This window comes from Schistocerca gregaria, chromosome 2, assembly GCF_023897955.1.
Source record: "Schistocerca gregaria isolate iqSchGreg1 chromosome 2, iqSchGreg1.2, whole genome shotgun sequence".
NCBI classification, from domain to species: domain Eukaryota; kingdom Metazoa; phylum Arthropoda; class Insecta; order Orthoptera; family Acrididae; genus Schistocerca; species Schistocerca gregaria.
The window spans coordinates 920124257-920268435 of record NC_064921.1 but is presented as its reverse complement, the minus strand read 5'-3'; the positions used below and the strand labels follow the sequence as shown (position 1 = coordinate 920268435).

The 144179-nt window shown below is 41.2% G+C and overlaps 1 protein-coding gene across 1 annotated transcript; it reads right to left on the bottom strand.

Annotated features, from left to right (window-relative positions):
- Positions 1 to 24803: 24803 nt before the first annotated feature.
- On the bottom strand, positions 24804 to 143596 carry LOC126335352 (2-hydroxyacyl-CoA lyase 1). Its single transcript, XM_049998538.1, has 12 exons — positions 142696 to 143596; positions 107302 to 107528; positions 95383 to 95564; positions 82292 to 82468; positions 80002 to 80243; positions 75620 to 75805; positions 56179 to 56254; positions 40559 to 40648; positions 29300 to 29447; positions 29008 to 29115; positions 27546 to 27669; positions 24804 to 25141 (listed from the first exon to the last, which is right to left on the bottom strand). Exons 1-12 carry the CDS (start codon positions 142753 to 142755, stop codon positions 25046 to 25048), a joined length of 1716 nt encoding a protein of 571 aa, XP_049854495.1. The 5' UTR covers positions 142756 to 143596; the 3' UTR covers positions 24804 to 25045.
- Between the last annotated feature and the right edge of the window lie 583 nt (positions 143597 to 144179).

Below are 144179 nucleotides of genomic sequence, written 5' to 3'. Positions count from 1 at the left end.
GTATTATCATTGTATGAAAGGGCAAACACTCACTGCAGGACTACTTCAAGGGTGGAGAATCATGCATTTAAATCAGAAAAGGACTGCAGTCAAATCAAGACATGACCTCAGTACTGTAAGTGAAGACAAACACTTTGAAAGATGAGCTATTGAATGAATAGGGCTTGATGTGTCCAAGAAATTAATCATTTTGTGTGTGTATAGGTCACCCAGTGGTAGTGTGGACACTTTTCAATAAGTTAACAGAAGTTCTAGATAAAGTCTCAAGTATAAAGGTCAACATAATTCTGTGTGGGGACATAAACATCAACACTAATATCATAAATGAATCCAGCAGCACCTTCATAAACACCCTTCAAAGTTTTGGCATGTCCCTATTGGTCAATAGTGCAACAAGGGTTACTACAATGACTGCAACAGTATTTGAACATGTGGCCACAAGTACGGGCAGGGAAGAATGTGATGTAGCTGTAAAAGATCTCAGATGATCAGACCATCTCTGTCAAATAACACTACTAAAATCAGGCATCGAATCATTCCCTAAACTACAGGCCTACAAATGACATCTATCAGGAATCAAAATAAAAGATTTTTCAAAAGAACTAGAGAAACAAAGCTGGGATGAAGTGTATAAGGACACCAATGTCAATATGAAATTCTCCAAATTCTCCAAGTTGTCTAAATTGGACTTTGAAAAGGCATTTCCAAATTTATGCATGTCTGTATCAACATCTCACAAAAACAGATTGTTAACAGCAGGTATTAAGAAGTCCTCCCAAACACTTAAAACACCCGAGTTCCATGAAAAAGATTCACAATGAATGAGAATTCTTAAATTTCTATCATAGATATAAAAAGATTTATAGGAAGGTGCTGACTGCTGCAAAAAGTCATTTAATGACAAAATAATATATTAATGTAGAGAATAAAAGCAAAGCACTTGAGATTGTTATAAAAAAGGAAATGGGAATAGCAAACAAACACAGAATAACACACTGCTGAGGGAGGGGGATAAGGTAATAAATGATCCACAACACTTAGCAAACTATGTAAACTAGCATTTTTCAGGTATTGCAGAGAAGTTACAGCAAAAATTCCCCAAAACAAATATAACACCTGTAAATAATGTTTCTCTAAATACAATGATGTTTCTTCCAACCACAGAGAATGAAATCAATAAAACTGTTCAAAAACTAAAAAATAAGAAGTCAGTAAGCTTAGATGAAGTAGCAATGTGTGTACTGAAACAATGCATATGGATTATACAAGGCCTCTTAACAAATTCAATAAATGAATCCTTCACAATAGGGACATTTCCAGAGCAGTTAAAACAGCCAAGAGTTGTACCTTTGCTTAAGAAAGGTAATGCAGAAGACATAGAAAATTACCAGCCCATTTCCCTGCTGTCAGCATTCTCAAAAATAATAGAAACAATTATGAAAGACAGATTAATGAATTACCTGAATAAATACAATCTTTTAAGCAAATCACAGTTTGGTTTCCAAAGTGGCAAAAATATAGAGTCAGCCATAGTAGAATTCACAAAGTTGTATTTGATGCTCTTGATAAAGCGGAGTGTGTCACAGGCATATTTTTTTATCTTTCTAAGGCATTTTATACAGTCAACCACAAGATTCTATTAAATAAATTAGCAGCATTAGCAATAAGAGGGCTAGCTAATGACTGGTTTCGATCATACATAGCTTGGGTACAAACAGTGGAGATCACACATACTTCATAAAGATCTAAACATTTAGTAATAAAACACTTATCAGAACCAAACTACAGTAATATAGGCGTTCTGCATGGTAGCATATTAGGACCAATATCATTCCTGATATACATCAATGACTTTCCCACTAGTGTTACTCATGGTGAAAAATTATCTTTATTGAGGGTGAGGAGAAGGATGCAGCTGGCCGCGGCTCACACTGAGCTGCGCTGAATCAGCAGGGATGCAGACCGCCAAGTCAACTGTGGCATCCTGACGCTGACGCAACTCCGCTGGCATACAAGGCCGGCACGAGACAGCATTGTGTTGCACAGGCCGCTGGGGTGCTTCCTCAGCATTGTGGGGCCATGTGATGCAGACCGAGGTGAACAGAGCATTGTAGTGTAAGAAAATAAATCATTTGTAAAGTTCTCACCGAGTTTTAATATGGCACCTCCTGGCACCCATCACACCACATTTGGCACCTGATGCCATAACACTTGGTGTCAAAATAGCAGACCTCATCTGTCCAGTATGACGTTTGAGCACACCGCCTGCAGTAAAGTCACAAGATGTGGTGAGTTTTGACCAGTTTTCTTTTTGAGTGTTGGACTTTTTTTTTTTTTTTTTTTTAGTATGACTCCTGGCAAGCCACATTTTTAGATGTTTGCATCGGCATTGTATATTTTGTTGTCAGAGTAAGTGTTAGTATGTTTAGGGAGTAACATTGTTTTGTGGCATTTAATTACTTTTCTATTTGTTTATGATGATACTGAGCATGATGATATGGAGCTGCAGGAAGTCAAATTGTTCTTGTACTTAAATGTTTTTGTCGGGACTAACTGGGAACGAATGTAACACAATAGCAAAGTCAAGGATGCAAAGTGTGTCAGAACCAGAAGTGGTGTGGTTTTGATGGAAAAGGTAGCACAATTGATAGCAGACAACAAGCAGTTGAGAAATGAGTTAACATCTAGAAGTGAGATGGAAACAGCATCTGATCAGTCGTTCTTTCCTAGGATGCAGGAGACCGATCCAGCCACCACAAATTTGATTATTCCATTTTCTGGCAAGGCATCTGAGGATGTGCGTTCATTTGTGGTGGACTTTGAGACTCCAGCAGTGATGAATAGTTGGTGTGATGAGCGGTTGTTCGTTATAGACAAGATTAGATTAATGGGTGAAGTGAAAACATATGTAATGTGTTCTGAGGCCTTAAGGAAGGCAGGACAGTGTAATCAGTTTAGGGAAGAGTTTTTATGGAGGTACAAGAAACTGAATAGCAGTCGGTACTTTATGGAGAGGTTAAGTACAACGACAGAGAGACAGAGAGAGACGGTGGAGAAATTTGCAAACAGGATAGGGGAAATTAATGAGTATACCAAGTTGGGTCAGAGTGATGAAGCGAATAGTGTTCTTTTGCAAGAGGCTGAGCAATGGACACTTGATGTAATTTTGAGAGGGTTACCGGTGCATATGATACAGAAAGTGTGTGAAGGGACTCCAAAAGATTTATGTTTGGCCACTCAGCTGGCAATTCAATGTGAGGAAATAGACGTGGCAACAGGGGCACATGAGAGGCAAACAGTATTTGCAGCGGGTATAAAATGTTGTAAGTGTGGTCGTATGGGACATGTGAAGAGGCAATGTACCCAGCCACCAAGGAATAGAGGAAGGGGTGGAAATCAGCAGTGTAGAGGATGGAGAAATGGAGATAGGAGAGGAGGAAAAGCGTTAAATGGCAGAGGGAGCCAAAGACCCATCTAAGGGAGCTCCCGTTTAATTTCAGTGCTACAAACACGTATGCAGAGGTGGAATGTTCAGTGGTAGGATCCGTAGGAACTAAAAAGTTTAAGATTTGGTTGGACACGGGGCGCAAGTGTCAGCGGCTACTAAGAATGTAATGGGGCAAAGGAAGTTAGACCCACCACGTTATAGGTTGCATGGAGTGGGGGATACGGAGGTCACACCTCTGGGGTTGGTGACAGTTTAATGCATGCATGGAGGTAGTACCATGGCTGAGCGAGGGCTACGACATGATCCTAGGAGTAGATTTCTTTCATCAACATCATGTCAAAACTGACCTTGGACAATGAACTGTGGGACTTGGTGGAATGTCATTTCCGCTAGGGGAAACTGTTGTCAATACAGAGCTGTCGCTAGGGTCATTCAACATAATGAACAAACCAATTGAACCACGTACATTAGCATTAAGGCTTAATTCGCATGGGTTTGTGTCTAGTGGCACCGGGAAGTCACTCTGGGTAAGTGTGGAGTTGAATCTACCTCTGGGTACAGTATGTGCTATTGAACCATTGGAGAATAATGAAGATTTGGGTTCATTGGGCTGTTTTGTGATACAGTGTTGTACATGTACAGGAGGGGAACGACAGGTGATTAGTTCCTGTGAACGTGGATAATTTTAGCACTGTAGACACGAATTTGAGGAAAGGAGTTTTAGTAGAAAATTTGGATGTGCCAGATGACAAAGACTGGTGTTCAAGAGGTAGGCAAAGCGATCAACCACTAACTGCCAATAGAATTGCATTGCGTGACAAAATTAAGCATTTGAAAGGAGGAGAAAGAGAGTATATGGAAGAATTATTGTGGGAATTTAAGGATTCGTTTTTTTCCACGAGGGCCATTACCAGCAACTCCATTAGTTCAACATAGGATACCAACAGGGAATGAAGCACCTGTTTACCATAAACCATACTGAATACTGAGGTATTTGCAGTCGATTGTGAAGGATTTCATTGATCAGCAGCTTGTGCACGGTATTATAGAGCATAGTAATAGTTGCTGGGGAGTAGGTATTGTCGATGTGCCTAAAAAATCTGCAGATGGGACTAAGAAATACAAGTTCTGTTGTGACTACCAATACCCCAATAATAAGACAGTAATTGATGCATGCCCCCTTCCAAACATATTGGAGACTTTGGATCACTTAGGCCAGTGTCAGTACTTTTCAACAATGGATTTGACAAGTGGTTATCATCAGTTAGAGGTGGCTCCAGAGGATTGTCCACAAACTGCTTTCTCTACACCTGGAGGCCATTACCAGAACATTAGAATGCCATTAGGTTTGAAAAATGACCCGGCAACGTTTCAGAGGTTGCTAAACAGTGTCTTGAGGGGTTTGGAACCACAGTAGTGTCTTGTCTATTTGGATGACATTGTAGTGTTTTCAAGTAGTATGGAGCAGTGTAGACAGCAGTTAAGGGAAGTCTTTATTAGATTAGATTAGATTAATACTTGTTCCATAGATCATGAATACGACACTTCGTAATGATGTGGAATGTGTCAGGTTAATGAAAGATGTATGTACAAGATATTACATTACACAAAATATTGCATGATACTAATGATTAAGTTAGTTTCTTTTCCCTCCCTTAATTTATATCTAAAAATTCAGCCAATGAGTAGAAGGAGTTGTCATCTAGAAATTCTTTTAATTTATTTTTAAATGTTAGTTGGCTATCTGTCAGGCTTTTGATGCTGTTTGGTAGGTGACCAAAGACTTTTGTGGCAGCATAATTTACTCCCTTCTGTGCCAAAGTCAGATTTAACCCTGCATAGTGAAGATCATCCTTTCTTCTGGTGTTATAGCTATGCACACTGTTATTACTCTTGAACTGGGCTGGATTATTAACAACAAATTTCATAAGTGAATATATATACTGTGAGGATCCCTATATCCTTAAATAGATGTCTGCAGGATGACTGTGGGTGGACTCCAGCAATTATTCTGATTACACGTTTTTGAGCAATGAATACTTTTCTACTCAACGATGAATTACCCCAGAATATGATACCATATGAAAGCAGTGAATGAAAATAGGCATAGTAAGCTAATTTACTGAGATTCTTATCACCAAAATTTGCAATAACCCTAATAGCATACATAGCCGAACTCAGACGTTTCAGCAGACCATCAATGTGTTGCTTCCAGTTTAACCTCTCATCAATGGACACACCTAAAAATTTTGAAAATTCTACCTTAGCTACAGACTTCTGTTCAAAATCTATATTTATTACTGGAGTTGTGCCATTTACTTTACGGAACTGTATATACTGTGTTTTATCAAAATTTAAAGAGAGTCCGTTTGCTGAGAACCACTTAATAATTTTGTGAAAAACATCATTTACAATTACATCACTTAGTTCTTGGTTTTTGGATGTTATTACTATACTTGTATCATCAGCAAAAAGAACTAACTTTGCATCTTCATCAATATGGAATGGTAAGTCATTAATGTATATCAAGAACAGTAAAGGACCTAAGACCGAACCCTGTGGGACTCCGTACTTGATAGCCCCCCCTTTGAGGAATCAGCTGTTGTATTAACATTACATGAACCACTTATTTCAACTTTCTGCATTCTTCCAGTTAAGTATGAATTAAACCATTTGTGCACTGCCCCCCTCAAACCATAATGATTTAGCTTATCTAAAAGAATTCCATGATTTACACAGTCAAAGGCCTTTGAGAGATCACAAAAAATACCAATGGGTGATGTCCAGTTATTCAGAGCATTTAATATTTGATCAGTGAAAGCGTATATAGCATTTTCTGTTGAAAAGCATTTCTGAAAAACAAACTGACATTTTGTTAGTACTTTATTTTTACAAATATGGGAGGCTACTCTTGAATACATTACTTTCTCAAAAAATTTTGATAGAGCTGTCAGAAGAGCAATAGTTGTTGACATCCGACATATCCCCCTTTTTATGCAATGGTTTTACAATGGCATATTTCAGTCTATCGGGGAAAACACCCTGCTCCAAAGAGCTATTACATACGTGGCTGAGAATCCTACTTATCTGTAGGGAACAATCTTTAAGTATCTTACTGGAAATGCCATCAATTCCGTAAGAGCTTTTACTTTTCAGTGAGTTTATTATTTTATTGATTTCAGAGGGAGAGGTTCGTGGAAATACAGTTGTTTCAAACTGCACAGGTATGGCCTCTTCTATTAGAAGCCTTGAATCTTCTAGTGAAGATCTAGATCCTATTTTCTCCACAACATTTAAAAAATGATTATTGAAAATATTTCCAATTTCAGATTGTTTGTTAGTACACTTGTCATTCAGTTTAATGGCACTAAAGTCTTCCTGTGCTCTTGGTTGCCCTGTTTCCCTTTCAATAATATTCCAAATTGCTTTAATTTTATTATCAGAGTTACTGATCTCAGACATGATACACATGCTTCTGGACTTTTTAATAACTTTTCTTAGTACCGCACAATAGTTTTTATAATATTGAACAATTTCGGGGTCAGTACTCCCTCTCGCTGTTAGATACAGTTCTCTTTTACGGTTGCAAGATATTCTTATTCCTTTAGTTAGCCAAGGTTTTTTATATGTTTTCTTCGAATTATGATTCACTATTTTCTTGGGAAAACAATTTTCAAATAACCTTAAAAATGTATCGTGAAATAAGTTATATTTCAAGTTTGCATCGGTTGTAATTCTGTCAGAGACGGCAAAGGACTTGGAAGAGCAGTTGAACAGAATGGACAGTGTCTTGAAAGGAGGATATAAGATGAACATTAACAAAAGCAAAACGAGGATAATGGAATGTAGTCAAATTAAATCGGGTGATGCTGAGGGAATTAGATTAGGAAATGAGACACTTAAAGTAGTAAAGGAGTTTTGCTATTTAGGAAGTAAAATAACTGATGATGGTCGAAGTAGAGAGGATATAAAATGTAGACTGGCAATGGCAAGGAAAGCGTTTCTGAAGAAGAGAAATTTGTTAACATCGAATATAGATTTATGTATCAGGAAGTCGTTTCTGAAAGTATTTGTTTGGAGTGTAGCCATGTATGGAAGTGAAACATGGACGATAACTAGTTTGGACAAGAAGAGAATAGAAGCTTTCGAAATGTGGTGTTACAGAAGAATACTGAAGATAAGGTGGATAGATCACGTAACTAATGAGGAGGTATTGAATAGGATTGGGGAGAAGAGAAGTTTGTGGCACAACTTGACTAGAAGAAGGGATCGGTTGGTAGGACATGTTTTGAGGCATCAAGGGATCACAAATTTAGCGTTGGAGGGCAGCGTGGAGGGTAAAAATCATAGAGGGAGACCGAGAGATGAGTACACTAAGCAGATTCAGAAGGATGTAGGTTGCAGTAGGTACTGGGAGATGAAGCAGCTTGCACAGGATAGAGTAGCATGGAGAGCTGCATCAAACCAGTCTCAGGACTGAAGACAAAAACAACAACAACATCGGTTTCCATATACACTTCATCCCAGTCTAGCTCCTTTAGGCTTTCCCTAAAGTTTGCAGTATTTATATTGTTAATTGAATGCACTGCTTTGAAATTCTGATTTGATATACTGCATGGAGCTATGTCATGTACTGTAACTAGCTGTGCACCATGATCTGAAAGACCATTCTCAACAGGATAAGCATTTATGTCCTTAAACTTATCTTGGTCTATAAAAAAGTTATCTATCAATGTCCTGCTGTTCTTTGTTATCCAAGTAGGAAAATCAATGACTGAGCTCAAATTGAAAGAACTGAGTAATACTACAAGGTCATTCTTCCTATTACACTCTTTCAGGGAATCAACATTGAAATCCCTACAAATGATAATTTGCTTCCCCCTCTCTGACAGATGGCACAACAAAGCATCCAAGTTTTCTAGAAATAGCTGGACATTCCCTTAGGGGGACCTATACACTGTTACAATTATGAAAGTGCCATCATTTAGTTTTAGTTCAGTGGCACATGCTTCCATATGTTGCTCTACACAAATTTTTTTAGTTTCTAAATGTTTTGCGCTGTGGAAGCTTTTGACATATATGGCAACTCCTCCTCTCATCATATTATCTCTACTTACATGTGCAGCTAATTTGTACCCATTGATGCTAACCTTTTGCATATCGGTGACAATGTGATGCTCAGACAGGCATAGTACATCTATTACATTCTCAGTTTCTATATCTTCTAAACAAAGCAGAAGCTCATCAATTTTATTCTTCAATCCCCCAATATTTTGATGAAATATACTAACATTTTTCATTTTACTTTTGTGAGTATCTTGAACTTTTTTAACATCTTTAGTACTTGCCTGGCTGAGTTTCCCACTGGACACTGATCTTACACTATAAAAGAGTTACCACCATGAGATGTAGTTCCTCCACCCTTTAAATTTCCTGCTATCAGCCCAGCCAGTTTACCCTTCCCCTTCTTGTTGAGGTGTAGGCCATGTCTAGTATAGTCCCACCTACAGATTGAATCAACAGGAACCACACCAATGTGTTACCCCGTATCAGATCCAAGTAGCCGTTCCAACTCCAAATTAACTCTTCTGACAGAAGAGCTCAAATGAGGCCGGTCGTGGCGCTCCAGAACCGACACAAACCCAACACTGGTATGACTCGATGCCGATGCAATCTTTGCCAGGTCACACTCTATGCTTTACCCCGGATCTCTGTCAATACTGTTGCCCGGCCCACCCACAATAACCACGGTATCTTCCTTAGTAAAGCCTCTACATAGTGATCATAAATCCTCTGTAACCTGCCCCAGTCCAGCACTAGGTTTGAAAAAACTTGTGACCTGGTATTCTGACCCTAATTCATCCTGCAGGAGTTGGCCCACACCCCTAGCATGCGAACTACCTAGCAAAAAGACTTTCTTTCTCTTTGCACACTTCCCTACCTTCTTATTCAATTTGCTGCTGAAAGCTTGTTGAGCCCTGTCTACATCTACTTCTGTGAGAGGCTCATCTGTTTCCGACTGAGGTAACAGGTCAAACCTTTTCTGTACATTAATAACAAAGCTGTCAGAAGAATTTCTTGGCCTGTTCCCACTTCCCACCCCTGTTTACCCTTCTCCCCCCTTAATCTGCACAGTTCTCGCCTAGCCTCATCTAACTCAGCCTGAAGGGCAGCAATTTTTCCCTCCTGTTCCACAATCTTTCTATCTCTACTGCATAGCCTACAGCTCATTTGATGTTGAGCCTGGAGATGTGTCATTTCCCATTAGAAGAAGTAAAATATGTGGGTCATATTATCAGTAAGGATGGAGTGCGAAAAGATACGAGGTTGGTACAGGCTGTAACGGATTTTTGGGAACCGAAAACAGTTAAGGACGTGCAGTCATTCATTACAATTTGCAATTTTTATCAAAAGTTTGTGAAAGGTTTTGCAGACTTAGCACAACCGTTGACGTGATTGTTACAGAAGGGTATGAAATTTGAGTGGACAAAAGTGTGTCAGAAAAGTGTTTGACAAACTGAAAGAAGTGTTAACATCAAGTCCAGGAGTTTATACTAGCATGTGATGCATCGAATCAAGCATTAGGGTGTGTTCTTAGTCAGGAAATTGATGGGAAAGAACATCCTGTAGCGTATGCGACTAGAAGTAGAAGTCATAAGTTATGACCTAGGTGGCCCGGTCTTCTGTACAGGGAAACGAAGTTAGGGCCAAGGCTAGTAGTGCCAGCGAAGTTGAGGGATGAGATTGTAAAGGAAGCACATGATCACGTGTTATTCGGTCATCGAGGGTATAGAGTGACGACAGGAGAGTGGCGGAGAGGTACTGGTGGAGAGGTAGGAAAGGAGTTGTGGATCAGTATGTCAAGAACTGTATACCATGAGTATAGAGAGCAGATTTGAGCCGGAAACAGATACAGCTACAACGATTATTGGAAGCAATATGTCCATTTTCTTTTCTTGAGATCAGTCTTAGGACCTTTTAGGCACACAACATTGGGGAACAGATTCGTTCTCACAATAATAGACCATTTTTTGAGGCATTTGGAGATGATGGCTATGCCAAATCAACAGGCAGCAGTGGTCACGCAAGCATTAGTAAGCAACTGGATTTTGAAGTTTGTTGTACCGAAGACAATAATTACTGACCAAGGAACCAACTTCATGTCGGATTTAATGAAGGAACTGTGTAAATTGTTGGGCGTAAAGAAGTTTTTGAAAAGAAAGAGGAAGGGTGATGGTGATCCGTGTACTAAGATCACTGAAAAGGGAAGTGTAGCATCTGACGTATGTGGAGAGTTGTTGGAGGAGAAATCAAATGCAGTTCTGGAGAAATAAATTCATCAGAGTAAATTTTGTGGCAAAGCCTAACTAAATATGTGTTGAACGATGTCAGAATCTTGCAATTTCCTGTTTAAATTCTTAGTTATCGACAATGCTGCGTCAGGAAAGATTTCTTTATTGCACCAGTGCATATAATGTTAATTTACGGATGAAAGTAGTCGATGTTGAGTTTGGATCTTCTCCACCTATGAGAATTTGGAAGTAGTAGCAAGTTGCTTTGAGCAGAGAGTATTTGCAGATGCGAAACATATAGAGCTCAAGGGAAGCGGAATTTTAATCAATGGAACTAAGTGTAACATAATGGGACCAACCTTCCATCTGCCAGCGTCAACTACAGGAGTCACACAATTGAATGTCACGCAACCATAGCTGTACTGGCCAGAAGCCACTTTAGAGTTTTTGCAAGGCATAATCTGACCTTGTTAAATCAAACTCTGGAGCCAGGTCTGTTGAGATCCGTAAACCAGTTCAGTTTAGAGCAAGATGGGTGCATATCAGCCCAACAGCTTATTCAACACGTCGCTCAGTATAGGGAACGGCAACAGCAAATAATGATCATTTTGAGCAACTCGGTGCCAAGTGTCATCGCAGCCTTAACTTTGTTATGTGTTGTTTTCTTTCTGATCAGGCAGAGAGCTAATTCCAAGAGGGAACTGATAGTAGTCCAAGTCCCAGTGGATTGGTTACCGAGGGCGTGAGATGATTAGGTAAGGGGTTGATTGAGCGGTGGTCATCCAGTAAGGAATTTTTATGTTTTGGTTCATGTCATGTGTTTTAAGGGGCACTAGATCACATTTAAGTTTTCTAGTATAAGGAAATATGCCAAAGGTGCCAACCTAAACAAGTTAAGAGCTAGTCAAGGGTCGACCCGGGGAATAATGTAGCGGCATCACCATTTAGGATAGAGAAAGTTAGTTTTGTGCGGTATTCAGAACACGAGTTACAGCCAGGTGTGGGATGGATTGCATTAAGTTACACATACCAGCAGTTTGCAAAGGAAAATAGAGGCCACAGGGGTGTAGAATTGCTGCAGAGGGCACACAAAAACAAGAGTCATTCAAGTGTGGCAGCTCTCCTGGATGGCAAGGCATGTCACACAGCAACAGATGCGGCGCCAGCATCCCAGTCCATGGTGGTTCGTTGGTTTGACCCTCTGAGGCCAACGCAGTGTCTGCAGCCAGCCAGCAGCGGGCCACTCTTCGGCTCATTAACATGGGAAGTCGTCCCGGCTCCCAACACACGCCAGAGACTTCCCGAGGTGAGGGCCGCAGATACGGATGCTGGATACCAGGCACTTGTTGGTCGCCGCTATCTCAGCCACGCCGGCGAGGAGAAGGATGCAGCTGGCCACCCACGGCTCACACCGAACTGCGCTGAGTCGGCAGGGACACAGACCGCTGAGTCAAGTGCGGCATCCTGACGAACATGCAACTCCACTGGCATACAAGATCGGCACGACACAGTGTTGTATTGCACAGGCTGCTGGGGTGCTTCCTCAGCATTGCGGGGCCGTGTGACACAGACCAAGGTGAATGGAGCACTGTAGTGGAAGCAAATAAATCATTTGGAAAGTTCTTGCTGAGTTTTAATACGGCACCTCCTGGCACCCATCCACTACATTTGGTGTCTTTCTGCTACATTTGGTCATCCTAATACATTCGGTGGTAGAAGCAGCCACAACGCATTGAAGGATTACTTAGGTAAAACAGAGTAGGGGTCCGATAAAAAAATATTATACAAATAAATAACAATAATAATGATTATAAAACATCTAACATTCCGCATAACACCTTCACTTAATGTTTTTTCCCCTTTTTTTTCCTTTCTAGAAGTATGTACCCCCAAGCTATGCAAACACAATACTAACACCTCTTCCTCTTTCTGAGCTCAACATCTCACTCATTATGGAGGGATGCTGACTCAGTTTTTCAGGATAGCAAAGTATAGTGTGTGCAGTGACTGATATTGAGATATGAGTGAAAGGCCCGGCATTACATTTTTAATAAGTTATTTGTAAAAGTAGTATTGTATACCAGGAGTAAATCTAATGATAAATATATGTGTATATGAATTAGCTTATTTTAAATTGGTCTAAAGTTGTAAAAACTTTGATATGTCCTATATCTTTGTAAAAATAGACCTATGTATGAATAAAGCTACTACTGCTGCTGCTACTGCTACTAGTCAACCAAGATTTCACTGCAGTATCTTCTCTTTTTTGTTTGTTGAGTCATTAGTCTTCTAACTAGTTTGATGCAGTCTGCCACAAATTCCTCTCCTGTCCTAACCTTTTCATCTCAAGAGTAGCAATTGCAACCTATGTCCTCAGTTATTGGTTGGATGTATTCCAACCTCTTCTACCTCTACACTTTTTACCCTCTACAGCCCCCTCAACTACCATAGAAGTTAATTCCTGATGTCCCTTCCTCTTGTCAGTGTTTTCCACATATTCATTTTGTTGTCAATTCTGCAGAGACTCTCCTCATTCCTTACCTTATCAATCCATCTAATTTTCGACATTCTTCTGTATCACCACATCTCAAATGCTTCAATTCTCTTCTGTTCTGGTCTGGTTTTTCTACAGTCCATGCTTCACTACCACACAATGCTGTGCTAAATAGAACATTCTCAGAATTTTTTTCCTCAAATTAAGGCCTATGTTTGATAATAGTAGATTTTTCTTTGCCAGAAGTGCCCTTTTTGCCAATGTTAGTCTGTTTTTTGTGTCCTCCTTGCTACATCTATCATGGGCTATTTGCTGCATAGGTAACAGAATTCCTTAACTTCATCTACTTCATGATCCCCCATTCTGATGTTAAGTTTCTCACTATTCTCAGTTCTGCTACTTCTCATTACATTTGTCTTTCTTCCTTAACGAAATCAAAATGCCAATCAATAGCATTGTGAATATCTGACGAAATACCAGGGAAAATACACCTGATGGCCATTAGGAGAGATGTGTTATGTGTTGGTGGGACACTGCAGTGCTTCGCTAGGTGCTATGGGTAAAATGGCACAGCCTTGCCATTCTTAGGCAGTTACTTGAGGGAAAGGGGGGGGGGGATAGATGACAGACTCTGAACCTCAGGGAAACTTGGCATTTTTCACATTAATGTTTTTGCCACAGGTGAAAAATGCATTAAGTGACTGAAAAAATCCTCAGATCGAATAAGGACTTAACCCAGTCAGGATGTGCAGCTTGACATTTACCCTTGTAGTCAGTGAACCTTTGCAGGTAATGTTACCAGCTTCTTGGGGCTCTCCTTAGTTGTATGCTCGATGTCATGTCATTAGATAATTGCTTGTAATTCAAAACAGCTTGCGATGATTAGCACTTGGTGCAACAACCGGTAAGTGACCATCATATAAAGCCGTGTAAAGATATTCACGTAAATATATTAAAAGATCCGATATTGTTTGACTACAAGATCAACATTCAGTCACCAAAATCTATAGCTACCTGTAAATACTAGAAGTGTGTGTCTGAGGCTATTTAAAGTGGAACAGCCATATAAATCTAACCATTATGAATGAAGAAGCTGGAAAGAGTTATCAGGGATACTGTAGCAAAGAGTAATTCATCTACAAAGGATTCTGGTTGTAAAACTCTTGTTTGACCGAGCTACATGTATGTGACATTACTGAAGGAAAGAGAGAAGATATTAAAAAAAAAAAAAAATAAATAACTGCTCAATTTTTCTCTATCTTTCCTTAGGCAGCAAGAGAGCACCATCAAACCATCTACCAATCTCTAAAAGAAGACTCAACAATAAAGATACTGTGTACCACAGAAAGCCTCCCTCAATAACTACCCAGAGCTCACATTCCAGAACATTATTTCTATGTACATTACACACAGCAACTACAACCTGTCCATCATTCACAAAAACGAAACAGAAAGGCCAGAAAAAGAATCTGCCACACATCGTATCCTTAACTCCACACCACGAGCGGATTGCAGAAAGCCATTGTTAGCTGACATGTAAAAGAAGAGCATTGCACGACAATCTGAAGAAACACAGAATCATTTTAAATTGTTAACCAATATCAAAAGACTTTTTTCATTAATGCTATATCTCCTCAGGTTTTTGACTGAGCACCTCTTCCTTTATTTTAATGCACGCCTAATCCTCCCCCGGTAGCTGAGTGGTCAACGTGATGGACTGTCAATCCTAAGGGCCCAGGTCTGATTCCCGGCTGCATCAGAGACTTTCTCCACTCAGGGACTGGGTGTTGTGTTGTCCTAATCATCATCATTTCTTTCCCATTGATGCGCAAGTTGCCAAAGTGGCGTCAAATCGAGACTTGCAACAGGCAAGCTGTCTACCCGACGGGAGGCCTTGGTCACACACCATTATTATTATAATGCATGCCTACTAATGATGGTTTGCAAATAAATTGTCCTCATTTATCGTTCTCAGTACCCCCAGTACCTTAAGAACTCTGCTGTATATCCACATTTCAAAAGCTTCAATTTTGTTGCTGTTTTTTTTTTAATAAAAAATATCCAGCCTTCTGCACTGTAAACAAGTATCAACCAAACCATAGATGTACTCAGCGTAATGCAAAGGATCCAGGCATTAATTCCATTACCACCAAGAACTTCAAGATCTCTTGGGACGTTCTCACTGGTAGAGATAAAGTACCTTCTCAGTTCCTGTACCATAGCTAAAAGTGAAAGGATGTACATTTTTATACTTGACAAAACCCCTTGTATGGAAATCACACACCTAGAGATCTAATGAGTATTGTGGCAATACATAGAATTTGTTGTCTGTGTCAATGTGCAGCCATGCTATGAATCTGACAAATGTAAATTTAGGTAGTCTTAGTCACATTTCACCTTGCTGCTTTGTCTCGCTGGAATATCGACATCTCTGCTGCATCCTGAGAAATGAGCTGTAGAATCTTGTGTACCCATGCACGTATATCCTTTAATAGTCCTCTCCACAAATACAAAACAAAAAACACACCTTCAGATAGATAAATGTCATTTCATCATTCATATTTATAGGATACAGCTAAGTGTTCTTGCATTAACACATGCCTCTAGCAGATCTCTATGCATTTTAAATTTTGATAAATAAGCTGATTAATGGATTATTCCAATAATTTGTGATTGGTATGCAATGCACTTGATATATGATAAATTTTTCACTGAGATCTTGAAGAAGCTGAATAGGATTTTTTATTCACTGCAATTGGATGACATATCTCCTTTTTGCTCTCTTGTAGCTTTATACTAAAATGTTTCACCACTGAACATCATAGGTACAGAGTAGTATATACAGGCAAAGTCGTTGATTTGACAGGATGTATACGTGGACAAGAAAAAAAAATTCCCCGATTTTACCTACCCGGATTTCCCGGTTAAAAATACACTTTCTCCCGGGTGAAGTGCCAGTATACTCTTCCTCGGCACTGTAAAACACATCAATCCTTTGAATGTTTATGGTTTTATATACCGACGTAGAATTTCCCGGCACTTTAGAAAACGAAACTCGGGGGAGGGGGGGGGGGGGGGGGGAGGACATTTTGAAAGACCTTTGATGAGCAGCAAAATGTACGCTGCGTATTTTCGTATTACGAAAGTATAAATTTGAATTCCACCAAACAACGCATGTCACTTCCCGAAGCATTGAAATTGAACTTCGATACGCTTTTGTAAGCCAGTCCTAGCTCATTCAGGTGATCTCACCAGCCGATGACAGTGGATATGACAGCATAGGACACGTGATGTAGCCAGCCAATAGCAAGATCACACTTCAGTAGCGCGAATACACAAATAAGAAAAGTTAATGGCTTAAATTAATACGCATAGCATTCACATATAATATTGGTCTCGAAGATTAACAAGTTGGAAGAGAAGCTAAGCTTCCGCATATAATGTTGATCTTTATTGCGCGTGTTACATTTTAAGATACATCATACAAACATGCAAGTAAAATTTTTAATAACGACGCAAATATCTTCTGGGTTGGAAATTCTTCTAAATGTTCGACCTCAAAGAGTTGATTTTTAAATGAGAGTCCGAGGCTTTGTGATTTAAGAAATTCATCGTACATTCTCACACATGAATGTAACGCTTTTCAAACCAGCATTTGCAATATTTTCGCGCGACCTGTCAGAAATAGGTTCGTTTCAGCAGTTGCAAGCAAGTGCCGGATAACAGACGTCACCGTGCTTGTGCAGCTACGATGACGCAGGAAGCCCATATGTTCGTACGTGTAAAACATTAGAAGATTTTACATTATGTCATAAAAGAAACAAGACATCAGAGGATACTTCAAGGGCGTCGGGATTTCGTGAACCATACTACAATGCATAATTCGATTTAAAATGCACATCTGCATGTAAATTTTCTTGGAGTACCAGTACTCATGTTTGGTTCTTTATTATGGCATAATGCCGTACATGCACTTGAAATGCAGCGAACAGTTGAAACTAGTCAATAGAGTGAAATTAAACACTTCGTTTCATTTACCTTGTAGAAAGGATTAATAAAAGCCAAATCTCTTTAGCAAACCGACAAAAGTAACTTCATTGTTCTATAAGACGATTAATGCTTGACTGCCAGAATGGTGGAAATAAAATCTGAAACCATTAACATATTTCAGCCTGCAATAATTATGCAAACGTATTTTAATTCATTTGATAGCTCCCGGCCACAAAAATCCATTTTGTTATAATTTAACGTGAGAACAATAAACGAAGAGAAAAACAACAAAATCGCTGAACGTAATCACAGGTCACGAGGAGACGACCTAACTCCCCATCACAACTCAGACTGCTCTGTGCATCAGCCCCGGATGTACGACATTTCTGAACAGGGTCAATATTAAGTAGTGGCGCCCAGCCACACTTCTGTAACCAGAAGCGGGAGAAGGTACTACTCATACGCGACTCAACTGCGCATGCGCAAGAGCCCGCCCGCAACTGTTCAAGCGAATCTAATTTAAACAGTTGTCACGTCACGCTCATCGGAGGCAAATTTGTTGTTATAAGGCATTGCATTGCGTTCCTAAAGCCACTTTGCTGTTGGCGGACGCTTGTATGAGCACTGTTCTTTTTTGTTGTATACGGCGCATTTCCTTTGCAACTTGTTTTATTTTCGTTTTTTGTTTTCACTCATTCATATTTTGTTGCTGAAGTATTATTCTGCAGGAGTGGGATACAATAATATCCTTTGTTAGAGTATTGGTTCTTACCTGTCAAAATCACAAAAAATTAACTGAAAACTAAAACAATGAAAAATTCCCGGAATTCTATAAAACTCACGGGTTTTCTCCCGGATGAAAAAATTCCCGGGTTTTTCCCGGATCTCCCGGTTGTCCCGGGTCATATACACCCTGTTTTACAATCTTACAAAAACAATCAAATACACATATACACACTGGGCTCACAATCTTTATGGAACAGTACTGACCTAGTAACTAATAAAAAGAGCCTCAAAAGTCAGGTTCTGACCAGGGTTTCCACGAAGCAGTTACAGGACCTAATAACACACTTGCAGACATTCCTCACTGCGAACCCACTGCTTCATTCACAATTCACTGACTTTTGGCTGAAATGAACTTAATTTTAGTCAAGGAATCATTACTTGACGTCTTTTGTACATTCAACATGAACTTTTGATGGTTATATCTTACATAAAATTCGTCTTGGTTGCCAACAGCATCATGTAGTGAAATGAAGAAACGATGTTTTGCATATTATCATACATGATGTTCATATGTAATACCTTGAGAAAGCCACTTGTGATAGTGGCTGAAATGTTAGTTCATCATTTTACATGATGTAGTCTACAATACACAAGTACTGTCAAATGCAATGCTGCCTTGTACAGATATTTCAGATTGCACCACAGGTGCCAAGGAGAAACGTCTTAACACAAATGGGTGGTTCTAGGGGGTGTACTGCAGCTTCCGGTGTGAAACTCAGGAAACCAGCACTGCCTGCTGTGATGTTATTGGAGAGATATAACGGCAGACTGGACATTGGTTGTTAGTTGCAATTGTAAAAAAGCAAGTTATTACGAGGTGCTATTCATTGAAGTAAGGCATACAGCCGTTTGGTACCTCACAACACAGCTGATGCTGCCCGCAGTGAGAATTGCAATACCCTCTACAAATCTAAATAATGCATATAAGTTATTATACGATATTGTTAAAATTTGGTAAATAGCCTTTTGTTATTAATGGAATGATGCTGTCAAAATTTCAGATTTTTATTTATTATAGTGCCAGAGATTAAAAAAATTACCTTAAAGTCCTAAAACCAATGCTTGTTTTTTTAACATGTTAGGAACAAATACAGATTGACTTGCATTAACATTTGAAGACATTACAAAATTACCAGTGCATAAAAATCAATTAATTAGAATTTTATTTTTTAACAGTTTAATCACTGTGCATTACACAATATAAAAATAGGTCAAAATTATTATTTGATTACATTTTGTTGTGTGAGTGCATGAGAATGAATGAGAGAGAGTATGTGGGATATATGTTTAAACTTAATATATCATTGTTCATAAAATCTTGTTCAAATAGACTGTGGGAAAGTTATGGTGCAACCATGTTTCAGATGATGTATGATGATGTGAGATTGCTTTTGTATAAAAGCAGCCAGAATGAAAGTTAGAGGCAGAAGAAGTTTATTTATCAATTTGGAGAATAATTCATATTTCGCTTATTTTGATTAAACAATATACTAGAAATTAATGTTTTAGTGACATTAATTACTATCAGATTATTGACTGGCTAAGGCAAGTTTTGCTGCGAGAATGATCTGGAAGGAACATTCTGATTGGTTGTTTAGATCAACAGCCAATCAGAATTAAGATGTTCCCGGGTGAATATAGTGGAGTGGGGAGTGAGTAGAATAAGTAGAGTAGAGAACTTGCCCGCGAAAGGTATAGGTCCCAAGTTCGAGTCTCGGTCCGGCACACAATTTTAATCTGGCAGGAAGTTTCATATCAGTGCACACTCCACTGCAGAGTGACATTCTCATTCAGTGGCTAGAACAGTGCAAGATAGTCGCTTGGTAACCAGCTTACGGATAACACCATGTTAGGTAGCCTCATAAAAAATACTCTGAAAAATGAAGAAATAGTTTGTCAATTGCAGTTCAAATAACTCATGACTGAAGCAACTGGGGTTACAAACAATTTAGTTAAAGTTTGGTGTTTCCAAATTAAATAGTTTGAGAGTTATGAGTGAGTGAACTTTCTGGTCATAGTAACAATTCTGCTTGGCATGTTTTGTGCTCTGTGCTGAATACTTTGGCGAGCAGTTCTTACTAAGAAGACCACTGAAATAACTGAATGTTTAACTCGTGAATAGTTGTGGGTCTGTGACTGTTAGAATGTGAAAATTAGTTGGGTCGGACTTGCAAAAATTCTGGCTGCTTTTCCAGTAAAATTATGTTGTATACACAGTGAACTTTTAATGATAACGCATTACCATATGAAATACAGACTTGATAGCTATTTCATATGTATCCTTATGAATAAAAAGCAGATTCAATCTAATTTTTAATGCTTTCTGCATGTAGATAACATCCTCTGAATGCCTGATTTCTTAAATATAAACTTTCAGGAACTGACTTTCAACTCGAGTTACGCAGCCTCTGTGTGCTAGGTATTAGGTAGTAGTTTCATCAATGCTGCTTTACACTGCCTAGAACGTATCTGCTACTACAGAGTGAAGGGACGTCAGAAAGAAGCATATCGAGGTAGGCGGACTATCGATGAGTGATAGAGAGAATGCAGATGACCGACCCCGCCATGCCGCACAGACTCCAGGCAGTAATGTGCAGATACTACTGTAGTCAACATGAAAGCAGCTAGTATATTATGACTTGGACATCACAATGACTTGTGAGTTCTTAGAAAGAATAATGAAAGAACCAGAAGGATTGGAGATAAATTCTTCTCGGGTTGACAGCCGAGTCAATGCGTTGTTCTCCAGCAACGTTTTAGCAAGTTTCTTACTTGCCATCTTCAGGTGAAGTGTCGGGTTCACGTCTCGTCCGGGTCTTTATAGCCGCTGGACCACGGGCATCTCTGCATCCTTGGCGCGGGTCGGGCCAATCAGGCACGAGCGGAATCGGCGCGGCGGCGCGTGGTGGGGGGGAGCCGCGGGCACCGGGTCCTGGCGTCTCGTCTCGGTGCGGCCTGTTTATTCCATATGCCACCACCGACCTACCTCCATCGGAGCACTCTCGTCTCATTCTTGGTAATGTTGTATTCCACGCGCTGCTGAGTTGGAAGCCACTGTCCCGATTGACCAGGTTGTCACTAACCCGTATCTCCACTGCCTCTTTAATAACTGAGTCCCAGAAGCCTTTCGCTCTACACAGTCTCTTGGTTTCTTCAAACTGAAATGTGTGTTCTTCACTGAGGCTGTGCTCCGCTACCGCGGATTTTTCTTTTTGTCCGAGGCGGACGCTTCTCACATGTTCAGAGATGCGTTGAGTTATGCAACGCTGCGTCTGCCCAATATATTGTTTCCCACATTCACAGGAAACACTGTAGACACCCGGAGTTCTTAGACCCAAGTTGTCCTTCATTGAGCCCAGCATATTTCTGATTTTTGTTGGAGGATGGAAGATGGTTTTTATCTTGTTTTTCTCCAGTATCCTGGCAATCTTGGCCGTGGGTGGTCCTGTGTACGGGAGGAACGCCAGACTTTTGTTGTTCTCATCTTCCTGAAGGTTCTTCTCCTTCTTCTTCTTCCTCATATGGAGAGCGTGTCTAATCTGCGTGTCAGAGTATCCATTCATCTGGAAGGTTTTCTTCAGGTGCTGAATCTCAGCAGATAAACTGTCCTTGTCGCATATGTCATGAGCTCTGCGGACCAGGGTAGTGAGCACGGATTTCTGTTGTGCTGGGTGATGGCAGAGGTTGGCGTTGAGGTACAGGTCTGTGTGCGTTTTCTTTCGGTAGACCGAGTGTCCCAGTGTGCCGTCCGTTTTCTTCTTTATAAGGATATCGAGGAAGGGTAGGCACCCATTTTCTTCCATTTCCATTGTGAACCTGATGTTCTCGTGCATGCTGTTCAGATGGTTCAGAAATTCCGTTAGAGTGTCTTCGCCGTGCGGCCAGACCGCGAAGGTATCATCCACGTACCGATAAAAGACCTTGGGTTTAAGGCGTGCTGTTTCCAAGGCGATATCCTCGAAGTATTCCATGTACAGATTAGCGATACATGGTGCCAGTGGGGATCCCATAGCGACTCCATCCACCTGTTGGTAAAACCTGCCGCCACACTGGAAATATGTGGTCGTGAGTGCATGGCGGAATAATTCCACTGTGTCTTCGTTGAAATGATTTTCCAGTAGTTTCAGGGAGTCCTCTAAGGGTACCCTTGTGAAAAGGGATATAGCGTCAAAGCTGACCATAATATCATTTTTGTCAAGACGCCACTCCTTGAGTGTCTTAACAAACTCCGTAGAATTCTTGATGTGGTGGGGACATTTACCTACGAGAGGCTTAAGCAGTAGTGCCAGGTGTTTGGCTATACCATAGGTGGAGAGTTTATTGTGTCTACTATTGGTAGGATTGGGTCATCACTTCGGCAGATATAACTCATTTGCCTACCCATGTTCATTTTATTGAAGGTAAGGATACACACCTCTTAAAAGGTTTCGTACAGTTCTCCAGTTCTAGTTAAGCTGGCCCACCCAAATCTGAACCAATTAGTGGCCACACAAATGATACTCATGTCTCCTCAAATACACTGGTGTCCAAAATTAAAGCAACAGGTGTGTAGAAGGCTTGGTAGAGTGGCCTTTATTATTGGAGATCTGTCTTATGTCTACCTCTGACAAGTCTTCACAGCAGGGAATGTCTACAGTGGAGTCATCAACATGCCACCTGGACGGTCAAACAGTGGTCCACTGTCGTTTTCACACATGAGTCCCAATTTGGTCTGGAGAGTGACATAAGCATTAGTGGTTGACGTTTTCTTGGAAACATAAGATATTGCACACATGGTGTGGCTTGCTCACTATCCTGATTTGAGTCCCATAGAGCATGTCTGGGATGCACTAGGGAGATGGCTTGCACCAAGTCAGCACCCACCAACCACTCTCCAAGACTCTGAGCAGCTATGCAGGAAGAATTGGTATTATTGCTTCAACATGAGACTGATGAGATCATTAACAGCATGCTCCGTTGTCATCAGGCCTGTATTGCTGCCAGAGGTGGTCACACCTCACAATGAGCGCATTTACCAGTTGTTGGAATGTGTGCGCAAAGTTGGAAAAAACCAAGACCATTTTTTGCCTACCATTATGCATGTTGCAGTTATTTACATTCTGTATTTTTTACATTGTTTCAACTTTAATATCACCTGTTTATACTATTTTGTTGCAAAACAAATGCAACCTTGCAAAATGTCAATTTGTTGCTTTAATTTTGGACACCAGTGTAATTGTATGAGTGTATAGAGAGCAATGCAGTTTACAAAAACTGTTTTTCTAGTCAGTTATGCATTAAACTAGGCATCAGTTTAAACAGTAATTCATATTACAATGATGTCACATATACACAAGGGAAAACAATGTGCTTCTAAATAGTGTGTTTATTTCAGCAACATGTCTTAGTGAAGATGTGGTACTCAGCACATTGAAGTAAAAGACAGGATGCACTGTACTCAAATGCAAGAACATTGACAGTTCACAGCAATGTCATGCATGAAACTATCACTTTGCTACAAAAGAAATAATGAATTGCTGTCGTTTCAAAGCAAATTCTCGCATTTCCATCACCTGAATCACTGACAACATTGGTAAAGTCCAAGGATATTTTCACAACTATTCTCTAAAGTAACATCATTGCTATTTTTTAACTTGCTCAATATATCTGATGTGAGATAGTACTATGGTTAATGGTTTTTTCAACCTCGAAAGGGTTTTTCTGACCTATACCAGGTGTGCTGTTAAGGGGCCAGAGGGAATCTGCATGGGGGATATTCAGGGGGGGGGGGGGGGGATTTCCAGTTCTAGCATTTGCCTTACAAACAAGAGAAACCATCCAAAAAACTTCATTGGAACTGGCAGACATGAGCTACTTTTTTTTTTCTAGAAGGATATGTCCAAGACAAAAGATAAGAAATCTGTTGCACGTGGACAGATATATGGTTGTATGTACACAAAGTAAAGTTGCCTCACTCAACCTGAATGGTATTCATGTTGATTCGAAAATTATTATAAATTGTAAATATACACAAATGCAAGAGATGGTAAAGCTGGCTGTGCTACTCCTTTGAACAGTCTCTTGCTATTTTTGACCCTATTGTTATACAACACTACCAACTCAACTAATAAGAACAGTAGTTGTTTTAATATGTACTAGAACAAAAAGGCACAACAATTCATGATCAGTATGAAAAATACACTAATGAACAAGGTCACTGTCACAGTTCCGAACCATAAAGAAATGATGTCTGTGGTATTGCTGTATTCTTGGTGCCGTCAAGGGCATCTGACCGACGACAGTGTATTAGCTGGAAATCGTCTACCTGATAAATTTCTACCTATCTTAGTTGATTCCATCACACCACATCATGGGTCTGCAACTTACTTATCAAGTGTTCTAACACCATATCCACATGAAGACATAAGAGGTCACCTGCAAATGTTTTCCATCTGGTGTTTTCAGTTAGAGCTAGGTGTATATTCAGATTGTTTCCACAGAATACGATGTCTGCTTGTACCAAGTTATCAGCTGGATGTTCTGCAGACAACTTGTGCAGTGATGATGACCTTTTGAGTGAAAGGCACATATTGTCCCACAAAGAATCTGCAAATACAATAAGGCACACTGGAGTGCCAATGTGCCTCCCTGAACAACGTGCCAGAAGTAACTAGTTGACACCTACTCTGCCATGACACAAAGTTTACATATGTAGCCCATCTTGGTATGCAGACAAACATGACCATGTGTGGTGGTTGCATGAAATTCATTGCTTTAAATATGACATGTACTTTTAATACCTTCTTGTTACTAGTTATTGAATAGTATTTTTTTATTGTCTTTTTTCTGATGTCACCATTGCAAAACATAATAAATTTAATCGTATAAAAATTGTCCTTATGTATACATGTACCCACATTCACATAAATTGGATCCCAATTAATAATACATTTTATCACATATCTGCAACAGTTGTATCATAATATAAGACGACTTTCTAACTCAGCACATTGCAAAAGTACCCTTGCGGCAAACCCATTTCAAGAAAGCTGAATCTCAGAGCTTTGATTCAGTCAACCAACCAAAATTTTGTGGTTTGCGATCTGCTGATGGATTGATGGAGACATTGATAATACTGGGTCGGTCATTCACCTATAACAAAGAAAAGGAAATCTTTTAGGAATCTAAGAAAATTTACTTAAACAATATTGGTGAAAATGATTTTCATTATATTGGAAATTTATATTTAAGAGAAACGGAACAGGGAATTAATACAAGTAATAGGGCGAAATTTATGAAGAGTGTAAAGTTCATGAATAATTAATAAAAAATAGTAATCCAGAAGTGTGTGAGCATTTGTAGTAATAGGAACTCTGAACACATTACATACATTGTACATTAAATGAACCTTGAGAACATGTAGCGTAGGCTCGTCAACTTTTTACAGAGAAAATAAGTAATCAAGGAGGAAGCCTACAAAATAGACATTTTAAATACTGTTTTCTACAAAGAACAGTGGGAAGTGTTTATTTACTCATTTTGCTTCCTTTTGCAAGCCTTTACACATCCCCCATACAGCCCTAATCTCTATCCACGCAAATTCCACATTTTTGGAGCCCTGAAGAAATACATTTGTGGCTGTTGATTTGCTTCAGATGAAGAAGTGCACACCTGTGTACAGTCAGCGTCCTGTAGCCTTCAGCAAACATTTTTCCATGACGGCATTGACAGCATTGATTAACGGTTATGGCGATTACTTTTGAAACAATAAACAGTTCAATCACTCTTTTTCAATCTGTCTCATTTCTATTTACTACCCCTTCTACACATTAGGTTCCCAGATATGTCAGTGGCTCAAAGACATCTTATGCAATAGAACCCAGAATATCATCGCCCTTGAAGGAGAGTGTTCATAAGAACCAAGGGTATCATCAGGAATACCCTAAGGAAGTGTGATAGGACTGCTCTTATTCTTTATATACATGAATGATCTGGTGGAAAGGGTAAGCAGCACTCTATGGCTGTGTAGTGTACAAAAGGTGTCGTCATTGAATGACTGTAGGAGGATACAAGATGACTTGGACAAATTTTGTAGTTGATGTGGTGAATGTCAGTTTCCAAATGTAGAAAAATGTAAGTTAATGCAGATGAGCAGCAAAAATAATACAGTGATGTTTGAATACAGAATTGGTAGTCAGCTGTGTGACAGTCACATCGATTAAATATCTAAGCGTAATATTGCAAATCAATTTGAAATGAAACAAGCAAGTACAGCAGTGATTGGTCAACTTTGATTTACTGGGAAAATTTTACAAAAGTGTAGCTCATCTATGAAGAAGATCATGTACAGGACACTACTGTGACTCGTTCATGAGCCCGCTTGAGAGTTTGGTGTCCCCACCAAATCGAATTAAAGGAAGACATGAAAGTAATACAGAGGTAAGCTACTACATTTGTTACCAGTAGATTTGATCAACACATGAGTATTATGGAGGTGCTTCATGAACTCAAATGGGAATCCATGGAGGAAAGGTATCACTCTTTTTGCAAAACATTATTTAGAAAATTTAGAAAACTGGCATTTGAATCTCACTGCAGAATGATTCTACTGCCGCCAATATACAATTTGCTTAAGGACCAAGAAGATAAGACAGAGAAATTAGGACATGTACAGAGGCATATAGACAATCATTTTCCCCTCGCTCTATTTCTGATTGGAACAGGAAAGGACTTGACTAGCAGTGGTACAAAGTATCCCCACCATACCCCATACAGCAGCTTTTGGAGTATGTTTGTAGATGTACATGTAGATGTGCTTGTGTTCAACAAAACTGGTACTATAAATTCGTGAATTTGCTACATACATTCAAGTTAGTGCTGGCTACATTTAAAATAGTACCTTTTGAAGTCCACGCATACCTGCAGGCATAAATCCACTACTTACACAGTGGAAAATATTTCAGTTTGTAGTTTCTCCGTAAGACTTTGCTAGACCTCCACCATTTTTACTTTCTGGCAAGATACAGGAACATTTCTATAGTAAACTGCTCACACATTGCCAGTGAGTTGATTGACTTTAATTAAACTTCACATGAAATAAAACCACAGTTCAAGTTCAGAAAAAAGAGAAAAATGGTTATGTTTCAAAACACCATAACCAACAGTTCCATAATAATGTGAAGAGTTTAGTTTTTACCAAGGAAATGCACAGAGCAAAGTAGTAGTCCAAGATCAGAACATTATGTCATCCTTTGCTTTACAATCATTAAAATGTTTTTCTGTTTGCTGAAATCGAACTGAAACATTACACACAAAAATAAAAGTTTTTAATTTCAATTAAACAATTAGGGGTCAGATATTAAACAGTCAACACATACTCAGCTAAAGAAGCAACAACATAAAAAGGGGAAGGGGGGGAGGGGGAGGGGGAGGGAGAGAGAGGAGAGAGAGAGAGAGAGAGAGAGAGAGAGAGAGAGAGAGAGAGAGAGAGAGAGAGAGAGAGTGAGAGAGAGTGAGTGTTTAGTAACAGGATGATGTGTAAATTACGTGACCTTACCATTAGTGAATTCCGGACAGCACTCTGGAGCTGTTGCACAGTTGTACAATAATAACCATCATATCCAGCTATGCCCATCATTTTATCATATCGAGCATTTACTGACAGAGCAGATGGTGGAGTCCTGCAAAATAAAATATGCCATAAGGTAATTACAAATGGAAAGCACTTTGAACACACACTACTTAATAATTCAAAAACTTCAGCTACATGTATGTAGTTATTGTTTTCACTGCACATACAACACAACAAACTGAATAGTCCACAAAATCCATTTAAACCACAATACAAAAGACGAGCAACCAATGTTTGCTTCCATTTATGATATTGTAACAAATGAATGGAGGGAGTCAGTAAGTAAATAATAACTTGTGTGTGCCATAACCTACTGCTGCTACCATGATGTGTTAAAGTCATAAACAAGCCACTATCCAGTTATTCATATATTGTCTACTGGAGTCACTAAGTGGACAACGTAAATGAGACCAACTGAAGCTTAAAAACATCAATAGCCTGGTACAAAATTTATAAACTTTGAATGTAAATGTCTTATTTGAAACAACTTTTATAGCATAATTATCTTTACTGGATATAAACAACAACAACTAATGGATTTATGCCTTGTCAATGAAAGTTACTAAAACCAGATTTACCTTATGTTACCATAAACACAATATACACATTTCTCTGTTTCCAGGAGTTCTTATTTTAGAGCTCCATCCTACAAGTACTTTTTTGTATGCCACAAAGTGTGACAAATCAGCATCAAACTCTATTCAGTCTTTAACTTGTTACATATTACACTCAGTTGTTTAGTAAAAGTTTGACATACTACTGGAAAAAATCGCACTACAGATCCTTCCATTGGCCACCAGTTTTCCTGAATTCCAGAGACAGGAACTTGCACTTCAGATATCCTTTCACACTGCCGCCCTCCTGGACTCCTCTATGTTTGCCTTCCAAATTCTCCTTGTTTTTCCCTCCTTTCATTCTTTTTAACTTCTTTTTTTAATTATTGCCCTGCCTCATTTTAATATATTTTTTTATTTCCCTACTCAGTACACACATTTACTATCCCCTATCATCTTTGAGCTGAGACTTGCATAGTGTTTACACATCTATTTGTTTTAATTTTCTAGTCCCTCTGATATTTCCTTCACTGGAGTCAGTCATACATATTCATAATACCTACCCCTAAATTAGGTTCCAAGTAAGCTGACTGCTCCCCCTTTCCTACTTCCCACATTTTTTTCTGTTTTTCCCCTACCTCTCTTTTTTCATACTGCAGAAGAAGCCTATGTTTCCAAAAGCTACAATTAATTATTTTCATTTATTGTTTCTGTTTTTACAGGCTGTACTTTCAGCTGAATATTCTAAAAGCAAGCAGTGGTCAGCTTTTCTGTCTTTTTATGAAATTAATAAATTTCTGAATGATATTTTTCTTTTTCTGTTAGATACTTACACTTTTGTAACTTCTCCAGCTTCCTGCAAGTCTTTGAAGAATTCTTTCTCAAACCCACCATATATTCCATTGTTATTTACAATTATTATTATCACTGGAAGTTTGTACCTGGGAATGATGATAAAAATAATGAGATAAATGTGTATTAAACACCTAAGCTATCAGATTTTAAATACACCACAGGAAAGTCATCTCAGTTACACATTAAGACCAAGTACTTAACATGATTAGCACTATTGTTGGTCAAAACTATAACTAGTTGGATGTAGCATATACTCAAATAATTACTAACCTGAACATTGTTTCTACTTCCATCCCAGAAAAACCAAAAGCAGAATCTCCTTCAACACACAGGACTCGTTTACTTGGTGAATTTGTTCTGCACCATAAGGCAGCAGCAATACCAAATCCCAGTCCTACACCCATTGTTCCAAATGTGCCTACAATACAATCACATCATAGCGATAAGCATACACTGAAATATCTACTGTATATAGTTCTGGAGCAGTTTAAATAAATTTGTAAGTATGAAGGTATTTTAAAAATAAATTATGGAGAACAACGTGAGTGTATTCACCAAACCATTCAACCAAATGTAGATGAGATAATGGCAGGAAAAGAGCCAAACAGAGAGCGCCAGAAGAGTGTAAAGCTTGTGGGAATAAACAACAATGCAAAGTATGTATGATTAGACAGTGAGGATCCCAAGAACGCTCAGTTGGCAAGGAATAAACAAAGATCAGGCCGAAGTGAAGAAGAGGTGAGTGCAGGAAACCAAGGAGGGAGAGGGAGAGAGAAAAGGCCAATAATAAGGAATTATGTGAAACAAAAAATGGAGGGGACAGTACATAAAAAGAGATACAACATATGGTTATATAGGACTGAACAACTTGAGTTACTGTTGAGAGTGATCTCTAGGCTGAAGGATAAATTCCCTTTCCTGAACTCTGGTTTGACATCCTCAATTATGTACACATTTGTATTTCACATGCTACATGTCTTGCCATTGCATTACTGGAAGCAGTATGGCAAAAAGTATTGCCCGAATTCTAATTAATCCTCCACAGTTTCCTTACATTTGCACGTATGGCGAAGGGTATACAGTTCACCAGCATCCCCATGTTACTTCACTTGTACAGGGTGTTTCAAAAATGACCTGTATATTTGAAACGGCAATAAAAACTAAACGAGCAGCGATAGAAATACACCGTTTGTTGCAATATGATTGGGACAACAGTACATTTTCAGGCAGACAAGCTTTCGAAATTACAGTAGTTACAATTTTCAACAACAGATGGTTCTGCAAGTGATGTGAAAGATATAGAAGACAACACAGTCTGTGGGTGCGCCATTCTGTACGTCGTCTTTCTGCTGTAAGCGTGTGCTGTTCACAACGTGCAAGTGTGCTGTGGACAACATGGTTTATTCCTTAGAACAGAGGATTTCTCTGGTGTTGGAATTCCACCGCCTAGAACACAGTGTTGTTGCAACAAGACGAAGTTTTCAATGGAGGTTTAATGTAACCAAAGGACCGAAAAGCGATACAATAAAGGATCTGTTTGAAAAATTTCAACGGACTGGGAACGTGACGGATGAACGTGCTGGAAAGGTAGGGCCACCGCGTACGGCAACCACAGAGGGCAACGCGCAGCTAGTCCAGCTGGTGATCCAACAGTGGCCTCGGGTTTCCGTTCACCGTGTTGCAGCTGCGGTCCAAATGACGCCAACGTCCACGTATCGTCTCATGCACCAGAGTTTACACCTCTATCCATACAAAATTCAAACGCAGCAACCCCTCAGCACTGCTACCATTGCTGCATGAGAGACATTCGCTAACGATATATTGCACAGGATTGATGACGGCGATATGCATGTGGGCAGCATTTGGTTTACTGACGAAGCTTATTTTTACCTGGATGGCTTCGTCAATAAACAGAACTGGCGCATATGGGGAACCGAAAAGCCCCATGTTGCAGTCCCATCGTCCCTGCATCCTCAAAAAGTACTGGTCTGGGCCGCCATTTCTTCCAAAGGAATCATTGGCCAATTTTTCAGATCCGAAACGATTACTGCATCACGCTATCTGGACATTCTTCGTGAATTTGTGGCGGTACAAACTGCCTTAGACGACACTGCGAACACCTCGTGGTTTATGCAAGATGGTGCCCGGCCACATCGCACAGCCGACGTCTTTAATTTCCTGAATGAATATTTCGATGATCGTGTGATTGCTTTGGGGTATCCGAAACATACAGGAGGTGGCGTGGATTGGCCTCCCTATTCGCCAGACATGAACCCCTGCGACTTCTTTCTGAGAGGACACTTGAAAGACCAGGTGTACCACCAGAATTCAGAAACAATTGAACAGCTGAAGCAGTACATCTCATCTGCATATGAATCCATTCCGCCAGACACGTTGTCAAAGGTTTCGGGTAATTTCATTCAGAGACTATGCCATATTATTGCTACGCATGGTGGATATGTGGAAAATATCGTACTATAGAGTTTCCCAGACCGCAGCACCATCTGTTGTTGACAATTGTAACTACTGTAATTTCGAAAGTTTGTCTGCCTGAAAATGTACTGTTGTCCCAAGCATATTGCAACAAATGGTGTATTTCTATCGCTGCTCATTTAGTTTGTATTGCTATTTCAAATATACCGGTCATTTTTGAAACACCCTGTAGGTGGTGCACTGGGACAACTGTTGGTATGCATAGGCCCAAACCCCAGATCACGTAAGAAACAGATTGCCTGATCACTTGGTCTAGCAGGCAACCCTTGTCAGGGAACGGCCACCCGTGGCAACAGCGTCACATGCTTACTTGTGGCACCAACCACTAGATTGCACTCCGTTCTGCGAAATATGTGGCAACATCCGTCCATATGCATGCAGCTTTCCACCATTTGGCGTCCGTGAAGTACAGCTGTTTCTGACATACCGGTGGTAGTGGATCGAGTCGTCATGCCGAGGGCCTGCGAGTATATCAACTGTGGAAGGAGTAGACGGACAAATCCTGAACTAAAAATGTTCAGATTTCAAGTCAAAGATAAAGAAAAGTTACGGAAATGGATTTTAAATTCAGGTAAATCAATAAATTAGTTACGAGTAAGAATTAATAAAGAGCCCTAAGCATTCAATCTTATATATATCGTACAATTTTTAAATGAAATCTTTGCTGCAATTTGGACTTTTTTAAACTGTTTATTCACTTCACTATAGTAATTTTGGCTGTAGATGCATTTTTGTGTGCAATGTGAAAACTGAAACCAATATAAGATATGGATAACAAAATGCAAAGAATCGTGTGGTAACATTTGGTAAACAACTTAAGAAGCATTACCTTACAAGACCTTTCCCTAGGTACTTGAAAATGGCTCTAGAGCTGAAATCGCAACAGTGAAATAAATGAATAATAGCCGTCATCTAACTGCTAGGTCATCGGTCCCTCTAAATCCTGTATATACTAGAGGGAACAAAGTGAACGAGTGTAAAACCTCGTTTACACTGCTGCAAATGAGTATTCATAGGTAATTTGCCAATGTTCACAGCCATTCGTTTATACTTGTGAATAAGCGTTTATACTGGAATGAAGGGAGGAGAATAGAAGAGAACGAGCATAACATGCAAACTATAGATGCTGCCTATTTTAATTTTTTTATCTGTGCGCTAATAATCCTCACACAGCTTTCACTCGAAAACAACACTACTTATAGTAACAGGTCTCCGCGAGTGCGGATATCCCCAGTAATAACTGTGTTGTAGATAAAAGCGTACATCTGTTGCGAATATTTGCAGGTTATCTTTAAACTGTACAAAGTAAATTTTTAACATAATTAGGGTCTGCCGTCTGTGGCTCTTCAAAGTTGACACCACCAAAATATGCTCGAAAAACATGCTTTCACTCGTATATTACCGCTTTTTCAGCCCCCTTTCAACAACAATCCAAAATTCATCATTTTGTGCCACTCTTATATCATTTACGATAAGTTACATGCAAAGTAAAAGAATTTAAATTTGAAATGACTGTCACTGAAATATGTCCAGCCTTAATTCGCATCATAACCGAGTGCGGATTTTGAAAACTTTCTAGTGTTAACCTGCACGTGTAGATCTTTTTTAACACCATAATCCATATCAGAAGAGCTGTATAGCAAAGAGGAAATAGACGGCATGGAAGGCGAGTGTAAAACCTATGCGACTGCAATACAGTTTGCACTTAAACAGCAACTTGCGAGAAATGTGTGTGTGTTACTTTTCATTTATTTCATTTCGCATATGATTGTTGAGAAATAAACTTGGTTTGTAGAATTACAAGAGCTAATCTACATTCTTAGACTGAAAACTCAGGAAAAACCACAGCCGATCATGAGCTACAATCAGCAGTGTGATGAATGCATTTCGCGTGCAGCGCTCTAGCCGAACACAAATCAGCGTAATTCACGTCACTGAAGATACAGCAGTGCCAATTCCGTGACATGGACAGGTCAGTTAGCATTCTAGCATTGCCTGTGACATCTGTTGACCAACGGGAAAACTATTTTTACAGTTGCCTGTTCCACCGTAAGGACAGTCAATCTGTTTCTTGCGTGATCTGGGCCCAAACAAAAAATGTTCAAATGTGTGTGAAATCTTATGGGACTTAACCACTAAGGTTATCGGTCCCTAAGCTTACACACTACTTAACCTAAAGTATCCTAAGGACAAACACACACATCCATGCCCGATGGAGTACTCGAACCTCCACCGGAACCAGCCGCACAGTCCATGACTGTAGCGTCTAGACCTAGGCCCAAACATGTGCAAGATGTATGTAGGAGAAGGTAATATGCATTTGGGCCCTTCTTGGAATGTTAAGATTTTTTTTCTTTTTTTGCGCATTAAAACTTTATTGTAAAATGTCCCATTTCCGTCTGAGTTGCATTTCCATGCTGATCTCTTGATTTCTTTGAATTCTTTTGTTGCATTTTTTAATGCATATACTGGATAACAGTTGAGATAAGCCACATCTCTTTATGACTCCATTTGATGTTCTTGCCCACAGTCCTTCCTCATCTACAATGCCATTCTGGTTATTGTAACTGCAGAGCAATTTACCTATAATCTATCACTGCATTCTTTATCAATTTCAAAATTTTGTTTCTATTAACATTACTGAGTACCTTGCTATTCTTGTAAGGTGATCAACAGAGGTTTAAGAACCACTATGTCTCTATACCCTCCCATGAACCATGGATCTTGCCTTTGGTGGGGAGGCTTGTAAGCCTCAGTGATACAGATAGCCTTACCATTGGTGCAAACACAATGGAAGGGTATTTATTGAGGGGCCAGACAAACATGAGGTTCCTGAAGAGGGACAGCAGCCTTTTCAGTAGTTGCAGGGGCAACAGTCTGGATGATTGACTGATCTGGCCTTGTAACAATAATCAAAACGGCCTTACTGTGCTGATACTGCGAATGGCTGAAAGCAAGGGGAAACTACAGCTGTAACTTTTCCTGAGGACATGCAGCTTTACTGTATGGTTAAATGATGACAGCATCCTCTTGGGTAAAATATTACGGAGGTAAAATAGTCCTCCCATTTGGATCTCCGGGCAGGGACTCGTCAGGAGGACATCATCATCAGGAGAAAAAAAAAAGTTGGCATTCTACAGACTTGAGCGTGGAATGTCAGATTCCATAATCAGGCAGGTAGGTTAGAAAATTTAAAAGGGGAAATGGCTAGGTTAAAGTTAGATATAGTGGGAATTAGTGAAGTTCAGTGGCACGAGGAACAAGACTTCTGGTCAGGTGAATAAACGGTTATAAATACAAAATCAAATAGGGGTAATGCACGAGTAGGTTTAATAATGAATAAAAAAATAGGAATGCAGGTAAGCTACAACAAATAGCATAGTGAACACATTATTGTACCCAAGATGGATATGATGCCCATGCCTACCATAGTAGTACAAGTTTATGTGCCAACTAGCTCTGCAGATGATGAAGAGATTGATGAAATGTATGATGTGATAAAAGGAGGATAGTGAAGGGGGACAAAAATTTAATAGTCATGGGTGACTGCAATTCGATAGTAGGAAAAGGAAGAGAATGAAACAGCAGGTGAATGTGGAATGGGGATAAGGAATGAAAGAGAAAGCCATCTGTTAGAATTTTGCAAAGACCATAACTGAGTTATAGCTAACAGTTGTTTCAAAAATAATGAAAGAAGTTTGTGTACATGGAAGAGGCCTGGAGATACTGGAAGTTTTCAGATAGATTATATAATGGTAAGACAGAGATTTAGAAACCTGGTTTTAAATTGTAAGACATGTCCAGGTTCGGATGTTGACTCTTACCACAATCTATTGGTTATGAAGTGTAGATTAAAACTGACGGAACTGCAAAAAGATGGGAATATAAGGAGATGGAACCTAGATAAACTTACAGAACCAGAGGTTGTACAGAGTTTTAGGGAGAGCATAAGGGAATGGGGGAAAGAAATACAGTAGAAGAAGAATGGGTAGCTTTGAGAGATGAAATAGTGACGGCAGCAAAGGATCAAGTAGGTAAAAAGATGACAGACAATAGAAATCCTTGGGTAACAGAAGATACATTGAATTTAATTGATGAAAGGAGAAAATATGAAAATGTAGTAAATGAAGCAGGCTAAAAGGAATATAAACGTCTCAAAAATGAGATTGACAGGAAGTGTAAAATGGTCAAGCAGGGACAAATGTAAGGATGTAGAGGCATATATCTCTAGGGGTAACATAGATACTGCCTACAGGAAAATTAAAGAGACCTTTGGAGAAAAGAGAACCACTTGTATGAACATCAACAGCTCAGATGGAAACCTAGTTCTAAGCAAAGAAGGGAAAGCAGAAAGGTGGGTGGAGTATTTGGAGGGTCTATACAAGGGTGATGTACTTGTGGACAATATTATGGAAATGGAAGAGGACCTAGATGAAGGTGAAATGGAACATATGATCTTGCATGAAGAGTTTGACAGAGCACTGAAAGACCTAAGTCGAAACAAGGCCCCAGGAGTAGACAACATTCCATTAGAACTACTGATAGTCTTGGAAGAGCCAGCCCTGACAAAATTCTAACATCTGGTGAGCAAGATGTATGAGACAGGAGAAATAGCCTCAGACTTCAAGACGAATATAATAATTCCAATCCCGAAGAAAGCAGGTGTTGACAGATGTGAAAATTACCGAACTATCAGATTAATAAGTCACAGCTGCAAAATACTAACACGAATACTTTACAGATGAATGGAAAAACTAGTAGAACCCGACCTTGGGGAAGATCAGTTTGGATTCCGTAGAAATGTTGGAACACATGAGGCAATACTGACCCTACGACTTATCCTACAAGGTAGATTAAGGAAAGGCAAACCTGTGTTTCTAGCATTTGTAGACTTAGAGAAAGCTTTTGGCAATATTGTCTGGAATACTGTCTTTCAAATTCTGAAGGAGGCAGGGATCAAATACTGGGAGCGAAAGGCTATTTACAATTTGTACAGAACCAGATGACAGTTATAAGAGTAGAGGGACATGAAAGGGAAGCAGTGGTTGGGAAGGGAGTGAGACAGGGTTGTAGCCTATCCCCAATGTTATTCAATCTGTATATTGAGCAAGCAGTAAAGGAAACAAAAGAAAAATTCGGAGTAGGAATGAAAACTTTGTGGTTCACCGAAGACATTGTGATTCTGTTAGAGACAGCAAAGGACCTGAAAGAGCAGCTGAACAGAATGGACACTGTCTTGAAAGGAGGACATAAGGTGAACACCAACGAAAGCAAAACAAGGATAATGGAATGTAGTCGAAATAAATTGGGTGATGCTGATGGAATTAGATTTGGAAATGAGAGACAAAGTAGTAAATGAGTCTTGCTATTTGGGGGAAAAATAACTGATGATGATCAAAGTAGAGAGGATATAAAATGTAGACTGGCAATGGTAAGGAAAATGTTTCTGAAGAAGAGAAATTTGTTAACATCAAGTATAGATTTAAGTGTCAGGAAGTTGTTTCTGAAACTATTTGTATGGAGTGTAGCCACATATTAGAGTGAAACATGGATGATAAATAGTTTAGACAAGAAGAGAATAGAAGCTTTCGAAATGTGGTGCTACAGAAGAATGCTGATGATTAGATGGGTAGATAACATAACTAATGAGGAGGTACTGAATAGAATTAGGGAGAAGAGAAATTTGTGGCACAACTTGACTAGAAGAAGGGATCGGTTGGTAGGACATGTTCTGAGGCATCAAAGGATCACCAATTTAGTATTGGAGGGCAGCTTGGGGGTAAAACTCATAGAGGGAAACCAAGAGATGAATACACTAAGCAGATTCAGAAGGATGGAAGTTGCAGCAGATTCTTGGAGATGAAGAAACTTGCACAGGATAGAACAGCATGGAGAGCTGCATCAAACCAGTCTCTGGACTGAAGACCACAACAACATGTCTTTATAATGTGATTATTGCCTCAGATATTTAACTGAATTGCTGATCAAGAGAATGTTTATTACATGTGTTTGCTCCAACTCTAAGGGCATGTCGACATGCTGTTTATCACTTTCTCCTTTTTTTCAGCATGTTGAGGATTTTTTATGGTTTTCACATCTTGTACAACAATGTGTCCTACTACAGTGTGCACAAATTGAGGGGCTGCTAGATACACAGCTGGCTGGGGAAGCATGGAGATAGTGGCAGTGGTGTGTGATTGCTTAGATCACTGTGCGGGAAATTCAGCGTGCTGGAGAGGAAGTGCAGTTTTAAACTGAAGCCTACACTCACATTTTTTTGTAAATACTAAGTGGGGCCCTCCCACATTTGCATGTTGACCATTCAGAAAGAGCTACCATCACCCCTGCTTTTGTCAGTATCTAAAAAGATTTCCACTGAAAATGCAGCGATTTATTTTTGCCTTCTTTGTTAACCATTTGTAACTTTCAGAGAAACATCATTAATGGCGACTTTTGAGTAAAATTTGAGTAAAACCTACACATTTTTCTGGCTACCATTTTAATATTTACTTCTTTTGCCAAAACACTGCTGAGTTTACACAGTCTCACCTCACTAACATATTGTGCAGGCACAACTGCGAGACAATTCTGAAACAGTGGTTTATTAAGTTTATTAACTGAGGAACAGAGCAAAAGCAAGGTCAGTAGCTTATTAAAAAGCAAATTCTCATCCAAAAGACGTGTAATGTCTTCACTTATGTTGTTCAAAAACCCACAGTATTTCTTGTTTCACCAGCTATCGATATGGCACTTAAAAATTAAATTCTTTCACTGAATTAATCTGTAGTTATTGGAATAATACAGTAGATAATGGAGTTTTACATAATAACAATATTGTGAAATACTCTCCTTTTTGCATGCTCTCATTTGCCAACCTCTTATTTCGATATCTGAAACAGTTTATGGTATATGAGGAATGTTGTAGACATTTCACTTTGGCTTTATCACTGGTGCAGTGCAATCGCAAATGAGTGTGCTACATCAGATCAAATTTCTCGAGATCGGTAATAGTATGTATCTCTACAAAGTCTAAAGAAAAATTTAATACATTAGCTAAATTTCATACACAACATATTATGTAATAAGCACCAAATGCAAAATTATAGCTATCTCTATTTTTCATTGCACATTTTTCTGAATCTTGCACAGTGTCTTACTTTCATGTAAATATCACAATAACTATGACCATTAACGAAATGATGGGCACATTATCATCATCATCATCATCATCATCATCATCATGATCATCAAGGACCTGACAAATACAGCTATAATTAAAACAAAAATGAATTTTTTTTACGTTATAGTTTCTGTAAAATTGTTTGAGACAAATCACAGGGTCCGCACCTTGATTCTGTTATCATTGACCCACCAAAAGGCAGAAAACCCTTATCTGCCTCCCCTCGTGAACAAGCTAATGAACTCACCCAGTGCTTTGGATGAAAACTGGTCACTGTGCATTGGCCACCAAATCCTGTGCAAGCTATACCTGATCCATTTCCAATGTCTTAGACTCTCTTCCTTTAAACAGTTTCCATTTCCAGAAGGTTTTTGATGGAAATGAACCATATATTTTACAGTATGAAAATGGCAAGTGGTGACTCCTTCCATTCACCTCCATTTGTAGCAGCATGGCAGCCCAGCCTGGGCTAACTGAAAACCAGCGATCAGCAAAGCTCCTGCCTACCAAGCTAACTCTGCACCTCCCCAGCATCCACACTGCTCACTTACACTGCTGGTAGGCCTTAGAATACCATGCTTTCCAGGGATCAAGCGTACCGAACTGTCACTCAATCAGCCTGTGCTTTTGCTTTGATGAGGCAGTATCTTTCAGCTGTGTTCTCAACAACCGATCCCATGCAACACCATGTGGCTCACATCGTCAGTACCACACTTTGCTGAAGTTCACACTGACAGCAGGATTTTGCACCCTGCCCAGTTTCTGGATTCTTCTGTGGTCCAGAAGAGAGAAGTGCCACCATGTCTTCTGTGCTGCCTACCCCAGCTGTGTCCCCTAGAGAGGTGTTCCTTAACTACAGCTGTACTGAGCCTGAGGTCAGATACCCAGTTCATCTCCCACAGTGTCAGCATCTGGATTACTGTGTGGAGTTTAGTGTACTTTAGTGGGTGAAGTTCAGTGAGTGCCAGGAAGGTTTATTACCATTTCATTCCTGCTCATTTTGGCAGCTCCTTACTGCCAAGCACGTCACCAAAACGAGTTTTCTCTCTAAATGTCCTGGCTACCTTGACTGCCAGGCAAGTCTGTCTCACTATTGAACTTTCTCCTGTTTTTGCCCATGGACATATAAGACTTGGGTGTGGACATTGTTCTAGCTAAACACTGTGTTAATGTCTCCCTTCTCAGTACTTGTCTTCTCACGCCACCAGACGACGTCAAACAAAATGCTGTAAACTGTATGATAGTTCGCCCTGTTCAAAGACACTGCCATGACTGAGGACCCCCCTTGATTAAGAGGCTGCAACCCATGAAATTTTGTTGCAGTAGTTAGCTTTCAGAAATAAATATCTCTCAAACCAGCTCACATACCTCTTACAATACACCTCATTATTTATTGTTGTCCTTACTGATTAGCATATCTTAGGGGCACAGAAGGAAACCTTTAAATAATACCTTCAGGCATCAAAGATGAGGTTACTGTACATCATCAGATACACACAAAAATGATAAAAATGGGTCATGGCTGTCTATACACATAATTCACAAAGGTTGTTAGAACACATCTGGAAATTTTACCCTGTGAATCCAATCAAAAAATTGAATTCTAGCTCATTTATCAAACTACAGTGCATTCCCAACAATTAACATCTTCCGTTTGATTTAAGTGGTGGATAGCAAACACAACTTATAGATTTGTTTGCCCCCTTTTTTCCCTTCAGGTTCTGTTGCATCATGTGAATGCAATCCTAATAAAAAATTACACAAAATTCCTAAAAATGACAACAGTGATGCAGTATTACAGAATTAGTGACATGAATAAGGTGTTAACAATAATTGTAACAGTATTCAGTACATACCAGCATCCAACCTGTGCCTCGGAAGAATGTTGGAAAGAACTGATCTTCCTATATCCATTGTGTTGGCACCTTCACTCACAATGATGCAGTCTGAAAGTCACAAAGAAATTCAAGATTTTAGTTTTGATTATACATATATGGATCTCACCGTTGGTGGGGAGGCTTTTGTGCCTTAGTGATACAGATAGCCATACCATAGGTGCAACCACAACGGAGGGGTATCTGTTGAAAGACCAGCAAACATGTGGTTCCTGAAGGAGGACAGCAGTCTGGTCTGACCTTTTAAGATCAACTAAACTGGCCTTGCTGTGTTGATACCATGAATGGCTTAATTCAGTGGAAACTACAGCTGTAACTTTCCTGAGGGCATGCAGCTCTACTGTATGGTTAAATGATTATGGTATCCTCTTGGGTAAAATATTTCAGAAGTAAAATAGCCCCCATTTGGATATCCAAGTAGGGACTACTCAAGAGGATGTCATCATGAGAAACAAAAATGGTGTTCTACAAATTGGAGCGTAGAATGTTAGATCTCTTGATTACACAGGTCAGTTAGAAAATTTATAAGGGAAATGGATAGGTTGAAATTAGATATAGTGGTAATTAGTGAAGTTTGGTGGTAGAAGGAATAAGACTTCTTGTCAGGTGAATAAACAGTTATAAATACAAAGTCAAGCAGGGGTAATGGAAGAATAGGTTTAATAATGAATGAGAAAGTAGGAATGTGGGTAAGCTGCTATGAACAGCATAATGAACACATTATTGTAGCCAAGACAGACACGAAGCCCATACCCATCACAGCAGAACAAGTTTATATGCCAACTAGCTTTGAGGATGATGAAGAGATTGACAAAATGTATGAGATAAAAGAAATTACTCAGATAGTTGTGGGAGATGAAAATTTAATTGTGATGGGGGACTGGAATTAGACAATGGGCAATAGGAGGGAAAGAAAAAAATAATAGGTGAGTATGGACTGGGGGAATGAAATGAGGGAGGAAGCTGACTGGTAGAATTTTGCACAGACCATAATTTAATCATCACTGACACTTGGGTTACAAATCATGAAAGAAGGTTGTGTATGTGGAAGAGACCTGGAGGCATTGGAAGGTTTAACATTGATTATATACTGGTAAGACAGAGATTTTAGAACCTGATTTTAAATTGTAAGACATTACCAGGGGCAAATGTGGGCTCTGGGCACGATTTATTGGTTATGAACTGTAAATTAAAGCTGAAGAAATTGCAAAAAAGTATGAAATTAAGGAGATGTGATCTGGATAAATTGAAAGAACCAGAGGTTGTTGAGTGTTTCAGAGGGAGAATTAGGGAACAATTGACAACAGGGGAAAGGAGTACAGTAGGTGATGAATGTGTAGCTTTGAGAGATGAAATAGGGATGGCAGCAGAGAATCATATAGATACAAATACAAGGCCTGGTAAAATACTTGGATAACACAGGAAATATAGAATTTAACTGATGAAAGGAGAAAATATATGAATGTAGTAAATTAAGCAGGTGAAAGGGAGTACAAATGTTTAAACAATGAGACTGACAGGAAGTGCAAAATGGCTAAAAAGGAATGGCAACAGGGCAAATGTAATGATTTAGAAGCATATAACACTAGGAGAAAGATAGATTCCACCTACAGGAAAATTACAGACACCTTTGGAGAAAAGAGAACCAGCTATATGAATATAAAGAGCTCAGATGGAAAACTAGTCTTAAGCAAAGAAGGGAAAGCTGAAAGGGGTATATAGAGCAGGCCTGGCAAAGCATGGCTCATGAGGCATGCCCCTCCAGTGAGTGCTTCACCCTCCAATTCAACTTGAGTGGTGACATCACGGCCCTAACACAACCACACCGCATGACTGTCAGCTGTCGTGCATCATAAGCTCTGCAATACTAAATCCCCAAACGCAAATGCTGAAAACATAATTGTGAATTGTGTTTTATTAATCTCAAGAGGTACATTTGCAATCCATTTGGTTTGAGTACACGAGACATGTCAAAAATTTATAATACAGTTACAATGATTTTTACATTAATAAACAATAGCACTACAATAAATAACAACACTACAAGGATATTTCTAGGAATATATAACACATTTTATCCAGCTCAAATTTCCAGTTTGTCCTGCATGAATTCATCCACTGAGTAATAACACTTCAGTGTCAGTATTTCATATAGCTTTCTTTTAAGTGAACCTAAATTCATCTGCATCAACTTGTTCTCTTTTAATTTATTGCAGATACATAAACTACTAAACATTGTTTTTTATTTAGTTATTAATCTTCAACTATTGTACTTACATAATGAAATATTTAAATATTTAAGTTACATTTATTGTTGGTCTTGACAAGTTCTACAATTTGATTTCAATTTGCGTCGCAGTGAAATGGAGTTTATGTTCAAACGATTCATTCGAGATTTCTTTACATTGAACAGATTTAATGTATTTCATTGAAGAAAATGTACTTTCACAAACATACGTTGACCAGAAAGAGAGATTTTATTTGAAGAATTAAGTCTGTGATTTTTGGATAGCAATCTTGTGGCATAGTTATAAAATTTTGGGATCTGTTTCTGTTCTGGACAGCATGATTGCATCATTTTGTAACTTGCAAACTTCTTCTTGAACAAAACTAACATTCACTGGATTATGAAACAACATGACATCCAGCTATATAAAACAAAACAAAAACCTATCAAACTCATTGGAGACTTCCCCAATAATGGAAGTAAAACTTTAATCTTACTTTTGTGTATTCTTGTTTCAGTCCATAGCAATTCTGGAAACAACACAAATTTCCCTTATTTAACTGTAATTTAAACAACATACGTTTACAGCAGAATCCATTAATCTCTCTGTGTGTTTCCTTCCTTGCAGATGTAAGTTGAAATTACCTAAATGATTTCTAAAATCTGTTGTAAATGTTGCTTCTGATAAAAAGAAATTGTTAATCAGTCAGCTCAGATTTTACTTCTCCAGTCATAAACTTGAAAAGTTATATTCCTATTTTAAGTGCAAAAAAACTAGTTACACATTTTCCTGCACTCACCCAACAAATTTTGGAAACGACTTTTGAAAATTGTTTAAATTTTCCTTGTGTTAGAGTCCAATTTCCTCAGCATACTGTATTTGTAATTTTTGTTACGTCTTTCATTATAACCATCATCCTGACTTTTCCTATATGGCACTCCCTGATGAATAATGCAACAAAAATTAACCTATTTAGTCTTTTCTTAATTGACTAACCACTTTACCATCGGTAAAAATTACAGAGAATTTTTTAAAAACACCAAGTTTGCCAACACAACTTTTAACTGCTTTAAAATATCCAAACCCATTGTTCTAAAGTGAGTAACTCTTCATGTACTCAACATCATCATTTATTACACAAAAAAATTACTATTTGACTACAATCTGTTCAATCAGAAATTGTGTCCACGCACACATAATATAGTACCAACATTTTGCAACTAAATTATTGTTTTTTATGTTATGCACCATACCATGAATTCAGTATAAAGTGACAGAGCAGCTGTTTCAAAATGTACAGCAGCATCATTGAAAGTAAACACTTTTGCCATTTCTACTGCAGATTATTTTATGAGTAGGCCATTGCTGATGCATTTCTGAGCCTTAGCTAATTTTAAGCATGAGACATATGATGCAGTGAAACTCTGTTCTTTAAGATTCAATGGTTCAATTAACTCTTGTACCTCTTTTTTCAAGTTATTGACAGAAGGGCATCGTCATCATGAGAGTGACATCTGTCTCTTGCTTCATGGAGGGAAGAGAAATGTCAAGCAAGATTATTATCTTTGTTTTGATTTAAGCATTTTGTATGTATTACACATTGAGGTTTCTCAACAGAATTGTGTAGGAAAAAGTCATTAATCTCTCATTTCTCGTGAAAAATACGCCTTTCACTATTCTTCATTTTCTACATTCTTAAGAACCATAATAGCCTTAGAAATAACCAGAATGAAACTAGAATGGTAAAATAACCAGAATGAAACTAGAATGGTAGCTACAGCAACAAACACAATGACAACTAATGATAGCACAATTAATGACAATAAACCTGAACGAAATGCCTAGAGTAAGTGGACTAGTGAAACAGTGATGCCTTTTAAAAGTTGAAAAGACATTGTCCCATGTGACTACCGATAAACAAACAAACCAATGCCTGCGGCTATGCCGTGATGACAGTGCCCGAGCAGAGTTGAAGGGAAACATCTTGCGAGCCACACTTTGTCAGCCCTGATATCGAGTGTCTATACAACGGAGATGTACTTGAAGGCAATGTTATAGAAATGGAACAGGATGTAGATAAATATGAGGTGGGAGATATGATACTGCAAGATGAGTTTTACAGAACAATGAAAAGGCCCCAGGAGTAGGTGACATTCCATAGAACTTTGATAGCCTTGGGAGAGCCAGCCATGACAAAACTCTTCTGTCCAGTGTGCAAAATGTACAAGACAGGCGAAATACCCTCACACTTCAAACAAATGTAATAATTCAAATTCCAAAGAAATCAAGTGCTGACAGTTAAGTGTATTACTGAACTATCAGTTTAATACGTCATGGTTCCAAAATGCTAACAAACTCTTTATAGAAGAATGGAAAAATGGGTAGAATCTGCCCTCGAGAAAGATCAGTTTGGGTTCCAGAGAAATGTAGAAACATGTGAGGCAATATTGACCCTATGACTTATCTTACAAGATAGGTTAAGTAAAGGCAAACTTTTGTTTATAGCATCCGTAGACTGAGAAAGCTTCTGACGATGTTGACTGGAATACTCTCTTTGAAATTCTGGAGGTAGTAGTGGTAAAATATAGGGAGCAAAGGCTATTTACAACTTTCACTGTAACCAGACAGCACTTATAAGAGTTGGGGAGCATCCAAGGGAAACAAGGGTTGAGAAGGGAGTGAGATAGGTTTGTAGCCTACTGCCAGTATTACTCGATCTTTACTTTGAGCAAGCAGTAAAGGAAAAAAAATGCAGTAAGAATTAAAGAAACAAAAACTTTGAAGTTTTCTTATGACATTGTAATCCTGCCAGAGTCAGCAAAAGACTTGGAAGAGCACTTGAATGGAATGAACAGTGTCTTGAAAGTAGGATATAAGGTGAACATCAACTGTTGCAAAACAATTAGATTAGGAAACAGGACACAAAGTGGTAGATGAGTTTTGCTATTTTGTCAGCAAACTAACTGACGATGGGCAAAGTAGAGAGGATACAAAATATTGACTGGCAATAGCAAGAAAAGTAATGAATTTCTGTCAGCATGCCTCACACTCAGGAAAAGTGCTACCACTCATCATCACCTATGGTGAGGTAACATCCACCCACACACAACAACATAGGCAAGCCCCTGCAAATCAGCAATATTAACTGGATAAGCCCGCTACTATTAAAGCCGACCAACAGGCTACAGCATGGAAACCAACAAGCTTGTATACTAACGCACAAACTGCCAACACTACTCTACACTGTGAATCTGATATATGACCTATCAAAGACTAAACGATAATGAACCTAACTGTCACAGGTATGCTGATGCTGACTGAGAAGCCAACACTGGCACCCAGCAGTAGCCACCACCGGGTAACACTACCGCACAATGTCAAAGGTTTCAATCTGCATGATACCCACTACTAACAAAGCCTACCCTTGCATGACCTGTCACAAGCAGCATGAAAACCACTACTGCTCTCACAACCCAACCCAAGTGTCACAGAAGTTTTTTACCCTTGGCTCTTGCCTTGGCACTTTTTCCCTCTGCTCTTCAAACAACTACCCTTTGTTCAACTTTTGACCTAATCTATCTACAGATGAGTGCATATTAATGGTTAAACTCAACCAGACTACACAAACATCTTGGTACCCACATCTTGCAAGACCTCACTTTACTGAAAACTTAACAACAAAATTCTGAAGAAGAGAATGTGTCAACATCGAGTACAGATTTAAGTGCCAGGAAGAATTTTCTGGAAGTATTCGTATGGAGTTAGCCATGTATAGAAGTGAAACAGTTTTAATCTGCCAGGAAGTTTCATATCAGCGCACACTCCGCTGCAGAGTGAATATCTCATTCTGGAAAAAATGGGTTCATTACGAAAACCCTAATTGCAAAAAAATCTTGCGATTATACTGGCCATGCTTCCACGTTGAAGGCCAAACTGAATATTCACAGCTCCAAGATCATGCTCTATATTTTGTGAGACCAGCTCGGCGTCATGTACTGTGAGGTGTTAAAACCAAGTGAAACAATTGCAGGTGCTCATTTTTTAACGCAATTAATGCATTTGAGCAGAGTATTAAAAGACAAATGGCTGCAATACAACGAGAAACATGATAATGTGATTTTGCAGCACAACAATGCTCGACCTCAAGTAGCAAAAGAGGTCAAAACATACTTGGAAATGTTAGAATGGGAAGTCCTACCCCACCCGCCATATTCTCCAAAACATTGCTCCCTCTGACTATCACCTGTTTAGATCAATGACACATGGCCTGGCTGACCAAGACTTCCGATCTCATGAAGAAGTCACAAACTGGATCGATTCGTGCATCGGTTCAAATGATGAACAATTCTTTTTATGCGGGATTCGTACACTGCCCAAAAGATGAGAGAAAGTAGTGGCCAGCGATGGAAAATACTTTGAATGATACATGTGTAACCAATTTGTTTCATTAAAGCCTCAAATGTTGGGAAAAGATTGTCGAAATTGGTGAATAAAATGTGGTAAACTGGAACAGCTAATATTTACAGAGTTAACAGACTATCAGAATGAAACATTGTTATGCACTATTAATAAACTTATCACACACAAAATACTTAATCTTGACTGTTGTTACCAAATGCTGTCAAAACTAAAATCTAACAAATATTTTTATTTAAGCTGGTTTAACAGTTTCTGTTAAGATATTCATCTATGGAGTAAAAGGAGTTGCCTATCAAAAACTCTTTCAAATTCCATTTACACTGTGCATTATCTGAAACCAAGGTTTTAATGGTTGCTAGCAATTTATTGAAAATGTGTGTTCCTGAATATTGGACCCCTTTTAGGACCAAAGTAAGTGATATTAGGTCTTTATGTAGATTGTTCTTATTCCTAATATTGATACTATGTATTGAGCTATTGGTTGGAAATAGAGATGTATTACTTGCAACAAATTTCATTAAGGAATAAATATACTGAGAAGCAGTGGTTAGAATAAAAAGTTCCTTGAACAGGTTTCTACATGATGATCTTGAATTTACACCACAAATGATGCTTATCACACGCTTTTGCACCCTAAAAACTTTTGCTCAGTTTGATGAGTTGCTCCAGAAGATGATCCCATATGACACAATAGAATGAAGATAAGCAAAGTATGCAAGTTTTTTTATACTTATATCTCCGACATCTGACATCATTCTCACTGCAAAAACAGATTTGTTTAGGTGCTTCAGCAATTCTGTGGTATGCCCTTCTGAACCGAATTTATTATTGAGTTGTAATCCCATAAATTTAACACTCTCAACTTCTTTGATCTTCATGTCTTCATATGTTACACACTTGGTGGAAGGAAATCTCTTACAGGTTCTGAACTGCATATAGTGGGTTTTCTCCAAGTTTAATGACAGTGAATTAGCTTTAAGTCATGTATTAATGTCAGTGAAAATTTGATTATCAGCTATTTCTACATCTGCGCTTGACTTGCTACTTATTGCAATGTTTGCATGATCTGCAAACAAAACAAACTTAGCATCTGCCAATGTAACAGATGAGAGGTGATTACTGTAACAAGAAAAAGCAATGGACCCAAGATGGGATCTTGAGGGACATCAGTCAGATGAAGAGACTGCTTACTGCACAGGTATTTTGCAATGATATGCTTTGTTTCCTGTTAGATAAATAAGACTCAAACCATTTCGCAGCATTACCGGGGGCATCATAATATTCTAATTTACAAAAGAGAATGTTGTGTTCACACAATCAAAGGCCTTTGACAGATCACAGAAAATGCCAGCAGCCTCTAATTTATTATCTAATGAATTAAGTACTTTCTCACTAAGTGTAAAGAGCTTTCTCTATTCAGAACTCTTAAGAAATCCAGACTGTGACTTAGGCAATAATTTATTTGCAGTCAGATGCTTAAGGAGACGCTTGAACACAACCTTTTCAAATATTTGTGAGAAAGCTGGCAAAATTGAAATTTATCGATGGTGTGATGGTATCTCTTTATCCCCCTTCTTGTAAAGAGGCTTAACTTCAGAATATTTTAGCCAGTCTGGAAATGTTCCACTGATAAGAGATTGATTGCACAAATAACTTAAGATACAACTCAACTCGCATGAGCACTCTTTGATTAACTTCATTGATATATTATCATATCCATTGGAATACATAGATTTTAAGGATTTTATGATGGATGCTACTTCTTTGGGAGGTGTGTGTCTCGTTCCCATTTAACTGAAGTTACTTTTAAATACTGGTCTCAGATACTCTATTGCACTGTTCACTGAATCAGATAACCCCAAGCTGTCAGTAACAGAAATGAAGTACTTGTTTAAGAGGTTTGCAACACTATACGTACTTGTTACCAAAGTCTCATTTATTTTTAGAGCTATCTGTTCCTCTTCCTTTTTGGCCTCACCTGTCTCTGTCTTCACTATATCCCATACAGTTTTTAACTTGTTGCCTGATGTAATTATCTTTTTCTCATAATAAAGGTGCTTTGATTTCTGGATAACTTACTTCAATATTTTGCTGTATGATTTGTAATGCATTACAATTCTAACATCGGAGCTGTTCCTAGATAGTAGATAATGTCTCCTTTTTGTCCCACATGATATCTTTATTCCTTGTGTAATCTTTGGTTTATTTTTTTGACTTCTGTATGATTTGAGTTACCTTTAGGGGAAAACAATTTTCAAAAGTGGAGGTAACTTTATTAATGAATATGCTTTGCATTTTCCGTTTGAGTCAGAAGTATTGTAAACATCTATCTAGTTCATGTCTTTGAGCAATTTCCTGAATTTCTCAATTTCTGACTTATTTATTACCCTCCTATATTCAGATTTGGCAATGGCCTTGCCGCAGTGGGTACACCGGTTCTCATGAGATCACCGAAGTTAAATGCTGTCGGGCGTGGCCGGCACTGGGATGGGTGACCATCCAACCGCCATGTGCTGTTGCCATTTTTTGGGGTGCACTCAGCCTCGTGATACCAATTGAGTAGCTACTCAACTGAATAGCAACGACTCTGAACAACGAAAACCATCATAATGACCGGGAGAGCGGTGTGCTGACCACAAATCCCTCCTATCCGCATCCTCATCTGAGGATGACACGGCGGTCGGATGGCCCCGATGGGACACTTGTGGCCTGAAGACGGAGTGCTTAATACTCAGATTTAATAGATTTTTTAATCCTGGCAAGTTTAAACATTCAACACATCATCTGCTTATCATGATCAGACAGCCCATTTACTATCGGTTTTGTGATATGACTTTTTTCCCTAGATTTGTCTACAAAGATATTATCAATAGCAGTGTCAGAGCATTTACATTCCTCCCCCATGAACCATGGACCTTGCCATTGGTGGGGAGGCTTGCGTGCCTCAACGATACAGATAGCCGTACCGTAGGTGCAACCACAACGGAGGGGTATCTGTTGAGAGGCCATACAAATGTGTGGTTCCTGAAGAGGGGCAGCAGCCTTTTCAGTAGTTGCAAGGCCTTGTAACACTAACCAAAATGGCCTTGCTGTTCTGGTACTGCAAACGGCTGAAAGCAAGGGGAAACTACAGCAGTAATTTTTCGCGAGGGCATGTAGCTTTACTGTACGATTAAATGATGATCATGGCGTCCTCTTGGGTAAAATATTCTGCAGGTAAAATAGTCCTCCATTTGGATCTCCGGGCGGAGACTACTCAGAGGGATGTTGTTATCAGGAGAAAGAAAACTGGCGTTCTACGGATCGGAGCGTGGATTGTCAGATCCCCTAATCGGGCACGTAGGTTAGAAAATTTAAAAAGGGAAATGGATAGGTTAAAGTTAGATATAGTGGGAATTAGTGTAGTTCGGTGGCAGGAGGAACAAGACTTCTGGTCAGGTGAATACAGGGTTATAAATACAAAATCAGACAGGGGTAATGCAGGAGTAGGTTCAATAATGTATAAAAAAATAGGAGTACAGGTAAGCTACTACAAACAGCATAGTGAACGGATTATTGTGGCCAAGATAAACACAAAGCCCATGCCTACTACAGTAGTACAAGTTTATATGCCAACTAGCTCTGCAGATGATGAAGAAATTGATGAAATGTATGATGAGATAAAATAAATTATTCAGGTAGTGAAGGGAGACGAAAATTTAATAGTCATGTGTGACTGGAATACGAGAGTAGGAAAAGGGAGAGAAAGGAACATAGTAGGTGAATATGGATTAGAGCTACGAAATGAAAGAGGAAGCTGCCTGGTAGAATTTTGCGCAGAGTATAACTTAATCATAGCTAACACTTGGTTCAATGATCATGAAAGAAGGTTGTATACATGGAAGAACCCTGGAGATACTAGAAGATATCAGATAGATTGTATAATGATAAGACAGAGATTTAGGAACCAGGTTTTAAATTGTAAGACATTTCCAGGGGCAGATGTGGACTCTGACCACAATATATTGGTTATGAACTGTAGACTAAAACTGAAGAAACTGCAAACATGTGGCAATTTAAGGAGATGGGACCTGGATAAACTGAAAGAACCAGAGACTGTATAGGGTTTCAGGGAGAGCATAAGGGAACAATTGACAAGAAGGGGGAAAGAAATACAGTAGAAGAAGAATGGGTAGCTCTGAGGGATAAAGTAGTGAAGGCAGCAGAGGATCAAATAAGTAAAACGACAAGGGCTAGTAGAAACCCTTGGGTAACAGAAGAAATATTGAATTTAATTGATGAAAGGAGAAAATATAAAAATGCAGTACATGAGACAGGCAAAAAGGAATACAAATGTCTCAAAAATGAGATTGACAGGACAAATGTAAGGACGTACAGGCTTCTCTCACTAGGGGTAAGATAGATACTGCCTACAGGAAAATTAGAGAGATCTTCGGAGAAAGGAGAACCACTTGCATGAATATCAAGAGCTTTGATGGAAACCCAATTCTAAACAAAGAAGGAAAAGCAGAAAGGTGGAAGTAGGATATAGGGGGTCTATACAAGGGCTATGTACTTGAAGACAATATTAAGGAAATGGAAGAGGATGTAGATAAAGATGAAATGGGAGATACGATACTACGTGAAGAGTTTGACAGAGCACTGAAAGACCTGAGTCGAAACAAGGCCCCAGGAGTAGGCAACTTTCCATCAGACCTACTGATGGCCTTGGGCGAGCCAGTCCTGACAAAACTCTACCATCTGGTGAGCAAGATGTATGAGACAGGCAAAATATCCTCAGACTTCAAGAAGAATATAATAATTCCAATCCCAAAGAAAGCAGGTGTTGACAGATGTGAAAATTACCGAACTATCAGTTTAATAAGTCACGGCAGCAAAATACTAACACGAATTCTTTACAGACGAATGGAAAAACTAGTAGAAGCCGACCTCGGGGAGATCAGTTTGGATTCTGTAGAAATACTGGAACACGTGAGACAATACTGACCTTACGACTTATCTTAGAAGAAAGATTAAGGAAATGTAAACCTACGTTTCTAGCATTTGTAGACTTAGAGAAAGCTTTTGGCAATGTTGACTGGAATACTCACTTTCAAATTCTAAAGGTGACAGGGGTAAAATACAGAGAGCGAAAGCCTATTTACAATTTGTACAGAAACCAGATGGCAGTTATAAGAGTTGAGGGGCATGAAAGGGAAGCAGTGGTTGGGAAGGGAGTGAGACAGGGTTGTAGCCTCTCACCCGATGTTATTCAATCTGTATATTGAGCAAGCAGTAAAGGAAACAGAGGAAAAGTTTGGAGTAGGTATTAAAATCCATGGAGAAGAAATAAAAACTTTGAGGTTCGGCGACGACATTGTAATTCTGTCAGAGACAGCAAAGGACCTGGAAGAGCAGTTGAGCACAACGGACAGTGTCTTGAAAGGAGGGTATAAGATGAACATCAACAAAAGCAAAACGAGGCTAGTGGAATGTAGTCGAATTAAGTCAGGTGATGCTGAGGGAATTAGATTAGGAAATGAGACACTTAAAGTAGTAAAGTCCGCAGCTCGTGGTCTCGCGGTAGCGTTCTCGCTTCCCGAGCACGGGGTCCCGGGTTCGATTCCCGGCGGGGTCAGGGATTTTTCACCTGCCTCGTGATGACTGGGTGTTTGTGTCGTCTTTATCATCATCATCAATCATCCCCATTACGGTCGGAGGAAGGCAATGGCAAACCACCTCCACTAGGACCTTGCCTAGTATGGCGGCGCGGGTCTCCCGCGTCGCTCCCCTACGCTCGGTAAACGGAGTATGGGACTCATCATCATCATCATCAAAGTAGTAAAGGAGTTTTGCTATTTGGGGAGCACAATAACTGACGATGGTCGAAGTAGACAGGATATAAAATGTAGACTGGCAATGGTAAGGGAAGCGCTTCTGAAGGAGAGAATTTGTTAATGCCGAGTATAGATTTAAATGCCAGGAAGTCTTTTCTGAAAGTATTTGTATGGAGTGTAGCCATGTATGGAAGTGAAACGTGGACGATAAATAGTTGAGACAAGAAGAGAATAGAAGCTTTCGATATGTGGTGCTACAGAAGAATGCTGAAGATTAGATGGGTAGATCACATAACTAATGAGGAGTTAGTGAATAAAATTGGGGAGAAGAGGAGCTTGTGGCACGACTTTACTAGAAGAATGGATCGGTTGGTAGGACATGTTCTGAGACATCAAGCGATCACCAATTTAGTAGTTGAGGGCAGTGAGGAGGGTAAAAATCGAAGAGGGAGACCAAGAGATGAATACACTAAGCAGATTCAGAAGGATGTAGGGTGCAGTAGATACTGGGAGATGAAGAAGCTTGTACAGGATAGAGTAGCATGGAGAGCTGCATCAAACCAGTCTCAGGACTGAAGACCACAACAACAAGAGTATATGTAGCTGCTATTATACAGGACCTATTATGAAAAACTACTTTTGTTGCTCAAGCTTCTAAGTGCTGCTCTGAGCAAAATTTATTAAGATCAATATTCTTGAAATCGAAACAGTTTCTGACAAATGTGGCAACTCCTCCTTTCTCCATATTTTCTCTATAGAAGTAAGAAGCTAACTTGACTCCTCTAACATTTAACGTATCTATACCAGCGACCACATGATGTTCAGAGAGGCACATTATATCAAAGGGTTTGCTCAACTCTAATTCTTCAACACAAATAAGCAACTCATTAAGCATACCCCTTAGTCCTCGGATATTCTGATGCAATAATGATAACTGATTTTGTGCACTGACTGAATTACAACTGGATGAAACTAATTTTCCTGCCAGTTTTTGAGTATCTCTAGTTTCAATCAGAGACCATCTGCATGAATTGTGTACATTGAAATTTGCTTTCTGGCTGCCTGTTTTATCAATGTGAATGTCATTTTTAGCCTGTCTCTGAACATCTTTTGTTTCTGCCCTTCCTACCCCAAAAAACTGCTGATCTGTCACTTGTAACCACTGGGACTTTACCACATGTGACAGTGTCCCCCCCCCCTTTAGTTTATTTGCTATTAGCCCAGACAATTTTCCCTTCCCTTTCCTGCTGAGGTGAAGGCCATGCCTAGTACAGTCCCACCTGCTGATAGAGTCAACAGGAACCACAATGATATGAGACCCCACATCTGAACCAAGCAGCCGTTCCACCTCTAAATTAACTCTCCTAACAGAATAGTTTAAATGAGGCCAGTCTTGCTGCCTCAGAACAGACAGAAGCCAACACCAGTATGTCTCATTGCTGAATCTATCTTTACCAGGTCACTCTCAATTGAATAATTAGAATACCTATCTATGCTGTTGCCTGCCCCACCCACTACTCCCACGGTGTCTTCCTTTTGTGAAGTCTTTGCAAAGTGAACCTACATCCTCTATCACCTGACCCAGACTTGCACTAGGTTTAAAAAAAAAACCTTGTGACCTGGTAACCTGATCCTAGTTCATGCTGCAACAGTTGGCCAACACCTCTACCATGTGAACTACCAAACAAGAAAACTTTCTTCTTCTTCACAGCTTTTTCTGACTTCTTCCTTTTCAAACACTTTTTGAAAGTTTGTTGTGTCCTGTCTACTCCTACATCTATTTGTGGCTCATTAGTTTCTAACTGTGACAACAGATCAAACCTGTTTTCCACATTCACAACCACACTGTTCGAGAATGTCTTATTCCTATTTCTTCTATATCCTGTTGTCACTTCCCACCTCTCTTTTCCCTTCTCCCTCCTTAACCTTTCCAGATCTCGTTTCACGTTATCCAGTTCCACCTGAAGGGCAGCAATCTTCTTCTCCTGTTCCATTATCTTCCTACCTCCACAGCAAATCCTACACAACCAATGAGCCTTGTTTATTTCCCCAATTCCCTTGCTGCTGCAGTCACCCACATGAAAGAAACTGCAACAACCACACCTTGGAACTAACAGTCCTACAGCAAGTCATACACTTCTCACTCATGGCAAACAAATTTTAGCTTTAGTCTAGGCTAAAACAAGAATAACTTTATAGACTACACAATTAATATATTAAATTGCTTAGAAAGTTTAGGCCTATAGTTCGGATACTAATTCAAAACTTCTTGAGAAACAAAAACGATACAGCTGGTGGGAGAGCTGCTCAACAAACCAATTTGAGTGGCAAAGCTAAAAAGCCGCCATAAGAACAGCTCAAGTAGAAGCACGAGCACACTTGCATTAGCACCTATGCATGCTCCAGTGTACTGTTCCATTTAACTTCAGAGTACCATTCGCATTGCTATGTGACATCTTTAATGTAATGAAAATTCTCACTGCTAAAAGCATCAATAAACTCCTTTTATGTTACTCTTTAATAAATATAAACTTTGTTTTGGGGAGTAATTGTGGAAGGTAAATAGGAAATGCACTATCATCAAAATTTCAGGACACAAACCTCTCTTTAAAGTAGGGAAATAAGGCTGAATAGCTTGTGCAAGGGGTAACTCATAACCATTCCCACTGCATGTGAATTAATTTCACATGGATAGCAACATCAATCAGAAGAATATTCTTCCACCGCCTTCCATTGTGTCCCACATTCCTCATCACCAAGTTACTGCTATCTCCCTTCATATGTTGCCAATTTCTTAATATTCTTCCTATTTCATAATCAGCAGCTTCTAACTCGTGTGTACAAAACAGTATTACAGTGCCTGGCATTGACATTTTTCCATCCCTAATAAGAACAATTTGATCACTCCTTTCCTAATAGAGTCCACTCCGTTAACTGTTTTCTGAATCCTAATAAAGCTAATATCTGTTATATAACTTGCTGATTCTTTCAATGTCACTGAATAATAATAATAATAATAATAATAATAATAATAATAGTATTGGGAAACAGAAGAAGTAGAGAAAAGAGTAGACTTCTCTCTAAGTGCTACAATATTAAGCTGCAAATGGTAACATACCTTTTGGAATAAGTTCCTGAATATGATGAAAAACTGTATAATAATTCAGTGGAACTGTTGTGTCCAAACACATAGCCTGTAAGAAACAGATTAATGCAATATTAGGGATTTAAAATTCATTCTTCTGCTGATCTACTCTCTGATAACTAGCTAACATTCACAAAATTTACATGCACAGCAATGACAGCTACATAACTTACATATATGCAGAGAATAGTGTCAAAGGGAAGACTTGTAACATCGAAAGTAAACAATGGGAGACTCAACATCCTGAAACTGTATACTTCATTATTAGTGGGACAATACAGTTACCACACATTTCACAATATGCAGGCTTAAATTGTTTTCACTCTCATTCTTTCTTGTTTCCTTGCTTCATGTCATGAAAATTTTTCCACAGTTTCTTCGGGATATCCTTTTTTTCCGAGCACCATACAGAAAATTTCTCTAATCACCTGTTTCCACATGATACATGCAGGGTAACAAGTATGTTAAAGAATGAATACTCATTGGTGAGATATGTCACTACTAGTGTGGTTACCAAGATGTGCTTGAAAGAAATCTCAAAATGTCTCACCTACTTTATTAATTGCAGTAATAGTAAAATATGCCTGCAACACTCCCAATAATGAGAGTGGTCAAATTGGTGTATATAACGGGAAGTACAGATGAAGTCAAACTGTAAACCAATATCATTAATCACATGCAATTAAGCATCTGAAAGTGCTAGTATGTCTCACTAAAGATAATGAGGTAGTAATAGGGTGGTTGGGAAAGGCAAGTCTGGAAAGAAAGGGTGTATAACATAAGTGGTGACCAGAGGTAACTAGCTTCCTCAACTAACAACACATATGTATGCTCTACTGAGCTGTTCTGGTGACATGACCAGCCTAGCCTTGGCAGTGCTGTACTGTGAGATAATGCAGAGCTAGGAATGGTGCTAGTGACTGCTGACTGGGTACAAATAGCACTGGTGCTGGTTGGTAGTTTCAGGAGATGAAGTTGCATTATGCGTGATCTGCACCTCAACATATCTGAGAAGGGAAGATTGGTGGAGCTAATTAGTAAGCGTGTATAGTGTGGGTGGGGTCGCAGATGGTCCTTTTTATGGCACAATGCAACAGAGTCCTCTTCCTAAAAAGTATCTCGATCAGTTTAGAGATTTCTACAACAGGTACACACAGAAGATAGAATGTACCATTCTGGAAAGTACACTTACCAGTAGTATGAAAGAAAAAGAAATCTCAAGGAAAAAACACTCAGAAATGTACAAAGAATTAACAGTTCTTCACCAAAACATGTAGTCTATTGAAAATAAAGTATAGCAACTTGAAGTCAAATTACAGTCTTTGAACAATGTAGTTTTGTTTTGTTTTTGTTTTGCTTTAGGTTGCAAAACACCAACTGGGGTCATACATGCCCAAGTCAGAATTGCAGAACATGAACATAGAGAGGAGTTAAATGACTATATGTCAGTTCCAATTGACAGAAGAGAAGGGAGCTAAAAACAGGCACGTCGAAAAAGGGCTTAAAAAGACACCATACAGAAACAGAGGTCCAAAACTAAAAATTAAATGACGTTTGCCATATTGCTTCAATGGGTAAAAAGTAAAATGCAGTCGACAGCCCGCACTTCATTTGCTACAACAACTGGTATATCAGACAGCAAACTCAAGCTGGAACATAAATGGTTAAGAAAAGGGCAGTCCATCAGGAAGTGGCAGACAGTTAAAATTTGAGTGCAATATGTACAGAGTGGTGGGGTAGCGCCACTTAGCAAATGACAATGGTTAAAAAGGCAGTGCCCAATATGTAGCGAGAGAGAGCGGAGCACAGCGGGACGGCAGGCAGGCACAGCCGAGTTAAAATAATCTTCTCCCGGCGGGAGAACCGAGAGGTCGTCCAAGGTGCTGGGAAAGGCTTAATAAGCTGAAGCTTATTTGTGTGGAGGGAGTACTATTGGCGATGCCAAAGGGACACCACCTCCTGACAGAGGGCAACGCAGAGATCATCGGAGGGAATATAGGTACTTGTGGGCTGCACTACGAGAACTGCAGCCTTGGCAGCAGCATTAGCAGCCTCATTTCCTGGCAGCCCAACATGACGAGGAACCCACAGAAGCATGATAATGGCTCCACCAAGAGTGAGCAAGTGACAGTTTTCCTGGACCCACTTCACTAAGGGACAGGTAGTGTACAGCGCACATAGACTTCGAAGGGCACTGAGTGTGTGTGAGCAGAGAACACAATTGAATAGGTTGTGTCGCCGGATGTACTCCGTGGCCTGATGCAGAGCAAAGAGTTCGGCTGTAAATACTGAGGAGTGTGCTGAAAGCCAATATTGAAAGACACGGGTGCCAATAATGAAGGCACACCCAACAGCATGGTCAGCCCAAGAGCCATCAGTGTACACAAAGACATTCCTTATGAATGTCGTAAAACTGAAGGCGATAGAGTGAGGCTGAAGTAGTGTCCTTAGGAAGCAAGTGTAGGTCCAGGTTAACATGGGCTGCTTCACAGAGCGAAGGTGGTGAAGGGTTCACACCCACCAGAAAGTTTCAGGTAGTGTGAAGTTAAGCTGCCAGAGCAAGTGCCAAAGCGGACTCCAGGAGGTAATAGAGAAGAGAGGAGTGCCCCATACTGGTGATCAAAGGAATCATCGAAGAAGGAGGCATAGGATGAGTGGTCACACATGGCATACAAACAGCATGCATACCTCTGAGGAGAAAGTCACGGCGATATGACAGCGATAGTTCAGCAGCTTCAACATACAGACTCTCAACCGGGCTAGTGTAATAGGCACTAGTGGCCAGTGCCATGATGGTGGACAGTGTTGAGACAGCATAAGAGGGACGGGTGTGCAGATGCATAAACAAAGCACCCATAGTCTACTTTCATAGATACAAGGGCTGGTACAAATGGAGGAGGGTGGTTCGATCTGCACCCCAGGCAGACACATAGGACAGTGGGGTACCACATACAGCGGGCTGCCACATAAGACACATGGGAAGACAGAGTGTTTCCTATCAAGCATGAGCCCCAGGAATTTTGTAGTTTCAACAAATGGAAGAACAACAGGCCCAAGATGTAAAGATGGTGGGAGAAACCAATTGCACTGCCAGAAATTCATGCAGACGGTTTCGGCAGTGGAAAAGCAAAAGCCATTGTCAGTGCTACAGGGGTAAAGATTATCAAGACAGCACTGAGGATGCCGCTCAGTGAGACATGTCCATGGAGAACTGCAATAAATGGCAAAATTGTCAACAAAGAGAGAGCCAGAGATTCCTGGCATGAGAGGTCATTATAGGGTTAATGGCAATAGCAAAGAGGACAATGCTCAGGATGGAACCCTGAGGCACACCATTTTCCTGAATAAAGATGTCCGACAAGGCAGAACCCACACGCACCTTGAAAACCCAGTCTTGTAAAAATGCCCGAAGAAAACAGCAGGTACCTATGGAAGCCCCACATATAAAGAGCACGGAGGATACCGGTTCTCCAGCAGGTGTCATAGGCATTCTCCAAATCGAAAAACAGGGAATTCTGCAGAAAACCATTCATGACATGGGTTGACAAAGTAATGAGATGGTCAACTGTAGAATGTCACACTCAAAATCCACACCGTGCATTCAAGCCACCACACCAGCCGGGCACAAATGATACGTTCCATCACCTTGCAAACGCAGCCAGTATGAGAGATGGGGCAGTAGCTAGAAGGAAGGTTTTTGTCATTAAAGGGCTTGGGTATGGACATGACAGCAGCTTCACGCCAGCATACAGGAAATGTGCCGTCTGCCCAGATGCGATTGTACGTGTTAAGCAGAAAAAGTGCTTCCCTGCAAGAGAAAGGTGCTGCAAGATCTGAATGTGGACGGTGTCTGGCCCTGGAGAGGAGGATCGGGATGAACTGAGAGCATGATCTAGCTCCCTCATAGTATAGGTGGCATTGTAGCACTCATTTCCGATGGAGGAAGGCAGGGTGTTAATGGGAAGAGCTCGAAACTTCCGCAAAATGGCGGTCTAAGTTGTTGGAGACAGCAATAGGGTCCACAATGACATCATCAGCTACTGTCAGGCCAGAAATTGGGGAATGGATCTTGGTTCCAGAGAGCCGTCAGAGGTTGGCCCACATGACAGAGGAAGGTGAGCAACTGTTAAAAGAACTAGTGAATGAAATACAGCTAGTACTTTTGCAATCCCGAAGAAAGAGACGACACTTTGCATGCATCTGTTTATAAGGAATGCAGTTTGCCTGCGTAGCATGGCAGTTAAAAATGTGAAGAGCAGCGGCATGCCTCAATCCACCAAGGGACTGGGACACAATGTGATAAAGAGGAAGTGCGGGGAATGGAACATTCTGCAGCAGGAAGGATAATGTTTGTGAGATATTCCACTTGGTCACCACAACTGGGGAACTCTCGTTCTTCAAAGGTTGCCAGGGAGTGGTAAAACTGCCAGTCAGGCTTAGGAAGCTGCCATTTAGGTGTGCACGTGAATGGGGTAGGAGTCAGCAAACAGATAACACTCAGGAAATGGTCACTTGAGAAGGTGTCAGAACGGACCACTGAAGATGAGTGGCAAGCTGGGCAGTGCACGAGGAGAGGTCCAAATGTGAATAGGTGTGCAAGGAGGTGGAATGGAAAGTGGGTGATCCAGCGTTAAGGCAGCAGAAGTTAAGTTGGTTAAGAAGGTCAGCCAAGAGGGCACCTCTCTGACAGGTCCTGGGAGAACCCCAAAGGGGATGATGCGCGTTAAAGTCACCGAGTAACAAAAAGGGTGGAGGGACACATGTGGTACAGAGGAAAAAAGTCAGGTGGGGAAGGAAAAGGCAAACTGCAACAGCTTTGAGATTGGTAGTCAGGGAGATGGGCTGACTATGAATATCATCCCGTATGAGCAGCATCACACCCCCATGAGACGGAATGCCGACCTCCAGGAAGATAAAAACGAACCGGTAAGAAATGTGAAAGCTCAAAGTGGTCATTAGGGTGCAGTTTCGTTTCCTGAAGGCAGAGTACAAGGGGACACTGCGACGCTAAAGGCAGCCATGAATCCTCTTTATAGGGCCAAAGGCCACAATGTTACATTGGAGGAGAGTCATGATAATGAAGAGATGTAGGAGTGTCACCTTGGCAGCTGCTGAGTGATAGCTGGGGAAAAGGCGCTAGAGAAGCATCAGATTACTTGTGTGGTTGGTCTGTGGAGTCCAATGCTGAAAAACAGTTGTTGGTGTGCGCCTGCGAAACAGAGCTGGCCGGGCTAAGGTACCACATGGCAACACCATTGAAGAGAATCGTCGAGGTGGCAAAGGAGAAGACCGCTTGCCTTTGGTGGCCTTTCAGTTCGATGAGGACTTGGATGTTGTCTGGCTGGAGGGACAGAGGAAGTCTTCAAAGGGAATACTACTCCTGTCCTTTCTGGCCTACCAGTTGTGTAGCTGGTGGCTTCGCCCCTTGAGGTGTGAGTTTGATGGCTTGTTGCACAGCTGGACGGGAGGATGGTGATGCTACCTTGACACTGGTCAATTTCACAACCTCAGAGCTGAATTGGATGCAGGGTTTGTGACTAGCCAGTAACTTACGAAGGACTGGATAAAGCACCTTTTTCCTTTACCTGGATTTCTTGAACAGTTCACTCATCAAGATACACTGGACAATCCCGAGAGGAGGAAGCATGGCCGCCATTGCAGTTGATACAGCAGGGAGAAGGAGGCAGACAATCACCCTTGTGTGCATCCCTACCACAGGTGACACATGTGGTTGGGTGTCGACTAGACATTCTTGTATGGTTGAAACGATGACACTGGTAGCAGTGCATCAGGTTCAGAATGTACGGCTTGGACAGAAGCACCACTCTATAAAAGGTGAGAAAGAGAATACGGGTGGGCACTAAGAAGGAATCTACTTTATTCCATTACACGATGGACTGCATTGACACCTTGATCAGAGAGGTAAGATTGAATTTCAGCCCCGGTTAGACTGTCGAGCAGCCCTGTGTAAATTACATCACAGGAAGAATTCAAAGTTCTATGGGCCTCGACATGAACAGGGTAACTGTGGATAAGAGAGGCAACAAGCAGTTATTTTGCTTGAGAATCAGAAGCCATCTCCAAAAGTACAGTGCCATTCTGTAAAAGAGCAGGATTTCACAGAGCCGGCAATTGCATCTACACCTTCTGAATAATAAACGGATTTACCATGGCGACCACAAGGAACCGTGGTGCTGTGGGAAGGGTCTTTGATTCATTAGCCCCATTAAATTTATGTTTTGTAGATGTTAAGTAGGAATATGATTGACTCATCTCAAGGAAATCCCCCATGATTGCCAGTGTCTCCAATGGCATGCTCCTTCCAACTGGGGGCCCCCTTCACAAGGGGGCCCACCTGCCTTAGGCGATTGTTGACACCTCAGGTCACACTGCCCACACACCTGACAGAGGAACCAATCAACAATTTATGAAGGTTACTGCTCACGCAATCACCCCTCCCTGGGCCTGGCCTGTAACCAGCGGGTATGTGAAACCCTACGTGTCGACCCGGGGATGGGAATTACGCATTACCCAGTCACCTGTTACGTGTCAGATGCATGGGCCAGCCTTCAGGAGTGCACAGGGAAGAAGAAATAAAAAAAGAGGATCCTCAAACACTGAAGTGGAGGAAAAACAGAAAGGAAAAGGGATCGAAAAACAAAAGTGACTGTTCGCTTGTCAGCGATAGAATACAGAACATTCCCAATAATACCCCAGACATGTTCCCCAAGGGAGGGAGAAAAGAACAGCAAGAGGATAGACATGCAGCACAGAAGGGAAAAAAATGCTGCAAAGGCTGAGGCCCCACGGTAGCCAAGCACAAACCTGCCAAAGAGTGGCAAGCCTCCTGGGGGAGAACAATGTAGTGATACACATTACAGAACACCAGTGTAGTGCTGCCATCATATGAAAGGGCAAGCTGCTACTGTAGAACTACAACAAAGAATGGGGTATCAAATATGTGTTTCAGAAATGGGACACATTTTAAAGATCAGCAAGATATCACTGGAATTACCATAGTTAAACATTTCATAATGTCAGCCACTGAACTAACAAAACTTAACATTCATACAAATTTAAGCATTTGATGTGTACTGCTCAACTAGTTGCAAAGTGAATCCCTTTTTTCATGAGTTAACTGAAATCCTTGACGGAGCCTCAATTCCCAAAGCTAAGATTATCTTATATATCGACAAAACTGTAGGCCCAAAGAGGGATATTCTACAAATCTAAGAGAAATGCGTTTTCAGGGCCACTGATAAATCAAACCTGGGATGAGGTGTAGGCAAAAAACAATGTAGACAAAATGAGACATTCCAAGAAGCGGCTACTAAAGGCAGCAGCAGCTAAGGAAATTAAATGGATAACAGTGTGCATTAGAAAGTCCTCTGGAAGTCTTAAAAAACTAAGTTCTTTTAAAAAAACACAGTACGCAAACCCAGAGTTCCTCAATTATCATCACAGTTATAGGACACTGTTTATTTAATGACAAAATAATACATAAACTTGAAAATAAAAGTAAAGTTGTATGGGACATATTACAACATGAAACAAGAAAAGGCAGACACAAGTTCATTAACATACAAATGTAAAGATGGAAGTCAATTAATAGAAAACTCATAAGAACTAGAAAATTTGTAAATGTATCTTTTTCAGGTATTACAGAGAATCTGTAACAAAATTTCTCTCAAACAGGTGAAGTAATAATCATGCATTAAGAAGCCAGCAAAATGATGCAGTACCCCACGATGGGGCATGAAATCGGGGAAGCAATATGAAAATAAAAAAAAATAAGAAGTAAGCAGGACTAGAAGTAGTGCCAATCTCAGTCCTGAAAGTGTACAGACACCAAATATAATAAATGAGTTTTTAGTTCAGGTATTTTACCCGAGCACCCAAAACACACACACACACACACCGACAGACAGACAGAAGGAAAGTAATGAAAACGTAAAAGCCAGTTTCCCTACTCTCACCATTTAAAAAAATAATAATATACACCAAAAACAGACTAATGAATTACCTGAATAAATACAAGCTACCTAATGAGTCACTTTGGCTTCTGAGGTAGAACAGAATCATCCCGAGTTTACAAAATGGTACTTGAAACTCTCAATAGGCGTACCTGTGTTATACACACATTTTTAGATCTGTTCAAAACTTCCGAGCATAAAATCCTACTAAATAAACAGGTACTATGTACAAGATGTTTGATTTATACCTGGGAAATATGTTTGAGGAGTGCACTGGAAGAAAGTGGCACAAAATGAGGGTGAGGGGAAGTGAGTTGGGAGGAGGTGAACGGCAGAGGAGGCAGAGACTATTGGGTGAAGAGTGTGGGAACACTAAGTTAGCATCTGTTGAGGCCACAATAATTTCAGGAATGGAGAACATGTTGCAAGTGTAACTCCCCCATGTGCAATTCACAAAAGCTAGTGTGGAAGGAGAGGGTCAAGATGACCCAGTTTGTGAAACAGCCATTGAAATCTTCAGCTGCAAGTTGTGTCACAGGGTGATCCACTTTGCTCTTGGCCCGTTCAGCTTGGTGGACAGCTGGTTGGTAGTCATACTCAATACAGGGTGTTACAAAAAGGTACGGCCAAACTTTCAGGAAACGTTCCTCACACCCAAAGAAAGAAAATATATTATGTGGACATGTGTCCGAAAACGCTTACTTTCCATGTTAGAGCTCATTTTATTACTTCTCTTCAAATCACGTTAATCATGGAATGGAAACACACAGCAACAGAACGTACTGGCGTGACTTCAAACACATTGTTACAGGAAATGTTCAAAATATCCTACATTCGCGAGGATACATGCACCCACCCTCCGTCGCATGGAATCCCTGATGTGCTGATGCAGCCCTGGAGAATGGCGTATTGTCACAACCATCCACAATACGAGCACGAAGAGTCTCTACATTTGGTACCGGGGTTGCGTAGACAAGAGCTTTCAAGTGCCCCCATAAATGAAAGTCATGAGGGTTGAGGTCAGGAGAGCGTGGAGGCCATGGAATTGGTCCACCTCTACCAATCCATTGGTCACCGAATCTGTTGTTGAGAAGCATACGAACACTTCGACTGAAATGTGCAGGAGCTCCATCGTGCATGAACCACATGTTGTGTCATACTTGTAAAGGCACATGTTCTAGCAGCACAGGCAGAGTATCCCGTATGAAATCATAACAACGTGCTCCATTGAGCGTAGGTGGAAGAACATACTGACAAAACTAAAATGAGCTATAACATGAAAATTAAGCGTTTCCAGACACATGTCCACATAACATCTTTTCTTTATTTGTGTGTGAGGAATGTTTCCTGAAAGTTTGGCAGTACCTTTTTGTAACACCCTGTATAAAAAGCTGTGCAATTATTGAAGCAAAAAAAAAAAAAAAAAAAAAAAAAATGGTATATGACACGACTGCTTTCACAGGTAGCCTGGCTTCTGATGGAGTAGAATGACCCTGTGACTGGTATAGGAAGTGCTGTGCGAGTGGATTGGACAGGTCTCGCACCGGAGTCTTCCACAGGAATATGGTCCCTGTGGCAAGGGGTTGGGTTTGAGTGAAGCAAAGGGATGGACAGGGATGTTACGGAAGTTGTGTGGATGAGGAGACACCAATTTAGGAGGGTCTTGGGTAGGATGGCCTTCATTTCAGGGCACGATGATCACTAATCAAATCTCTGACGAAGGATGTAATTCAGATGTTCCAGTTTGAAATGGTATTGGGTGAAAAAGGTGTGCACTCCACTGCAATTTCTTCTTGGGGGGTGGTGAGATAATTGTTTACAAGCTAGGTCTGAGGGATAGTGTGTGTCTGCGAGGCCTTTGTGAAACCATCAGCATACTGTTCTTGTCCATACAGATACACCATCCCTGGGCGGCCAGACTGTATGGAAGGATTTAAATGTATGTGAATTCCTAAGGGACCATGTATGGGAGAGACGACAGCTGTTAAATGATTTCAGGTGACAGGTTGACGGTGTTGGTGAATGAGGGGCAAAATTATTTCTGTGAGGGCACAATAGCCAGCTACAATGGTGTGTCCAGGACTGTGGGGTTTCTGGATTTTGGGGAGCAGGAAGAAGCTGGGTGTGTGGGGTGCTATAGAGGTGAGAATGGAAATGGACTTAAGGGAGAAATTCTGGGAGAGGCCTACAGCTTTAGGCAATGATTGGATGTCACGTTGGACTACTGGGAAGGGATCAGTCTGGCAAACTTTATAGGTGGACAAGTAAGACAATTGGTAGTCTGGTGGCTCTGTCTGCAGGTAGGATGATTATGTGAGGACCTACACTGAACTGCCAAAGCAACTGGTATAGGCATGCGTATTTAAATACTGAGATATATAAACTGGCAGAATACAGTGCTGCAGTTGACAGTGCCTATATACAACAAGAAGTGTCTGGTGCAATTGTTAGATCGGTTACTGTTATTACAATGGCAGGTTATCAAGATTTAAGTGAGTTTGAATGTGGTGTTATAGTCGGTGCATGAACAATGGGACAAGCATCTCCGAGGCAGTGATGAAGTGGGGATTTTCCTGTACAACCATTTCATGAGTGTACCTTGAATATCAGGAATCCAGTAAAACATCAAATCTTCAGCATCGCTGCGGCTGAAAAAAGATCTGCAAGAACGGGACCAAAGACGACTGAAGAGAATCGTTCAGAACTGCAAGCCTTCCGCAAATTGCTGCAGATTTCAGTATTGGGCTATCAACAAGTGACAGCATGCAAAAAATTCAGTGAAATATCATCGATACGGGCTTTCAGAGCCAAAGGTCCACTCGTGTAACCTTGATGGTGATACTACACAAAGCTTTATGCCTCACCTGGGCCCGTCAACACAGATATTGAACTGTTTATGACCAGAAACATGTTACCGTATCAGACGAGTCTCATTTCAAATTGTATCGAGCAGATGCATGTGTAGGGGTATGGAGACAACCTCTTGAATCCATGGATCCCTCATGTCAGTAGGGGATTGTTTAAGCTGATGGAGGATCTACAATGGTGTGGGGCGTGTGCAGTTGGAATGATATGGGACCCCTGATATGTCTATATATGACTGTGACAGGTGACACATACTTAAGCATTCTGTCTGATTACCTACATCCATTCATGTCCATTGTGCATTCCAACAGACTTGGACAATTCCAGCAGGACAATGCGACACTCCACACATCCAGAATTGCTACAGAGTGGCTCCAGGAACACTCTTCTGAGTTTAAATATTTCTGCTGGGCACCAAATTCCCCAGAAACGAACATTATTGAGCATATCTGGAATGCCTTGCAATGTGCTGTTCAGAAAAGAACTCTTATGGATTTATGGACAGCCCTGTAGCATTCATGGTGTTAATTCCCTCCAGCACTACTTTAAACACTAGTTGAGTCCATGCCACTTCATGTTGTGGCACATCTGCATGCTCGTCTGGGGCCCTAATGATACTAGGAAAGTGTACCAGGTTCTTCGTCTCTTCATTGTATTTGGAAACTGTGTATGGCTGTTCTTTCTTCTGGCAAGTGAATGGGGAGAGGGAAACTTGTTTGCTAAATCTCTCCAAAACTGATTTCTCTTTTTCTTCTGAGCAATGATCCACTGGACAGCCAGAGACTTTGCACCCAAATACCAGGAAAGCTGGTGTAGGGTTAAAGGTAGTCCTAATTGGGAATATGTGGGAAGGGGCTGCCAGTTCCAGCAGATGCCTTACACCATGGGGGAGACCCTTCAAAAATCTTGATCAGAACTGAGGGATGAGAATTATTGTTATTTTGGGATAGTATTCAACAGACAAATATGAAAGCCTAATGAATCCTCAACATGTGTGACATACTTCTAATGACCAATTGATTCCTGACATAAATAGTGGCCCTTTTATACACCATGGAGAACAAAGTGCCTTCAAGAGAAGAGAAATTGTTGCTGCTGTTCCATAACACAAAGTGAAGGCATTGCACCCCAGTGGTGAAAATTGGCAGAAATAATGAGTTGCTAAGGATCATGTGCCTTTGCTGGCCAAGTCAAAGACAGTTGTGCTTTTAATTTCAGACAAAACAGGACTCAACCTTTCTTAAGGGATAGTTCTTGTCTCTATTTATAATATTGTCTGCTAGTCTGATTTCAATGGATTCATTTAAGGCACCTCTCTGTCACAGAACCAGCACTCCACAATGGCAAATTTTCCAGGTTGCAGTAGTTGTGTGTGGTAGTGTTGCTCAACATATCTGTCATAAACAGTTCAAATCTTCTGGCCAATATACTTCTCCCCATAATTTTACGGAAGTCTAAAAAGCTGGACTTCCCCAGTCTTTGATCGTTTTTAACCAACCAGAAAAGAGCTCTGCTCTTGGCTAGCAGACAAATCACACTTTTGATATTTTATTTCTTAAGATCTTTCCTACATTTGAAGATATGCTACCAGCACAATGAAGGAATGCAGCTACTCTACATACATCTTCTACTGGTTCTGGTAAAGGTCCGAACTCCAAGGACAATGGATCAGTTTGTCAGTGTAGTCACTCTCCTTCAACATAATATTACAGCGTTTTAGTTCTGGGGTCTAAATTTCTACATCTGAGATAGTGTAAATCCTCCTTACCAACACTCTATGGTGAATGACAGACGATTCATCAGATGTAGATACCAGTCTCCATGCATCAATTTTCTATATACAGAGTCTTTGAGTCTCATCATCCTTCCTGTACAACAGTATATCCAGAAAAGGAAGTTTTGCAAGCCATTTCACCTCCGTTGTGAAGCCGATGCTGTGGCAAAGGAAATTAAATGAGCAAAGAAGCAGTTGAGAGTATATGGTCCATGTGGCCAAACCATAAACGTATCACTGATGCAACTCCAAAAATAGGTAGATTTTAAAAAAGCCAACCTTAGCATTCACTCTTCAAAATCCTCCATAGATAAATTACAGCAATGAAAATATCAATCTTCAAAAATATAATACAAATAGATAAAAAAATCTCCTCACCAAGTGGCAGCAAGAGAAAATTCATAGATGTACAAATGTGCAAGCTTTCATAGCCAGGAGTTCCTTCTTCTGGCAGAATGGTTGGAGGAAAAGGAAGAGGGATGAAGAGAGAGGGCTTTGAGGTATAAGAAATGTGAAGAGTTGTGGAAAAGTCACTTTGAACCCCAGGTCAGCAACCGAGCGATATGGTACAGTGGTTAGCAGACTGCACTCGCATTTGGGGGAACACCAGTTCAAATCCATGCCTGGATATAGAGATTTTATTTTTCCACTGTTTCCAAAAAATGCTTCAAGAAAATGCTGGGTTTCCAGAATGAGATTTTCACTCTGCAGCGGAGTGTGCGCTGATATGAAACTTCCTGGCAGATTAAAACTTGCCCGCGAAAGGCAAAGGTCCCGAGTTCGAGTCTCGGTCGGGCACACAGTTTTAATCTGCCAGGAAGTTTCAAATGCTGGGTTGTTCCTCTGAAAGGGTGTTGTGAATTTCTTTCCCCATCCTCAAAACATTCTGGGCTTTTCTTTCGTCTCTAATGACCTTGATGTCAACAGGCTGTTAAACCCTACCCTTTCTTCCTTCCTTCCTTCTTTCCTGGGTCAGGGAAGACTTGCTGGATGGGATAAGAAGGAAAGACTTATTGTTGGTGCCTGCAGCAGGTGAGGTTTGAAAACCTGAGAACTGACAGATGAAAGACGGGGAAATGAGCAAGACAGATATTACTGAAGAAACTTTTTGATATAGATAATAGGAGCGGAATGCTAAGTGCATGAAGCCAGGAAAAATAGGTTGGGAAATAAGTGCAGAAAAATAAAAGGGAGTAAAGAAAAGAAGTAGCTACTCAAAAGAAATGCTAAGACTATAGCAATTAACATAAACGTAGGAAAGGTAGCTGGCGAGAACAAAACACCTGTAAAGCCAGTTCCCAAATGCAAATTTCTTAATACTGCTGTCAGGAGGGAGAACCCAGGTGGCTTGTGTAGTGAACCAGGTACAGAGAGCCAGACTATCATGTCCTAGAGTGTATTCTGAAACAGCATGTTGTATGCTGATAGTATACTCCCTCTGTCGAAGACCATTCATCCTAATTGTTAACTTGGTGGTTGGTTGGTTGATTTGTGGGAAGGGGACCAATCAGTGAGGTGATGGGGGTCCATCAGTTTAGTGAAGGATGAGGAATGAAGTCGGCTGTGCCCTTTCACAAAAACCATCTTGGCATTTGCCTAAAGCGATTTAGGGAAAACATGGAAAACCTAAATTAGGACGGCTGGATGCGCGTTTAAATCGTTGTCGTCCTGAATGCGAGTCCAGTGGGCTAACCACTGCACCACCTCACTCAGTGTTAACTTGGTGGCAGTCATATCAATGAAGAAGGCTAAACAATGTTTATGCACCAGCTGGTACATGGTATGTGTCATTTCACAGGGACTCTCCCCTTAGTAATACATTATTTGCCAGTTACAGAGCTGGTGCAGGCGGTGTTAGGAGGGTGCATCAGGCAAGTCTTACAGTGGGGACAGACACAAGTGTATGATCAATAGGGTAGGGAAATGCATGCAGAAGAAGCATAGGGTTTATCCAGTATATTGCAGAGACTAGAATGGAGACTGAAAGCTATTTTAGGTGGGGCAGGCCAAATATCAGACAGAATAGGCCACATTTCAGGGCATAATTTTAGGAAGTCATACCTGTTGAAGAAGCTGAATAATACATTCAGTGGCAGAACAGTACTGAGTGACAAGAGATGAACTTCCTCTATGTTTGTTTGGGGATATCCGCAGTACCAGAATTGGACATGATGGCCCACAAAATCTATTTTGAAATACATTGGGATATTTTCTCTCAGGGGAAAAAGAAAAAAAAAAGCTGTATGCAATATCCTGTTCAGTGACACAATTGTATAATACGTGCATCCTACGGGGTTGTAGTGTTAGTGATTCATATGTCACCAGTTCACCAGTATCAGTGATCAGATGATGCACAGGAGGCTTTCTGTGTGCCCTGTGTCTTTTCTCTGCAGGTAGCAACTGTGCTGACTTTAGAGGAGAACAATATTTGCAACATTCCTTCCAGGATACAACTGTGCCCCTCTGACAAGGATGTATTCCTGTTGAACAACTGCAGCCGTTTGACGAGGGTCGCATTGTGGGCCTACAGGAAGCTGAATGAACACATCAATCAATTGCTGCATATGCTGGGTGCAATACATTGCTGGTGTGTCACTGCTTTCAGCAGCAGTCTATGGAACATACCTATAGACCAAGTTATGGATGTGTGTGTAGTAGAGTAGCCAAGATCGAAACATTGTTCAAGCATTGGTGGACAATCGATCATCATCCAGGGAAGAAATTCAGGCACATTTTGCATCTACTGTGTCACTGAGGACCATTGGGAAGTGTCTTCTTGCAGAACGACTAAGATCATGTGTGCCTCTGGCCAGGCAGCCATTCACACAACACTGCTAAGTGTGACTATTCTGGTATTGTGAAGAAGTTGAGTGGAGGGCGGAATGACACTCTGCTGTCTGTAGTGATGAGAGGAGATTGTATCTGTATGCCAGTTATGGAGATACATGTATACAACATAGACCTGGTGAGCAGCTTACTCTGGAATGCACGTGCCCATGACAAACGGGTCCCACCCCACGCCTCATGATGTAGTGAGCATGTGGTAACATCTGGTGTTTTTGCAGGGTACAGTGCCTACTAAATTGCACAGATTGTTATCCCCATGCTACTGCCATTTCTTTGAATGGAAGGTGATGTGCTTTTTCAGTGGGACAATGCACATCCACATCAATATCTCACCAACTGAATACGTATGGGATATAGTGACATGAGAACTTACTCATCCTCCTGAGCCTGTTAGAAACATTACTGAACTGCAACAGAGGGTGCAAGCCATTTGGGACAATCTATTCTAGGATATCCTTCAGTATCTTTATGATCATGTACATGCAAGAATACATGCTGCCTTTGCTGCCAGAGGGGATACTGTGTGTACTGATGTAACTGTTTGGGCACACTTTACTGTGATGCTTGTTTCATAGGTCTGAAATTGTTATAAAGTACTCCTACAATGATGAACTACCTGTCATATCACTAGTTCATAAAAGTACCCCATCAAAGAAAGTTGCATGAGATTTGGAATAGGAGCATGTGACATTTAAATGAAAGAATGTATTTAGAGATTCCAAAAATTTCAACAGGTCAGCGCACCATGAGTCTATATGACAAAGATGTCATCAATTTATCTAATCCATATAAGGTGCAGAGGGCTTATGCATCCCAGGAAAACTCCCTCGAAAGAACCCCAGAGAAGGTTGACATAGAAAGGAGCATCCATCCTGGTTCCCATGGCTATACTCCTGATCTTTCTCTATGTCGGCTTCTCAGAGGCAGAGTAGTAGTTGGTAAGTATAAAGTTAATGAAGGTGAGCACAGAGGAAGTCATAGGTTTGGAATTCAGTGGGTGCCACCTATGCCTTCACTGTACATAATCACCCCTCCAGCCTAGTTCAAAAACAAATTTCCCAGGCCATCACATCCAATCCTGGTACTGCTGATCCTTCCAAGAAAACAACTTAGGGTTACAACTCTTGTCACTCAGTGCTATCCTTGTCTTGAGTGTATTAATCAGCTACCTCGACAGGGATATAACTTCTTAAAATTATGCCCTGAAATTAAGTCCTTTCTGTTCAATATTTTTCCCCATCCCAATCAAAATAGCTTTTTTTCACCCAGCCCCACCTTAAAGCTCTGCAACGTCTTGGTCAGACCCTATACTCCTTACCAATTTATCTACCCTACAGCTCCTACCCCTGTGACCATCCCTGTTGTAAGACTTGGCTGATGCACCCTCCTACCACTACCTACACGAGCTCTATATCTGGCAAATATAATAATGTCAAAGTGAGGGTGACTAAGAAGTGACACTTATCATACACCAGTTGTTACATAAACTCTGTTTGGTCTTCTACATTGGTGTGACTATGAAGGAGTAATCAGTTAGATGGAATGGGCATAGGCAGAGGGTGTATAAGGGCAACACACACATCCTGTTGCACTCTACAAAGTGACAGTCATGACCTCGGTACCTGATTCACTGCACAAGCAGTCAGGACTTCCTCCTGACACCAGTTTCTCAGAACTTCACAAATGGGAACTGACTTTACAAGTGCTTCATTCTCGCCAACCACCTGGTCTAAATTTACATTAACTTCTACAGTCCCAGTATTTCTTTACAATAACTATTTCTTTTCTTTGCTCCATTTATTTTCCAACCTGTCTATTTTTCCCTGGCCCCTTCACCATATACCATGCACTTAGCTTTCCACTCTTATTGTCTCTGTTGTGATGTTTCTTCACTAATCTCTGCCTCACTTATTGCCCTATCTTCCACCCTTCAGTTCTCAGGTTTTCAAACTGCATCTGGTGCAGGCACCAACAATCAGTCTCATTCTGCCCAGTAAGTTTTTTTGTGAACCTGGGTTCTGTGTGACTTTTCTGTAACTCTTGTCGTTTCCTAAACCTCATCAGTCCTTTTTCTCCATCCCTCTTCCTTTCTCTTCAACCCTTCTGCCAGAAGAAGGGCTACTGACTGCAAAAGCTCATGTTTACACATCTTTTATGTGTTTTCTCCTCCTTTTGCTGGGTGAGTAGATCTATATATCCACAAATCAAATGGCACCTATGGGGGATAACGGACTCCCCACAGCATCATTCCATTAGATACTTAAAAATATTTACCACTGAATTAAAAATAGCTCATAATGACATTGCTTTGTCACTGTCTAGTCAAGGGACACAGAATGATGTACGATGAGATATAGTGTGTGTCACTTATATGTCTGTGTCTTCAAATAATCCACTGAAATTAGACTGGCAATATTGACTTTTACTTTGCATTATGTGCCAGTCATAACAATTTCTCTTGCAGACACTTTGGTTCTCAGGGGCGTGTGAAAGGGCCACTGTTCATGGCAACAGGCAGATCTGGAGAGTTGTAGAAATAGCGTTCTCACCTGAAGTTGGTGCCTGACTGCTGAAATATGATTGTCAAGCTGATTGTATGATTAGTCCACAGACCCAACAAGGATACAATACTGTTTTGCAACTTTAAAATGTAAAATTGTAGTTGCTATATGACGAAGAGATAAGCAGCAAATAAATCTTCAGAGTTACAGGGAAACAATTTCTTTGATTACATTTAATACATGATTTGCTGGCAAGACACTCTTAAATCAGTCCATGAGAAGTTTAGTTACTTCAAAACCTGGTGAAATCATTCAGATTAAGTGAACAAATCTGTGGGTCATCAATATTATTGTATAATGATGACAAATTATCACCTGAATGGTAATACAGTTACTAGTGAATCATCTGTCAATACTGTTGAGCCACCTGATTATTAAATGCCAATATGGTGTATTTCTGAACAATTTGTGCTATACGAACTGTGGTTTGCTGATAGTGATCCCACAATGAACTTTAGTACCACCTCCCTCTTCATCAATGTAGAACTTGCAAAGTAAAACTTCTGAAAGTGAAACTTCAGAGTTATTTTTGCCCCCAGTTCTTATGCTGTACTGACTAGAAGGACTAATCCAACATGACCATAGTGTCCAATTTTCCGTATGAGGTATTGCACTAAATTCAGGGATATTCTGAAGAGACTGCTCTGTGGAAGTGAATGCACAAACAATGTGACTTTATGTAAATAGTGTTCATTGGTTTGCTGCCAGATCACGTTGTGCAAATTCCACAATATTTCCTTGGAGTAGCTGCCCGATATAAGATATGCATGTTGTATCTAGCCACCTGCAAGGTTGAACCATCTGAAGATGTTGGACAGTTGCCCCAAGGAAAATATTGTGGAATTTGCACAGCGTGATCCAGTGGCAAACCCATGAAGGCTATTTACAACATATCCACTCAGAAAGCTTAAAGAGTCACAATGTGACTTTATGACAAAGAAGGTGACATTTGTCATGTAGGTTCACTGATAAGGACATGCGAAATAATGCTTCACAAAATATGAAGGAATTCTGCAAAGCCTAAGTCTGCTCCACTTCAGAATACAATACAATTATAAAAGTGGGATCAGCCATTCTGCTCTGATCAGATGTAAAGTAGAGGGAATACCTGAATATGGAGCAAACAATATAGGAAAACAACACCACTAGTGTGTATCTCGAAGTTTACCGTTGTTCCCATAAGTTAAGAAATATCAGTGTTTTAAATCCTTACTTTAACAGCAAGATTGAATTTATAGACAAGATCACTTTCATTCATACCTTATTCAAATATTAAACTGAGTCAATGTAGAGATGGAAGTATTTCTGCATCTTTTTCTCAGATAACTGATACACAGGTAGCTACTATGCTCTAATTAGTATGAATCTTTACTTATTAATGTTTTTAAACTTACCTGAACAGATTTCTTGTTGTCAGAACACTTTTTGTCCAACAACTTCCACCAGTTGCTTGTCTTAGGAAGCTTCCATGCTTTTGATCGGAGAAGTGTTGCCAGTTGTGTTGCTGCAACTTGGACATCAGACTGAATGGCTACTGCAGAAGCTACACTGTTATGAAGCTCTTCAGCACAAATATCAACCTGGTGGACATAACGTCAACTAAAATAATGGTATGGAGTATGACCAATTAAGTGCACTGTGAATATCTGACTTGTATATCCCTGAAATCAACACTAGTGCAGAGAGAATGCTGTACCACGTTCAGTTATCAGTTAAATAGAACACAAACAGCCAATCAATGATTTTGCAAATCCAAAATATTTAACAAAAATCTTATTTCTGTAGAAAATAAGGTGTCTGCAGGAAAGAATCAAACACTGAAATTTCAGTAAGCACTGAACAGATGTTTAAATCAGAAACTTAATCATTTTCTCAATATACACTCCTGAAAACGGAAAAAAGAACACATTGACACCAGTGTGTCAGAACCACCATACTTGCTCCGGACACTGCGAGAGGGCTGTACAAGCAATGATCACACGCACGGCACAGCGGACACACCAGGAACCGCGGTGTTGGCCGTCGAATGGCGCTACCTGCGCAGCATTTGTGCACCACCGCCGTCAGTGTCAGCCAGTTTGCCGTGGCATACGGAGCTCCATCGCAGTCTTTAACACTGGTAGCATGCTGCGACAGTGTGGACGTGAACCGTATGTGCAGTTGACGGACTTTGAGCGAGGGCGTATAGTGGGCATGCGGGAGGCCGGGTGGACGTACCGCCGAATTGCTCAACACGTGGGGCGTGAGGTCTCCACAGTGCATCGATGTTGTCGCCAGTGGTCGGCGGAAGGTGCACGTGCCCGTCGACCTGGGACCGGACCGCAGCGACGCACGGATGCACGCCAAGACCGTAGGATCCTACGCAGTGCCGTAGGGGACCGCACCGCCACTTCCCAGCAAATTAGGGACACTGTTGTTCCTGGGAGGACCATTCGCAACTGTCTCCATGAAGCTGGGCTACGGTCCCGCACACCGTTAGGCCGTCTTCCGCTCACGCCCCAACATCGTGCAGCCCGCCTCCAGTGGTGTCGCGACAGGCGTGAATGGAGGGACGAATGGAGACGTGTCATCTTCAGCGATGAGAGTCGCTTCTGCCTTTGTGCCAATGATGGTCGTATGCGTGTTTGGCGCCGTGCAGGTGAGCGCCACTGCATACGACCGAGGCACACAGGGCCGACACCCAGCATCATGGTGTGGGGAGCGATCTCCTACACTGGCCGTACACCTCTGGTGATCGTCGAGGGGACACTGAATAGTGCACGGTACATCCAAACCGTCATCGAACCCATCGTTCTACCATTCCTAGACCGGCAAGGGAACTTGCTGTTCCAACAGGACAATGCACGTCCGCATGTATCCCGTGCCACCCAACGTACTCTAGAAGGTGTAAGTCAACTACCCTGGCCAGCAAGATCTCCGGATCTGTCCCCCATTGAGTATGTTTGGGACTGGATGAAGTGTCGTCTCATGCGGTCTGCACGTCCAGCACGAACGCTGGTCCAACTGAGGCGCCAGGTGGAAATGGCATGGCAAGCCGTTCCACAGGACTACATCCAGCATCTCTACGATCGTCTCCATGGGAGAATAGCAGCCTGCATTGCTGCGAAAGGTGGATATACACTGTACTAGTGCTGACATTGTGCATGCTCTGTTGCCTGTGTCTACGTGCCTGTGGTTCTGTCAGTGTGATCATGTGATGTATCTGACCCCAGGAATGTGTCAATAAAGTTTCCCCTTCCTGGGACAATGAATTCACGGTGTTCTTATTTCAATTTCCAGGAGTGTAAATTGATCTTAACCTATATATATTTCTTTAGGTGTATCTAGCTGAAAATACATTCAATAGTGGTTCAATCTGTACAATATTTTCAGATAAAATTAATATGTTCTCAATGAGTATACAAGGTTTGCACGTTTAACTAATATAGTTGATCACTTATATGATAGTGCAGTGCTGTGTGCAATGCTGTATGGGAACTTACACCTTGTGAAGATTCAGCCCTTTGAGCAGATACATGCACTTGCAAGTCTGAAAAGGAGGGGGGTGTCATATCTCAGTGTCGAGGCACCAGGAGTGAGAAGATAGCTCTCTGCTGGGCCTGTAGATGACAGTATTCATTATGTTCCTCTCCAATGTGATTTGCCAAGAGACGTGTTTGTCAAGACAGTAGGGTAGGAGGTATCTGAGTTTGACCGACCCATGGTCCTTTTGTGTTTGCTGCAAACACATGCAGCTGCATAACACACATTGCAAAACCTCAGTCATAGAAGAATGTGCATGATGCACCATAACTATGTAGAAATTAAGCATGTCACATTAAAGGCCTCATTGAAACGACACAGAGAACTTACACTGAACCTCATAGCAGAGTTAGTTTAAGAGCTACAGATTCATAGACATATATAAATTATCATAGATCAAGAAAATTAACTGTAGAGAGCTAAGTGATGGCTCAAAGGAAGCATAATTCCTCTTAGAATGCCTATATAGTACCAAAAGTTGGAAATGATTTATTTTTAGAACTTTTCCATAATTTGACAGTAATTTTTGTGAGAAATGCTGTCACACTAATTAAAAATAAGAAAACTGACACAGTATAATGAAGTACAACTAAAGATGAGTTGTTTGAGATGCTGCAACCTGCAGTGTACTCAATCTGACTTGGGAAAATTGGCATTAATTCATAAAAACATTACCACAACTGTGGTCACCCAAAAGGCACCTACATGGAGCACCTGCTCCCAATAACACCCACCACAGTACGTGACAGTTGTATGTGTGGACATAAAACACATTCTGCTATTTGGATGAGTTGTGGGACTGCTGGTGTTGAACTTTGAAATATTTGCAATAATCATGAGCTTATAGCCATTCGAGATCGTGGGAACTATGATTTTATGTAGGCAGCTGTAGAGTTTTACATATTTCAGACAATGTCCAGACTTTGAATATTTTATGTAAATTGGAAATGCACCAGCAAACTGAACATTAATACATTGATCTGTAGTCATTTAAACACATGTGAATCTCATTGTGTTATTGTGTTGAGAGTTTTATAAATACAGGGGATTTGATTAATTGTTTCATATAAAGAATATCCCTACCACTGTATTTTATTCAGAAAAGGCATCGCTATTCCAAAGCTTCATAACTTCATTAGATTTCAGAAGGCATGGAAGTAAAAGTGCAAACCTCCTCTCCGGGCTCCCTAGACACCATAACTATTAGTCATTATGTGAACTCTCAGAACAGTCAACTTTGCAGTTCTGAAAAATTTCACCATTTACATGAAGAACCACTGCATGTTATGAAAACAGCTGTGGTACACAATTAGTGCAACACAAATTATAGGTGCAATTTTTTTATACCAACCCATAACCACTTTTTTCAAAGAACTAAGAATGAATGAAAAAAACCTACAGTTACTTCAAGCAAGACACTGCAACAGCATCAATTCATCAATGATAGTATTATGAGATTCCAATTAATTCCCTATCAGTCTTTGAGTCCTTTAAGCAAATTCTTTTCTTCTTCCAAATGAAGAAACGCCTGGTTTTGAAAGCTAGACATTTTGTGATTAAGTATTTGTGAATTTCGCCATTGGTAAAGGGAAACTCATGTTTAATTACAAATAATTGTCTCAGCATTTCATGATTCAAATGAACCTGAAGGTGATATGACCCACATCCACAAAGAAAACGCAAACCTCAACCACACTTTTGTACTACTCACAATCATCAATTGATATGCAAACAACAAACTAATTTTAGAATGGCTCTCTTGTTTTTGCTCAAATATTGCAGTGAAATGAATCATCTTGACAAGTTAGAAACCATCTGCTGTGGCTGAACATGAACCTTGATTTTTGTTTTCACAGATTCAGATCCCAGTGCAGCATACAAATTTAATGTATTAGGATTTTGTGAAAAATGCACAAAATGGAGAATGGAAAATGAAGAAGCAATCAATATTAAAGCAACTCAGTAGGTTAATGAATCAACAAATTTTAACAATGTACCCGAATTTAATTAATGGTTGTGCACATCCACCTCGTCTCACAACACTGTGTATTGATAATGATACTGAGCAGAGCTTTAAATTTTTAACATGTTGCTGTCAGGCTGATGTCTCCTGGCAATACTTGCATCTGACAAATGACACTAATAATAAATCAGATAATATGAAAATTGTGGCAGTTTATCTGTACATTAATTACTAACAGACTATCCTGCAGGTGATTACTGTGTCTGCTACCATAGATTCATCAATTACTACCTGTATTATCTTCACTGCAGCATCAAAACGCGGTGGTCGTCCAAAATGTAGCATCCAGTTGAGTCTGGCACCAAGTAGCAGTATGACATCAGCATTTTGAAGTGCAAATGTTCTTGCAGATGCAACACAGTGTTCGTCACTGTCACTCACAACACCTTTCCCCATTGGAGTTGGCAAAAATGGTAAAGACGTAGCTTTAATCAGTTCTCTAACTGCATGCTCAGCCTTTCCATATGCTGCTCCTGATAAATAAGTAAATGACACTCAGATACGAGTACATGGAAAAAAAAGGTAACTGAAGAAGTGGTAGAAAAAGAATAGAACCAGACATTAATATGGATGATATGTAGCCAATATAATAGTCCACTGGGTGTCATTAGTAAAAAGGATGGATCAGCATCAATTACTTTCAATGCCAGGGCCATAAACAGGGATGGTCATCTGAATAAATTGGAACAACTTTTGCAGAAATTTGTCTGGGCGATCATGTAGCCTAGTATTTATTTAGTAACTGGTTGATGGCAAGTTATATTCAAGCAAAAGTGAAGGCCATACACAGCTTTTGTTTGTGATGGTACAAGTTTACACCAATATATCAGTAGTAGTCTTCATTAAGAGATTAAACTAAGTGTTAGAACCAACACAGAATGGGAGCTTGGAAACTGTGTTTGGCCAAGCACTCTACAGACAATTTTGTGGGGTATACATATACAAGTCATATGCATTTTGAAAACAAGAAATGTCCTGATAAACAGAGGGAAACATATGTACTGAATAATGAAGTAATTTCAGCTAGAAAGGTACTGGATAAATGTAACAATGTACAAGAATAAAGATCTCATCATAATTAGTGAACAATGTTTAACATACCATCTAACACGGTAACAGAAATGGTGCCCACGACTTTGGAACATAGAAAAAATCTAAAGTTGGTATACGTACATAATCCCAGTATTGGGCCAGTGCAAAGATGAGCAAATGCAAAGTTGTGCACTTCATAAATGTGAAGATGAGGTAGTTTTTGAATAAAAGAAAAATAAATCACAAATAGAGTCAGTAAAGTCATACAAATATTTGGGAGAATGATGTAGAAAGATGTGAAATGGAACAATCACAGAGAGTTAGTTGTAGGTAAAGTAATCATCAAAATTCAATTCACTGATAGAATATAAAAACTAAAACTCCGCCTGAACAGGCCATGAAGGGCCAATGGTACTGACCTACCACCGTGTCATCCTCAGCCCACAGGTGTCAGTGGATGCGGATATGGACGGGCATGTGGTCAGCACACCGCTCTCCCAGCCCTATGTCAGTTTACGAGACCAGAGCCGCTACTCCTCAGTCCAGTAGCTCCTCGGTTTACCCCACAAGGGCTGAGTGCACCCCGCTTGCCAACAGAACTCGGCAGACTGGACGGTCACCCATCCAAGGGCCAGCCCGGCCCGACAGCACTTAATTTCAGTGATCTGATGGGAACCGGTGTTCCCACTGCAGAAAGGCCGTTGGCATTGATAGAATATGGGAAAGTTGAAATTTGTTTACAAAAATGGACTACCTTCAAAACACCGTAACAGTCCATACTAAAATTTGCTCAAGTACATGGAACCCATATCAGGCGAGAATAACAGAGTTGTAATAACATAAATATTTTCCATTTAGTTATACAGTTTAGACTTTTACACTTCTGTTCATTACTTGTCAATATCTTTTTCTGTTATCAGAGTAGTTGAGACATTAATTCTGCTGTCAGGGTAACATTCAGAAGTCACTGGTTGAGCATATGATCGATTTCATTAATTTACACTGCCAAACTTTTATAATTCATTAATTTTAATCTCCTTGAGTTATTGCAGTTGTAGCTGTCTCTGAGTAACAAGACATAAGAGAAAGCAGCATTGCTCCCATAATAATAGCATAAAGGAGTAGTGATAAAATAGGAGAGACATTAAAATTTTTTATATACAGAAAAAAGAATCTGTTTAGATAATTTCAATAACTTTCTTTTAGGATGGAAACCACAATTATTCTTCATCACATACATATTGAGCCCATAAATATCATGATGATAAAAATTAGGCTAATAATAACTCCAAGTAGTAGAAGCAATAATTTCTCCCACGACAGATTCATGAGCGGAATGGCAAGAAACCTTAACATATGGTACAGGAGAAAACGTCCTTTGCCACACACTTCATAGTGATATGCAGAGTATATAGATGTTGAAATATATCTTGTCAGCTATAAAGGCAAGAGCCTGTCTGGAATAAAACAGATGAATTCACAAACTTACCTTTGCCAACTATTACAAGCGGATGTTTTGCACTGGTCAGCAATTGGCCAGCAATCTGAATAAGGCCTGGATCTGGATAGATAACAGGTGGACTGGCACAAGGTGGCATCCATCCCACAGTGTCCCGTGGCACACGTTGAATAAGCAGGTTTCCTGGGAAATCCAGGTAGCTCACACCTACAATTAATTTCAGTAGAAGAAAAATACCCATATAATAATCTTTTACTTTCAATATTTGAGACAGAATAGTAATGTTTTCTTAACAAATGACAAAACAAAAACAACCATAGGACTGAGAGGACATATAAATTGGAAAACAAAACAATCTTTAACATTCTGTTTACAATGTCTACTGTTAGTATGAAGATAGAGCAGTGGGTTTCAAACTTTTTGGGTCCGTGGCTCCCTTGACCTGAACAGACATCCACGGCGGATGGTTCCACACATGACACATGGCTCAAAGTATGAGGTAAATAAACTTAAGTTTGACTCGCATCTCTTTTTCCATATTCAGCTAATGGAAAATCCAGGATGGAATGTAACAATATTGTGAAAAGGATAGTTGCTTCTCACCATATAGAGGAGATTCTGAGTCATAGATAGGCACAACAAAAAGACTATCACAAAATAAACTTCCGGCCAACAAGGCCTTTGTCAAAAACAGATATGACACACACACACACACACACACACACACACACACACACACACACACACACAGTCTCTGACATTGATTCCCGTCTACAGTTCATACTGATGACTGCCAGTACTGGAAAAAATTTCTCATGTAACTAGGTGAGCGATGGCGGGCTCCCTCTTTGAACTCCCAACCCGCACAACTGCCTATTGTCACTTCTTGTGGCTCGGAGCTTGTAGCACTTTGGGGTGTGGTGGAGACATGCTAGGCGATAACAAGTGGCAGCGGACTGCATGAGCAGTTGGTGTTTTGAAGCCAAACTGGAGGGTGAGCGACACAGGGCCCATGTACAGTATGTGCTGTTCAGCCGAACTTGGCGTTCCATCATGACGTGATAGGTAGCCCTTTATATATTTTGCCTATTCAATAGTTGTGATGGTGCAGACGGTGAATCAATGCCAGAGACTATGGTCCTGTGTGTGTGTGTGTGTGTGTGTGTGTGTGTGTGTGTGTGTGTGTGTGTGTGTGTTTTTATCAGAAGACAGAACATCGGTGTGGTCTTGACTATTTGAATTTGCTGTTGGTTCTTCTCGGTGGAAGTCATGTTATGTAAGGGGCTTTCTGATCCGATAAACTTCCTGATTTGAGTCATATTGTACGACTTAATACCTTGTGCCATTTCCTTGGAAGGGGTTAGAGTAATGTTTAACTACTGTAGACACTTATTTAAATTGTCAGTAAACCAAGGTGTGTAATTTCTTAAATTTGAAAAGTTCAGAGTGTTAAAACTGTGTGCCCGACCGAGACTCGAACTTGGGATCTCTGCCTTTCGCGGGCAAGTGCTCTGCACACAGTTTTAATCTGCCAGGAAGTTTCATATCAGCGCACACTCCGCTGCAGAGTGGAAATCTCATTCTGGAAACATCCCCCAGGCTGTGGCTAATCCATGTCTCTGCAATATCCTTTCTTTCAGGAGTGCTAGTTCTGCAAGGTTCACAGGAGAGCTTCTGTAAAGTTTGGAAGGTAGGAGACGAGGTACTGGCAAAAGTAAAGCTGTGAGTACCGGGCGTGAGTCGTGTTTCAGTAGCTCAGTTGGTAGAACACTTGCCCGCGAAAGGCAAAGGTCCCAAGTTCGAGTCTCGCTCGGGCACACAGTTTTAATCTGCCAGGAAGTTTTGTATCAGCGCACACTCCGCTGCAGAGTGATATTCTCATTCTTCAGAGTGTTGTTTGTAATCCTGTTAATCTATCTTATTTTAGTTATTTTTCTTAAATAAATTCATTTTAATAAACACTGGTGAATGAAAGTTTGGTCAACTACAGCTTACCTCTGTCTAATGAAGATATACAAGGTAATAGTCAAGCAATAACTTTTTATTTACCAAAGCTAGAGCACCAATCAACTGAAAAACGTAAGTCAGTACAGAGAATACTTATAAAAATCAAAGAGTAAAGCAGATTGTCCGTGCACTTGTCACCACAGAATAATTCTGCATTTCACTGTGCATTCACAGATGTTCTTCTGGTGACTCCCACACAGACCCCCCCCCCCCCCCCCCTCACCTCACGATAGAGCGGTGCTCTGGGAATGAAGGGGTCTCTATATTTCACACGACATTCAGCTCTCGTGTGTACTGAAGGCACTACTTGAACTTCTTCAGCCTCCAGTGCTGGCAGTGATGGTTCTACTCCCTCTTGTGGTGCTGAGAGAGTGTCATCCATGGCAGTAGTGTGGAGGGTGACACATTGTGTTCAGTGTGTACATCCTCTTCGGTCAGTAACATATGTGCAGGTGTGACGTGTTCCAACGATACCACTTGGGTCTTCCCGTTTTGATCTATATGCATGGTATGTTCATCCTGGAAGAGAACTCCATAGGGTCCAGAATATAGGGCTGCAGTGGTGACTTGATAGCATCTGTCTGTAGCATCACATGTGTACATGATCGTAGGTCTTTGAGCACGAATGTAGTTACCGCCCCATGTGTCAAGACAATGGATGGGCGAAGTCTGGCTGTATGCTCGTGCACCGTTTGCAGTACATAAGGCAACTCTGTCTGTCGTCCCCAGTTTGATCGGTGAAGAATTCTGCAGGCAGTCTTAAGGGTTCACCATAAACCAATTCTGCAGTGGATGCTCCTAAATCTGCTTTTAGTGCTGTACAAAGGCCCAACAAAACCAGTGGCAATGCTGATGACCAAGACTGTGCATGGCACATTAAAGCAGCTTTTAACATTCTGTGCCAACATTCCACCATTCCATTGCATGTTGGGTAGCAAGCTGTGGTACGATGATGGTGGAAACCGCAGAGGTTGGCCAATTCTGAGAACAGTGTAAATTGGAATCGACGCCCATGGTCTGTGGCGACATGTAAAGGCCAGCTGAAATATGCAATCCATGATGAAAGAAATGCCCGTGCCACCATTTCCGCAGAAATATCCAATCATGGAACTGCTGCCACCCATCTGATGAAGCAGTCCACTGCCGTGAGGAGGTAACAGTATCCTTCTGATGATAATAGAGGTCCCACGATGTCCAGGTGCACATGTGGGAAACGTTGCGTCATACGTGGGAAGTCTCCTACCACTTCGTACACGTGTCATCTAACATTGGCCCTCTGACAATCTAAGCATGTTTTGTCCAACTATGGCAGTCCTCCTTTATGTTGGGCCACACAAATCTCTCTGTCATCAGTTTGCTGCTGGCGTTTATTCCTGGATGAGCCAGCCCAGGGATGATGTCAAATAATTGCCATCGCAATTTCTTAGGTATAAAAAGGACTCAGTTTTCCCTGTGATACATCACACCAAACTTGCAAACATTCACCAGCAGGTTGAATTTGCCACAGACGTAATCCGGATGTACTTTCACAACGGAATTCGGCGAATTGTTGGTTTGTCTCTTGAGCAGCAGCTAGCTCCTTGTAGTCAATAGTCTGAGAGATTGATTCCAACCGAGACAGGAAATCTGCCACAACGTTTGTGGCTCCTTTTATATGCTGCAGGTCTGTTGTGGATTGAGTAATGAATTCAAGTTGTCTAAATTGTTGTGGTGAGCAGCCATCCTTGTTCCTACTGAGGGCGAAAGTAATCGGGTTCTGGTCTGTGAAAACCGTGAATGGCCTGGTTTTCACTTGTGGCCAGAAATGTCTGACAGCTTCATAAATTGCCAGCAATTCCCTATCATAAGCACTCCATTTCACTTGAGACGCGTAAGTCTGTCAGTAGTGGTTTATCTTGTAGTGAACTCGAAGTAGATACTCCGTGCGAATTGGTGTGGGTGGAGGTTATACTTAACAGCCGAATTAAGTTAATAATTGGCTCCTTCTACCGATCCCCAGACTCCGATGATACAGTTGCGGAACAGTTCAGAGAAAGTTTGAGTCTCGTAACAAATAAATACCCCACTCATACGGTTATAGTTGGTGGGGACTTCAACCTACCCTCGGTATGTTGGCAAAAATACTTGTTCAAAACCGGTGGTAGGGAGAAAATGTCTTCCGAGACTGTCCTAAATGCTTTCTCCGAAAATTATTTTGAGCAGTTAGTCCACGAACCCACGCGAATTGTAAATGGTTGTGAAAACACACTTGACCTCTTAGCCACAAACAATCCAGAGCTGATAGAGAGCATCATGACTGATACAGGGATTAGTGATCACAAGGTCATTGTAGCTAGGCTCAATACCATTTCTTCCAAATCCATCAGAAACAAATGCAAAATAATTTTATTTAAAAAAGCGGATAAAGTGCCACTAGAAGCCTTCTTAAAAGACAATTTCCATTCCTTCCGAACTGACTATGCGAATGTAGACGAGATGTGGCTCAAATTCAAATATATAGTAGCAACAGCAATTGAGATATTCATACCTCATAAATTGGTAAGAGATGGAACGGATTCCCCGTGGTACACAAAAAAGGTCTGAACGCTGTTGCAGAGGCAACGGAAAAAGCATGCGATGTTCAGAAGAACGCGAAATCCCGAAGATGGGCTAAAATTTACAGACGCGCGAAATTTGGCACGTAATTCGATGCGAGATGCCTTTAATAGGTTCCACAACGAAACATTGTCTCGAAATTTGGTAGAAAATCCGAAGAAATTCTGGTCGTATGTAAAGTACACAAGCGGCAAGACGCAGTCAATACCTTCGCTGCGCAGTGCCTATGGTACTGTTATCGACGACTGTGCCGCTAAAGCGGAGTTATTGAACGCAGTTTTCCGAAATTCCTTCACCAGGGAAGACGAATGGAATATTCCAGAATTTGAAACACAAACATCTGCTAGCATGAGTTTCTTAGAAGTAGATACCTTAGGGGTTGCGAAGCAACTCAAATCGCTTGATACGGGTAAGTCTTCAGGTCCAGATTGTATACCGATTAGGTTCCTTTCAGATTACGCTGATACTATAGCTCCCTACTTAGCACTCATATACAACCGCTCGCTCACCGATAGATCTGTACCTACAGATTGGAAAATTGCGCAGGTCGCACCAGTGTTCAAGAAGGGTAGTAGGAGTAATCCATTTAACTACAGACCCTATATCATTGACGTCGGTTTGCAGTAGGGTTTTGGAGCATATACTGTATTCAAACATTATGAATCACCTCGAAGGGAACGATCTATTGACACGTAATCAGCATGGCTTCAGAAAACATCACTCTTGTGCAACGCAGCTAGCTCTTTATTCACACGACGTAATGGCCGCTATCGACAGGGAATCTCAAGTTGATTCCGTATTTCTAGATTTCTGGAAAGCTTTTGACACCGTTCCTCATAAGCGACTTCTAATCAAGCTGCGGAGCTATGGGGTTTGTCTCAGTTGTGCGACTGGATTCATGATTTCCTATCAGGAAGGTCGCAGTTCGTAGTAATAGACGGCAAATCATCGAGTAAAACTGAAGTGATATCAGGTGTTCCCCAGGGAAGCGTCCTGGGACCTCTACTGTTCCTGATATATAAATGACCTGGGTGACAATCTGAGCAGTTCTCTTAGACTGTTCGCAGATGATGCTGTAATTTACCGTCTAGTAAGGTCATCCGAAGACCAGTATCAGTTGCAAAGCGATTTAGAAAAGATTGCTGTATGGTGTGTCAGGTGGCAGTTGACGCTAAATAACGAAAAGTGTGAGATGATCCACATGAGTTCCAACCAAAAGAAATCCGTGGGAATTCGATTACTCAATAAATAGTACAATTCTCAAGGCTGTCAATTCAACTAAGTACCTGGGTGTTAAAATTACGAACAACTTCAGTTGGAAGGACCACATAGATAATATTGTCGGGAAGGCGAGCCAAAGGTTGCGTTTCATTGGCAGGACACTTAGAAGATGCAACAAGTCCACTAAAGAGACAGCTTACACTACACTCGTTCGTCCTCTGTTAGAATATTGCTGCGCGGTGTGGGATCTTTACCAGGTGGGATTGACAGAGGACATCGAAAGGGTGCAAAAAAGGGCAGCTCGTTTTGTATTATCACGTTATAGGGGCGAGAGTGTGGCAGATATGATACACGAGTTGGCATGGAAGTCATTAAAGCATAGACGTTTTTCGTCGCGGCGACCTTTTTACGAAATTTCAGTCACCAACTTTCTCTTCCGAATGCGAAAATATTTTGTTGAGCCCAATCTACATAGGTAGGAATGATCATCAAAATAAAATAAGAGAAATCAGAGCTCGAACAGAAAGGTTTAGGTGTTCGTTTTTCCTGCTCGCTGTTCGGGAGTGGAATAGTAGAGAGATAGTATGATTGTGGTTCGATGAACCCTCTGCCAAGCACTTAAATGTGAATTGCAGAGTAGTCATGTAGATGTAGATGTAGAAGCAGCCCAGGGGTTGCCAGCGGCCTTCAACGTGCTGGTGTAGAGCGGCACCAATGGCTTGCTGGCTAGCATCCACAACAATTGCTGGTCACACCTGAGGAATCGGGTGTGTCAACATGATTGCCTGAAGTTGACATACCTTGGTCTTACTGATTGCCATCAACAACTCTGGTGTCCATTGCGAAGATTGTTTGCCCACTGCATCCTTGCAGGTTAGTGCTGACATCAAAGGTGCCTAGATGGCTGCTGCATTAGGCAGATGTTGTGTGTAGAAATTAATTGCTCCAAGGAACTGGTGTAGTTGATGATAATCAATGGAGCGAGCCATCTCTTTGATAATGACAAGTTTATCTTGCACTGGGCCGATGCCAGCTGCTGTCACTGAGTATCCCAAGAATGGCACCTGACATCACCAAAGCAAACACTTTGATTCATTGACCAAAAAGCCACATGCATCAATGCATTGGTAAACAGTCTTTAGACGCAGTTCATGCAATTTCTCAGATGTCAGAAAGACCAGGATATCAGCGAGGTATGTGAAGCAGTACGGTAAATCTGTTAGTACTTTGTCGACAAACTGCTGCCAATTTGTGCCGCATTTTTCAAACCAAATGACATACGGAGGTATGAATAAGCCAAATGGTGTCGTGAGAGCCATCTTCCGTATATCAGCAGGTGCGACTGGTATCTGGTGATATGCTTTCTGGCAATTACTGACACTAAAAATGGTCGCACCTGCCAGCAAGTGCATCCTTAATAAGTGCTATCGGATAGCGATCAAGTATAGTATGGGTACTGAGAGCTTGATAGTCTCCACATGGGTCTCCAGGTCCAGTCTTTCTTATTTCTTAGATGAAGTGGTGACGACCACGGGCTGTCAGATCTACATATGACTCCCAAGCACAAGAGTTCTTCAAATTCTGCCTTCACTGCAGTCAAATGGTCAGGAGCTAACCGGCGCTGGCACTGGGATACTGGTTGACGAGGTGTAGTCCTGATGTGATGGACCATGTTGTGCTTAACTGCCTGCACACACGGCATGGATTTGCAGATTGCTACGTGTGATGTCACTTCCGTCTCTCTTCGAACGTAGGCAGAGAACCTCGTCCAAGGGTGCTCTGTTTACCCTGGCGGATACTCAATGAGCTAATATCTTCTTCAACTGTGTAATGAAACAAGAAATCCACTCCCAATATTGCGTCTGACACATTGGCAATCACAAAAGTCCATGGAAAACTTTCTTGGAAACCAAGGTCTGCACCTATCTGGCATCTTCCATAAATCATTATTGAAGTCTGATTTTCTGCTGTGAGCTTCGATTGAGATGGAGGAAGCTTCACATCACAACTTTTAACAGGCAATGCACTGATGTCTGAGCCTGAATCGATTAGATAAGCACAGCTGGATTTAGCATCTAGGACAAGAAGTTGGTGGTACAGCAAAGGTAAAGAAGAAAGCTTACTCACCAGTAGTTTCCTGTCAACACTTTCACCTCGCAGTGGTAGGCACTGGTGCTCAAACTTGCAAGGTGATGTGCATCATGTTTATGAAGCAATGGTGGTACCAGCAGATACATTGCTTAGACACATTGCCATCTTCCTTGCTCTTCTTGTATGCGGCTGCTCTGCCTCCCAGCAATGTCAATTCTGTCACCGCAAGATGTCAATATGATTTCATAGGTTGTAAATTTTTTAGTAACATCTGTTTGTTGGTGTTGTTGTATCGCTGCAGCTCCTAAACGTCTGTACTGCTGTGTTTGAATGTCACAGACGATGTATGCTCTGCATCTAACGAGGCATAGACCTTGTTGGCTAGTGAGAGCAAAGATGAAATATCGCGTGCATCAGAAAGCACTACAGCTGTTCTAACTGCCTCTGGCAACTGTAAGCACCATACATGTTGAAGTGTCATATCTGGCAACTCAGTGTCATCGACAAAGCTTCGCAGCTGCCGCCAAAATTTTGAAGGCAACGTGTCTCTTCTCTTTTCACCATTTAGTGCTTGTTGGATACATTGTTCCACTGACTAACATAGTCGCTCAAGGAGCAGCTGCTTAAAATGTGTATAGTTCTGTGTGGCAGACGGATGGAGTATTATATCTGCACTGATAGTTGCTGTTTTACTGTCAATCTCACTAACAGTGATCATAAATTTGATATCTTTGTTTACACTCCCATGGTGCTGGAAAGTCAGATCAAGCATTGCAAGCCATAAATTTCGATGTGTTTCAACAAAGCATCACGCCGATTTGTAGTACTCTGTGTGTCAGGCGGACAGGCCGACTCTGTGGTAGACAATGCCGAACAGTGTTGCATTTGCTCTTCTAAATCTCCATCTGCTGAAGAGATACAACATAGCAGTCAAGCAATAACTTTTTATTTACTAAAACTCGAACACCAATCAGCTGAAAAACATAAGTCTATAGAAAGATTACTTATAAAAACCAAAGAGTAAAGCAGATTGTCTGTGCACTCATCGCCACAGAATAATGCTGTGTTTCATCGTGCATTCAAGATGTTCTTCTGGCGACTCCCACAGTGGGAATCCCAATCCATCCAGTCCTCCAACTTAATTTTCTGTTTGCCTGCTAGAGGCTTGAGTAGGATGTTGCAAAAGGTAACAAAACTTGCAGGCTCTTGTTACCTATTTGTGGATATTCCTACATCACTAAGTTACAAACTGCATCAGTGGTGATGAATAAAATTTTGCATTCACTTTAGAATCTGAAGAAATATCTATAAATTATGGTTGTTCTTCAATGGTAAATGTTGATGGAAGGTCCATATTGAAGGGATCTTTAATCCAGTTGTGTTGATGAATTTCTTCTTGAAAGTCCTTCAAACAGTAATCACTGTGTCAAATGATTCACAAACACAAACTTCAATTGTTCAGCCACCTAAAAGTCATTGTCTTCCACAACTGTCCAAAGAGCAGCAAAAATGTAATGCACATCATCCAACTTTTCCTTCTACATGAGTAGTTTGTTTCTGAAGGCTGATATTTTGTCTGACTGTAGCAGAATGTTGGTCTCATTACCTTGAAGGGATATAGATTCAATGAAATGAGTTTTTCAAAGAAGTCACAAAAATATGCCAGCCTTACTGTTTGCAAACTTATCAGAACTGAAATGTCTCTTTTGGACGAGGTAACACTAAAAGCTCTTGCCAGAGTTCACACAACCTTTTAAAGGCATTTCCTTGTGACAGCCAGTGAGAGTTACTGTAATAAATTATGGAAATGTGCTCTCCTTCCCTACCAACACATATTTGTTGAAAACATCTTGACTTAAGGGGTCAACTTATAATGAAGTTTACCACTTTGATCACTGAAGGACCACATAAAGGACAGGACTCATTCTCTTATGCCAGTGCATCTCAGTGAATAAAACAGTATGTCCAAATAGCATTAGGAGCCTCTTTACAGATCAGAGCTTGCAATCTTGCATAACAGCCAGCCTTACTACAAATTTCATCTGTATACATGCCTACACAATTTTCCCAATTAATGTTTTTTTTTTCCACAGAAGAATATATCCCGAAGAGCCAAAGAAACAGATACACCTGTCCAGCGAGCATGCAGAAGCATCACAACATCACATGGAATGGATTTGACTAATGTCTGTAGCAGATACATTGATTCCATGATGTGTAGGGCTGTCCATAAATCCATTAAGAGTACGAGGGGGTGGAGATCTCTTCTGAACAGCACACTGAAAGGCATCCCAGATATGCTCAATAATGTTCATGTCTGGGGAGTTTGGCGGCAATCGGAAGTGTTTAAACTCAGAAGTATGTTCCTGGAGACACTCTGTAGCAATTCTGGACATGTGGAGTGTTGCATTGTTCTACTGTAATTTCCCAAGTCTGTCAGAATGCACACACAATGGATATGAATGGATGCAGGTGGTTAGACAGGATGCTTCGATATGGGTCACTTGTCACAGTTGTATCTAGATATATAAGGCATCCCATATCACTCCAACTGCACATGCCCCACACCATTATAGAACCTCCAACAGCTTGAACAGTCCCCTGCTGGCATGTAGCATCCATGGATTCATGAGGTTGTCTCCACACTGGTACACATCCATCCACTTGATAAAATTTGAAATGAGACTCATCTGACCAAGCAACATGTTTCTATTCACCGACAGTCCAATGTCGGTGTTGATGGGCCCAGGCAAAATGTAAGGATGTGTGTTGTGCAGTCATTGAGGGAATGTGAGTGGTCTTCGGCTCCAAAAGCCCATATTGATGATATTTTGTTGAATGTTTTGCATGCTGACACTTGTTGATGGCCTGCACTGAAATCTGAAGCAATTTGTTGCACTTCTGTAATGTTGAACAATTATCTTCAGTCGCAGTCGGTCCCAATCTTACAGGAGCTTTTTCCGACCGCAGCGATGTTGCAGATTTGATGTTTTACTGGATTCATGATATTCACAGTACACTTGGGAAATGGTTGTATGGGAAAATCCCCTCTTCAGAGCTACCTTGGAGACGCTGTGTCCCATAGCTCATGCGCCAACTGGACCACCACATTCATACTCACTTAAATCTTGATAAACTGCCGTCTTAGCAGCAGTAACAAATCTAACAACTGTGTCAGACACTTGTCATCTCATGTAGGCATTGCCAACCACAGTGCCATATTCTGCCTGTTTATGTATCTCTGTATTTGAATATGCATGCCTATACCAATTTCTTTGGCGCTTCAGTATTGTATTTCAAAGAGGTCTGCTGTTTTTGTTCCAAGGGCTATTTTCCCACAGAAAAGAAGATCTTCATGAAATTTGTTGCCATGCATAAATGGAACATAATAAATTATATGTGCATCATTGCTGTTGTCTGTTCCTTCATACAACTGTATATGAAATCAGTGTTACCATTGATTTTTAACCAACTGATCATTAACATCATCAGCCATAGTGAGTATTTGCTGAATAATAGTGTTGTATGACAAAGGCACACTTTCCATTGTTTGGCAGCTGACTCACCTATCATAATAGATACCATGTCCAGAGCAGCTGGTAAAAGAAGGTCTTTCACTATGGTTTGTGGTTTCTTGCTATTTGCTACATGGAAGGCAATTTTGAAAGATGGAAGAAGAGGTTTGTTGGAATCTTAGCTTGTTTAGTGCAAGTTTTATTTCTATCTATTTCTTTTAGCTAGTGGGAAAAGTAGCCTCTTGGTTTATTAATCAAATTATCATGATTTAACTATAAACGTTACTCCATTCTATTGTAAGCATGCTTTCAGTAGCCAGAATTTTGAAACGGATGATACACAGTGTTTCTCCTTCATTCTCAAGTGCACATAAAACTAAAATTGAAATAACTGTCATTATATTTCCTGCATGTCCATCTATTCATGCCTTTAGAACTGCGTGATACATTTGAAATACCACATTTTCTTCTTACTTAGAAAATTGTCCTTGCTGTCAGAGAAACATAAATCACAGATGACAGACAACTATTGAAAATGACCTGCATTTTACAGAGCTAACTTTCAAACTGATTATTGCTAGGAAGGGCGGAAATAAAGTGAATCATGTCGTACAATTCAGCTGCCATCTACCACACTGCCATAGTAACAATACAGAGAGAGAGAGAGAGAGAGAGAGAGAGAGAGAGAGAGAGAGAGAGAGAGAGAGAGAGAGAGAGAGAGAGCCCTGGATCCCAGCATCAATTTCAACCAAATTTTCTACACAAATAGCAGGCCTCATGAGTATCTGTATCTGCAATACCTGCAATACTTACATGCTGGCCCACTAGATATCACTACTAGTGCATGACAATCTTTTTGTTGTGCCTATCTGTGACTCAGCATCTCCACTATACGGTGAGTAGCAACTACCCTTTTCATAATATTGTTACATTCCATCCTGGACTTTCCATTGTTCAATAGTGCATATAAACCAGAATGACTAGATGGGGGTTTAACACCTTTCCGTCCGAGTATACGTAAATCAACATGATTGGAGTCATGGCTTCTGAGTACAAGACCAGCATCTTAACCACTGCAGCAAATCCCAAGTCAGCAGAAAGATGTAAACAAAGCAGAAAGAGGTAATATTGAACACACAATTGTTAAAGATGTAAGCACAATATGCTGGTACTAAGAAAAAATAAAACAAATATTTTTAATATTTCACAAATAAGACAAGAACAAGGACTACAATGCAAATCATTCTGAAAAATAAATCGAGCAGATGTGCTTTCAGATGAGTCTCTTGATCATAAATGAAATCATTCATTAATTGACAAAGACATAAGAAAGTCGTTAACTATTTTGAAGTTATTGGACTTCTTTTCTAAGTTTCCAATCACAATACTGTTAGTTTTATTACACAAACATTTTCCTTTCAACACTATAATTTGCAGTAAAGTCTAGCTTTGAGAGTAAGTTAAAAACATATGATGGCCTACAAGCATAATACAGCTACATTTCCTGAGCAAATAACACATATTACTGAAAAAAGAGTATGTTACAAAAAAGTTCTGTTGTCTGTTCAGTACTGAATCACCACATTTGTGACTTTCTGTGGCTACCTGTAGCATTTAGCCAGCCATTCACTCAACCATATTTCCAAAAATATAAAAACAAACAGTTTGTCACACTTTTTTCTGTTTTATTACCTGGTCTTCCATAAACAGAGAGACGAACTGCTTTTTCAACGTGTAGTGGAATGAGGGAAGGACTTGGTGGGCGAGCAGCATATTTGCAATATGGGCGGCTCAGTTCTACCTGTGGACATTCTTGAAATCCACCAATCCCTTCATGATCTTGAGGAGCTGAACCACCAATCACTATCAATGGCCTGTTAAAAGTTGTTTTCACACAAGATCCATCAGTGTTTTTCATAATACAAACTGAGTGCAAGTACAGTGTTTCTTCTGCCAACAAATTAAGGGTAGTAGATATCAGATATAAAAATTTGGTGTCATACTAGAAAACATAGAAAAACTTGTAAACTATGCTATTGGACTTCACTCTACTAGTTTCCTATTCTCATACAGATAGAATAATTATGATTCAAATCATATGGCTCTGACAAATTTGTCATTTTCAACCAAGTGGTCAGAGTTTCTTTCATTTTTCAGCCCAGTTGCTTTTATTGACTAATTTTACTCGTACTAACAACTTTTGGTAGAGTTTAATATCCCCTTGACAGTGAGGTGATTGAAAATGCTATCACATAAACAACTCCTTTGTCACAGACACCTGTTCTGTCAGAGATTGGCTTGGTCAGTTATAGAGCATGGAATATAAAAAATGTTCAATATAAATTTTGTTTGTCTGCTTCATAAGATATGATTTCAGTAATCAATTTCAACTGGCAGCCACCCATCTACAGCTGCACATACCAGTATGTAGCATGTACACACACTGCTTGGGAGGCTCAACTACTGTAACTAGGCATTAATTACTTGAAGATTATTGTTTAACAGTCAAAACCTGTCATCAGAATTGCACCTTACAAACAGCACAACATTTATATTTAACTCTTTTTATTTTAGTAAACACTATGCAATAAGAAAAGATGAACTTATCTGATGGAAATTTATGACAGAAATTCTATATGGACTTCCAACAATGTACTGATCTTACAAATTGATGACAGATGGTTGCAAAAACATTTGTGATGTGAGGAAATTCATGTTATTCACTTTTATTTGTTCAATATAAATGTTTAATTGATACAGACACTAAAATATGGATTATAGGATGAGAAGAATATACCATTAACCAATACACAATAATTATAACAGGACCTTATTTAACCTTATGCATGGATGCATCTTATTTGATCCAAGAAACACACACTGAAAAATAACAATGACATCAGTTCAAGTGATGAAAGCATTCTAAAATCACTAAGTGTTGTGTGAAAGACACAGATGACTAATATATACACTGAGAAAAGTTATGAATTGGTTGGTTGGTTGGTTGTTTGGGGGGAAGAGACCAAACAGCGAGGTCATCGGTCTCATCAGATTAGGGAAGGACGGGGAAGGAAGTCGGCCGTGCCCTTTCAGAGGAACCATCCCGGCATTTGCCTGGAGCGATTTAGGAAAATCACGGAAAACCTAAATCAGGATGGCCGGACGCAGGATTGAACCATTGTCCTCCCGAATGCGAGTCCAGTGTGCTAATCACTGCGCCACCTCGCTCGGTAGTTATGAATTGCTGACAGAACACACAGAATTGTAAACAGATGCAATGAAAAGACTGATACACATGATAGCTTTCAGCTAAAGCCTTCTTCAGCAAAGAAAACACACACGCAAGCACACCTCATTCAGACATGACCGCAACCACCAGCACCTCGGATCAAAATGTGACTTATGTGAATAATTATCTGGACTGGAGCAGGGGAGGGGCAGTGTTAGCTGGATAGGGGTGAGGGTCGGGGTGAGGAGAAGAGCACTGTCTGGCGGGGCATGCAGGGACTACATGGTGGCCTGCAAGACTGCCAGGTGCAGTGTCAGATGGTGGGTTGTTGTTGTTGTCTTCAGTCCTGAGACTGGTTTGATGCAGCTCTCCATGCTACTCTATCCTGTGCAAGCTGCTTCATCTCCCAGTACCTACTGCAACCTACATCCTTCTGAATCTGCTTAGTGTACTTATCTCTCGGTCTCCCTCTACGATTTCTACCCTCCACGCTGCCCTCCAACGCTAAATTTGTGATCCCTTGATGCCTCAAAACATGTCCTACCAACCGATCCCTTCTTCTAGTCAAGTTGTGGCACAAACTTCTCTTCTCACCAATCCTATTCAATACCTCCTCATTAGTTACATGATCTATCCACCTTATCTTCAGTATTCTTCTGTAGCACCACATTTCGAAAGCTTCTATTCTATTCTTGTCCAAACTAGTTATTGTCCATGTTTCACTTCCATACATGGCTACACTCCAAACAAATACTTTCAGAAACGACTTCCTGATACATAAATCTATATTCAATGTTAACAAATTTCTCTTCTTCAGAAACGCTTTCCTTGCCATTGCCAGTCTACATTTTATATCCTCTCTACTTCGACCATCAACAGTTATTTTACTTCCTAAATAGCAAATCACCTTTACTACTTTAAGTGTCTCATTTCCTAATCTAATTCCCTCAGCATCACCCGATTTAATTTGACTACATTCCATTATCCTCGTTTTGCTTTTGTTAATGTTCATCTTATATCCTCCTTTCAAGACACTGTCCATTCCGTTCAACTGCTCTTCCAAGTCCTTTGCCGTCTCTGACAGAATTACAATGTCATCGGCGAACCTCAAAGTTTTTACTTCGTCTCCATGAATTTTAATACCTACTCCAAATTTTTCTTTTGTTTCCTTTACTGCTTGCTCAATATACAGATTCAATAACATCGGGGAGAGGCTACAACCCTGTCTCACTCCTTTCCCAACCACTGCTTCCCTTTCATGGCCCTCGACTTTTATGACTGCCATCTGGTTTCTGTACAAATTGTAAATAGCCTTTCGCTCCCTGTATTTTACCCCTGCCACCTTTAGAATTTGAAAAAGAGTATTCCAGTCAACATTGTCAAAAGCTTTCTCTAAGTCTACAAATGCTAGAAACGTAGGTTTGCCTTTTCTTAATCTTTCTTCTAAGATAAGTCGTAAGGTCAGAATTGCCTCACGTGTTCCAACATTTCGACGGAATCCAAACTGATCCTCCCCGAGGTCCGCATCTACCAGTTTTTCCATTCGTCTGTAAAGAATTCGCGTTAGTATTTTGCAGCTGTGACTTATTAAACTGATAGTTCGGTAATTTTCACATCTGTCAGCACCTGCTTTCTTTGGGATTGGAATTATTATATTCTTCTTGAAGTCTGAGGGTATTTCACCTGTCTCATACATCTTGCTCACCAGCTGGTAGAGTTTTGTCATGACTGGCTCTCCCAAGGCCGTCAGTAGTTCTAATGGAATGTTGTCTACTCCGGGGGCCTTGTTTCGACTCAGGTCTTTCAGTGCTCTGTCAAACTCTTCACGCAGTATCGTATCTCCCATTTCATCTTCATCTACATCCTCTTCCATTTCCATAATATTGTCCTCAAGTACATCACCCTTGTATAAACCTTCTATATACTCCTTCCACCTTTCTGACTTCCCTTCTTTGCTTAGAACTGGGTTGCCATCTGAGCTCTTGATATTCATACACGTGGTTCTCTTCTCTCCAAAGGTCTCTTTAATTTTCCTGTAGGCAGTATCTATCTTACCCCTAGTGAGATAAGCTTCTACATCCTTACATTTGTCCTCTAGCCATCCCTGTTTAGCCATTTTGCACTTCCTGTCGATCTCATTTTTGAGACATCTGTATTTCTTTTCGCCTGCTTCATTTACTGCATTTTTATATTTTCTCCTTTCATCAATTAAATTAAATATTTCTTCTGTTACCCAAGGATTTCTAGCAGCCCTCGTCTTTTTACCTATTTTATCCTCTGCTGCCTTCACTACTTCATCCCTCAGAGCTACCCATTCTTCTTCTACGGTATTTCTTTCCCCTATTCCTGTCAATTGTCCTCTTATGCTCTCCCTGAAACTCTGTACATGTAGGCCTATGTTGAAGAAGCACACACCTAACAAGGTCTTTGTTGTTTTCATTAGAATATGAGAGCTATCTCTGATCCATTTCAAGGGTTTCAAATGGAACAAAGACAACTCTCATATGAGTAGTCTCTTGATCAGTCATGAAATTATTCATTAACTGCAAAGACATAAGAAGGTGGTTAATTCAATGAAATCTTCTACCATCGTCTCCTCTGGTTCTTTCAGTTTATCCAGGTCCCATCTCCTTAATTTCCCACATTTTTGCAGTTTCTTCAGTTTTAATCTACAGGTCATAACCAATAGATTGTGGTCCGAGTCCACATCTGCCCCTGGAAATGTCTTACAACTTAAAACCTGGTTCCTAAATCTCTGTCTTACCATTATATAATCTATTTGATACCTTTTAGTATCTCCAGGGTTCTTCCACGTATACAACCTTCTTTCATGATTCTTAAACCAAGTGTTAGCTATGATTAAGTTGTGCTCTGTGCAAAATTCTACTAGGCGGCTTCCTCTTTCATTTCTTAGCCCCAATCCATATTCACCTACTATGTTTCCTTCTCTCCCTTTTCCTACTGCCGAATTCCAGTCACCCATTACTATTAAATTTTCGTCTCCCTTCACTATCTGAACAATTTCTTTTATTTCATCGTACATTTCTTCAATTTCTTCATCATGTGCAGAGCTAGTTGGCATATAAACTTGTACTACTGTAGTAGGTGTGGGCTTCGTATCTATCTTGGCCACAATAATGCGTTCACTATGCTGTTTGTAGTAGCTTACCCGCATTCCTATTTTCCTATTCATTATTAAACCTACTCCTGCATTAGCCCTATTTGATTTTGTGTTTATAACCCTGTAGTCACCTGACCAGAAGTCTTGTTCCTCCTGCCACCGAACTTCACTAATTCCCACTATATCTAACTTTAACCTATCCATTTCCCTTTTTAAATTTTCTAACCTACCTGCCCGATTAAGGGATCTGACACTCCACGCTCCGATCCGTAGAACGCCAGTTTTCTTTCTCCTGATAACGACATCCTCCTGAGTAGTCCCCGCCCGAAGATCCGAATGGGGGACTATTTTACCTCCGGAATATTTTACCCAAGAGGATGCCATCATCATTTAATCATACAGTAAAGCTGCATGTCCTCGGGAAAAATTACGGCTGTAGTTTCCCCTTGCTTTCAGCCGTTCGCAGTACCAGCACAGCAAGGCCGTTTTGGTTAATGTTGCAAGGCCAGATCAGTCAATCATCCAGACTGTTGCCCCTGCAACTACTGAAAAGGCTGCTGCCCCTCTTCAGGAACCACACGTTTGTCTGGCCTCTCAACAGATACCCCTCCGTTGTGGTTGCACCTACGGTATGGCCATCTGTATCGCTGAGGCACGCAAGCCTCCCCACCAACGGCAAGATCCATTGTTCATGGGGGGGCAGATGGTGGGGTCTGATAGAAAAAAACGGAGAGCAGAAATGGAGAAGAGCAGTTGGGGGAAGGATTGGCAGTTACATTGGCACAGGGTGGCACACAACAAGGGTAAGGGACCATGAAAAGGGAGGAGGTTCTAGGGCAGAGGGGGCAGAAATTGTTGAGTGATGGTTTACCATAGGTTGAAATTAGGAGAATTCGTGAGTGTGAAGAATGTGTTGCAAGAATAACACCCAAATATGAAATTCAGTAAAGCTTGTTGTAAAGAGGAGTATCCAAATGTCCCACATTGTGAAGCAGCTGTTGAAATCAAGTATGTTATGTTCACCTGCATGTTGTGCCATAGGGCACTTGACTTTGTGCTTGGCCAGAGTTTGGCAGTGGCCATTCATCTTGGTGGACAGCTGTTTGGTAACCATACAGATATAAAAAGCTTTGCGACAGTTCAGGCAGAGTTCATATATGATATGACTGCTCTCGCAAGTGACCCAGCCTTTGATGGGTAGACCGCCATATGGTATAACATGCAGCCGAATATAACAAGCTCGATTTGAATGGCTGCTTCACAACTTGGGCCATCTGGATACTCCCCTCCACCACCAGCTTTTCTGAATTGCACAGACGGATGTTATTCTCGCAACACATACTGCACCTAATGTTCCCACATCCATCACTCAAAAATTTCTGTCCCGCTCTGCCATATCACCATCTCTCTTTTCTTGGCACCTTGCCCCCACTGTGCACCACCCTCTGCCAATGCACCCACCCAGCCTTTCCGCATCCGTGTTCCTCCCCATTTCTCCATTTCTGTTGCCTGCCCCCCCCCCCCCCCCCCCGTGCACCTCCTCCATGCTGCACCTGGCAGTCTCCTTAGGCCGCCATCTAGACCCCACACATCCCACCAGACAACACACTCCTCTCTCGCCATCTGTACTCTGCTATCCTTCCCCCTTCCCTGGCCCATTTCAGATGGCTATTCACGTAAGAGTCACATTCCGGTTGGAGTTGACGGTAGTAGCAATCATATGTGCGTGAGTGTGCACGCGCACATGGGCGTGCGCGTGCTTGTCTGCAACTCAATGGGTCAACTTTGTGGTGAGTAGCAATCTATCCCTTTCCTAATATCTGTATTGTTGATACTCCAATGTGGAGAGTTTCCATCTTTTGAAAGAACAGATACATTTCCTGGGGTGCTGCAAAACTAAGACAAGAAGGGAGCTTCATTTACACACAAAACTCATAACTGGAGGACTTTTCTGTAAGTTGTTATAATGCCTAATCATGCCAAAAGCTAGATGCATGAAACCACAGTTATACACCCCCTTCAACTGTCACAAGAAAAATTAAAAAAATAAACTTCTTGCAATCCTGCATGATGTATTGACATATCAATTGATATAGGTATGAATACATCAGGTGAGTTCACTCGGTGTGATGTGAAGTGGTACATCTGCTGGTGTCAAATCACATGAGTAAGCAACAGTGACAGATGTAAGCACTGCCGCAGACCATTCAGCCCCAATTGTCTTAGCTCACTGACGCATGATACTATATGCACTCGGACTTATTTATGATGACTTTGAGATGCTTTACAGCTCGACAATTGATCTGTATTCTGTTGTTCCCAGCCATCAACATTTGGCTTGTACACGGACATGTCTATTTTCCTAAGTGGTAGGGTCTCCATTCTCCATTCAACTGCATGTTATTTCTACCGTGGTTGCGCCAATGGTAAGTGCATGCACTGAGACAGTGATTTGCATTAGAGAGCTTCTCAGCCTAACAAAGTTATAGTGTTCTCCTGCACTGACATTTAACTTAGTCAGTAAATCTCCAGAATAGTTTAATTGTCAACATGTGTCCATCTGCAGAAGTCTTTGTTTCTGTTTGCTTCAAGAACAGTCAGGATCTATTTCCTGCAGTGATTTATTGGTACCTAACTGGTACTCAGTAAAACATGTAGGCCTATGTTGAAGAAGCACACACCTAACAAAACTTAACAAGGTCTTTGTTGTTTTCATTAGAATATGAGAGCTATCTCTGATCCATTTCAAGGGTTTCAAATGGAACAAAGACAACTCTCATATGAGTAGTCTCTTGATCAGTCATGAAATTATTCATTAACTGCAAAGACATAAGAAGGTGGTTAATTCAATGAAATCTTCTACCATCGTCTCCTCCTTCACTACCCCTCTACCTTCCCACCTGCCTCAGATTAGATTTTAGTCGACAGTCTGCCCCTTCTCACATTGTCTTCAATTTGAAAGATGATCCTTTCTGCTGTTATTATTGTCATGCCATCCCATGATACCATTATTAAAAATCCACAAGCACACAGACCATGATGTTGGTTTAAATATCTGTGCTATTATTCACAAAGAAATCTTTCAGAACAAAAATAGCAGTAACAACCTAAAGAATAGTAACAGTAATAGTGGAAAAAAAGCACCAAAAGCCATAACATATACATCTACATGACTACTCTGCAATTCACATTTAAGTGCTTGGCAGAGGGTTCATCGAACCACAATCATACTATCTCTCTACTATTCCACTCCCGAACAGCGCACGGGAAAAACGAACACCTAAACCTTTCTGTTCGAGCTCTGATTTCTCTTATTTTATTTTGATGATCATTCCTACCTATGTAGGTTGGGCTTACTAGATGGTAAATTACAGCATCATCTGCGAACAATCTAAGAGAACTGCTCAGATTGTCACCCAGGTCATTTATATAGATCAGGAACAGCAGAGGTCCCAGGACGCTTCCCTGGGGAACACCCGATATCACTTCAGTTTTACTCGATGATTTGCCGTCTATTACTACGAACTGCAACCTTCCTGGCAGGAAATCACTAATCTAGTCGCACAACTGAGATGATACCCCATAGGTCCGCATCCTGATTAGAAGTCGCTTGTGAGAAACGGTGTCAAAAGCTTTCCGAAATCTAGAAATACGGAATCAACTTGAGATCCCCTGTCGATAGCGGCCATTACTTCGTGCAAATAAAGAGCTAGCTGTGTTGCACAAGAGCGATGTTTTCTGAAGCCATGCTGATTACGTGTCAATAGATCGTTCCCTTTGAGGTGATTCATAATGTTTGAATACAGTATATGCTCCAAAACCCTACTGCAAACCGACGTCAATGATATAGGTCTGTAGTTAAATGGATTACTCCTACTACCCTTCTTGAACACTGGTGCGACCTGCGCAATTTTCCAATCTGTAGGTACGGATCTATCGGTGAGCGAGCGGTTGTATATGAGTGCTAAGTAGGGAGCTATAGTATCAGCGTAATCTGAAAGGAACCTAATCGGTATACAATCTGGACCTGAAGACTTACCCGTATCAAGCGATTTGAGTTGCTTCGCAACCCCTAAGGTATCTACTTCTAAGAAACTCATGCTAGCAGATGTTCGTGTTTCAAATTCTGGAATATTCCATTCGTCTTCCCTGGTGAAGGAATTTCGGAAAACTGAGTTCAGTAACTCCGCTTTAGCGGCATAGTTGTCGGTAACAGTACCATTGGCACTGCGCAGCGAAGGTATTGACTGCGTCTTGCCGCTTGTGTACTTCACATACGACCAGAATTTCTTCGGATTTTCTACCAAATTTCGAGACAATGTTTCATTGTGGAACCTATTAAAGGCATCTCGCATCGAAGTCCGTGCCAAATTTCGTGCGTCTGTAAATTTTAGCCCATCTTCAGGATTTCGCGTTCTTCTGAACATCGCATGCTTTTTCCGTTGCCTCTGTAACAGCGTTCGGATCTTTTTTGTGTACCACGGGGGATTCGTTCCGTCTCTTACCAATTTATGAGGTATGAATCTCTCAATTGCTGTTGCTACTATATCTTTGAATTTGAGCCATATCTCGTCTACATTTGCTTAGTCAGTTCGGAAGGAATGGAAATTGTCTTTTAAGAAGGCTTCTAGTGGCACTTTATCCGCTTTTTTAAATAAAATTATTTTGCATTTGTTTCTGATGGATTTGGAAGAAATGGTATTGAGCCTAGCTACAATGACCTTGTGATCACTAATCCCTGTATCAGTCATGATGCTCTCTATCAGCTCTGGATTGTTTGTGGCTAAGAGGTCAAGTGTGTTTTCACAACCATTTACAATTCGCGTGGGTTCGTGGACTAACTGCTCGAAATAATTTTCGGAGAAAGCATTTAGGACAATCTCTGAAGATGTTTTCTGCCTACCACCGGTTTTGAACAAGTATTTTTGCCAACATACCGAGGGTAGGTTGAAGTCCCCACCAACTATAACCGTATGAGTGGGGTATTTATTTGTTACGAGACTCAAACTTTCTCTGAACTGTTCCGCAACTGTATCATCGGAGTCTGGGGGTCAGTAGAAGGAGCCAATTATTAACTTAATTCGGCTGTTAAGTATAACCTCCACCCATACCAATTCGCACGGAGTATCTACTTCGACTTCTACAAGATAAACCACTACTGACAGACACAAACACTCCATCACCAATTCTGCCTAATCTATCTTTCCTGAACACCATCTGAGACTTCGTAAAAATTTCTGCAGAACTTATTGCAGGCTTTAGCCAGCTTTCTGTACCTATAACGATATCAGCTTCTGTGCTTTCTATTAGCGCTTGAAGCTCAGTGACTTTTCCAGCGCAACTACAACAATTTACAACTATAATTCCGACTGTTCCTTGATCCAAGCACGTCCTGTATTTGCCATGCACCCTTTGACATTGCAGCCCACCCCGTACTTTCCCGAGGCCTTCTAACCTAAAAAAAAAATGCCCAGTCCACGCCACACAGCCTCCGCTACCCGTGTAGCCGCCAGCTGAGTGTAGTGAACTCCTGACCTATTCAGCGGAACCTGAAACCCCACCACCCTATGGCGCAAGTCAAGGAATCTGCAGCCAACACGGTCGCAAAACCGTCTGAGCCTCTGATTCAGACCCTCCACCCGGCTCTGCACCAAAGGTCCGCAGTCGGTTCTGTCGACGATGCTGCAGATGGTGAGCTCTGCCTTCATCTCGTAAGCAAGACCGGCAGCCTTCACCAAATCAGATAGCCGCTGGAATCCAGAGAGAATTTCCTCAGATCCAAAGCGACACATGCCATTAGTGCCGACATGTGCCACCACCTGCAGCTGCCTGCACCCTGTGCTCTTCATGGCATCCGGAAGGACCCTTTCCACATCAGGAATGACTCCTCCGGGAATGCACACGGAGTGCACACTGGATTTCTTCCCCTCCTTAGCCGCCGTATTCCTAAGGGGGCCCATTACGCACCTAACATTGGAGCTTCCAACTACCAGTAAGCCCACTCTCTGCGATTGCCCGGACCTTGCAGGCTGAGAATGATCCTCTGAAACAGGGCAGGCAGCTGCATCTGGCTCAGCCAGAGACAGTGCCTGAAACCGGTTTGTCAGACGCACCGGGGAGGCTTTCTGATCAGCCTCCGGGGACGCCTTTCGCTGCCTGCCACACCTTGGAACGACCTACCAATCAACCACAGGCGAGGGCTCAGCCCCACTGTGGGCAGCAACCGGGGCAACCACAGCGGCAGACCGATCTGGGGACAGACGGGACGAGGTTGACATCCCCGTGATACCCAAGTCCGGCTCCCTACAGTGGTGCCCATTGGCAACAGCCTCAAGCTGCGAGACCAAAGTCAGCGCCGATTGCAGCTGTGAGCGAAGGGATGCCAAGTCAGCCCTCATCCGAACACAGCAATTGCAGTCCCCGTCCATTCTAATCGATATTGAATAACAGTTACTGAAACACGAGTCCGTGCCTAGATAACACAAGAAAAACACGCAAAGAATGTATCAACTAACCTGTACAAATGCCTAACGACTGCGCTACAGTCTGCTGAATTTACGATTACAGTAACTAAAACTCGAAATTGCACCTCCTATACGAAACTCACACGCAATTTAAGTAAGAATCTACCAAGTAAACACTAAAGCGCGATGCTACAACTGTCAAATACTATAATACGCCTGAAATATGAATTAAACAATAAAAGTACCCAAAAACAGGCAAAGAAATTAATTAAACTATCTAGCAAATAAGTAAGCTAGGGTTATACGACTTGCTGCTGCAGCTGCTTATCCAACGGCGGCAGGGAGCTCACTGGCTGTGACCAACCGACACTGGCTGTTCAAAACAAAAACAGAAGACAGACGACTACGCGAATTTACACTATTCAGGTACTAAGGCGCAATGCTACAACCCTCAAATACTATAATACACCCGAAATATATGAATTAAACAATGCAAGTACCCAATAACAAGCAAGGAAATTAATTAAACTATCTAACAAATAAGTAAGCTAGGGGTATACGACTTGCTGCTGGCAGCTGCTTATCCAACGGCGGCAGGGAGCACACTGTCTTTATGTTACCAATTTGTCATACATCCTTGTCAACAGATAAATCATCTAACTAGTAATGAATCATTTACTGATGTATTTATTTTTTTTACTTTCTAAATAAATAAACAACACTGACAATAATTATTACCACGATAATCATTATATCATTTCCTCGCCAAGTGTTCTGTACATACATTAACAACATACCAGCAGTTAATCTGTGCATTTGCCATACCACCAGTACAGTGAAGCAAGCCAGGCCCTGAGACCACAAGGCAAACACCTGGTCGACCAGTGAGGAAGCCAACAGCTTGAGCTGCATAGCAAGCTGCTTGTTCATTTCTCATGCCAACATAGTGCAATCCTGCCTGCTGTAGGCTCATGCTCAGCTCCACAACAGGGATGCCAACGATTCCAAAAACATATTGCACTCCCTGCAACAAAGTTATGTCCTCTGGTGACCCACAGTTATAAAGACAACATTGAGGTCACATCAAGAAAACTGGTTAAACTTTCTATTGTCAAAATAAATACACAAATTTTCTTAGAGAATGGCAATTGAAAGTGCAGACTGAAATTTCTGGTATGAATAATATATTTCATTTTCATGGATGATGTGACAAAGTAAAAACAGAAAATAATTATGACAGTTTATGTATAAAAGAAACAAAGCATTCAGAGATATGCATCCTTATTTTTCCCAGAATAATGAATGATCCATCACTTAGTTATTGGACAAGCAGCCACAACACCACCATATTCTCGATTTATATTTCGTACATATGTTTTTTGGTCTCTCCCTCCCCCTTCCTCCCTCTCTCTCTCAAATGGGGAGAGAGAGAGGGAGGAGGAGGAGGAGGAGGAGGAGGAGGGGAGGGAGGGAGAGAGAGAGAGAGAGAGAGAGAGAGAGAGAGAGAGAGAGAGAGAGTGAGTGTGTGTGTGTGTGTGTGTGTGTGTGTGTGTGTCCAGGATCCCTGTATCAATTTCAAACAGTGGATTTCATAAGTATGTGCATAGTGGGGTTTATAACATGCTAGCTTCAGGAGGAGCAGAGGTATGGGCAGAAAACGAGATTTTTTCAGCCGCTGGCATCTAAGCTGCACTGTATGACAGGCAGATTGTGTGGGAATAGTATCAGCCTGTCTTAGAGCCCTGCTTTGCAATGCAGCCTACACATCAGGGGCAAAATACAGTTTTCCAGCTACAGCTTGTAGGCTGCCGTGTACAACATGCATGTTGTGTGGGAGTTGTATCAGACTGCTGTATCGTTGTCCTTTACAAGGGATGCATTACATGACCTAGCACAAGGTTGGGGGGAGGAGATGGATAGTGACAGGGGGGAGGTGATGAATAGAGAGAGGGGGTGGAGGATGAGGTGGACAGAGAAAAGACGAAGGGGGCTATGGATAGAGGGAGGGCAGGAGTTTATGGACAGAGGGGGCAAGAGGATGTGGCTGGACAGACGGCAGAGGTGACAGACCCAAAGAGAGAAAGGAGGAGACGGAAAGACAGAGTGGGAAGGAGGAGCCAAATATATAGAGTTGGGAAGATGAGGTGAGCAAAGAGATGCAAGGGAGGAAAGGGTGGACACTGAGAGGGAGGGGGATAAAATGCCTGCAACATATGTGTTGAATGCATATCCGAGTGAAGCTGTAGGAAAAGAGGCTATTATAATCAATCTAGATGTAATTACCACAATTAATCAGTCTGAGTAGCTTACTGTTACTCATATTTTTTTTATTGATATATTTGGCAGACACAGCCAACAGTGGTTGCTTCTGCCTGTTAATGCATAACTTCACTCATTCCATATTCCTGAAAGGTTTCCTTTTTGATTGGAGTAGTGGTGGTAGAACATAATACCTGAATGAATGAATCTTCCCTTCTTTATCTGTCACAAAATTCATATTACAGCCACCGGCTAGCACACATTCCATTTCACTGAGTACCCATCTCTACAACTGTTCACATTTGGCAACTACAACTACATCAGCAGCAAACCATTTCACATTAATACTTTCTATCCATGACAAATTATTTCCAAACTGACATAGTATTTATTTCCGTCATCGCCACCCTCTACATTTCAGAGCAGCACTTACCTCAATTGTTTGTTGGGCATAATTCAATCTCTGTCTTCCCCTACAATTATTCCCCTCTACTACTCTCTCTAGTACCATGGAAGTTATTCACCTGTATCTTAAGACATGTCCTGCCCCTCTGTCTTGTCAAAGTTTTCCTCGGAGATTCTGTGCAGGGCCTCCTCGCTTCTTATCTTATCAGTCCACCCAATTTTTAGCATCCTTCTGGATGTAATACCACTTCTCAAACACTTTGAACCCATTCTTTCCTGGTTTCCCCATTGACCATGAAAAGTACTATACATTGCTACACTGTGCCTCAGATATATATACATAAATATTCTCAATGTAAATAAAACAGAAAGAAACTTCCACATGGGAAAAATATATTAAAAATAAAGATTCCAAGACTTACCAAGCGGGAAAGCGCCGGCAGACAGGCACATGAACAAAACACACAAACACACACACAGAATTACAAGCTTTCGCAACTGGCAGTTGCTTCGTCAGGAAGGAAGGAAGGAGAGGGAAAAATGAAAGGGTGTGGGTTTTAAGGGAGAGGGTAAGGAGTCATTCCAATCCCGGGAGCGGAAAGACTTCCCTTAGGGGAAAAAAAGGACAGGTGTACACTCGCACACACACACACACACATATCCATCCGCACATACACAGACACAAGCAGACATATGTCTGCTTGTGTCTGTGTATGTGCGGATGGATATGTGTGTGTGTGTGTGTGCGAGTGTACACCTGTCCTTTTTTTCCCCTAAGGGAAGTCTTTCCGCTCCCGGGATTGGAATGACTCCTTACCCTCTCCCTTAAAACCCACACCCTTTCATTTTTCCCTCTCCTTCCTTCCTTCCTGACGAAGCAACTGCCAGTTGCGAAAGCTTGTAATTCTGTGTGTGTGTTTGTGTGTTTTGTTCATGTGCCTGTCTGCCGGCGCTTTCCCGCTTCATAAATATTCTCAGAAATTCCTTGCTCAAATTAAGGCCCACGTTTAATACTAGTAAATTTCTTTTCGTGGTGAATGGCCTCTTTAGCTGTAGTCTCTCTCTTATATCCCCCTTGCTTCATCTGGCAAGCTTAATTTACTTCCAAGGTAGCAGAATTCATTTACTTCGTCACTGCGTGGTCCACAATAAAGTATTTGACTGTTTCCTGAAAACTGTCTTAAATGATTGATTATGTGATTTCATGTTCCTTTTTTCCTCTTGAACTTCAGTATTCTTTTATAAAAATGGAAATAAAATTCAGATAATTTGAAAGCCTGCTAAAACTCTCCATTCCGTCCGTGATGACGCTGGCTAGCTCGTTGCTCCTCCTGTCATAATGTTAATTCAGAGTGTGTCTTGTCTTGGATGTTACTTTTCAGAAAATGGGTTACAAATGGTGTGTAGTAGTGTACTGTACAAATATATCTACAAAAACTTCAGAAAATTGGTTTTGAGTTTCCAGACAATGAGAAGATGTGCAAAATGTGGTTGCACTGTACCAGCATATTGCCATTATGGCAGAAAACAAGCTCACTAACTTAATAAGAAATGCGTTGCACTGTGGAGTTAACATTAACTTACCTCCAAGATATGCTCTCTCACTGCTGCAATAAAGGATAGTGTCATTCAAGAAAATTAAAATCCTAGTGAAAATTGTCATTTTACCCAAATACACCTCAATTATTCACTAGCTTAGCTGTTAAAGTGGTACATTGTTGAATTTTAAAGATGATGTCCATTGACCGCCGGTTCAAATCTAACCCAGAAGAACATTTTAACTTATTTGTATAATGACTTGACAGTCCTCTCATATCAAAACCAAATCATAATTACAAAACTTCACCGCTCCAATCAGAAACTGAATATTATTGTGTTTTCCTTGCCATTTACATGTCCTTACATTTTCAATCATTGTTAACTCACACCACATTCAAAAAGATGTCTATCTAGTTAAGATGACCACACAACTTTTACTTTTTTAGAAACAATGTTTTTATCTTCGTACTGTCAAGCTATGACCCATATTGTTTAACCTTTTTCAGTTTCATCATCTTACATCAAGATGAAGTAAATCTGCTTCAGACACTAACTTTAGTTTACACTAACAAACATCAGAGCCCTTACATTTGTGTCACCTGCATGTTGTACATGCTTTATATTTCTCTCCATACGGAATCTCATCAAATCAGTTCTTGCTTACACTATTTTTGTATTTTGTGTAAAATTTTCAAAATATATAATCCTTCCAGGTTTGGAGCAAGTGATTTTTTTACCTGTAGTCAGATGTGCTAACCATTCCACCACTGAATGCCTGTTTGATACAGTATCTCTGCTAAGTGTCTTCTACAGACGAAATCAGCAGCAAGTTTAGCCAAGAATAATTTTATTGTGCTTTGAGTCGTAGCTCAAGACACGCAGCCGACAATCTAGTAATAATATATGGATTGATACCCAAAAGTTGTACAATTCCTTAGTTTTGAGAGAGTTTAATGATGTTGCAGGGAGCAGGGGAAAGAATGTCCATCATTGCACATATTGCTGCTCTAAACGGGTGGAGCATAAACACATCAACTTTTACAAGGTTTCCACTATCAGCGTTCACAAAATTCCTTTCTACTGTTACTTAAAAGTTGTGATTGCATTTTCCGACACTAAATAGCTAAACTATCTGCAGAAAAACTACCCCGTAACTTCAGCCACTGTATAACACTGTCTTACTCCTAGTCTGTGATGTCACCAAAGCTTCAGCCAATAACAGAGCATTTTCAATCACATGATCAGATCTTGATATTTAATTATTTTTTATCTTTAATTACACAAAAACTACATATTTTGTGAGAATATAGACTGTAAATGCTATTTAAATGTTATAATCAATTAGAATAACACCACTTTGAATCACTTTTAAGATAGGAAAATAGCCTATTGTAATGCTAAGTTTATTGCTCATCTCATTTCTGCCACTCCTCAGTACTTACACCTTTCTTTGGTTTACCTAAATTCAATATTATGTGCTCATTAGACTACATTCCATTCAACAGGTCCAGTAATTCTCCTTCACTTTCACTGAGAATATCAATGTCATCAGTGTCTTATAGCTGACCTGTCAATAGCCTCCTCTCTGGCAACTGCAGAGCACATGAGGAGTCGTAGCTTAGTTACCACAGCGCGTGCAACATGCAGCATTGGTCCCATGGTTGCAGACCACACTTCTCAAGTTACTGTGATGAAATTAAAAATGTTTGCCACACAAGTTGTACATTTCATTTCAGTGTTCATGGCTCATTATTATACAATTTTCAAGCTCGTGTGTCATTTTAGAATCAACCGCATCAGGATGGCTACAGAACAATAATGTGGACTGGACTGATTCTAATTAAAAGTTCCAAGTGAAAGAAACACTTATGGTTTGACTATCTGGTTATCACAAGTGTAGGTACTTTCTTGTTTTGGATATCATACACCGGCGTTTATACACATCCATCTCACAATTTGATCATGTGCACGCTCATGTAATGCACAAAGTAATTGTTTAGTGCTAACTGGAAGAACTGTGGTTTTTATCAATTTATAAAGCCCCTTACAAACAGTGGGTTTTATGTGTGTTCTGTGCTGTGCATACTTGAATTGGATGATATTATTTCAACAATAACTTGAGTAAGTCATAACAGATCGCACACTTGGAATGCAAATACCAATATGTCAGTTGTGGAATAATGTTAATTGTGAACAGTACAGCTCAACGTTGTATGTGTGTGTGTGTGTGTGTGTGTGTGTGTGTGTGTGTGTGTTAAACAGAACATACTGAATTCTGCTACATCAAGTTGGCATTGTTTGTGTAAGTGGCTCCACACATTGTTAGATAATAATTATTGCAGGACTCATTGAAACAGGCAGTGCAAGAAGCAGAAGAGCAACTACCACGGAAAAACAGGTAGATTGGGTTTAGGCATGTGGTCATTAAATATCCAGCTCCTGTTCCTTGGTTTATGGGGTACTTGTTCAGAAAATATACACCACATTTTCCCCGGGCATGTTACATGGTGATGTGCATTCTAGGACTTGTGCTCTTCGGTGATAAGGCGCCAATTATTTAAACTGAAACTGTGTAAAATTTTATATGAATAGCGGGTGTATTTCAGATTGTTGTGTGATGTCAGACAGTGTGTGCACAGAGCAGACAATGAGTTTACATTACTGCAATCCCACTTAACTACTACGTAGTGCACTGCAGAGAACCTTTGTTGGAGAGTAAGTCTACTACTGTATTCTACTTCACCTATGTGGGTGGCATCTAGAAGCAAAACAAACAACTACATTGCTGCGTTTCGCCATACGGCCTGCAGGTACTGATGCATTAAGCTGGTGCAAGGTCAGAGCCGCATTACGTAATGCTGCGATCCCTCTAACAATGACGACCTTGTTTAGACAGTTTCAGTAAAACGCAAATAATGACAATCTAGTATACTGGAGGCAACTTATAACACTGGTATTATATCTTGACATTTGTCAATCAGTGAGCACAGAAATGTAAATGCTGTTGCCCAGTCTCTAAATAGTAGCACACACTAATTTTTTAACACAGTACTAAATCAGAACTGAATATGTTATGTACATATAAGTACATTCATGTTTCATTTGATCCTACACTGAAGTGCTAAAGAAACTGGTATAGGCATGCATGTTCAAGTACAGAGATATGTAAACGGCCAGAATACAGCACCCAGGTGGAAATGCCTATAGAAGACAACAAGTGTCTCGTGCAGTCATTTGATCTGTTACTGCAGGTTATCAAGATGTAAGTTAGTTTGAATGTGGTGTTACAGTCGGCACACGAGCAATGGGACACAGCATCTCCGAGGTAGTGATGAATTGGCTACTTTCCTTATGGCCATTTCATGAGTATACCGTAAATATCAGGAATCTGGTAAAACATCAAATCTCTACCATTGCTGCAGCCAGAAAAAGATCCTGGAAGAATGGGACCAACAATGACTGAAGAGAAATGTTCAACACAACAGAAGTGCAATGCTTCTGCAAACTGCAGCAGATTTCAATGCTGGGCCACCAACAAATGTCAGCGAGCAAACATTCAATGAAACATCATCAATATGCACTTTTGCATCTTTTTTTGTGGTTTTAGGGCGCACAACTTCAATGGTCATTAGCGCCCTGACTAATTTAGGAATGTACCGTGAGGCACAAGGTTAAAACAGCAACTAAAAGGGACAACATTATAAAAGACGTATTAACAGACATAGGATTAAAAAACTACAGCATAATCAAACGTCCTTAGACAGGTGTGTCAAGTTGATAAAACGAAGAACGCGAGCAGCAGCTCCTGGGTCATCTGCTAAAATGGCATCCAGAGTACATGGCAGGCCAAGATCAAGACCCAGTGTAGTAAAATCCGGACAGGACGTTATAATGTGGCGGACCGTCAGCAATTGCCCACATGGACAGAACGGCGCCGGCCGCAGCTGTCAGCAGATGGCGATGGCTGAACTGGCAGTGTCCAATTCATAGCCGGCCCAAAACGACCTCCTCTTGCCGAGAAGGACGTGAGGAGGACGTCCATGCTACGGGAAGAGGTTTCAAGGCCCGAAGCTTGTTGTCCCTATGTGCAGCCCAATCAGAATGCCACAGCGATAAAATGCACCGACAAATGATCGTGATACAATCTGATGAAGGGACACAACAAGAAGCTGTCCGAGGCTGGAGGACCGCAGTCTTGGCCGCGGCATCTGTAGCTTCGTTCCCAGGGATACCCACATGGCCAGGAACCCACATAAAGCTAACTGGAGACCCGTCGTCCACCAGCTGCTGAAGAGAGCGTTGGATCCGGTGCACAAAAGGGTGAACTGGATACGGATCACTGAGGCTCTGGATGGCGCTCAGAGAATCGGAGCAGATGACATAAGCAGAATGTCGGTGGCGGCAGACGTAAAGAACAGCCTGGTAGAGGGCAAAGAGCTCAGCTGTGAAGACCGAACAATGGCCATGTAGCCGGTATTTGAAACTTTGTGCACCGACAATAAAAGAACATCTGACCCCGTCATTGGTCTTAGAGCCATCTGTACAAATGAAGGTCATATTAATGAACTTTGAACGAAGTTCGACAAAACGGGAGTGGTATACAGAGCCGGCGGTAACCTCCTTTGGGAGCGAGCGGAGGTCAGGTGAACGCGAACCTGAACCTGGAGCCAAGGTGGCGTGTGGCTCTCGCCCACTCTAAAGGTTGCAGGGAGTGAAAAATCAAGGTGTTGAAGGAGGTGACGAAAGCGAACTCCAGGGGGTAGCAGGGCAGAGACATACAACCCGTATTGACGGTCGAGAGAGTCGTCAAAAAAGGAACGATACGATGGGTGGTCGGGCATTGACAGAAGCCGACAGGCGTAACGACAAAGCAGCATATCGCGCCGGTAGGTGAGTGGCAATTCACCGGCTTCAGCATGAAGACTCTCGATGGGACTAGTATAAAACACTCTGATCGCAAGTCGTATATCCCAATGTTGTATGGAGTTGAGGCGGCGTAAGATGGTTGGCCGTGCAGAGGAGTATACAAAGCACCCATAATCCAGCTTGGAGCGGACGATCGACCAATATGGGCGAAGTAGGACAGTTCGATCCACTCCCCACGGAGTGCCACTGAGAACACAGAGGACATTTAGAGAACGGGTACAACGGGCAGCCAAATATGACGCATGTGGAGACCAACTAAGTTTCCTGTCAAATGTAAGACCTCAAATTTTGTTGTCTCCACGAATGGGAGAGCAACGGGGCCAAGTCGTAAGGACGGTGGGAGAAACTCTTTGTAGTGCCAGAAGTTAATACAGACTGTTTTCTCGGCAGAAAAACGGAAGCCATTGGCGACACTCCAGGAGTAAAGACGGTCAAGAGAACGCTGAAGAGAGCGCTCCAGAAAACATGTACGCTGTGCGCTGCAATAGATGGTAAAATCGTCCACGAAAAGGGAGCCTGATACATCATCTGGGAGGCAATCCATTATCCTTCGCTATGGCGAAGAGAGTGACGCTCAAAACGGAGCCCTTTGGCACCCCATTTTCCTGGCGAAAGGTGTCTGACAGGACAGAGCCCACACGTACCCTGAACTGTCGATCCATTAAAAAGGAATGAATAAAAAGGAGGCGACCGCGAAAGCCCCATGTATGCATGGTGCAGAGAATGAGCGCCCTCAAACAGGTGTCGTAAGCCTTCAAATCAAAGAACACAGCCGCGGTCGGGCGCTTCCGCAAGAAGTTATTCATAATGAAGGTCGACAGGGTAACCAGATGGTCAACAGCACAGCGGCGCCTACGAAATCCACATTGTACATTGGTAAGTAGGCGTCGAGATTCGAGCAGCCAAACCAACCGAGAGTTAACCATTCGCTCCATCACCTTACAGACACAGCTGGTAAGCAAGTGCTTGTCCTTCCCCGGCTTAGGAATCGGTACAACAATAGACTCGCGCCAGCAGGCGGGAACATGTCCCTCAATCCAGATGCGATTGTAAGTACGAAGAAGGAAACCTTTACCCGCAGGAGAAAGGTTCTTCAGCATCTGAATATGAATAGAATCAGGCCCCGGAGCGGAGGACCGTGACCGTCAAGTGCATTTTCGAGTTCCCGCATGGTGAATGGGGCATTGTAGTTTCCACAATTCGAGGAGTGGAAATTAGGTGGCCGAGCCTCCTCTGCCTGTTTTCGGGGGAGGAAGGCAGGGGGTTAATGAGTGGAGCTCGAAACCTCTGCGAAAAAGTGGCCGAAGGCATTGGAGACATCCTCCGGGGCCACAAGGACGTCATTCGCGACCGTCAAGCCAGAAACTGGTGAGTGGACCTTAGTGCCAGATAGCCGGCGCAGGCTACCCCATACAACAGAAGAAGGAGTAAAACTGTTGAAGGTGCTGGTGAAAGCAGCCCAGCTGGCTTTCTTGCTTTCTTTAAAAATACGACGACACTGCGCACGTAATCGTTTGTAATTGATACAATTCGCCACTGTAGGGTGGCGTTTAAAGGTGCGTAAAGCACATCGACGAGCACGTAAGGCATCTCTACATGCTGCGGTCCACCAGGGGACTGGTACGCAGCGTGGAGAAGAAGTAGTGTGAGGGATGGAATATTCAGCAGCAGTGATAATGACTTCCGTGAGGTGTGCGGCCTGACTATCGCAGCTTGTGAAGGTTTGATCCTGAAAGGTCGCCCTGGAAGTGAAGAGCCCCCAGTCTGCTTTGGAGATGTTCCAACTAGTTGAGCACGGAGAGGGGGTATGATGCAGGAGATGGATAACACACGGGAAGTGGTCGCTCGAATATGTATCAGAAAGCGCATACCACTCAAACCGGCGTGCAAGTTGGGTAGTACATACAGAGAGGTCTAAATGGGAATAAGTGTGAGAGGTGTCTGAAAGGAAAGTAGGGGCACCAGTATTGAGTCAGACAAGATTGAGCTTGTTGAAAATGTCTGCTAACAGGGAGCCCCTCGGACAGGATGCTGGAGAGCCCCAAAGAGGATGCTGAGCATTGAAGTCTCCAGTTAACAAAAATGGTGCAGGGAGCTGAGCAATAATTTGCAGCATGTCTGCCCTGGTAACGGCAGACGACGATGGAGTGTAAACGGTACAGATGGAAAATGTAAAATTGGGGAGAGTAATGCAGACGGCAACTGCCTGCAGGCCAGTGTGCAATGTGATGGGATCATAGTAGACCAGCAACATAACCCCTCCATGAGCCGGAATACCTGCCACAGGGATTAAGTCAAAACGCTCAGAGATGTAGTGTGCCTAGGCAATTTGATCGCATGGGCGTAGCTTCGTTTCCTGGAGGGCTACGACGAGCGGACGGTGCGAGCGGAGCAGCAATTTCAAGTCCTCTTGATTGGAACCAATGCTGCGAATATTCCAGTGAATAAGTGCCATCGTGAGAAGAAGAAGATGCAAGAAGGGGTCATCTAGAAGGCCGCTGAGGGCCCAGCTTCGAGCGAGCACTGCCGCCGCTAGCAGGAGGCGGACAGTCATCGTCCATTTGTTCTATAGGTTCATCGGCCATCTTGTGAAGATGGCCGGAAGTGGGAGCTTCCTCCGCTGGTGAACGGCCAGATGTTCGGCTACCAGCGGTGCGGCCAGGGGAAACGGATGAGGGCCTGGGGCGGCAACCGCTGGGGGGCGCATGAGGAGAAATGCGCCGTGGCGGGGAAAGAGAACTGTGCTTCCTATGAGCCTTCTTGGAAGGCCGTTTTGTGGAAGGATTGGTCGATGGCTGAGGGTTCGAGGTACGTAGAAGGTCTGCACGAGACGGTTCTTTCTTGAAGGCCCGTGCTTCTGACTTCTGGGTCTTCGTCCTGGCAGAAGCTGATAAAAGTGCTTGTGTCGGAGGGGCAACGGGAGGAAGAGGAGACGTCGACCGGGCGATCTTAGCACTGGCCGAACGGACGACCGTAGTGCTCAAGGTCAGATCGCATGTCTGCGTCGCCACCTCCCTGGTAGTCCGAGGAGAGGCGAGGACAGTACTGTACTTCCCCGCTGGGAGCAACGTGGGCTTCCTGCTAGCGAATAGCTTGTGAGCAGCCGAGGTGGAGACTTTCTCTTTGACCCGAATTTCTTGGATACAGCGTTCTTCCTTGTAGACGGGACAGTCGTGGGAGGACGCTGCATGGTCACCGTGACAGTTCACACAATGAAGAGATGGAGGTGGACAGTCACCCTCATGGGCATCCCTGCCATAAGTCACACATGTAGCCGCATTGGAACAAGAATGGCGAGTGTGATTGAAATGCTGACACTGGTAGCAGCGCATAGGTGTCGGGACATAGGGGCGAACAGAAATAACCTCGTAGCCCGCCTTGATGCGTGATGGCAGCTGAACACTATCAAAGGTCAAGAAAAGTGTGTGGGTGGGTACAAGGTCATTGTTGACCTTTTTCATGACCCTATGGACAGCCGTCACACCCTGCTCAGTGAGGAAAGACTGAATCTCCTCGTCAGTCAATCCGTCGAGTGATCTATTATACACCACTCCACTAGACGAATTCAAAGTGCGGTGAGCCTCCACCCGGACAGGGAACGTGTACAGGAGTGTGGCCCGAGGCAGCTTTTGTGCCTGAAAGGTGCTCTCAGTTTCTAGTAACAAGGTACCATTACACAACCTGGTACAAGACGTGACAGATCCGGCTATGGCATCTACGCCCTTCTGGATAACGAAAGGATTGACAGAGGAAAAATCCTTTCCGTCCTCAGATCGAGAAACTACGAGGAACTGTGGGGCAGGCGGTAGTACTTTTGTCACTGGTGGCTGGTCAAGTTTCCGTTTGTGAGCAGAAGTCGAGAGAGAAGAAGAAGAGAAATCCATTGCGGAGGAATCCCCCATGATTGCCAGCGTCTCCGATGGCACGCTCCTTCCTTGTGGGGACCCTCGCAGAGGGCACTCCCGCCTTAGGTGATTGTTCACACCTCAGGTCACACCTCCCGAGAAATGGACGGAGGGACCAATCGGCATGGTCGGAAGGTGTCAGCTCAGGCAATCACTCCTCTCTGGGCCTGGCCTTTACCAGGGGGTACGTGCGTGCCTTACTTGTCTACCCAGGGCGGGGAATTAAGCGTTACCCCGTCACCGGCTACGCGTGCGAACGCGTGGGTCAGCCTTCAGGCACGCACAGGCAGGAAGGAAGAAGAGGAAAAAGAAAGGAGAGAGGGAAAGAAAGGACATACTGTCTCAAACGCCGAAGCGGAGACCAGAGAAGGAGAAGCAGGCAAGGAGAAGAAGGCAAGGAGAAGAAGGCAAGGAGAAGAAGGCAAGGAGAAGAAGGCAAGGAGAAGAAGGCAAGGAGAAGAAGGCAAGGAGAAGAAGGCAAGGAGAAGAAGGCAAGGAGAAGAAGGCAAGGAGAAGAAGGCAAGGAGAAGAAAGCAGGGAGAAGAAAGCAGGGAGAAGAAAGCAGGGAGAAGAAGGCAAGGAGAAGAGTAAGTAAGACAATGAGATGGAGAAGAACAAAGAAAGGAACCAACCAAAGGAAGGAAGAAACCAGAAGAAGTGAAAAACCAAAATGAACGCAAATATAGGTCGTGAAACCGTCCGTCTCTGGATGCAGGCGCTAACTACCCCCTTGAGTGGGAGGGACTCCTTTTAGTCGCCTCTTACGACAGGCAGGAATACCTCGGGCCTATTCTAAGCCCCGGACCCACAGGGGGGTCTTTTGGAGCTGAAGGCCCTCTGGTGTAGCCTTGTGACTGCATGACACAAAGTTTTACACTTCGCCTGGTCCCATCAACACCAACACTGGACTGTTGGTGAATGGAAACATGTTGACTGGTCGGACAAGTCTCATTTCAAATTTTATCGAGCAGATGGACACGCACAGGTATGGAGACCACCTCATGAATCGATGGACCCTGCTTGTATAGGTACTGTTATGGTGTGGGGCCTGTGCAGTTGGAGTGATATGGGACACCCGATATGTCTAGATATGACTGACAGGTGACATGAATGTAAGCATCCTGTCTGATCACCTACATCCATTCATGTGCATTGTGCATTCCGATGGACTTTGGCAATTCCAGCAGGACAATGTCGCACCTCACACATCCAGGACTAGTACAGAATGGCTCCAGGAACCCTCTTCTGAGTTTAAATGCTTCCATTGTTCACCAAACTCCCCAGAAAAGAACATTATTGAGCATATCGGTGATGCCTTGCAATGCGCTGTTCAGAAGAGATCTCCACCCCCTCATACTCTTATGGATTTATGGAGAGCTCTGCAGGCTTCATGGTATGAATTTCCTCCAGCACTACTTCAGACATTAGTCTGAGTCCATGCCACATCATGTTTCGGCACTTCTGTGTGCTCACAGGGGCCCTACACAATATTAGGCAGGTGTGCCAGTTTCTTGGCTCTTCAGTGTATGTATGTATGTATGTATGTATGTATGTATGGCATGCTATTCAGCAAAAAATTTGGCATTTAAGAGATACGACATTACAAACTGACCTATTTTCTGTTTTGTACACTGTGTAATAGGATTACTGTGATTTGGTTTTCCAGTTGTATTTTCTTTTCTTGCTCGTGTGACTTATTTTAGTTCAAAATGTCAGGCAATGAGACCAATGCACCCATGATGGTCAGGGACATAGATAAAGATTTTTCAGGTGAAAATGATCAGATAGGGACAAAACGTGAAGCAGACAGTAGTGAGATGTTGAAAGATTCTGGTGTAGGGAACTGTAGTTTGTCAGTAGACATGGGAAGTCCAGATGCTGAATTGTCACCTATCCTGAATACACCCAGATGAGAAGACTGCAGGGCTGTGTCTTACTTGTTCACAACATTTATGGAAATACTGAAGAAGGGATATGAGGAGAATGCTAAGAAAACAGAAGAGAATAGTAAGCAAATGACACAGAATCTTAAAGAAGATGGGTGATGAGTGTAATCAAAAGATACACACACCCATAGCTCATTAAATCAACAGGTCAAACATTAATCAAAAAGTTTTGAAGGTGCCACCATCCAAGGCACTCAAGCCATTGCACCAAACTGAGTTCTGATCAGTCACTACCTAGAAGGCACTCATAAACTGCAACCAATTTATCTGTTCACCACAAGACCCTCAAACAGTCAGCTCCATCTGGTGATAGTTCTATCAGCCACCACAGCTGGTGCTGACACCTGGTACTATGTTCCTCTTCCGCAAAACAGAGTGCAGATGGACATCATTCTGCTGACCACAAATAAATGGAGACATACCACACAAGCTCACAAGTTGCAGTCCATCAGTTCTAATCCAACATCATCAACTGACACAGATCAATAGCTGCCACTGTTATAGCCAGATGCTATAAATGAGTGATCATCATACAATAAATGCCATGTGTCAAGTGTCTGTAATCCTTTTTCTAGCTAGAGAAAAACAAACAAACAAACACACACACACGAGTGATCATCATACAATAAATGCCATGTGTCAAGTGTCTGTAATCCTTTTTCTAGCTAGAGAACAACAAACAAACAAACAAACACACACACACACACACACACACACACACACACACACACACACACACACAAGCACGACACTAGATGATGCCAACTGGCCAACTGGAAGCACTGTGCCAGTGCTGCATTTCAGTATGTGGACTAGGTTACACACACACACAAGCACGGTGGACTAGGTTACACACACACACAAGCACGCCACTAGATGATGCCAACTGGCCAACTGGAAGCACTGTGCCAGTGCTGCATTTCAGTATGTGGACTAGGTTAAGGGGGATTGTATTGTGTGGGGTGGGTAGAGGAAGAGAGTGATGGGAAGCAGGGAGAGTAGCTGGGTGGCTGGCTAGTAGCTCAGAGAGAGGCAGCTGTTTTGCCAGCTAGGAATGAGGGGAGGGAGGTGTGACAAGTGCACAGGCTAGGCATATGATGCACATTTGGTGGGGAGTGGTGCATGCTGAAGGTAACATGGGGACATGAATTGGGAGGGGTGTCAATACTGAGGAAGGAGCAACTGTTAGGTGGAGAGTGTGGAGCCACTGGATTACCAGAGATTGAGGTACCAGGAGGATTATGGGAGGAAAGGATGTGTTGCAAGAATAATTCCCATCTGTGTAGTTCAGAGAAGCTGGTGGTGCAGGGAAGAATCCAGATGGCCCAGATTGTGAAGCAGCCATTGAAATTGAGCATGCTATGCTCAGCTGCATGTCGTGCCAACAGGTGGTCAGCTTTGCTCTTGGCATCACTTTGGCTGTGGCCATTCATCCAGGTGGAAAAGCTGGTTGGTAATTATAACACCATAGAAAGCTGCACAGTGTTCGCAGCAGAGTTAGTGCATGACATGGCTGCTTTCACAGGTGACCCGAGCCTCTGACAGTGCAGGATAAACCTGCAACAAGACTGGGGTAGCCAGTACTGTGTGGGTGGGTTGGGCAGGTCTTGAACCTTGGGCGTCCACTATGATATGATTCCTGTGGCACAAGAAGTTGGAAGTGCATGTGACATATATACTGACTATGATGTGTAGGTTGTGTGGAAGACATAACACCACTTTAGGAAGGGTGGGAAGGATCCTGGGTAAATGACTCTCATTTCAGGTCATGATCATAGATAATCAAAGCCCTGGTGAAGGATATGGTTCAGTTGTTCCAATCCAGGTTATACTGGTTGACAAGGAGCAGTCCTCTGCAGCTGATTCTTGGGGATGGTATTGTTGAGCTCATGAAAAGCTTGAAACATCACAGAACACATGAAATTTTGATTTTTTTGCAAAATTGTTTTTCTAAACACACTCTGTAAACAACCTGGATGTGCAGTTTTTGAGCCACATTGTTTCAGCAGTAACAAATTGCACATTTTGGCGGCACAACTGAATGACATCTTCAGGTGCAGAAAACACACTTCGGCTCATGCAACACATAAAAAGACAATACTTGTATGAGTGTAGACCCTTCAAATATACCAATGCTGCAATTTATGGAATATGTAGTGACAATCAATTGTGTCAGGGTGAGACTCATTCATTCATTCATTCATTCATTCATTCATTCATTGCATTCATTCATTCACTCACAAATCATGTTCTGAAAATCCCATCATGAAGGAGGGCCTTAGGGGCTGTGGAACATGTATTCCTGAAACCAGAATTCCTGATTAATGCAAGCAATCACCTTAACCATTATGCTATATGAGCTTGCCTCCAGGCCTAGCTCTATCACTGCACTGATGTTTTCACCTACAGTTTCTGCCACTGCTATAATCAAGGAATTAATGGATTGATAGGAACAAAATCAATGACACGAAGTATTATCAGTACAAAACACTGTGATAAGCTGAACCTGCTATGTAATAAATGTAAAGTGACAACTGAAGATTTATGCCAAAGACTGACTCAAAACCCCGATTTCCTGATTCTGTGAACAGTCACCTTAATCATTAGATTAACTGGGGACACCTCCAAATATGATTCAAATTGATGTTATGAGGTTCTTCAAGTGTTCCTGACAGACAGATTATCTTCCACCATTCACTGTGCATGTATTAGTGACATCAACGCTAGCTCTTACAATACTTCAGCTGTGAATCTTACAGCCATTTTCAAGGCAAATCGGCATCCAAGTTCTAATTATCTCAGAGTGCCTATTTACAAGACAATATAAGTTTAAATCACCTGGTTTTAGCTTATCAATAGACATGCCTGAATTGCTGACTTTGCTTGAAGACAAGTGTAGGGGTCATACCTGAAATGTCACAAGAGGAAGTGTTATTACTCCTGATGCATGGCCAAAAAATTATGGAACATGGCACTAATATTGCCATCTATGATTTCTGAATAACACCACCCTAGGTTCTTCCACAAGGTATGTAAGGGTGGTAGCACTATGGGCCAGAGTTGGAGGAGGACCATGGCTTGCTCTGCTACAACGGATATTTTTGAATGAAATAGATAGGTTGATGTTCGTCCTCGAAATTGAGAGAAGACAAAGGCACCCAGGTTAATACCATGTTCCTTGATTTTCAGATGGCATTTGATATAGTTCCACATTGCCATTTAGTGAACAAAGTACAAGCTTACCAAGTATTAGTAGATTTATGATTTAGTAAGCATTCATCTTACACTTGTAGCCATGTTTTCATTGCATGAATTACGCTCTCACCATCTTCAAAGGATGCCCAAGAAAGAGAATCCTTAAGCAGCCCAAACAGATGGAGGTCTGAGGGCAGAGTAGCTGTGACTGAACGTCTTGAAATATGGCAGATTATAGAGCTCAGATTCTACATTTCCTGACACTAACTCTCTCTACACATTGTCCAACAGTATTACTATCAACTGCATCATTAACATACACTGCACACAAAAGTTTATGAATGTTCAACTCGGGGGTTTTTCCCGCAACCAAGACTTCAATTACAGCACATTGCTTGTAATGAGTGCCCTGCAGAGATGCCATTTTGATGGTTCACTACAGCTCTAATATCTGTTGAACTTGTTCATAGCTTTGCGGACATGGAGAAGAATACCAAATATGAAGCATCAAAGAGAGCATTTTCCTACATTCATTAACAGCAGTAAAATAAATAAATAAAACATTCTGGGGCATTATTTACTGCATCACCCCCATATAAAAAGGATACAGTGGATAATGTTGGAAGCTCTATAGAGCTTTATGTGGGCAATGCTGCTGTCTATTAGAAGGTTACAATGCCAGAAATTCCAAATGACTTGCAGAGCACCAATGATAGGTACATGGATTAGCAGTTGAACCTGAACGTAGAAAAATTTAAAATATTGCATGTAAATAAGCATAAGAGATTCATTAGCGTTTCATTAGACAATCAGTGAAAATCCACTGGAAACAATAACAACAGTAAAATATCTAGAAGTAACCACCTGAGGCCATCTAAAGCAGAAAGACTGCTAAAAAAAAAAGAAGAAGAAGAAGAAGAAGAGTAGGAACACTGAATGCCAGGCTGAGATTCAATGGTAGGAACTTAAGGAAATGTAATTCAACCATGCAAAAAGTGGCTTGCGAAACACTCGTTTGACCTATTCTTGAATACTGCTCATCAGTCAGGTACTCTGGAGATCCAATGAAGAGTAGCAGGTTCCATCAGGGATTGTTTAGTAAGTGTAAGAGTTATACTGATAAATGTTGATAGTCAAAAACTGTACATTTGAAGGTGAGCTATATAATATACTATTACCTCCAACACCTCAAAAAAAAAAAGATAGAGTTAATACAGAAGTTTATCTCGCACACCTTTTATGACTGAAACAAAGGAGATGGAAAGGAGGACAGTATTACCAGAGGTAGCCTCTTGCAGAGTATAGATGTAGATATACAACCATTAGGCTAAGTACACCTCAAGGACAGACTCAAAATTTCATTGTGACTGATGTTTCCAAATATACTGTGGGAGAACCTCCAGTAGGGGTGTTTTTCAAAACACTGAGTGAGGTCGGAGGTGTGCTGAGGCAACCTAATGGTTAATGTGACTGACCACAATAAGAAAGAAATCCAGCTTCTAATCCGAGTCTGGCATAAATTTTCAAATTATTAACATAACCAAGAAAACATCAGCTTGCAAGTACATCTGTTCCCCAATCATACTGTTGACACTGGAGAATACTCTATGATAGAGAGAGAGAGAGAGAGAGAGAGAGAGAGAGAGAGAGAGAGAACATAATTTCTGGTCATGTGAATACAAGGTTATAAATACACAATCAAATAGGGGTAATGCAGGAGTAGGTCTTATGATGAATAAGAAAATAGGGATCTGGATAAGCTGCTATGAACAGCACAGTGAATAAATTACCACAGCCAAGACAGACATAAACAGGACAAGTTTATATGACTACTAGCTCTGCATATCATGAAGAGATGGAAACAATTTACAAAGAAAGAAATTATTCAAACAGTTAAGAGGAAAATTTAACTGTGATGGGGAACTGGAATTTGATAGCAGGAAAAGGGAGAAAAGGAAAAGTAGCAGGATAACATGGATTAGGGGAAAAAAGGAATGAGATTAAAGCCATCTGGCAGAATTTTTCATAGAGCGTAACTTAACTGTAGCAAAGACTTGATGTATGAAAAATGAATGAAGGTTACGTGCATAGAAGAGACTGGGAGACACCAGAAGGGGTCACACTGATTGTATAATGGTAAGACAGATTTTGAAATGAGATTTTAAACTTCCCAACATTTCCTTGGGCAGATGAAAACTTTACCATAATTTATCAGTTATGAACTGCAGATTAAAAGTGAAGAACATGGGATTTAAAGGAGATTCGACCTTGGTAAACTGAATGAATCAGAGGTTGTTGATAGTTTCAAAAAGAGTATTAGACAATGACTGACAAACAGAGGAAAGAAATACAGCAGAAGATAAAGGAAAGAGTGAAGTCAACAGAGGATCAAATGTGGAAAAAAGACAGAGACTAATAAAAATGCTTGGATAACACAAGAGATACTAAATTTAAATGACACAAGGAGAAAATGTAAAAATACAGCAAGAAGCGGGCAGATGAGAAAAAATACATTTAAAAAATGGGATTGACAGAAGTGCAAATGATAAACAGGTATGACTACTGGACAAATGCTACACTGCAGTAGCTCACATGACAAAGGGAAAATAGATAACGCATATAAGAAATTAAAGAGATTTTTGGAGAAATGAGAACTAGCTGTTTGAATATCAAGAGCTCAGATGGTTAGGCAGAACTAAGCAAAGAAAGGAAAGCTGGAAGATGAAAGATGAAAGGAATATAGTGAGGGGCTACACATGGGGTAAAATGAAGGGAAAACCCAAAATACACCTCCTAGTGGTGAGAAGCAGGCAATGCTTCAGGTGGCTAGCATAGAGCAGGGTCAGACTTCTCCTTGAATGAGGAGTCAACATCAATCAAGTTCCAGCCGTCTCCTTGGAGGGCAAATGAGAGGGTAGAGGTATGGCAACCTCCTGTCTTTTGGACGGGAAACTATCTCTGAAGAAAAGCAGCCCATTAAAGATCCATTTGGATAGCCCATGTGTGGCAACTGTGGCAGAATCTAATAATACATTTATCCTTACTGACCATAGGTTTCAGATCCCAAGGTCTGGCAGGGGGAGTGGCGAGACTTCTCACATCGTCACTACACAAGATACTTAAAGAGGAGGAGGAGGAAGACCACAAAAAGAAGGAAAAGATAAATTTAACACTGGCACATGGAATGTGCAAACACAGTTTAATCTCAGAAAACTGGATGAAGTCAAAAAGAATGTGACAAAATGTCAGCTGGATATTATGGGACTATGTGAGACAAGATGGGCTGAAAATGGCAACTACAGACCAGAAAATTTCAAGAATAATTCATACTAGAGGGCCAAAGTATCTATTACATTAACTAAGAAGTGGATCCTTAATGTAATGAATATTTACCAAGTGAGTGGTAGGACGCTGACGATAAAGTTAAATGCTAACCCATTTGACATAACAATAACTCAAGTACAGGTAAATCTCATTACACGCAATAGTTATGTTCTGCAGAATAGCCACACGTACCAAATTTGTGTAAACTGTGAGTCATTTTCTACATATAATATGTGGTTAGGTTCTCACTTAATCACCTATCAGGTTCACAATAGCAGAGTTTCTCAGTATTTTCATCAATAATTCAAAATTTATACCCTTAAAAAATTTAACATTGAAGCATAAATAACAGATGAAGTCATTTTCATTAAGCCTAGTTACATCCTAAATAGGCTCTGGATCATCTGCATCAGAAGAATCTGTTGGTGCTATAATCAGTTCAGTTTTCATGCAGATTTCCTTTCTTGCAAATCCTTTGTAGCTTGCTTGGCACTTCACATTCATTTGAAGTACAAAAGAAATTTTTTATTGTTGGCTGTGTTGGCTTCTTTGCCAACTGATTATACAACTCTTTGCTACCTTTAACTGGGTGTTCAACATCTCTCTTCACTATCACACTCCTTGTCCACCCCCGGTAGCTGAGTGGTCAGCGCGACAGAATGTCAATCCTAAGGTCCCGGGTTCGATTCCCGGCTGGGTCAGAGATTTTCTCCGCTCAGGGACTGGGTGTTGTGTTGTCCTAATCATTATCATTTCATCCCCATTGACGTGCAAGTCACCGAAGTGTTGTCAAATTGAAAGACTTGCACCCGGCGAACGGTCTACCTGATGGGAAGCCCTAGTCACATGACATTTACATTTATCACACTCCTTGCTTCTTCAAGATTGTGTTCTTCAAAAACTGACATAGCAATGTTGATCATTTTGATGGGCCACAGCCATTTTCTTCATCATCAGCTTTCTAACGGACTGAACTTCCTTAACTTTTATTTCTTCTTCATCACTGCCCTTGCTGAAAAATATCAAATCTTTGTTACTCAGATCCCTGGAATGAGAGATAGGATGTCACACACATTCTCTTCTTCTTACCCAACATTTTTAATACAGATCCGGTCGAGAGCAACATCATCTCTAGTGGCCTTAACTGATGATTCACGTCACCACACACGGAACAGAAAATTATTGTTGAGATATGGTAAAACATTATGCTTCCATATACTGGAAACAGATGGCAGCACTGGACTTAAAACTAAAATCACATATATTTGAAATTAGGTATAAAAAATCTGCATGTAACAGAATCTACCTGTATATTTACCAATCACAAATAGAAACAATGAAGAAATAGAAAATTTTGTGACTTCAGTGAAGAATTAATGAGAATGATAAACACCAAAGACAGTGTTATTCTCATGGGAGATTTCAGTGCCAGTAGCCAAGAGAACCATAAGTATGCTGGTAAGTTCATATTGGGAAGAATGAATCCACAAAGTGAGAAATAATTACAATTTTGTGAACAATATTGAGATGGTTACAGAAAAAAAACATGTTATAAAGCTCTAACGAAAAGACACTACACATGGAAAATGTCTGGTAGCAATGGGAGATGCATGGTTGGTTATATAATAGTAGAGGTAGAGAAATAGTAGAGGTAGAGAAACTACGTACAATCTAGTCACAGTTGACCTGGTGCTAACATAGGTAGTGACTGTACACTTATTTAAGAAATGTGCAGTATCAAATTTAAGAAGCAACAGCTGAAATATCCAATTCATTATATAACAGTAAAGTAAAGGCAGAGGTATATGTACAATTTAGTCACAGTTGGCCTGGTGCCAACATAGGCAGTAACCATACACTTGTTACAACAAAGTAAAATATCAAATTTAAGAAGCAGCAGCTGAAATATCCAAAGAAATGGCCAATATATAAACTGATGGATTTATGCATTCAACAACTGAATCAGGCAGGGGAGAAAGCAGTTGGGGTGCTATTAACCCAAATATAACAAGTGCAGCCACACATAAATAAAGAAGTTAGAACTTGGAAAGCCTTGGATGACCCTGAATTACTGGAACTCGTTGACAAAAGGAAAAGATTACAAGAAAAGAATGCTGATCAATATAAAAATCAAAAACAAGATAAGAACAAGATGTCATTTAGAGAAATAAAGTGACTGGGAAAAATTAGTGAAGAAATAGTAGATGATTTCAAATATGGGAAACAGAATGAAGCCATTGCAGCATAGGCAGAGAATGGGTAGCTGCTGTTTGACGTACAGGATGTAGCTGATGGACAGAAAGAGTATACTGAAGACCAGCACAGTGGCATTGGAACTGGAAGTTTATGTGTACCTATTGAAAATTAAAAACTAATTGATGAAAACAATAAGAGAGCATCTATAACTAAAGAGTTCTCCCTTGCAATAAATAGGTTTGTGGCGACATAGTGACTATACATCGCCTCTGACTGACAAAATAAACATCACTGCCCTGTGCAATAGAATGAATAATAATATCTGTGAAAGTTTAGTATGTGCCCAACCTCTGACCACAATGTAATTCTGCCCATCAAAATAAAGTAAGGATTTGTCTACCACAGTCCATGTACCATTTATGACATATGCACTCCTGCTGGTACTGCATTTCTTACAGTATTGACCCTATCAACCACACCACAGCGTGATTCTGTGCAAATCTGCTGTGCCAGTTGGGCACTCAACAACGCTGCCACTGTTCGCCGCATCGCCTCACCGTATCAATGACGGCGCCGAGGATATTTCACGAACAGTGCCACGATGTGATATGAACATTCTGTGTGACAATTTACAAAGTAACATTCGATCTGGACTAGAGGAACTTCAGTGCATGATTTAGACAGAAGCAAATGCCAAGTGGAGTAACGAACAATGGTGCCCTGTTTATCCTGCAGCTGTTACCTCATGTGCTCCTGGTTCTTCCTCTGCTCTGGTTCCTGTGTCTATGTGCAAAGTTCTGAACCTTTCCAGTGACTTTTCGAGTGACATTCTCCAGTGACAATGCTATATGGATGCTTTTAACAGTGTGTTTCTGCCGCATCAACAATGAACTCTGTCAAATAATCCTACTGTTATCTCATCTACTGCTTCGATGTATGGACAGCAAATTTCAATGGCAAAAACCTCGAGTCTCATGATGCAATTTCTGCACCATTTGTTCCACTCCCAGTTCATTGAACAGTGACATCACACACATTCCAGCTGCACCTCCCACGCTGCGTACCATTTTTAACCTAACCACCGCCACACACCTCGCATCTCATGCCTCTTCAGTGCATTATGTGTACAGTGTTTACATGCTCCACAGTTCATAACTTTCGCAGCATTCACTGCTACAGGTTCCATCCACATTGTGCCAACCAATGTCTGACATCACATTCACGCCAGGCGTGGTGAGTACTTTTGACCGCTCGTACGCCGCTCACAGAGACAGGACATCATCATCTTGGTCAACTGAGCATTATACATCCTGTGTCAGCTGTGATGGTTTTCAAGCCACACAAAATCATGCTTCCACAACTGCCTCAATCATTTTGGACTTGTGGGCAGAGTATCACATGCACTGGACTTCCTTGTCGCCAGGACAGATGAGCCAGTCCTTGGAGGAGATTTTCTGCATCACTATCACCTGACTCCTGACCTCGTGCAATGTTTGTTATTAGGCCATGATGGTCAGCAGCCAATCATTAGAGTTATCAGCAAAGTTCCCCACAAACTTTCCTGTCCACCTCCCACCTCTTCACCATACAGAGATACACCATCGAACCACCTCCTAAAATGCTGAGCACTCTTCAGCAAAATTTGCTCTCCAATGTCCAGCTATGCACCACAAATGACATGAGATGAAAACTCATGGATCTTTGGCAGCACATTGCTGACACTGCTGCATCATGTCATGCTTCCAAGTACAAACTTGCTGTCCTACCATGTTTGCAACAGCCACACCACAGATCTGCCTCTTTAGAGGGTGCCAACATACTTCCAGAGCCTATCTGCAGGGAATCTGAACAGGTGGGTGGAGCGCTATATCCAACTTCAGTGCGCAATTCTGACAGTGTACCCTTCGCCCCATCCAGTGACCCTGCTCTATAACGCGGTGTGTTTCTGGCCACAGATGTGCACCCAACGATCAGACCATATGCATTTTTTGTGCTGTTCGTGATGGTACTGTTCACTGTTACCTGTCTGACACGGACTGCAATACCTTCCTCCCCAAAAACTTATGAGTGGCAAAGCCCGCCATCAACAAACTAATGGAGGCAGGCATTGTCCACCCATTGGAAATTCCCTGAGTGCCCCTATAAAGCTTATTTTAAGAAAAACAAATCGTAGTGCCCGCACGGCGACTACCAGTGGCTCGATTACCAAATTATTATAGACATTTATCCAGTCCCTAACTTACAGGAATTCACCCATATGCTGGCTGGTGCCAAAATATCCAGCATTCTTGACTGCAAAACGGAGTACCTCCAGATTCCCAAGGCAGAAGAGGACATACCAAAGATAGTGATAATTACACTTTTAGGAGTCTTTGAGTTTTTGTATATGTCTTACAGTTTAAAAATGTAGCAATGTTTTATTGAAATTGTTTTGTTCAGTCTACCATTTTGTTATGCCTACATAGATGACGTTCTTATATCCTCACCTTCAGTGGAAGAGCACAAGGCTCACTTACAACAAGTGCTCCACAGACTAGCTGCCTGTGGTGTTGTAATCAACCAAGACAATGGAACTTAACCAATAATCAATTTGGCTTCAGGATGGGAAACGAAAAAGTAACTCTCATAATATGCCAGATTTTGGAAATAAGATTAGATGTAAATATTAAGACACATACAGCATTTATTGACCTAGAAAAGGCACTTGATATGGTTGACTGAAAGTTATTTCAAGCAATGTACAAAGTTGGACTTGGCTGGAAGAAGAGGTGAGTAATTTTGAGTATAACTAAAGTCAAAGTATTGAACTGGATTTTAATGGCAGCAAGAAAGAAGCAAAAAGCCAGGAACAAAGCAAGACAGGGGTATTCTCTATCACCTTAGGTATTTAATATGTTCATCAAAGAGGCAATAACAATAAGCAAATGAATGACAGCTGGAATCAAAAGAAATGGTACCCGTATTCACCACAGCAGATTTGTCAATGACACTGCAATAGTGGCAGACCCACAAAAGGAACTAAACAAAATACTTAAGGACTTAAATCAAGGAATAACAAAAAACAGGTAAATATTGGAAAGACAAAAGACATTGTTATAGGCAAGAAAGGAAGTGCTTATAAGACTGGCACAAAAATGCAACTCTAAATCACTGTATTTCACTATCTCAGCAGCACTTTGGATAAAAAACGATAGAGGTTTCAAGAAACTCAAGACAAGAATAGCACTGGCCATAAGAGCCTTCCAAAGTAAGAAAAACCTTCTGCTGAAAACTACAGAAGTTTCCACACTAAAAAAAAAGATTTGTAAAGACCTTTGTGTGGAGTGTTCCAGCATATGGATGTGAAATTTGAACATGATCAAAACAGTTTGCTTTGAAGATGTGGAAATGTGGTTCTGGAGGAGAACTACCTGGACTGATAGAAAAATGAAGCAACAGAGGAGAGAAAGAACTACTGAAAGTTACAGGTTATCAGAAAGCAAAACTCATTGGTCACTTAATTAGATATGATATTCTTCTCCAAAACATTTTCAATGGTGCAATCACAGGGAGTAAAATGAGGGGATGATTGAGAAAATTCTATTTAAGCAATATGATCAGTGAGAGGGGACATTCTTCATACATGGAGATGACAAGGATCATTGAATAGAAAAAGCTGTGGCTGTAGAGACAAGGCTTAGACTTTCAAAAGCAGAGTGTGCACAGGAAATGGATCTTAAAAAATAATATAGAAAGGGAAGAGGAAGTTAAGAGATAAGATAGATGGTATGATACTATGATAAGCATTTGACAGAGCACTTAAAGGCCTAAACTAAAGCAGGGCCCCTGGAATAGGCAACATACTCTCAGAACTGTTGATTTTTGGGGCAGCCAGACCTGATAAAAAATATTTCATCCCTGTTGCAAGATATATGACACTTCAAAAATAATGTAATAATTCCAATTCCAAAGAAGCCAGGTGTTAATATTATGGAACCATCAATTTAATAAGTCACATCTGTAAAATACATAAATTATTCACAGAAGAATGGTAATGGTCAACCTTGGGGGAAGATATGCTAGTGTTCCAGAGAAATTTAGGAATATACAAGGCAACACTGACCTCAGGACTTATCTTAGAAATGATGGCAAACCTATATTTATAGGTTTTGTATGTTTAGAAAAAGCTTTTCACAAAATTGACTAGAATGTACTTACCCATATTCTGGAAGTAGCAAAGATAAAATAGAGGGAGCAAAAGGTTATTTACAATTTGTACAAAAGCCAGATTGCAGTTATAAGAGTTGGAAAGACACAAATTGGAATCAGTGTTTGAAAATGGAATGTAACAGGGTTGTAGTCTATCCTCTATGTTATGTAATCTTTTCACTGAGCAAGTAGTAAAGGAAACCAAGAAGAAATTCTGAAATGAAATTAAGTTTCAGAGAGAACAACTAAAAACTTTGAGGTTTCCTGATGACCATGTAATTCTGTTAGACGGAGCAAATTACTAGGAAATTAGCTGAACAGAATGGATGGTGCCTTAAAAATTTATTATAAGACAAACATCAATAAAATTAAAACAAGAGTAATGGAACAAAGTGGAATTAAATCAGGTGGGGCTGAGAGAATGAAATCAGAAAATGAGTCTCTAAAAGCAGTAGATGAGTTTTGCTATTTGGGCAACAATATAACTGAGTATGGTTGCAGTAGGGAGATATAAACTGTAGACTGGCAATAGCAGGAAAAGCATTTCTGAAATAGAGAGATCTGTTGACATCTAATATATGTTTATATGCTGGAAGCCTTTTATGAGGGTATGTCTCAAATACGGCCTCGTAGGAATGAAACATGGACACTGAATGGTTTCGACAGGAAGAGGATAGAAGCTTTTGAAATTTGGTGCTACAGAAGACTGCTGTATATTAGATGGATTGACTGAATAGCTGATCAGGAGGTACTGAAGCAAATTGGGGAAACATAAATTTGTGGCACAACCTGATTAACATAAGGGATCGCTTGACACTTTTTTGCCTACACTTTGGTGTAAGTGAGTATTAACAACTTTTGAGACAGACAATAGCATCTCATTATCAGTCACTGAAAGATAAGCAGGACTGGTCAAGACAGGTTAAAATGTGGACTTGTTTTGAGAAATTTGAAACAGATGATTAACAGAAAGGTACCAGAAAGGAAAAAAATGATTGATTGATTGATTAACTGTGTGTGGGGGAGGGGGGGGGGGGGCGAGAGTTATGGAGTTATGGGACTAAATAGAGGAGTCATCAGTCCCACAATTCCAAAGTTACTCACGGAAGGGAGAGGGTCCACTAAAAGTGGACGGATCCAATCAGAGGAGTCCAACTATAAAGCGAGGAAGTTAAAACACATACAGTAGAAGCCATAAAAAGATAGATAAAATTGAAAAACTAGATAAAAAAGAGGGATAAAAGAGTGGTCTTTTCATGGGGGAGTGTTATGGGTACCAAACAGAGAAAACATGAAGAGAGGCCCCAACTGCAACCACTTTGTCCTGCTCCAGGAATAAAGTAACACCTTTTATCTGAAAATGAAAACAATTTTCACCAAGGGAACTCAGGTCCAGTTCAGCCATCCCTGAATCGTCTGCTAATATGGAACATTTCAACAATATATGGGATACTATCAGTCTGGCTCCACAACCACATTGTGGGGGTGGTTCCTTGTGCAAGAGGAAACAATGGGTGGGCCTGGTATGACCAATGCATATTTGGTATAAGACAGTACACTCCCTCCAAGACGAGAATAAGGAAGAGCTCCAAACTGCAGTAGTCTACTTGACTGTGTGGAGTTTATTACTGAGAACAGTAGTGCACCACATGTCATTCTACTTTTGGCAAAAGAGAGATTTGACATAGATCTGCATATCCACAGCTGGAATCATGAAAGGGAATGGGGGTAAGTATCTGCTTCTCTAGCCAAACAGTCAACCAATTCATTCCCTGGGATTCCCACATGACTTGAGATGCAGAGAAAGACAACTGAGCAGGCAGCATGGCCAAGGGCAGAGAGAAGGTCATGAATAGCAGAGACCAAAGGTTGACTAGAGTAGCATCGGCCGATAGCCTGCAAGCTGCTCATTGAATTTTTACCCTGTGGAGGGAGGCCTGGGCAACAAAATGGAAGGCCCTGTGAATGGATAGCAGCTCTGCTGTGAACACACTACATGACAGCAGCAATAAATGGTATTTTGAGCCAATAGCAGACGTGAAAGCATATCCTGCCTTATCGATCGTCTTTGAACCATCAGTGTAGAAGATGGCAACACTAAGGAACTCTACAAGGATGGAATGTACAAGATGCCAGAAGACCATAAGAAGAGATGGAGATCCTGGGAGAGGGAAGTGAGACATATTCCAACAGGCAATCCCATCCATGGGTGGTTATCAGGAGAATTGTGTAAGAAAGCAGGAGTTGGCTCTGTCATGTTTCTAAAGGAGGATTCCCTGCTTCTGCAAGGAGGCCATCATTGGGACTAGTGTGAAAGGCACCAACAGCCAGACACTTCCCACAATGGTGAACAGGGTCAAGTATTTTCAGAGTGGAAGGAGCCACTGAGCCATAAACCTAACTACCATAATCTAGTCTGGACAAGATCAGAGCACAGAAAAGATGGAAAAGAGTAGCCTGGTCTGCACCCCAAGATGTATATGCCAGGAGGTAGAGAGCATTAAGCTTCCACATGCATGTAGTCTTCAGGTGGCGAATATGGGGCAGCTAGGTCAACTTTCCATCAAAAATAAGGCCCAAGACAACATCTAGGAGCTGGTCAGCTAAATAAAGTTCTGGATCAGTGCATACTGTGGGTCGATGACAAAAATGAATAACCTGTGTTTTGGTGGGAGATAACTGAAAGCCATGGGAGACAGTCCATGCAGAGGCCCATCGGATAGTGCCTCAGAGCTGGCGCTCAGCAGATGCTACTGATTGGGAGCTGCACCAGATGCAAAAATCGTCGACATACAACACCGGGGTAGCCAGAGGCCCAAAAGAGGTTACAAGCACATTTATGGCTATGAGGAAGAGTGTGACACTTAACATGGAACCCTATGGGATTCCTTTCTCCTGAATCCGAGGAGTGCTAGGTGAAGTGCCAACTCAAACCCAGAAGAGCCGTTGGGATAAAAACCCACGAATTAAAATCTTAAGAGGGCCGTGAAAGACCCAGTCATGGAGGGTAAATAAAATGTGATGGCACCAAGCCATGCCATATGCCTTATGTAGGTCAAAGAAGATCACAACAAGGTGCCAGCAGTTAGTAAAAGCTTGTCGGATTGCTGTTTCCAATCTGAATAAACGATCAGTTGCAGATCATCCTTCCCAGAAACCACACTGATACAAGGACATAAGATCACAAGATTTGAGTCCCAACATAATAGGAAGCTAACCATCCTCTCAAGCAGTTTAGAAAGTACTTTTGTCATGGTAATCAGGAGCACTGTTGAAAGACGTTGAATTCTTCCCGGGCTTAAATACGGGGATAACTATCTCGCCACTGTGAGAGGAAGGCATCTGTGAGCCAAATGCAGTTGAAGTCTGAGCAGATTTTGCATCTGGGTAATGTACAAGTGTTGGATCATCTGGCTGTGGATGGAATCTGGGCCTGGAGCCATGTCATGTGAAGAGGTAAGAGCCAGTAAGAATTCATATTGAGTGAAGCATTCATTAAACGACACAGGTTTGTGGGGATTGAAACAGAGGGGGGGTCTGTTTAACTTCATGTTTCTGCCGGAGAAAGGTAGCAGGATAGGAAGAGGTCGCAAAGTGTGTCGCGAGGTGTTCTACAAGGACTAATGGATCAATACACAGAGCAACTTGGAGGATAAGACCCTGGACTGCTGACTGTCACGGGTGACCCAGTAGGCTACGGAGCTTCCACCAAATCGGCGATGAAGAGGCATACATCCCCAGGGAGGAAACAGTGTTACCAGCATTTCATTTTACTCCACTTAATAAGGTAGTGAACCTTAGCACAGAGATGCTTCAAATCAAAGAGCTTGGTCTGTAAATGGTGTCGCTTAAATTTCTGCAGCACTCTGGGCAGTGACTGCTACGTTCTTGGTCCACCATGGTAGATGTCAACGATGGGGGAAACCTGTGGACGAGGGAACAACAGTGCCAGCAGCATGAAGAATAGTGGCAGAGATACCCTGCATGACTGCATCAATGCAATTCAAGAGAGAGGTGTCGAAGTGCACAGCAGACATACGTAAAGGCCAACTGGCCCAGCAGAATGCCCAACGTGATGGTCTGTCTGCCTGGTGGTGGCAGGGAACTGTTATAATCACCGGAAGTGGTCACTGCCAAAGATCATCATGGGGTGACTAATGCAGGGAAGCCACAATAGCAGATCGTGACATCAATAGCAGTAAAGGTGCCACAAGCAGCACTGAAGTGGGTAGTCATTGAGGGGAGACAAATCAGAGTCTGTAATAAGTTGCTCAATTAGAAGACCCTACCTGTTGCAGTGGCACTCCCCCACAGTGGATGGTGCACACTGAGTCCCCGAGGAGGAGATATGGGGTGGGAGTCACTGTATTATGGTAGACAGTTCAACATAAGGAAGTAGCCTGCCAGGAGGGAGGGAGACATTGCAAGTGATTATTGCCAGAATCATTTGTACCCTAATCATTATTGCTTCCAAGTAGGTATGAAGAGGGATCCAGTCACAAATGACATCGGCAAGAACCAAAGTGTAGACCGCTCCAAGTGCCATCCCGGGGCCGTAACGGTTCTGACAGAATGCCCATAGGAGAGTGGTCATCATTGAAGTGCATTTCTTGAAGAGCAACAAAGAATGCAGAATAGGTGGAAACAAGGCATTGTATTTCCAGTAGGTGATGATAATACCCATTGCAATTACACTGGATTATCATGTGGTGAGAATCCAGGTTAGACATAAAGACACCAAAGCGCCATCATGTCAGTCAGTGGTCATCACCAACAAGAATGGGGTGACATCCATAAATAAGACGTCAGAATCAGGTTACGAGGGGGGGATGGCACCACAGGGGGGGGGGGGCTGATGGTTGGGGGGGGGGGGGGGGGGGGGAGGTCTTGTCCTGGGACCAGAGGCAAAAGTTGAAGAAAGTGACACTGGGTGGAGTTTGTCACATATTTTACGAGCCTCATAATACACGCAGGTGGTGGAACACAGGGGCTTCCCTCATGGAGTGGGTGTCTAGTCACCACACAGAAGGTCGACCGTATAGCGGGAAGACATGTGCTCAAAACGCCAGCACCGAAAGCACCTCATGGGTGGAGGGAGTACAGCTTCACGTCACATCTGTAGCAAATAACCTTGACCTTCTCTGGAAGGATACCTTTCTAAAAAACTAGAATGAAGATGCCAATACTGGTGCTGTTGTCTTTACGAACCTTCTACACACGTTGAACAAAATGAATGCTGCGTCATTCCAGATTAGCCTGGAGTTCATCACTTTGCAGGATGAGGTCCCTATGAAAAATCACTTCCTGGGCCATATTCAGAGACTGGTGAGGGCAATAGACACTGGGCATTGCCAAGGCGATCTCAAGCACTAAGAGCTACATATTGGGCACAAGAAGCAGCTTTGACCAGCAGGGAGCCCGACCACACCTTACTGAGACACTCCACTTCACCAAACTTTTCCTCGATATTCTCTACAGAAAACAATAGCTTTTTGGTGGTGAATGTGTCCCCGTCTGTCCTAGTGCAGACAAGGTAACAGGGAAAGTATTTCATCCCAAGACAGGGAGCTTGGCTCTCCTCCCAGGATGTAGCCAGGGAAGGGAAGGCTGCCAGGTCATACGAAGCAGCAATCAATGATCCTTTACCATTTGAAGAGAGGCTGTTTGAGAACAGCCAAAGTTTTGCAGCTTGATATACTTCATGCTCCAAGCATCTGCTCTGATACAACCTACTCCGACCAGGGGCTCTCCCCATGAGCGCCACCCAACCACAGCAAGGGTCACACGGTATGGCGAACGTTTTCGGGATTTCTGATGCTCCAGGAAGACAAGCAACCACTCCTTGGCATACACTGGGAGGGAACAGCCACACACCGTCAGGTGGCCTGCGGAGTATGGATGTAGATGTAGTATCAGTATTGTGATCCCTGTTTTGTTAGCAGGCTCACCCAGACAGGTACATAACAGCCCCACAACACAGAATGGCTTCAAGTGCTGATGACCTAGCAGAGTGGGCGTGGGGCAGAGGAGCTAGAGCAGGGAAGGAAGGGGGAAGAGGAATCCACACTGTAGACATCAGGGGGAGAATTCTTCCCCAAATGGCTCGCACTAAGAACAGAAAATTTTGGAGTGGAGGTCAAACCTCAAGCAGAGACCTAAATGCCAAAAAAGAATGAAATAGAACAGACAGAAGAAACGAAATTGAAAGCAATACAGGGAAATAGGTCAATAGCCAGTATGACATAAATCAGAACACCGAGAGAGAGGAAGGAGGGGTCAGCAGGGAAGGAGCGAGGATAGGGAGGGGAGAGGACAGTGAAGGAAATGCAGCCAGTTAAGAAATAAAGGGCTGCAATAGCTCGGGGCCCTGTGTGCACCACATACGAACCCACAAAATAACTGTGAGACCCCTGGGGAAGGGGGAGGGAGTGAAATTGAGGAGTTAAGGATGTAGGAACAAGATGGGATAAACAAACTCAAAAGCCTACATGAGGAGCGTCATATGATGTGGGGTAGTCATCAGAAGCAACAGTGAGCTAATTATTTACATTCCACCAGGACCTTTCTACTAAACTTAACTTACAAAAGCAAAAGTTGCAAATGAAAGCAGAAATCATAACAGAAAGCAAATGAGTTGTGCCAGAACAAAAAATATAGAGGAAAAGGAAATATTAATAATGAAAAATGTGAAAGGAATACAGGGATTGGTACACAGACATGGGGAAAAAAACTGACCACCACTTGAATCACGCACAGAACCAAATGAAAGCCAGTAAAGTTTGCTTTGCTGGAAGACATTTCTCTTAAGTATAGAACATTGCCTCAAGCCAATGGAATGACTGTTGCACGATTTCATGGCCAATTTTTTCTAGCTGCAATACTGTATTGATTGACTTAAGGCCTGTTTCATTGGCAAGAATTAGTTGATAATTCTTCTGAAGAACTCAAAGAGTAAACAAAACAAAAAAGCAAAATAACTTAAACACATTAAAATAAACTTGCAAAAACCAAATATTTCATGTTTAAATGAAAAAAAGGCAGTAAAGGAAACAAAAACCATATGTTACAACTACACTATTGTCTACATGTAGCACAACACACATTAGTTTTTTCAAAGGGAAGATCCATAATGTAACCCAAAAAATACCACCACACAACTGGCACAAGGAACAGTCTCTCACAAAAGCAAGGATATAAATCCGCAATGTAACAAAAATAGCATGATTAGAAATTAGAATGCACCAATGATTATTTATCTACACATTAACTCTGTGCAAGTGGGGATTTATATCCCATCACTGTGGAGTTCATAACAGACATAAAAGTAAACATAAATGAAGTCAACATTTTAAAATAGAAATATAACAGATAATTAACACTCGTTTAGGCTTCTGTATCCAGAGTCAGTTAAACGTTTTCTGGGTGCAATACCATGTTATATTGTAAAGAAATTAAAGGAGAAACCAATATTTCGCTAGTAATAGTTTGACAGCTAAATCAAGTTCTCATAACAAGAGACATCAACTTCAACATTAAAAATGGTAGAATAATGCTGTCTATTACTTTGTATAACAGAATACTTGAGGTTGTTGAATACATTATACGAAAATTTGTGTATCTTGCAATATGAACAGCGACACAAAAAGTGTGCACTTTTGACGATAAACTCAATTAAACAGAATGTGGAAAAAGCTGACAGGTTGTCACTTCGAGGTACAGTGTTAACTGTGGTCCTAGGTACAATATGGGCACTACTTCAATATTAACCCTTGGTTACTAAACCCTTGCAAAATCTATGATTGCAGGAGGGTATAAAACAGGCCATTTTGTCCTTAATTTGGTATGTATCATGCCATTGGAGATCTAATAACTGTAATTGACTATTGCATAATCTATAAATTATGATTTTCTTTGAATCAAGCGCGGAGTACAAAATTTTCAGCTCGTTCAGTAGCAATGTAATATGCCTCACCCCCCCCCCCCCCCCCCCTCTAAGGTTCTAGGGTTAATTTGTTTTGCTGAATACTAGTCAATGTGATTTTAATTATATTTACGCTGCCTGAAGGATTGTAAATTTGTCCTTGGCTGCAATTCATATTCAGGAGAAATAGTGTGTGACAACATGTCACGTCGAAAAAACGCAATGTACTACGTACTGTCAGCCTTACGTTGTTTTCAAGGCTACTTACATACAAGTGTTAGCAACAAGACGTAACCACAGACGCAATGCAATATGATTATTGTTATTACGTTATGTTTCCAGACATCACAAGTCTTTCACGTATACATTGGAGACAATTATTCTAACCTGGTCTCTCAAGGCTTCTGCCAATATGGTATTTCCATCTATTTCTTCTGTGTCAGTCATTTTTCTTGCATCCAAAGGCCTAAACACTTTACCCTACTGCAAAAACGAACTTTGGTAGGATGTTATTATGCGTTATGTAATCAAGCACGACACTCACTTCCACCAGCAAGCATAACAACACGTGAACGCATACAAACAAGAACAGCTGATTGGCTGAACTTGTCATCAGTTCGCACCTGTTGCCCGTTATTTGTTGGCAGTTGCCAAACCTCCGTTTTAAGAACATTAACGTTTGGCAACCCGACGTCGAAAAACAGAGGCGTGTGCTGCAATTATATTGGAACTGGCACGAAACTACAGAAAGCAACGCAAAAGAGGTATTTATTATTGTCATGTTGTTTTAAAAAACAGGAGTGATAAGAGTGGTGGTGGAACGGAATGTTTTGAAGGTGAAGGAGTTCTGTAGGACATCTCCAGGTAACCAAAACTACTCTGCGATGAAATGAGCGCCATCGTCATCGATGATGTGCAGTCACCTAATGGGTCTCAGTCACTAAAGCCTGGTTCTTCAGGAAGGCAAAGGCATTATTTGTGTTCACCAAGCAGAAAACGCCTTAATAAATGGAGACGATGACGCTCATTAAACTGTACAAATCAAATGAATCACTATATGAAAGGAAGCCGTCACAGAAGAAATTTGTGAGTATGACTGAAGCTATGTATTCTCGCATTCCCGCATTTCCGACCGCTGTCATTTGACACCTCGCCGAGTGCCAACATTGTTTGCGCGAATATTCCAGAGAAATGCCGCACAAAACCTATTATCGATTCTCACAGGGGTGGCAAACTACCCAAGTAAATCCGTTTTACAAGAAATTACGCTGTACTGTGCACAGTTCACCTAACTTCACTTCCCATTTTCGCATTAGGCCTGTAACTTACCCATCGAAAGAGGATCGAGAGGGGGCTGAACTGCAGCAAATGCAAATGTACATCTTCAAAACAGCACCATTTTTGACATTTTTAAGATTATTCATTAATAATTTTTAAATGCACATTTAATGAAGTTTGTTTAATAATGAAATATCAATGGTTATCTGTGGTATCTGTACGATAAGAATGTATCTCTGTCTCATTTGTTCATGTTGTATGTGCGTTGTAGTCAGCCCTGGCGCAGACTGCTCACACGTGAAAGTAAATAATTAATTCTAAAATAACTGTCAATTAAGTTAATTACAATCTATTTCATATTATCTATTAAATGTTTCACTCTTTTCAAAGTATTACAAAAAATATAACTAAGGGGCAGTTTCCGCATACTTTAGACATAGCATTACAAATTTAAAACTTTTGCGTAAGTATTAAGTGAAGAATTAAGGTTGCCCTCGTTACACATGTATTTATTAGTACAGTATCTACTCGTGGAATTTAACGTTTTGAGTTCTATTTTTTATTTCCTTTCAAAAGTTGTACATTCCATATCG

Coding starts and splice junctions, on each gene's coding strand:
- LOC126335352 (XM_049998538.1), bottom strand. CDS start 142,755: ATGACTGACACAGAAGAAATAGATGGAAATACCATATTGGCAGAAGCC. Junction 82,469..95,382: donor CTCTGTTTATGGAAGACCAG/GTAATAAAACAG, acceptor AATTAATTGTAG/GTGTGAGCTACCTGGATTTC. Junction 56,255..75,619: donor ACAACAAGAAATCTGTTCAG/GTAAGTTTAAAA, acceptor TGTTTCTTACAG/GCTATGTGTTTGGACACAAC.